At 41.3% G+C, this 144,179-nt stretch overlaps 3 protein-coding genes and 1 long non-coding RNA gene across 5 annotated transcripts; all 4 read right to left on the bottom strand.

The window, feature by feature from the left end:
- Positions 1-12,117: 12,117 nt before the first annotated feature.
- Positions 12,118-14,599, bottom strand: LOC128599950 (uncharacterized). Its single transcript, XR_008384490.1, has 2 exons — positions 13,032-14,599; positions 12,118-12,840 (listed from the first exon to the last, which is right to left on the bottom strand). It is a non-coding gene; the product is annotated as an uncharacterized LOC128599950 (long non-coding RNA).
- Positions 14,600-34,711: 20,112 nt separating this feature from the next.
- Positions 34,712-63,559, bottom strand: eif3ha (eukaryotic translation initiation factor 3, subunit H, a). The gene is given in 9 exon segments (XM_053610948.1): positions 34,712-37,427; positions 37,894-38,002; positions 38,004-38,030; positions 39,169-39,478; positions 42,118-42,217; positions 45,885-46,052; positions 59,024-59,174; positions 63,347-63,444; positions 63,541-63,559. Coding segments are annotated over 9 exon segments (1,080 nt in total). The 3' UTR covers positions 34,712-37,329.
- A 740-nt stretch (positions 63,560-64,299) lies between these two features.
- Positions 64,300-72,794, bottom strand: rad21a (RAD21 cohesin complex component a). Its single transcript, XM_053611409.1, has 14 exons — positions 72,637-72,794; positions 71,564-71,748; positions 70,684-70,813; positions 70,445-70,544; positions 69,492-69,598; positions 69,142-69,342; positions 68,924-69,049; positions 68,264-68,395; positions 67,883-68,106; positions 66,625-66,778; positions 66,301-66,446; positions 66,024-66,209; positions 65,775-65,858; positions 64,300-64,992 (listed from the first exon to the last, which is right to left on the bottom strand). The coding sequence occupies exons 2-14, from the start codon at positions 71,705-71,707 to the stop codon at positions 64,801-64,803; spliced, it is 1,926 nt and encodes a 641-aa protein (XP_053467384.1). The 5' UTR covers positions 71,708-71,748; positions 72,637-72,794; the 3' UTR covers positions 64,300-64,800.
- Positions 72,795-80,818: 8,024 nt separating this feature from the next.
- Positions 80,819-133,748, bottom strand: ext1a (exostosin glycosyltransferase 1a). Of its 2 annotated transcripts, none has more exons than XM_053611151.1 (11): positions 131,833-133,748; positions 95,063-95,156; positions 92,083-92,190; positions 89,720-89,839; positions 87,886-88,018; positions 86,414-86,532; positions 85,287-85,382; positions 84,808-84,897; positions 84,525-84,685; positions 83,937-84,108; positions 80,819-82,580 (listed from the first exon to the last, which is right to left on the bottom strand). In XM_053611151.1, exons 1-11 carry the CDS (start codon positions 132,753-132,755, stop codon positions 82,392-82,394), a joined length of 2,205 nt encoding a protein of 734 aa, XP_053467126.1. In that variant the 5' UTR covers positions 132,756-133,748; the 3' UTR covers positions 80,819-82,391. The 2 variants fall into 2 exon arrangements, with proteins under 2 accessions (XP_053467126.1, XP_053467127.1); XM_053611152.1 differs by having other exon boundaries at positions 80,819-82,577.
- Between the last annotated feature and the right edge of the window lie 10,431 nt (positions 133,749-144,179).

Here is a 144,179-nt window from a genome sequence, read left to right as displayed (position 1 = left end):
TGCTTTGTTTTGATTGCCATCATTAATGGTGAATTAGATCGAGATCACCGTCATGTCGTCTGGTCTTTCTCATGGCAATGTACAGTATGCTAGTAAATGAGTAATGAGTGATGAGTATGAGAATGAGTAAATTTGCATCGGATCAAACCAATAACAATAGCAATATTGGTATTAATGGATCTCTAGATCTGATTTTTTTAAATCTATTTTTACATGCATGACAATCTAAATAACTAATTCTTGGCTCGGCTTTGACAAGATTAATGAGATGTCAGTATTTTCACTTTGTTTTTTTTCCAGCGCTGAAAATACAGAACATAAAGTGATTTATTCCAGCACATATAATACAGATATGACCTTGTAATCAAGTCTGTTATCCAATTAGCATGATATCCTCTGACTGGTTAATAAATAGTTGTTTGGAACGACCCTGTTATAATTAATTTGGCGTCTTCTTTTCTCATATTAAAGATCCAATCTTATGTCAGCCAATAGATGAGTGTTACCAAGATCTCCAAACTTTCCAGTAGAGACAATTAGGTTACTCGTCTTTGCCCAAAGTCGTTGTTTAGATCAGGAGACAACACTAATCCATTTCCTGCTCGGTCTTATTAGAGACAGTGTGGAGAGACATATTGAAATTACTGGACTTCATTATCATTGCCGATAGGAAGAAGAATTCTAAAATGAGATTTCTCACTTCAGACTTTTTCCTGCTTCCTTGCTGTCTCTTGCCAGATAAGGGGTGTTTGAGGAACGATCGTTATATACACACTGGCACTTAAGCAAAAATTAACTCCTGTAGTTTCAGAGTAATCTGCTTAAGCCAAATCCAGTCGAGTTATTAGGGAAGAGTGATTGCTTGATTGTTAAGACACCAAACAGATGCCATGATCTCCTCTGTCCTGTCCTGAAAACTTTCACTCATTTCAACACCTTAGCGCTTACAAGGTAACCCTCTTGAGTGAGAGATTTGTCAAGTGTTTCAAGATCAGGCGAACTTTGACTTTTATCCATGAAGCAATCAGCGAGAGTGTGAGCAAAAGAGCTGGTGATTTAACTTCAAAGGTTACGTCAATATTTATGTCAGGAAAGTATTCAGAGTCAGGTTACGCAGCTATAAGTCGATTTTTCGATTATTAAGATCACCTGTGTGTAGTTCACGCTTCCAAAGTTGCTTGATTTTTTTTTGTTTTGTTTTTTTTTGAGGAAAAAGTGTCTGAGACTGGGTTTTCCAATAGTTTCTACACCACCACCTTTAAACCTAAGCACTCGCCTTTAAGCCTGAAAAAAATATGCAAAGCTGAAAATCCTGACTGAAGAAGGAAACAGAATTGTTTTCCTTTGCTGTCAAATGTAACAGAAAGGCCAGAGACAATTTTATAAAAATGATAGATTAAAAACACAAATATGAGGATATGAATGAGAAGATGGCATTGAAATAACATGAACCATCTAATAGGATTCAAGTATATTGTCAATATAGTGCTGCATGAATAGTTGTTTTAATAATCATCACATTAAATCCCTGCTAATTTAGTTTCATTTGACAATTTGGTTTCCGCCCTTATAAAATAGCACTTTATCCAGCACACTCTATTATCCTGCATTTTCTCTTTTTTTGTGCTGTGCAAGGCCAGTTAATTGCCATGTAGGCTATTTTATCACACTTTTAGCTCACTATTTCGAGTTGTGGAATTGATAAAAAAATAAATGCCAGTGCTTTTTGTTAATTCAACGGACTATTCCTGTAAAGAAAATGTGCCCGTAGTTTGAAGGACAACCTGATTGTGCACTCTTACGGTTCACTCTATGTTCATTCATAATTCGGTTACGTCTTGTTCTTGCCATTTAAAGGGATCGTACGATACTATTAATTGGTTCATGTTGGCCTTGGATGGTGTTTTATACTTGCTTGAGTGTATTTGCAGCCCAAAACCTACAGTTCAGCGTAACACATTGCGGTTATATCAAACTGTCAGACAGTGGTACTGGACCTAATACTGCTCCTCACTTGAGATCAAGATAACATCAAGAAAAATTAGCCCCAAGTCCAAGTTCAGAATCTCTTAATAGTACCCAAGTCAGTATTTACATCTGAAGTCTGAAAACCAATGTGTGCGATTTCTGTGTAAATGCTCTCTGTGATTCAGAACAAGCAGCGCCGCTTCCGTCTCTGCTCATTTTTGTTTCAAAGTCATGCTACGAGGCTTAACTGTAATTACACTGGGGTTAATTAGAAGCAAAGCAGAAAGAAGGGTTTGCTTTGACAGTGGGCTTTTAAGCCTTTGAAGGATTTCAGTCTAAGGGGCGGGTCTTATTTGCTTTTTATCTTGGAGTATGGCTAAGGGTTCTTGTCAAGAATTAAATTAGTAAAACAACTAATAAAATCCTTTTACAAAATGCTGTATGAAATACAATTGGTCTGTCTGATTGCAAATGAATTTCAAGTTTTTTTCTGACTAAGAAAGACAATATTGGTGGAGTACTAGGAAGACAGCAGCACTCAGTTCCCATGCCAACTGTTTGAAACTGCCATCATTCCAAACCTGTAATCAGCACAGCATGAATCCAGTAGCATCGTGGGGCTGGTTTATAAGTTTCCAACATTGCGTTTGTGTGTGTTCACCTTGTGAAAATGCGTAATGTTTCCAAGTTTGGATAGATAAAAACACAAAATATCACATCTAGCAATAACCAGAGAACATCATGCTACTGTGATAAATATATACACATATACACATACACACATATACATACATATATATATATATATATATATATATATATATATATATATAACGGCACTTTTAGATATCAGAGATGTGACAGTGCATTGTTATGATGATATCCATGGACATGATGGAAATCCAGGCCTTTTGGGATTGGTCCAATTCTTCCATTTTAACACCCCTTCACAGGTATAACTGAAATCTGAAACACAAGAGAGAAGAGAGATTGTATTACATTGGGTCATTATGATCATCATATCAGTCATTTCCTCAGCTGTCCAATATCGGTGTGTTTTTCTCTCCCCGACGTTCAGCCACACTTTGACACGATGATGAGAAATATCAACGCCACTGGCATTCACACCTCTCATTTCTCACCAACGAAACAGCCCATGTAAAATATCCCATGTTAAATGAAAGAAAGAAAAAAAAAAAAAAAGAAGGAGTCGATGAAAATGTATTCCGGCGACGATGAATGAATCACAATGGGCAGATGACGATACTCAGCGATGGTGAGGGATTCATTTCACGGTTTGCGATTTGAATAGAAATGGAAATTCTTTCTCCTTTGCAGTTCGATGGAGGACGTACACCTCATGAGAGAGAGGTGAAGAAAAAGGAGTTTTGTCAGCGACAAAGTCGAGCAGCCAGCGACAATTGAACAACTCTGTTTATCTCTTTGCGTTCCCCTTATGGTGTAATTACCTTTTTAAAAAAAAACTTTAAAAAAAAACTCAATGCAAACAGAGTCTTCTTTCTTTTCCAGGGATTTTCCTGCCTTTAAAAATAGGCAAAGGTGGTTTGGTTGTCAGCTGGCCACCTTCATTAATTCTACATAACCTCAGCAGGGCCGTTTCTAGCCATAAGCAGGATAGCTATGATATGTTTTAATTTAATAAATTAAAAAATTATATAATGTGCAAATCTCTCCAGTATGAAAGGAATAAAAATCTATGGTTACAAGATTCCTTCCTTCGTCTCACATACACGCGATATTGGAAGTTTGATGGTGACTAACTGCACATTTAGCACTTCAGTCTCACTGGATATGAACGTGCAAAATTCAAAATGATCCGAGGAGCATCGAAACGATTAAACACTTCAGCAGCTAAATAATTCATTATTGAGTCATTATTAGCGAAATTGGCATGGATACTCAGAAAACAGCAGTGTGCTGCCAAATATTTCGCCTGTCACTCCCAGAGGGGTTTTGAAAGCTTCATTTGAGAGTCCTTCTGCTCACTAGATCTGACTACAAAAAGAAAATATAGCAAGCTAAGACGCAGCAATGAAGAGGTTACGGAGATACGCGGAGCGTGAAATCCAGTACTTCTCATGTGTTGACGCTTTGCAGTGCTTCTCATTTTCATTTCGTCTTAATTAAGCCTGTTTTTCTCAGATATGAATGTAGAGAAAATGAGACATATTTATCTCATGCTGCCATCTAGTCGTGCATTTACAAATATACAATACGGCGTTAATTGGAAAGTCCAGAGATGGCTGGTTATGATGATAGATGGGAGGCTATTCGTGAAAAACAAAACAGTTTTGTCATGTGTCTTGCTGCATAATTTTACTTTGATCGGATCTACTCCAAGGCATTTTGGGGTCGGAGGAAATAATCTACCTCGTTCACATTCAATACGCCTACGACTGTATTTCACATGTGCCTTCTCAATCACCGCCGGTGATGTGTTATGGGAAAATTACAGCCCAAATGGAGATCAGACATAGGGGGCGTGTCAGTGTGTAATCATGTAACATACAGTGGGGGAAATAAGTATTGGAAACTCTCAGTTGGTTTCAATGAAAAAAAAAAAAAAATCAAGGTGTTAGAACGGCCCAGTCAATCACCTAACTTGAGTCCAAGTGAACAAGATTTAAAGACAATATGTTTAGAAGAACGGGCCAAAATCACACCTGAATAGTGCGGCCCATTCATTTCTTCACACAGGAAGCGTCTTGAAGCCGTCCTTACAAACAAAGGCTTCTCCATGAAGTATTCAATAAAATTCACTTAACGTGTTCAGTACTATTTTTCCCGTGTCATTCCTTTTCATTACACATAATTTTATTGATGGACTTTAACGTTGTGAATTCTTTATATTTCCAGATTTCTTGAGTTAATACCAAAGTCTGGTGAAAATTTCATGCGAATAGCCTCATCGGAAATATATTTACTGAAAAAAATATTGACGCGTCCGATACTGATTGGCCGCATGAATCTCCAGTCTGGGCTAGAAAGAAATCAGCGCCGGCCTTGCATCTCGCTTCTTCACACCCTATATACTCCTCCATCCAAAATAATCCGTTAACAGCAAATAACCTGATGTGGACACCAAAAACATGACACCATATACTGATCTTTCCTTAGCCTTGCTAGCTCATTTACACCCACCACTACCGGAATCTATGTAATTTGGGTTTAAAAAAGTACTTTTAAATGAAAAATAATCTGAATAACAGCCACTACTAAGACACTTTACCTGGTTGGACGTTATTTTCAGGACGTCCGCATACACAACCCTACGAACTTGAAGGAATCTGAACGGGGATTCGAGATCCTCTACAAATCTGTCCAACGTTCTTAAACGTTACAGGCTCTTATTCTCTCCAGCGAAGGCCTCGCTGTTTGTTAATTCTGGTTGAAAAAATACAAAAAGGTTGAAATGATTGCGAACACAGCGGTAGGTTTTAAACTGTTGGACGCGGTATTCTTTTCTGTAATTGAGGCTCACGTTCATGGAGGAAGGCGCTGATAATGTCAATTGGACGCAGATATAAAAATATGTATGTAAGTATTGAAATAAATGTGTTTTTATGTTAAGCTGAGGCGTACAAACCTGCCCGTTAATCAAGACCTGATGCAGATCGATTTCAACGTTAAGCCTGGATGTTATTAATTAATTCGATTTATTTTACCGAGATTGGATGGGGGTTTTCGGAAGATTTGATTTACGTTTTGAAACATTTGGATGGAAATACACGCCTCGACGTTCTCTGATGTAAGTTTCTGTAGGTCAGTTGAATTTCTGAACTTGAAGTGCTTTAAAACAGTGATATAAACACCGAGGCGTAGAAGCACACACGGTGACAAAATGGATTTAACAACATGAAATGATAGTGTTGAGAAAAGCAAAATTGAGTGTGATGGAGTGTGTGTGTGTGTGTGTGTGTGTGTGTGTGTGTGTGTGTGTGTGTGTGAATTCTTTTTCCTCTGCAAACATCGCCTAGTCAGGGAATTGTTTTTTAACCTGTTGCTCCTTATTGATTTTCCTCTTCACTCCATATTTACAGTATAAACATCTCCTAATTATATCACGGTCTGTCCGAATACTCGATTCTGATTGGCTGGAAGGCGTGCATTAAAACCGTATATCTCACAAGTAGTTTCGGTCACTTTAATCACCGTTCTAAAATGAATGCGCTGCCTATAAGCAACTGTAACCATAGTAACATACAGTTAAACTCACAGCTTCATTATCAGTAGAGACGCGGCACAAACGCAGGTGATTCACACACTCACGATCTCTCTCTCTCTCTCTCTCTCTCTCTCTCTAATAACGATAATAATCATCCAAATAAATGTAATCTTATTGCACTACTTTATCTCTGTTTATGCCACAGCGCTGTTGAATTCTCGATTCTGATTGGCTGACAGAGGTTCTGAGCTGTGCAATAATTTTTTAGTAAATGCACAGCTAAAGTAGTTCCGGTCAGGTCTCGACCGCATTACAGTTCCATATCAGTTCTATGGATTTAGAGCGGGCAGAATTCTAGATCTTACGACGCGTATATAAAATAACAAACACAAATGAACCGTTATTTTTATGCTTTCGGATAGGTTTTGCACTGCAAACATCCGTGACAGCTTTAACTTGTCACTGCTGGCAAGTGACCATGGTATGAGCGGGATAATCCACGGCTAGGTGTGAGGTACACGATTATAATGCACTCCGCAGAGGCAACCAGGTTCTTTCCTTCCATGTCGTGCCTTAAAACCTAGCCTGGCCGTGGATTATCCCTTACTTATACCACAGCTCTGCTGAATTCTCATTTCTGATTGGTCCGAAGGTGTTGATTCCTTCATGGACTCTTAAACAGAACTTAAACAGAAGTCACTTCATTTGTTCATTTTTTATTCATTTGTTTGTATTTGTATTTTTATTCCTATCACTGAGACAGGATTTGAGACAGGATCTGAATGTGTGAACACTGTAGACTTTCCTCTACTATACTTGTTCTTATACTTGCTTAAAAAAAAACAAAAAAAGAAAAACGGAGGGGGAACGGGGGCGGGGGGGCATGTGGAGGAGGAAGAAGGTTCAACTGTGAAAAATCGGTAACCGAGTTATCCATTGTTTACGTCTGTTGATTTTGCAATAAGGGGTCTTGCTTGTTTTCATTCAGAGAGGAAATTTAATATTGACCAGAATCGAGCGAGCAGGAGAGTTAACCGGTAGGGTTTCTACATGATCAAAACAAGGCCTTCGAGAACCCATCTGGCCCAACTGTGTCACTTTCCTCATGATTAAATCACTGGAATGCATGCCCTCTAGTGGCTCGTCGCTTTAATGCATTTGCCTATTTTTAATATCACAACGCTGTCGAATGCTCGATTGTGATTGGTCAGAACGTGTTTCCTTTTCTACGACTGTAGTGACAAACGACCATCTTGTCCCTTAGAGATGTTGTAGGATTGTTTCCGACACGTGAGATCCAAACAGGACATGCTTCCGGTCTAGTACTACTTTTTTTTTTTAAATCACAAAGCTCGTAGATATCATTTTAAACTCACATAGGCTTAGTAATCCCACCAGCTTTGCTTCCACCTGCACATGACTCCACATGACACTCCATTACACCTGCCTTCTCTTACTCTCTGGCTACCTGTATACAAATTCGACCCACACTCCGCCCAGTGTTAAACTGTGGAATTACAACCGACATTCAATACAACATAACGGCTCTTACAATAACAATACAGATTGGATCGTAGCTGCAAGGTAGCTCATCATAGACTAAACAAAACGTGTTTATTTGGTGACTTTGTTGACATCGTGACGTTTGTTTAACATTTATGGAAGAATCTCCAGTGGAAAACTGGAGGTCATCAGGTTCTCGATAACATGACAAGCTGAATTTGTGTGTGTGTGTGTGTGTGTGTGTACATGTCTACATGTGTACATGTGTGCGTGTGTGTGGGTTAACTTCTAGAAAAAAACGAGACTGTTCGTACCTGTTACAACGTAAGTGATAACAGTAAACATAACTAAGTAGATTCGTTAACGTCATTAAATGTAACTCTAAATGGACAAAAATAAATCATCTTTACTAAACTGCCGTCGTATAGGAGGAATAAAACTACTGTAAGTTGTGCTGTTATGGGGGTGGTAGCAATAACTCTGCTTCAGCGCACTAGTCCATCGTTCATCATTTTTCTCGAAGAAGAAGAAGAAGAAGACCCGTAAATGTTTTATTGCTTCCTTGTTCAAGCAGGACGCTGCTTAGATTCCGAATCCACCCTAATACCCAGGATTTGATTTTACAACTTGAGTAAATATGAACTCATGACAGAAATCTTGACAGTTTAATAAAAGCTGATTATTATGTTCCCATTTTTGATAAATGAATAAATAAATAAATAAATAAATAAATCAAAAAGGAAAACGCACCTTAGTCTGAGGACAAGATGAGCAAGAGCACTTGAATTATTAAAAATCTCTCAGCCCGTCCACGGGGACGTTAAATCACACACGTTAACACGACTAATCAAACACGATTAAGAACATCTCCTGTCGTGTACAGACCTGCTCAGAGTTTATTTTCATGTATAACCCTTCTGCTGGGTTTGTCAAATGATCATCATCGAAAACGACCATTTATTATAATAAAAATTCGTGATTAAGGCTTGAAGCGTTCCATCAGTTCACCAAGGTGTGTAATGAGCTCAAGCAGTGCTTCAGTCAACATGATCGCAGATCTCAGAGCTCAGGTGAGACGCACACTGCAATACACGAGCACTATCCAAACGGCGAAGAGCGAAAATGAAGCTGACGAAAGGTGAGAAAAGCAATCTGACGCTCTCAGGATTGAATAAAGATGAGGTGGAGAAGCATAAACGCGATGCGTATAGCTGGCGTGCCTCCGTAAGCTAATATATAACTTGATATATTTGTGCTATTTAATGATGCATGAATAATGAGTGGAACCAGAACACTCATCCAGTCCCATCTTTACACGTACAGCCCCCTCAGCAACCTTCAGAAATGTTTCCCTGATGCAGAAGAAATGTGATTTAGCGGGATATGTTTTGCGGGATAATTAGGACGGTGGTTATAAAGAGCCTGATGTCAGGTGAGATGTATACTGTAAAGTGTGTTTTAATTTCACACTGTCCTGGAGACCCTGTGTGGCATCATCTCTGGGCTTAATTTCATTTTTCCGCTGCTCTGTTTGTTAAATTTTTGCTCTTCTATATTTCTTTTGAACTGTTTTCCATTCATCTTCAGTCTTCTCTATTCTAACTAATGTTCTATTATCTCTGTTTCATTTTCACTCTTCCGTTTGTTACATTTATAGCTCTTTTTTGGTTGTTTTTTCTCTCTTTTCAGTTTGCTTCATTTTCACTTTTTTTTGTTTTGGTTTAATATTTGGAATCTTAATTTTTTTAGTTTTCACAAATCTATGTTTTATTTTTTTGCCCTCTGTTTCACTTTCACTGTTCTATGTTTTATTTTTGCTCTTCTCTGGTTTTCCTTTTTTTTTTTTTTTTTTTTGCTGTTCTCTGTTTTTTTTTTTTTTTGTTGTTGTTGTTGTTTTGCTTTTCTGTGTTTTTTTTGCTCTTCTCTGTTTTTTTGCTCTTCTCTGGTTTTTTTGCTCTTCTCTGTTTTTTTTTTTTGCTCTTCTCTGTTTTTTTTTTTTGCTCTTCTCTGTTTTGTTTATTTTTTGCTCTTCTCTGGGTTTTTTTTTGCTCTTCTCTGTTATTTTTTGCTCTTCTCTGGGTTTTTTGCTCTTCTCTGTTTGTTTTTTTTTTGCTCTTCTCTGTTTTGTTTATTTTTTGCTCTTCTCTGGGTTTTTTTTTTTGCTCTTCTCTGTTTTTTTTTGCTCTTCTCTGATTTTTTTTTTTGCTCTTCTCTGTTTTTTTGCTCTTCTCTGTTTTTTTTTTTGCCCTTCTCTGTTTTATTTTGCTCTTCTCTGGTTTTTTTTTTGCTCTTCTCTGTTTTTTTTTTTGCTCTTCTCTGTTTTTTTTTGCTCTTCTCTGTTTTTTTTGTTCTTCTCTGGTTTTTTTTGCTCTTCTCTGTTTTTTGGGGGGGGTTTTTTTGCTCTTCTCTGGTTTTTTGCTCTTCTCTGTTTTTTTGTTTGTTTGTTTGTTTGTTTGTTTGCTCTTCTCTGGTTTTCTGCTCTTCTCTGGGTTTGTTTGGTTTTTTTTGCTCTTCTCTGTTTTTTTTTTGTTTGTTTTTTTTTTGCTCTTCTCTGTTTTTTTGCTCTTCTGTTTTTTTTTGCTCTTCTCTGTTTTTTTGCTCTTCTGTTTTTTTTTGCTCTTCTCTGTTTTTTTTGCTCTCTCTGTGTTTTGTTTTTGCTCTTCTTTGTTTTTTTGCTCTTCTCTGTGTTTTTTTTTTTGCTCTTCTCTGTTTTTTTTTTTTTGCTCTTCTCTGTTTTGTTTTGTTTTTTGCTCTTCTGTTTCACTTTCGCTGTTCAGTATTTCATTTTCACTCCTCTCTGTTCCATTTCCACTCTTCTCTTTTTCATTTTTGCTCTTCTGTGTTTCCTTTTGGCTCTTCTTTGTTTCCTTTCCACTGTTCTCTGCTTGTTTCTCACTCCCCTCGGTTTCACGTTTGCTCTTTTTGCTTAATTTTCACTCTTGTCAGTTCAATTTTTTTCTCTCTTCTATGTTACCTATCTTACCCAATCTTATCTTGTCCTATCTCATCTAAACAGCACACACACTTTTCCAGTGCATTTATCTTCTTTGCAGAGCTTGTAAAGCAGCGCTGTAATTCACCACTTCAGGCTGTAACACAGTCTGTAATTTTACCTAAGTGATCTAACCTGCCTTCCATTTTTCATTTAGATACATGTTTATGCCCTGCATTTGATATTACTTTTAGCTCTTCAATAATGCATCAATAAATAATGAATAATGAGTGCTGGATGAATGTTCATCCAGTCCCATCACTTATACTTAGTGCTACACTGCTGCTGTAATTAGGGATAGTGATTATTCGTCAATAATGGAAAATTAATATAATCCATCAAGCTTCGCATTTTTTAATTTATTTTTTTTTTTAGGTAATTTAAAAGTCTAAATGAAAATGGCTTTACAGAGTATCCCGTGCATTACCAACAACAACAAAAAGTCTAAAACACTCTGATTTGCATTAAGAGAAAAATAAATGCACTAATTACTGTCACTGATTATGAACTGAGATCATTTAGTCTCATCATAAACGTGAACTCAAGCAGCTGTTTAACTCAATTACTGGGACAGTTTTTTCGGAGTTTTATGACCCATCGCCTGCCAGTAACACTTTTACTTTAGAAAATGTAATAATTCTAACTTTTCCTGAGTGACAAAGGAGGTAAGCTGAAAAAATTCATTCATTACCCTAACTTAATTTTAGAACGTTTTTACACACAATTTAACTGATTTCATTCAAATAAAGTTAGTTTCATTGGTTCAGCACAATTTAGTCTGATTAGGTCAAATGAATGTACTATCGTAAACTTAACTTAACTTTATTAAGTTTGTCACACTAAATTTTCATACCTTGGTCCAAATTCATTCGATTAATTCACTAATGTTTATTTAATTCTTTTTATTTTGTTGGTGCTACTTAATTTATTTATTTACTTTCAGACATTTTTGATTATTTATTAAACTGTCTTATACTGGTCCTAATTAAAGCAATTCATTAATTTACTATGGTTTAATTAATTTTATGATGTTGGTCCAGTTTAACTTTATTGATTTACTATTGTTTATTTAATTAATTGTCTTATGTTTGTCCAACTTAATTTGTTTTATTCATTTACTAAAGTTTAATACATTTCCTTGCGTTGGTCTAAATCCTTTTCGTTTATTACTTTTATCATTTAATTTCTCTCAATATTTTTTGTATTATACATGGATTCGAATGCGAAATTGTCAATCCTGTCTCAGAGGATTTGCAAAAAAATAAATAAATAAATAAATAAAGGGGAAAAAAAGATAACTTTTTTTTTTTCAAATACACTTCTTGCGGTTAAGTTTATAGTTTACAAAGAGACCGAAAACCTGAAAATCATGCCGTTTATCATGTCAAGATATTGCTCTCGTGTTTGTTAATATCAACAACAAAAAAAAAAGTTAAGTTCAAACAAGAAAAATCATTAAAATCCTTCCTTCAGAGACTTGCAAAAACTTCAGTTTGTATTTCTTAAAACATACTGAACAAGGTACTACATTCTAGATCTGGTTTACAACGTTCAACAGTCACAAAGAATCCAACAGCGTTCAAATCTGGCCTTCGAAACAGACAAACTGTAATGCATTACATTTCAAAACTGTGCTCGAGTATTTCGCCTTCAGAGATTTTCCAAAACGTTAACTTGCATTTTATAACATGCCCTGAACAAGGCTTTACATTTTCACATGCTTCTTCTTGTGGTTGTTCCTAACATACACATTTAAAACACAAAACAAAACAAACAAAAAAAACAGCAAGAACACCACAAGAATCACTTGAACAAATCTGAGTACAAAAAAAGTCTTTCCGGAAAAAAAAAAAAAAAACAAGCCTCAATGTTTTAAAATCATGTATTCGATGACTTCATAACAAAGCAGCTTGGATTTTAGTGCATGTTTCCATCCAGTCCCATCATTTTCTGACTGACTTTTCCGAGTGTAAATATATACCTAAGCTCTGGTGGATAATTTAGGTTGAGTGCATATATAAGACCCAGAAGCATTGCCACTGCAAAGGGTACACTAGGTAACTTGCTGAGCACCTCCACGCCTTCCAGGATTATCCCAATGTCCGCTGGGTCATCTGTGGTCATCGCGTTTCTCTAAGAAGGTTCCAGTGACTATCTCTGACATCTCCTTCAGACAGCTAGTCTCTTTGTCCTGAGACAAAACATTGAAAAAAAAACAAAAAACAAACAAAAGAAACTTATTTCTGACACTTTAAGAATGCAAATACCCAAAACTTCTACTGCTACAGTCATATGCAAATCCTGCAGAACAGAATGTCCCATATAAACATGGAGATGTTTTAAAGGCTTTACAGTTAGTAGCTGGTCCTGATGAGAGCTCACCTGCTTACCGTGCGCGCGACTAAGAGACGTCCCGTTATCCAGCCTCTGATCGTCGCGTGAGAAGAGCAGATGACGTCGGAAAGAAGTATAAAAAAAAAAAGAAGAAGAAGAAGAGAAGAGAAGAAGAAGAAGAAAAGAAAGCAAATCCAGCTCGAGCGTCTGTCATGTCATGTCATGAAGCGTTGCGGAGAAAAACAAAAAAACAAAAAAACAACTGAGCGGTCAGAGAGAGAGAAAACGGAGATTTGGTGCGCGAGACGCAGGCAGAGGACTCATCCATGGAGTGGAGCGCGCGCGCCTCTGCAGCACGAGAACAGCACGCTTTTTAACCCAGAACGCTGATCCGCGCGCGCAGCTTCATGCACATTTCGATTTCGAGGCATGCCAATGCGTGTGTTCAACTTTTCCCAGCTACAGTTTTGCTTTTTTTTTTTCTGCTTCAAACCGAAATTAAGTCAAGACTGGAATAAAGCGCGTGACACGGAAGGGAGTCTTCCGCCATCTATAGGTTCAACAAACAACTCTGACGTCATTCTGTCTCACACACGAACATCCATGACGTATGAAATAGCGTGCGTCCTCTAGGGGAATCACGTGACTCACTAAAACGTGCTCGTACTGTAGGCACTGCATGTTATGGTTCACACACTTATGCACGTATGCTTTATTGCTTTATTTATTTATTTATTTATTTGACTTTGCACGTGATTTTCGTCCAGCAAGTCATAACTTTTCACATGGAGTTTCACTACGATATTTCAAGCGATTATATTCAGTATGTCGTGCGTACTTGAGTTTACTGGTGAAATTTCAGGGCATGACATGTTGAAATAAAAGTGTGTGAATATGTGTGTGTGTGTGTGTGTGTGTGTGTGTGTGGGCTACTGGAGGACTTGGTGCTCCAAGTGCATGGTTGAAAAAAAAAACGTCAGAAAAGCGCTCTCTAGTGTTCCCCTTAACCTTAGATCAAATGTGATGAAGTGCACCTAGCTACGGTTCTCTTATTAAAAACAAAAAAACAATACAGGGTGTCCCAAAATCGCCACGCATATGGACTGTTCCCCAGCACCAGGTTCTCGGCTGGTCCACAACACTTCCAGTCTTTTTGAATGTGTTAAACACAATTTCTGACCATTTTCTCACACAAATTCAAATACACTGCGAGAATCCAGAGCACTAAAGCGCAGTGCACCTGTACCTGCTGGTTCAGGTTCCTCAGCACATCAGAGAACTGGTGTACAGATGTTATCCTAATACACCGCTTCCTAAAAGACTAATGAGCAAACGAGTTTACGAGAGAGCTGGAGTCTCTTAAGAGTGGTCCGTGGTACTGAATTAATCAAGCCAGATGCAAATGAGCTAAATTTACAGCAGGGTTTTTATATGTTAATGACGGAGCAACAGGGTTCAACTGGAAGCCGCGATGCAATTAAGCATTAACTGTATACGTGAGGCAACATCTTTCATTAATGAATATAACCAGGTCCATCCTAGATGCACCGATGCCTTGAGAGTGGTTTTAATTTTTAGGTACGATGATAATGGACGTCTAGAACGATGACCTGCACTTTATTAGGAACACCCCTGCTCATTCGTGCAATTATCCAATCAGATGATCATGTGGAAGTGGCACGATGCATAAAATGATGTCAAGAGCTTCGATTAATGTTCACATCAAACATCAGAATGTCAGATGGGCTGGTTTGTTGAACTCCAGAATGGTGCAAATACAAAACCACACCCGTACATCCAGCGAGCAGCAGTTCTGACGAGAGAGGTCATGTCACACCTTGAGGTAGATGGCCCAGTTTACCGAGTTTGCCCACTGTAGCCTCAGTTTCCCGTTGGAGCGAAACCTGATCTCGTCTTCTGCTAGTCCGTTTGCCTGAGGGTTCGGCATAATCGGTGTAAACAATCGCCGTAAATGTTCAAGCTTTGCATAATAAACATAACAATGAAGACATTTATAAACGTACGCTACAACGTAGTGAGTGATTGCTCCTTTATCGTCCGTTCATTCAGTCATTTAGCCCGTTCAGTACTGTATATATCTAATAAATTTGATTTTTTTTAAAGTTTTAAAGCTCGTAAAATACATGCAAGTGACATTCAGTATGGGGAACCAGAACTATTTGTTCTTTTCGTTATTCGGTCACGTGCCCGTCTGAGCGCCGTGTTCCCTGTCTGACAGTCAAGTTAATCAAATACTTCTCCTCAATGCGGTGCACTTTTCGTCCCACTCTGACGAAGGAGGTAAGACGAACACCTGTCTGGAATGTTAATGGATTTTCACTTTCAAACTTAATGGCGTATATACAGTACAGTAGTAGCTGTGCGACCGTGCCGTGCTGCTGAGATTTATCCATAAGCACTATGTTAGTTATAACCCGAGGCGGTCAGTGCTGTGCTTTGAAAGGTTCTGTCTGGCCAGCGAGCGAGACCCGAGACCGTCAGACGTCTCTAAGGCTTCCATCGTTACACTTGAACGTTGGGAGGTAAAGAGAGCAACCGTTACACGTTCTAGCTTGAAAGAAGCCTTAGGAGAAATTTTCAAGCTTGAAATTAGTATAAGTGTCTAGTAATAGGTGAAGCTTGCATGGATTCAGTGCACAAAACAGTACATTAGGATAATTTTCCTTCAAATGAAGTTCAGTAACAACGTGTTACTCTTTTTTGAGAAGCAGAGGCTTGTTGGAAAACTGGGAAATTCAATGTTTTTCAATGAGGCAGTGATGGAAAGTTGATCGCTGCGCACTATTAACCAGCCACAGTACCTTCTGGCCAAAGTGAAGTTTTCTGAACTTTTTTTGATCTAATGCTTTACACTCAGGAGAAACATGGTGTTTCTTCAGAACTGTGATTTTTTTTTTTTTTTTAAGCTAGTGATTTCAGTTGTCTAAGTTGTCAGCAGCTGTGACAACTGTACGTCTGTGTTTTTTCCCGCTTGGTCAGAGATACCGCGTCCATCAGGAAGTTTTCCAAAATTCCGACTCAGAGGTTGACATCAAATTTGTACAAGTCGGAAACTAGTCATTACAATACTTTCAACATGACTTGAATGCTTTCTGGACCATGACCATTCTGTGAAAATGGCTTAGTCAGACTTTTTAAACCGCTTGCCTTAGCTCTGCCGGCTCTCAGCTCTGAATGCCAAGAAATGAATCCATGTTAAAGTGGTAATAAATCACCTCAGCTCACCTCAAAGCAGGTTCGGCTGAAGGGAGTATGAATGTGCGCTTTATGGGTACTCTTTTTCAGAAGCGTTTTGAGTCTAATTAGCCTGATAAGTTAATAAACTAACGGCATTTTTGTAATGCAATTCTCTGTGTACCTGTAAGTGATATAAAACAAATTAGGCGATGGACATTAAGTAACGAATAAAACAGCATGGCGGGCTTTTACAGGAAAGCGGTCAACAATGGAGGGCTTTGATATGTTACTGTAACCACTCCAACCAAGTTGATTATTTTTCTATAAAAACTAATTAAGATGAGAGCAAGAGACTGGTGGGAATGATTGTGAATGGCTGTGAATTTTTAAATCTGATACTTGATACTACATCTCACAAGTTTAATCCTGTTGCTAGTTTAGAGTGGCTCAACCTCAGCTAGATAACCACTGTTAATATAATTAGAAGTTTATGGGTTTGCTTGAAGTTTGAAGAAGATTTGTGCCAGTTTTATTAGCATGAAAATTGCTATAAAAAGCGATCAGGTCTATACGTTTTTTTTCTCTCTCTTTCTCTGTATTTTAGCTAGGTAGCTAATGTAGTAACGTTAGCTAAACAGTGTAATGGAAAACAGAGACTATACCAGTTTAGAACTTACACGATAGTAAGTAAAATGGCAAGTCTTCACGTCTTGCTTAGAATCCATGGGTGCTTCTCAACACTCGATTGACGCTTCCTCGTCAACCAACCAAGTCAACCATCTTGAAGGGCATATCAATTCTCTAATTGCATGGCGAGGAGGCGAAGAACGAAGACTTTGGTGCCCCCTGGTGGCATGGCGGTGAAATGAATCATATCGATTGTCTTAAATCAACTTTGTATAGTATAAACAATGCTAGCATTATCCACCTTAAGCTAGCAACATGGTTAAAATGTCCCTATGGCCTCAAACGATGTCGATGCAGCATGTTCTAGCCTTTTGTTTGCTTTGTAAATGTTTTATGTCTAAAATTATTCTGGTCATACTCTCGTGTTTCAGCACTGATATTACACCAAATGGAGAACTAGCAAAAATGTCGTTTTTAGCCAGTATGCCCGTGGAACAAAAATTGGCAGGGCTACGGATTCTTTTTTTCATGCACACAGAGACAAGAGGTAGTTATTTACGACAAATGCCGTGATTATTGTTTTTCTGAAGTCCCACTTTGCCTCTCTTCAGGTATAATAGCTTCTCCTCTTCACGCCTGCCTATCAGCAGAGTAAATGCTTGTTTATGTGGCGTTCAATTTCCATCACGATTGCTGAACAGCGTTGTTCTTTTTCAATAGACTTGTATGGCAAGATAATTTTATTCTTCTTATTCAGCACGTCATTGGTTGTTGGATACTTCCCTGACGTTTTTCGTGATATCCACCGAGCAGGTTGCAGCAAGATGCTAGAGATGTTCTACCAGTACCATTTTACTTCAGTGTTTTACTTCACATGGCTTACAATATTTACGATGTTGACGAGTTTGCGCTGCACTTTAATTCCACTCAAACCTGCTGCTGTATCTACAATGTATTGTATTTTTTTTTCTTATCTTTTGTGTTATTTATTCTTATTTGTTTCATCTATAATGTTAAATCACTTTTAGAATACTTCTAACTTTCTGTGCTGCTGTAATAGGTGAATTTCCCTCTCGGATGAATAAAGTGATCTATCTGTCTGTCTGTCTGTTTGCCTGTCTATCTAAACGCTTTCTAGCAGCACACTGGCATTTTCAATCAGTGTAAACAAGTGAATTATTTTAGCATGGCAAATTTGGTATAAGATGATTCAGGACCCTGTTGGGTTTCTGTGTGTAGAGTATCGTGACTCTGTGTTTTGCTGCTGGCGAGCAGGGTGATGGGAAAGAGGAGGGGTGTGAGCCCCCTGCTGGGCAAACAATTCACACCTTGCAACAATAACATTGGTACAGAGATTAAAAACGGACAGTCCTGACGGTGTACTTTCATATGAGCCAATTTAGCTTCACACTTCACTACTGTGGAGTGTGACATCGTGAATAAATTCAACGCTGACCATGGGCTCCCCCAAAACAGCAGGAAATTCCTTTTTTTTTTTGGCCTGTGGTAAAAAGAGTCAAACACAAAAGTCCTATTGTTGACACCACGGCCATTTTTTTTTTTTTTTTTATCTCTCTCAAGCAGGTGGGATTTCTTTCTAACACTCTTTCTCTCACCTCATCGACCCAGCCGTCCCTGCTTCTTTTCCCTTCATCACATTATACATCCCGGTGATGAACGCTACAGCAAACCCGAGCCTTCGCATTTGTACAGGTATAAAAGCACACAATAGGCTAAATTGCTTCTGATTGAAACGTTTCAGGATGAGTTCATATTGATTGCGAGTCTGATTGAATGCCTCTGCTGGAAATCCAGTTGCCCACTGGGCGCTGCTCGAACACAGTGATGCAGATGTCTGAATTTCGTTTTGTTTTAATTAACAAATTTGCAACCAAAGCCAATTTGTATGCAGATACTGTGAGCGGTCCTCAGAGAGGCGAAGACAAATACACCTTGAAGAGCCTTTACCAGGGAACACTGCGTGATAAGACACCTGTTATTTTGCACAGACTACCATCTGTGCTTTTATATAAAACACACTTTCAGAAAGATCTCAATACCGTCACAGTACAGTGCCAAATTGAGGATTATTTGGTTCTTTCTCAGTGAAGAGCCGTTTTGAGACAAGGGACCTCAGAGGTTTGGGATTCCAGCTGGCTAAAACCCTAAAGCCCTGAAATTTACATTTCCAGCTAAACAAGGCCGGACTTAACCATAGGGCCAATTGGGCTGTTTCCCACAGGCCTCCAAGCTCGAGAGGGCCTCGAGGTAGGGTCTGATTTTTTTTCAACAAGGTCTTTACATAAATGGTCGACTGTTTCAAGTGAACAATTTATTATTTTTAAACCACTGAGCACAACTGGTGTATATTAGTGATGTTAGTGTAGAAAAAAAGCTCTGTGGCTAGCACTACTGAAACAGTGATCTATGCCAGAGATACTACCAAGACTGCTGCTAATCTCAACACCACCAGCGTTAACGTTGCTGCTTGGGAATGAGAGCGAGTTAGCTAGCATTAGCGAGCCAGTCATGACTAGCTACTGGGTCTCCTTTTACTTCGAGCTTCGACTGATGGTGTTTTGTCGTGGTTTTCTCAGGTTTTTCAAAACCCATAGCTTGGTGTTAGACTAGAGACTGTCGCGTCTTCTTTTATTACACTTGCATTTGAAACGTTTTCTTAGCTACAGTCGAAATTATGAGTTGCATTGAGTTTTTTATTTAGTACTGCCATGAATAATCTATTTCGCATAACAGATAATAATATCTGAATTTACACAAATGAACCACTTCAAAATTCTTAATACCGTGTGTCGTTACCTGGACGATCAGCGACTGTGTTTATGTCTTGTGAGAGTCGTTCATGAGTCCCTTGTTTGTCCCGAGCAGTTACGCAGCCCACTGTTCTTCAGAAAAATCCTCCAGGTCCTGCACATTCTTTGCTTTTCCAGCGTCTTCTGTATATTCGACCCCTTTCTAACGGTCGCTATATGATGTCGAGATCCGTCTTTTCACACTGACGACAAAAGGTGCAAACATTCACTGATGCTCAAGAAGGCAACACAGTACATTAAGAGCCAGGGGGGTGTAAACTTTTGAACTTTTGTTAGTAAATTCTTATTTATATATTTTTTTTTCATTTAGTCCTGCCTTTCAGAAGCTACGTAAGATATTTACATGTTTCCCAGAAGATAAAATAACAACAATTTAAACATCTGCTTTATTCAGGGCCGTACCAAATAAAACCCAAAATGCAATTTTTTTATGATTCCTCCTTTATTATTATTATTATTATTATTATTATTATTATTATTATTATTAACATTCTGCATTCTGTATGTAAACTTATGACCTCAACTGTATTTCTGACTCATGTAGACCAATATGAGCAGCCGCCCATGTAGAAGGATATATTTTTAAATCTTTAAGACATAAAGTCTTTTAAGGCTGAGTTTTATTGTGGGCAATCCAAGAATAGTCCATAGTATCACGAGTCAATACACAAGCAGGCGCCAACACACACGGAGTAATCCATATTCATGAACCAAAGAAACGCAGAAACTCGCTCGCTCCCTCACCAGCCTCTCTCTCTTGAAGCCGAACTAAACGAACGGCTCCTTACAGAAAGCTTCACCGTATCAACCATGACAGACGCTTTCAATGTGTTTATATGGAGTCGTACTAGTGTGTACGTGCAACCTCCTGACCAATCGGATTCGAGTGGTGTATGCCCTATCTTACACACGTAAACAAGAGCAATCGCAGTACACGAGCAAGCGGGTTCTTTTCAGTGAGTTCAAAGATCCATGAAAATAGCTGTTAAGAGAAAAGCACGAGGTTTTCAAGCAGCCATTTAAAAACGTAAGACCTTGTCTGTTTTTCAGAATTGACCCAAACAGAGAGCAGCAGATTGTCAAAATCCCTCCGGCTTTTCATTTCACGGCAGATTTCCATCTCATTTAATAATAATCTGCTGAAGTGCTGCTTTCTTCATGGGTGAAATGCTTTGTACATTCAGAGCAGTAATATCTCTCGTGATAAATTGCCACCTATAGGCTTTCACATGTCTCCGGTGTCACCTATATGAGTTCATCAGTCTCTACTGTTGTTTGTTCAAGCCCGCTGATTTTTACTGTGGCGAATGAATTATTGTGGAGGTTTATGATACTCCGGAGAATAGACGTTTGCTTGAAAGGGTTTTATTTTACAGCGCTGTGTAGTCTAGCACTTAGTGACTGGTGTATTTGACTCCAAATTGTAACTTATCTTGTGCAGACTGACTCTTCCAACAGCGAAACATAAAAAGTCTACATGCAAAAGGAATATTTTCATATTCATTACACTTGATTCAATGCAAACAATTGCATTGTGTTTGCACACTGCCGGAATGTCAATCTCACCCACGGTGTGTTTACGCTTCTAAAGGAAGACAAGATCGTCTCTTTCGTCCCATCTGAATCCATCGCGCTAGTCATGTTTTCTATATCTAATGCTGTCTTTTGCGGAATATAAAATAACGTCAAGAAAAATCCCCAGAAAATGATCAAGTACATTTATATTCGTACAGATATGTTTATTGCACGGTACTGTTGAATTCTCGATTCTGATTGGTCAAAAGGTGTTGATTAATTGTCCGTAACTCACAGGAATATATGCTGTATATTAATGTGGATAAAAATGTGTATAATTGCTGTAAGACGTTTATTTAGCATTCATGGAAGGAGTCTCCAGTGCGAGGGCTTTGTATCAGTCAGAGGTTTTCCTCCACAGGAAAGTCTTCAGGAAGGAGGAGTTAACACTTTTCAGTTTCACGATAACTGCATTTATTTATTTATTTATTTATTTATTTATTTATTTAGCAATATTGCCTTCAAGGAAGAGGAAAAACAGAGTCTGGTGAGGAAACGACTGTTTACAGCTGCTATAAGAAAAGTGATAACAGGAACTAGCGTGTTTTGTGGACCTTGTACAACATGAACGTGACTAAAAATGGATAAAATGTACGATGCGTTGTTCTTTAACTAATAAAAGAAATTTGCTGGCAAATTGCTGTGGATGTTGTAAAATATTAATACGGCAACAATGAGCAATGGTGTCATGTGGTCAGAATGTCGCTACCCTTCTGCAGTTTGCTAAAGATCGTTTGGACCGATGGCTATTGGAAGAAATATTTTGTAGGTTGATGAGACCAAAATATCATTTTTGGTTGAAATGAGAAGGGTTGTGTTGGGAGAAAGGAAAACACTGCATTCAAGCTTAAGAACCTTATGCCGTCTGTGAAACATGGTGGTGGTAGTGTCACAGTTTGGGCCTGTTTCAGTACACCTGTGCCGGGACGGCTTGCCATAATTAATGGAACGATGAATTCTGAAGTATACCTGTGAACTCTAAAGGAAAATATCAGGACATCTGTCTGTGAACTGAATCTCAAGAGAAAGCGGGTCATGCGGCAAGACGACGGCGCTAAGCACACGAGTCGTTCTACCAAAGAATGTTTAAAGAAGAATAAAGTTCATTTTTTTTTATCTACCATATCTACATTTCGTAGATAAAAGTAGATTAGTTTGTGTGAAAATCTGACGATGTCTTAGATCATATTTATGCAGAAATATAGAAAATTCTAAAGGGTTCACAAACTTTCAAGCACCACTGTAATGTGAATGTAAAGCTTGCCTCAGGGGTAGAGGTCGCTCGAAGGGGATCAAAATGGTCAGAAAAGGTCTGGGCACCTTTATAAACATGAATATCACTGCTTGGAAACGGAAAAGATCTTCTCAGTTATGGGGAAACCGAGCAGCTTAGTAGAAATGACACCCAGATAAGTGCACAAGCCATTATTTCTCCAGACGACACACAGCGAGCGATGTGATGTTACCGGGAACAGGAAAGCAGTGCAGGTCTAACCTTCCATCAAGACTAATTATGACCCCTGTCTAAATTCAACACATGGTATGATGGTGCGAGGGGATGGCGCTTGCTAATGAGACTTATCCAAACATACAGCACAGGGGTTGAATCCAGGTTATTTTCACCACCAAGGAAGCCAAATCTGCTTTCTATTGACATTTTAAAAAGCCATATAATTTTTGGTTCAATTTCAGATGCCTTAATCGTGCCTGCTCATAGCAGCTTTAAGAATACACTTTTTGCTATCATAATTGGTCTGTTTGTCTCTAAATTGTGTCATATTTTACCAATTATCCTCTGCTATCTGGCATAGAGAATCTATTAAAGAACTTTAACTAAAACATCCAATAATATTATAGGATCCAATGTTGGAAATGCACTCCAGTACCCAATTCATTTGAGTTAAACTTTGTAAGGAGATGTTTATTAAGATTTATGGAAGGATCCATATGAGAGACACAAGAGCTAGAAAACTGTAAATCGTTAACAGGGAAACATACACTATATGGCCAAAAGTATGTGAACACCACCCATATGTAGTTCTTCCAAAAAAACTGTCGACACAAAGTCAGAAGCACACAATTGTCTAGAATGTCTTTCTCTTTTACTTTATAGCATTACGATTTTCCTTCACTACAGCTAATGGGCTTAGCCAAAACCTGTTCCATCTTGACAATACCCCTGTGCACAAAGCAAGCACCATGAACACATGGTTTTCCAAAGTTGGAGTGGAAACATTCAAGTGTCCTGCACAGAGCCCTGACCTCAACCCCACTGAACACCTTTGGATGAACTGGAACTGGAGCCTCCTCACCCAACATCAGTGCCTGACCTCACTAATGCTCTCAGCTACTGCTCTTAGTTCATTCAGCTAAGGCTGAATGAACACAAATCCTTACAACAACATTCAAATGCTAAATGGATAAAAGCTAGTGGATAGCAGCAAAGGGGCGACCGACTCCATATTAATGTCCATGGTTTTTGTAAAGGGATGTTCAACAAGAACATATGGGTGTAATCAGGTGTCCACATACTTTTGAACAAGCGTTCTCAACTAGACAAAGGAACAGAGGGTATAAATAGATAAACTAAGCATGATCTAAATGGTGAGCAGGTGAACACAATAAAGAATAAATCAATGGAATAAGGGCAGAAAAATGTCACAATAAATGTCTGCACATGATAAATTGTCCAACATGGGAAAGACTTCAAGATGGAGGGCTTTGCACTTTGGGGTTTCTTAGTAACATGACGAGACGTGTGGGGTTTTTTTTTTTTTGTCTTATTAACTTCAAGAGAGAGAGAGAGGAAAAAAAGAGGTTGTTTAAGTGATAACAGACACTAACTTGTTTCATGGAAGTTCCACAACATTAAACGTAAGTGCTATGTTGTTGTTGTTGTTGTTGTTGTTGTTGTTGTTGTTGTTGTTTTAATCCAACACAGCCTACACAGTTCTCAGTGGAAAAGGTTCCATCTATCACCCTTAAGGGTTCTTCATTTTTATCCCTGAGGGAACCCTTAACGGTTCTGTGGAGAAATGTTCTAGTACGACTATGCATCAAATATCCTACCCTATGTGTGTTTTAATACGTAGAGGTAGAAACCTGCTTACTGAGGACTTGAAATTGAAATTGAGAAATTTCCCAGAAAAGCTCATTTTGTGCCGATGATGATGTGGGTGTGTGTTTAAGGAACATGGCTTTTTGATAATACGTTAACTTTTATACAACATACTCTAACAACAGTCTTCATTAAGCAGGCAGCCAAGCAATAAGTGGTCCACAGTGACTCTCCATCCATAATTACAGCCTCAACACTGTAATTTATTCACGATCGGCCTTTGCTAACACTAATTGACTCAATCACAGTGAAAACCACCGGGGATTCGTCGACTGAAAATCGACACGCACAGCTTTACATAGACAAACCCACGATCTCAGTCAGACACGAGCCAAAGGGCGAGCTCTGGAGTGCACTGCAGTCAGCTCGGTTGTCTTAAAGAACCATCTGCAATGCATGGTTAAAGCGAGATAATTAAGAGCCAAGCTCTGTGCTTCCCCTGGGCTGTCAGCATTAGCAGACCATCGGTTTCTGCAGTGCTAATTTACCTGCATGCAGCCACCGTGACATAAAAAATCCCAAACCAAGTAGAATAGAGTGCTGCGTGTAGTCAGCATGAGCTCGGCAGATGCACACTTCAGCTCTTGTGGCTCACCGATGCATTAATTCATCAAAACTCAGGGCACGTGATGGATCTGCAGTGTTATGCATGCATTAGATTAAATGTGTGATTAACATTTAGAGTGCATTAGAAAACCATCCCTTATGTCAATATGATATACAATATAATAAAGGTTAACCGTGATGGAGGTGTACGCATACTGCAAATGATCCTTAGCTTAAAAATCTTCCAGGATCTATATTAATGAAATCAACCAGCATGAATCGCCATCGTTGCAGTCCACGGTGGTCACGTTTAATGGAGGAGCTGTGGGTTTCTAGCTGACGTCCCATATAGGAAGAGGGATAGAATGGAGCTGGGAGCCAATTGATGTGCCAATTCAATCCTCAAATGGCACCTTTGGGCTGTTCAGTGAGACAGTCTGCGTGAGATCGGGAACAAAGTACCAGAAAAGAGCCGTACTGGCACTCTTAAAGGTGGGGTTTGAAACTTTAGAGGTAAAACTTGTGTTTCCCCAAAGCAGCCCCCATCCACGCTTTGTGATTTGCCTAAAAAGTAAATAGCTGAGTAGAGCAGAGTACGTACGTTTCATCTGTAGGACGAGTTCATTTCCAGACCAGAAAAGATCAAAGTAAGATCTTTGAAGACACATTTGAATAGTTCTATGATTATAATCGGTCTAGAAATACTTTTAAAAAAATTACAGACAGCAAAGAGACAAGTCCCCTGTCTTTCACTGCAAAATGCTATCTTAGCAAGTAAAAACGCCATTAATACCGGGAAAAACAACTTGGATTGTTTTTAAACAAATATAAGATCATTAAGCCTATTTCTAGATATTTTAATCTGCACGGTGTTGCCATACGGCAACAAGTTATTTATCTCCAATTTTTCGATAGCCGAAAATACAAAACTAATATTTTCGTATGTCACTGGAAAAAGGTGGCTTTAACTTTGACATAACAAAAAAAAAAAAAAAGACTTTTCACATTTCTGCAGTCACATGGCATGGTGAAGGTTAACATCGGAGGGCTCTCAAACTTTGATTAATTTTTCAATATTTAGGCAAAACTACTTAAAGGAAACAACTGAAATAAGTTAACATTTTTTGAAAAAAAATTTCATTTAAACAAGTTGATATATTTTGAGTATTCTGTTAAACAGTAAAATGTAATCGTTGCCGTACGGCAACAACATGCGATAATGGAACTGTAGTGTGTGCGTTCATGAACTGAAACAGGCCTACACAGCAAAAAAAAAAAAAACAAACAAAAAGACATAATAGTATATTTACATTTTTTCACATTCAAAGTAAGAAAAAGATTGAAAAAGATACTTGCATGTTTGGAGCTCATTTTTGTATCTATTGTGAGTGAGTAAATACATCCACATAGTTTTTACAACTGTAATTCCTTTCTAGAACCTTTACATGCTTACCAGGTGGCGAAAAAACCTCTGAAATTTACAGTCTAATCTGGAAAATGCAGTAATTAGAAGTATAATCTCATACATTTTGTGTGATTTTTGGGTATACGATACTTTCCACTACTGCATATTGTTGCCAAACGGCAACACTTTACCAACGACAGCCCCTAAAAATATTTTCACATTTCATTTTTAATTTTTTTTTTAAACATTTTTTGAGGTAAATGTAATCATTCATGCAGTACAGGGTTAACTACTTTCAAGCTTGAAATGGTCTTATTCTATTGGCAGACATTTTTACTCATTTCAAGCATTTTACTTCTAGAAAAAGTCAAATGATCTGCCAATAGAATAAGACCATTTCAAGCTTGAAATTAGTGTTGAAAGTGTCTGGAACGGTCTTATATTAGTTACAGAATAATTTCATAATGAACTGATTCATTCACATTTCCTTTATTCCAGATATCTTCTCTTACCAAGGTATCATTTATTTTTGTGATGTTTACAGGAGGTAACTCTAATGCTCTTTTATTATTGCTCACTGTGTTGCAGAAAACAAAATATTCATAAATATTACGTCACTTTTTTTTTTTTTTTATTCTTGGGATCTTAAGATCACAAGGTAGCATGGTCACAAAAGTTGTTTTCTTGAGATCGCAACTGATTTTTTTCACATGGTGAAATACATTATGGGCATGCAGGTTATTGTATGTTGTTTGAGAGATGAAAGATACAGCTAGTTTCTGTCAAGGCACCCCCCTCCCTGATTAAAGTCAAAACCAATGCACTCAACCATGACATATACAGTAGTTTGTACTTTATGCCCAGTGATGCATTTTGAGATGTTGGATGAGAAAAATAAGGCATGGTCTTGAGACCACAAGAAAAATATATATATAAAGGCCACGTTATATATATATCTATATATATATATATATGTAAAATAAATAAATAACGTATGGCCTTTCTGGACTTCTATACCGACTCAAACTTTCTGTAAGTTTCAAAGTTCAACAATCTTAATCTTTCATCATCGTTCTCCTCTTGGAAAAAAACTAAAACCTCCACACAGTTACAGTGAGACCGAGCTGCAAAGCCGCGACGGACACTGTGGGAATTTAATGCACAATTGCATTAGTGTTCTCTTCCTTTCCTCTCCATCCTGCCTCTCTGTGGACTTCTGCTCGCAGAGATGTTTTCAGCATGCAGCTCCAACACCAGCAGTGCTCACATCAACAGCGACAGAGCCACAACTCACAGCTCAGCAGGTCTGAGGGGGAAAGGAGTGTGTAGCAGTAAAAAGAAGGAGAGAAAAAGAAAAAAAAAAAACGAAAGAAATTGCAATGATAAATTATGTGTGGTGGTCTAGAAAACTACCTCAGACTTCACTGCAGGTGAATTCTGGTAAAAAAAAAAAAAAAAATTAAAAATAAATAAATAAATAAATAAATAAATAAGACTGTGTATATAGCATTTTATTTTCTGCCTATAAAATACTTTGCCTTATAAAATACACCTCTACTTTATGAAACGGGAAATTTATTACTCAATCCTGAAAAACTTTCAAAACACTCCCTTTTACATACCACAGCACTGGGGAATGCTGGATTCTTTAGCATTTGTGGAAGGAGTCTCCAGTGTCAGCTGTCTGTAAAAGATTTTCTCTACAAGAGTTTCAACTTTCTGGATTCTCTGTAACATAACAAGCTGTGCGTTTTTTGTTTGTTTGTTTGTTTGTTTGTTTGTTTGTTTTTGTCTTGAGAGACTGGTGAGGGAACGACTGCCATAATTATAGCTGCTATAGTGCAAGTGATAACAAGAACCAACTTGTTTCACGGACCTTCCGCGACATTAAAAGTAACCGTAAATGGATACAATTACGATACATCATTCTGTCATTTATTTATTTATTTTTTTTAAATGTAATAGTTTGCTCTGGATTAAGAGGAATAAAACGCTTCAGGAAATTCTGTTATAGGGAAAATAATAATAAGCAACTTTGTATCTATGTTTCGTAACACACCACCCCGCCACTTTTGTTTTATTCCTTACATATTATAGTAGTTCACTTATGTTGTATACTAGCTCAGTTCTACAATTCCTTTTGTGAGGGAACTGTAAAGAAAAACTTAAGGTAAGCTTCGATTTCTGCATTAACACACACACACACACACACACACACACACACACACACACACACAGTATCTCTCTCCCCCAGTCAAAATCAATAAGCCATATCGTCTACTGTTTGTGTAAAGGAGCCAAAGAAATGCTCTGTGTGCCACTGGCCAGAAATGAAACACGGGTCTCTACAGACTTTGGATCTCTGAGCAAAGAAACCTTACAATCAATTTGCCCTCATACCTACCACCATGCACACATCAGGCCATATTCAGAGTTTAAAAAAGTTTACGTCGGCATTTACACAGGGAAAGTTGTGCGTGTTCAGAATCGGGATCGTTTCCTGGACTTCCTGATTCAGATTATTTAACCCTTTCACGCATAGTGTCACCACTTAAACAGCCAACTCAAGGCTCTTTTGCAGTGTGGTTTTATTTAAAGATTAAAGACAGTCTCAGTGTTCTGATCAGTTTGTAAACCCTGAAGAGGGCCAAACGAACCTTTTGCATCTGCTCACACACGTTCCCTCAAGTTTACAGGACGGTGTCTGCTATTTATTGGCTGCACACTGGATTTGGCCTGTGGGAGTCAAAATGATTGCAGTCATATCTCAGCTATTCTAGATTTATCGCTTCTCCTTCTGCTTTTTAGCTGTAATGTGTTTTGAGGTTTGCCCACTTTCACTTCCCTCTCCTCAATTGCACTCTGGGTGGCTTTTTTTTTTTTTCCTTTCTGACAGCAAAGCAAAAGTCATGTCTGAGTGACTCTGAGTGGCAGGCATGATGAACACTTTACTGAAACTAGACTCTGCTGTCATTTTTTTTTTTTTCAGTTTTATTTCCACCCAGATTGAACCGGAGTACTGATGATGCCTATTAGAGGCAAAATTATTTCTTCTGCATTTGTGTCAGTCGAAATAATGGTACATTTTTCCACTGAAGCAAACCAGTCAATTGGCTCCTCCTGTTTTTTTGGGGTTTTTTTGTTAAAAATAAATAAATATACGTGTACAGTTTTGTCATCTAGCCTTAAGGGTTCTTCTGTTTGTCCCTTTCGGGGAACCCTTGATGGTTTTATGTACAGCCATACAACACTTTCCCAATCAGAAAGGGTTCCAAGTGGTTTCAGGTTCGAAGTTAACTGAAATTAGCTTTAAAGACCCCCTTTTCCAAGGGTTCTCTGGAACTCTTAAGGGAACCATTAAAGGTTCTCTAGAACCCTACAACAGATAGTTTCCCTATAAGAAAACTTTTGTTTTTAATTTAAAAAAACCCTTTCAGGGAAAAAAAAAGGCTTAAATTTAGAAGCTTTATGGGTTCCGGTGTCTTTGTGAAACCTTTGGGAAGCTGGAAACCTTTAACCCTTGATGGACCCCCTTTTTTTTTTTTAAGACTGTACAGAAGATTTATGGGTTCTTCAGTTTGTCATTCTAGGAGAACCAGTAAGGGTCACTGCAGATTTGAGGGTCACTGCAGATTTCTTCTGTTTGTCCCCTTGTGAAACCCTTCAAGGTTTTATGTGGAACTCCACAACAGATGCGTGCTCTTTTACACAGGGTTCCAAATATAACTCCTTTAGGAATCTAAGAATGCTGAACTATCTAAAGAACCCTTGAAGAACTCTTGGGGAAGAAAAAAAAAAGGTTGAGCAAGAACCCTCAATTATCCAAATAAATGTTTTGATTGATCAAAAGTCCTCCTGCAAATGACACAGGAGTTAAACAGATGTATCCAGTTGTGCAGACTGGAGACGAAGATGACACGTTTGATCTAGTGGAGACCAAGAAGCAGCAGATTCAAAACCAATGGGCGCAGATCAGCATGAACATCACCATGTGCACAAGCTGAAGTGATACCCATCATCCATAATGCAGAGAACATCCTAGGACAGATACGGCTAATTAGAGCCTCAGAACATCCCATAATATTTCCCTGAGGGATCTCACTTCTTTCCAGGAACCTGAGGTCGGCTGTAGATCAGCACTGTTTGCAAGCAGACTGATGGAGTATCCGCAGAAACCTCAGAAAGGCTTGGATGAGATGAAAACATATGAATCTCATAACCTCAATTTAACGTCCTCAAAGCGTTTTTTAATCGCCGTGACCCAAAGCACTCGGCTTCAGCCCCGGATGAACTCCTTAATATGGTGATTCTATATTAATGTGGACTATTTATCTTAAATACTCACACTTTTGAGGCAGTGTATCTCTGCACATTCAAAAAAAAAAAATAAATAAATAAAAATAATGAGTTCTCCCACACACATCTGAAAGATCGTCGGAGAGATAAATCACGAAACGGCACAGGGGCTAAAACGATTAGCCGTGGAACTCGTATTATCGTACGCTTTTGCTCTGCGCTGCAGTCTTTTCCGCGATTTGTTTATTATTAAGTCTTGCTAAACATTTATGTCCTACAGATTTACATCATTGGTTATAATATTTTATAGCAATTTGTATATTCAAATATTTAAAACATAGTAAAAAAAAAAGTCTACCTCCGCGAGTTCCTCAACAACATCGGGTTAACATCAGAATATGGCTTTACAAACAATTACAAAAATATGTAAATGACACACTAAGGTATGTTAATGACATTTAATAATAAAGTTTTCAAATGTTGCAATAGTCCTATACTATTAATCTGAAATTGAAAAAAATAGGGTGGTCAAATGTTTGGGAACTCCTCGTACAAGTGTTTCTTTTTAACCCTCTTAAAACTTTCAATAATAATCTCTTGCACTCATCTGTATAAGTTTGATTAGGTTTATTACAATTTAGCCGCCGATAGTAAAACCAGCGAAGCTCTATTCTTCAAGTAGAGCTCTTTGAAGGCGCTCCATGAGAAGAACACGTTATCTTTTAAGCACCTAATAGTTAAAAAATATAGCCAAGTTTCAATTCCTTCATTTATCGCGCTTGAGTGTTTATAAAAGCTGCTTTCGAGACATATGAAAGCGGTGTGTGCGAATAAGAGCACACTTTGACACTGACTGAGAGTGAAGGATTATGGGTAATAAACTAGTTTAAACGCTCACTTCTCAAATTAATCCACGGTATTAAAGTCATGTTATTAAAAAAAATAAAAAATTCACTCGGGGAGAGATCTAATATCGTGAGCCGCATTTCTAATACGCTCCGTGTTATAAATCTACACGTCCGTGTTTTCAATCTGGATTTAATTAGCGCACTGAATCATGCCCAGACTGCATTCCTCATGAAATGATCATTTCATAAAGAGATACTGAATGATAATATAGCACAATCTTCATCAGCGACACATTAAAATGGAGCTGGGTAATATCAAAAATAAAATAAAATAAAATAATAATAATAATAATAATCATTTTTTTAAAAAAAACACGTCAGTTTTCCTCTCCATTAGTTTGGAGAAATTGAGTCGTAGCTTTTCAGAGTCATGTGACCGTGACTCGCATAGAAGAATTAAAAGCTCGCGAGAACGTTTCACACGTGGAAACAGAAGCGTCAAAACACAAGACTCGGGTATTAAGATCACATCTTTACCTCTCGCACAAACGCACAGTCAAAGGTTGTTTTGAGAAATATACTGGAAGGAAAATCGGCTTTAAAAAAAAAATTTAAAATTAAAAAGCATCTGAATTAATGGCACGTTTAACACGTTCAGCGTGTCGATTGCTTTCAATCGCACGCGTTAACTTGCGAAGGAGCAGATCATTTTATAACGAGTTCATTTTAAGCTAGACGCATCAACAATCCATTCAAAATCAGATCCATCACGTATATCTTTTTTCAGCGTACAATCCATTCTTCTAAGTTTACTACATTCATACGAATATTTGAATATACGATAGCAGAAACGGACTCCTGGATATTAATAAGTTTTAAAGCGCACCTATTAAGGTTTCGAAACGTGCTTCGATTTTCACGTGTCCGAGGTCAAAAAACACTTTTAACGTTGCAGCGTTACCTTTCTTCCTCCCAGTGTCACAAACGACTCGTTAAATGATTCGTTCTAAAGGATTCGTTCTAAACCCGTCCTTTCAGAGAGCATACTCTGTTCTGATTGGACAGATGTCCCAGTCTGTCGTGATTGGTCTACCGCTGTCAGCAAGCAGGTGTTGAAGACGAGAGGCGGGGCTTTTTGTTACAAACCTACCTAGGTTAGTACCGGAAGTAAAGTCTGGAATCACTAACGACTCGATTCAGCCGTTCAGAATCGGATCCTTCTTTTGGGAGTCGATAACTCCGTTTGTCGTGCGCTTTGATTTTTGAAATTTTGCTTGATGATGTTTTTACATTCCCAAACAGCTCTATAACACACTGTTTATGCGTATGGTATGCGTATAGTTCAAATTAGTTCACAAAATGGACTTGCACTTGTGTAGTGTTTAATTCTAAATAATAATAAAAAAAAAAAACCCTTCCTGCTTCTGTAATTTTGCTGCCACTCGACACAAGATAAATGATCCATAAAGACCGCGCTGGACTTTATTTTAATTGACTGTAATTTATTATAATTTTCACATCATTTTCCTCATTTAAAAGTTTTGCTCTGACCGTCCTTTCCTGCTGTTGAATATATATATATTTTTAAAAAAAGATGCTTCAGTGAACCCTTTCACCTCAATCAGAGTACATTTTCACACAGAACTTCCATCTATCTCGTACAAATAGAAGTTCTTTCTGTTCCTAAAAGAAGCAGGTCTTTCAGATCGCTGATATTTTTTCCCACTCCGGAGCAAAGTCCACCACTCAAAAGGGAATTGGATAATTTTTGCCTGAACAGAATCCTTGCCGTCGTTCATCAGCCGCCCCGTTTCCTGCAATAACACTAATCATAGCGGGGCTACGGAGCGCACGACCCGCAATTCACACAGGCCTGAGGTGGAAATGGCTGTCTCCCATCACCATAAGTCATGTGTGTGTGCGTTATTGAGGTCTTCAAAAGTGAGACCGCGCCGTTCAAAAGACTCGCCAGTCTCACTTGTGCCGAACACACACTCGTTGATATAGACGTCATTCTTGGCCATCAATCCACAGAGGTGTGCTCTTGTTGTCCTTCAGGTATTTAAACGTTAGAGCCCTGAAATGTTAGAGCCCTCTCCAGCGAGTATGATCTTGGTTTTTTTTGGTGTGTTTTTTTCAAAATGATGTGCGTAAACTTCATTTGGGGGATTTCAGAAAGATCTAACGCTGTTGAATTCTCTATTCTGATCAACCAGGAGCTGTTGATTAATTTTCTAGAACAGCAGCTCTGACATTAAATCCAGCTGCAAGGAAAAACCACATGTTTATTATATTCATGCGTTCGTTCTGGTAGCGTTTCTATAGCAACATCACATTTGTATGATGGACACACCACATCATTTACAACTAATAATAAACAAATGGAGAAAAAAAAAACGTGTTGTCCAAATAATTATGGACCTGACTGTACATTTATATTACCGTCTAATATTATATATAATATTTATATATATAAAGTCTCACGGCGTATGGACAACTCCTTGTACGTTTTGGACCATGATGTTTTGGACACTACTTTCCATCAAAATAATAGCAAGCATGGTTGCTGGAGAGGTCTGGGTGAAGGCCATGGCAGGAACAAGCAATTTCTGCTCTGAAAATTGGGGGGGAATTTATTCCTCTGTCCCTGCGGTAAGCAATGTGAAACCACTGACACTTGGAGAGAATTTATTGGCCCCGTCGACCTTGAAATAGTGCTTTTTTTTAGAACGGCGAGATTAAAATGGGAAGCGTTTTGTCTAATGGGTGTTTCTACAACCTGGCCGTGGAGTTTCCCCCTTCACTGCATGTCATAGTGTTTTCGTCCTGCTCCGACACGTCCATTTCACTTTTTTTTTTTTTTTTCTTCAATGGTTTGTAAATGAGTTGACGCATCGTGACAGGTGGGAATCTAACCGACAGGGTTAGGAAACTTTGGTGTAAAATACCAAGATGAAGCTGAGTGATAACTTCAAGCTGGTACTGTTGTCATGGCAGTCACCTTCTCGAAGCTTTAACTGATTGATTCGTGTTCAGATTGAGCCAAGGACGGAGAAAAGTAGTCAGTTATGATGTGTGGATAGTGACAGGTGCCATTTATCAGATGGAAAACCATGACATTGGGTGTAACCGATGTAGCCAACTAATGTAAGGAATAAACACTTCAGGGTGATGTTGTAGGAAAATAACAACAACAACAACAACAACAACAACCAGGTTGTGATGCAGACCAACGTAAAGTGGAGTTTTTTCATTTATATAATCAATACACTGGACTTTTCATATCCATTTATAGTTAAAGCATTTAATGTTGTGCAAAGTCCACAAAACAAGTTCCTCTGATCACTTATTTTATACAACTTAGAAATCACTTGTTATTAAAAACAGCTATAAATATTCATTCTTTCACTTTTTTTTTTTTCACTTTAACAGAAAACAAATAAAAAGTAGCTTGTGAGACATCATCCATCATGAAGACTTTGCAGTGGCGGAAACCTTAAACCTTAAAGTTACAGCTTAACCTCTGGCTGTTTCAGAGCGCTGACACTGGAGACTCCTTCCATAAATGCTACATATTTGTGTCTCCTTACAGAACGATTCACTGATTAGGTTTTGCTTTGCTAAATAACATTATTAGACTTCGAGTACGTTGAGCGTCCATCGTGCCCTCGTGACTTAATCGATACTTTTCGACCAATCAGAAACTGTCTAAGCTTCATGGGTCTTGAAACAGAGGCCTTTGGCACCTTGGCGGGACACGGACACCTGTTCCGACCAGTCGTAAACAGAGATTGCCGTGACGACGGGCATTTGCGATAAAACTCCCGGGAGGATTTATTCACCTCAGCTCCTGAGCGTCACGAGGATGTAGGTGTGAAATCCTGGTGATATTATTTTATGTAATTAGCAAGCAAATTAAAAGGATGACTCTCTTGGCTGATGAACTGGAAGAAAGCAGAGATTGAACGTCTCTGTGCTTTACATAACCTTTATATAATCGGCACCCACCTTCAACCGTTCCCATATTCGCCCACACCTTTACTTGAGTCAATATTTTTTCAGATTTGAAGGATTTACAGTTCGCGAGGTGGGGATGTACTCCAGCTTAGCACATCTGCTGTAGAATAGAATCAGCTGTTGCTATGGAAATCTAGCTAAGGAGTAGTATTATATAACAGTTTTATTCATTTTATATATATATATATATATATAGAAATTTTTTCGAGTAGCCAATACACATACCTGGTTATTTCAAGGAGGTAAGAAGAAACTGGAGAACCTGATATGGAAGGCCACATGGACCTGAGGAGAACATGTGAAAATCCAGCATTAAACTAAGATACACCAGCTGACCCACTGAAAGATTTGGATCAGCAAGAAAATATTTAGCCCGGGTAGCTACTCCTCAAATATTCCCTACCTATAAAATCTAACGTCACTCATCATTTCACACAGCTGCAGCAACCAATGAACATCTTCAGAGACATCCAAATACAAGATCAAGGTGCTGGATAGGATTGAAACTCTACAGGACGTTAGTACACCAGATGCCACGTTGAGGAGATCTCTGTACTGAAAATTCTACCCCAAAACATTATATTCATTTTACTGCTTCTGACCATATGGCAGCATTAAACCATCCCGTCCGCCCCGAGCGCCCCACTAATCTATAACAAAAGTCTTGCTAGCATTGTGTTAACATATCAAGCATCTGGCATATGAGCATAATTAGTCCTGCTTTCCTGTAAGATGAGGCAAACATCGGAGTTTCGTTCAGTACAGAAGATGACATTTAATACGAGAGCTGCAGTTACTGGAACGCTGGGCGCCGGCGGAAGGCTGTAAAACAGCACAAGCAATCAAAGCGGCGCTGTTTGACGAAGACGGAGGGCGTAATTGTTTGTGATTAAAACTGAGCTGACAGGTTCATTAAGAAGCACCGTGTCAGTGTCGCAGTATTATTACTGTACTGAATTTACTCTTAAGGGGTTCTGGGGCTTTGGATACACAGTCAACTCCGTCCAAAATAATTAGAGAAATGACTTAGCTTAAAAAATAATTCTATTATTATAGAATAATAAAATCGACCTTTTGTATATTCTCTCAAGAATATATGGCAAAATATCGATATAAATAACTAAACTTTTAATAACTTAAAAAATGTTGTTATATTTCATTAAAATTGCTATTATTCGCTAATAACAGGATATATATATATATAAAAAATAAATAAACACTTAAAAATATATAATGAAGCACAGTCTGGGAATTTTTGAAAATTGGTCATTTGTCAGGAAGTCGATGCGTGTGCATGCCGTCCAGTTTCTAACTAGCATTAACTAGCATCTTTCACCGAAGACAATTACGCCGAGTGTTAACTGTGGAAGTGCGGATATTTTTTAAAATCAGAACATGGCATTAGAACAAGTATACCATTTCTTCAAACGACACAAAACACTACGGTAGTTTAAGGAAACGATATATTTAAGCTCGAAGTTCTTATCGTATGTATATTCATGTTTACTTATTTTGTGAAGGGTGCCAATAATTCTGGAGCTGGCTTCGTTCGGAAAACATGCGGTCCGGCATCGAGTCGTAAGTTGTGTTGTGTGTGATACAATACATACAGGATACGGGAAGCTTCTCCATTACGCATCTAAACTATTAGAAAGTGTAGCAGATGGAAGCACGCCTCAAAAACACACCCCACTGAAGCCCAGCGCTGAGATGCAGACGTTTTTATTACCAATGCGTCCATCAGATACAGCGTTTCCTTTTCCAAGGTCAGGATGGCCCGGTTCTAATTTACATTTGGGATGCCTAACGGTGTTGTACGGTGTTTTGGTAGTGTCCACTCGATCCCCGTGTCCGTCGCTGAACCGTCCTTCCTCCGTCCTGCTCTTCAGCTGCTGTCCTCTTGTAGCGCCTCTGCCATGAAGAGCTTGCTGAGGTTCTGAGCGGTAAATTCTTTCTCGTTCTGACAGTAGTTGTTGATTTGTCCTTGAGAGGTGAAAGGAAACATGCGTATGTAAATGAGATGCAAATGAGCTGAAGGACTCATATGCAAATCCGCCGGATCGACTTTAAGAAGAGGACTTGTAATTAGAGGGCATTAAATGACAACTTTACTGGAAAAGTTCTGAGAAATAACGTGGAGAAGAGATCCACGGTCGGGGTGCTACTCGTGTCCGATATTGATACACTTTCAGATGTATAATTAAAAAAATAAAAACTACCAAATTTACTTGGACACCGCTGATCATCTACGTAGACCAGGGAATCGCCTTGCGATACAGCTTCTACAGAGCAAAAACTAAAGTCTGGTATTTTGTCCACTGTGAACATAGAAAACCGCCCATTCCCCCTCTCACACCTCTCCAACTGTACAGATGGGGAAATCAATGGCTATAAGAGAATAAAGGGAGTGTAATTGGTTGTAAATGGCTGCGATTGCCCCTTCAGGCACCTGCGATGAGAAGTGTGTCCATGCGCAGAGGAGGCGGTGGGGGTTTGAACATCTTGCTGATGTCCTCCTCCGGCAGTTGCGGCGGATCTCCTCGACTCCGTCGCTCCGTCGGTCTCCTGCTCTCGCCTCTGCAAGTACTACAGACAAAGATACAGAGAGGAAGGGGGGGAGGGGGACGATATATAAAAAAAAAAACAACTACTGAAATCTGTGGGATGGTGAAAGAACAAAGGAGCCGAGACTAAATAATTTACTGAAAGAGAACGAGAAGAGAATTTATAAACTGGCATTCGGACTGTAGCCAGAAAAAACGGACACGCCACATGCACGTCTCCGTACGTGCGCTTTACTCGTCAGGCGTCTACCAAAGTGTCAAAGTGCCAAAGACTTAAGTAATTTAAGTCTTCTTCGCCTTTGTTCATCAAACAAGACTATTAAAAAAAGTAATAAACATCTGCCGTGGAGGAAAAGTCGATTTTATTCCCTGGTTCAGAGATTTACATCACTGCCGAGGATATCGATCATTTCCTTTCAAATTAACAGATATGATTAAAGGTGTATGATGGTACGATGGTGTGTACAGTACACGGGGGAGGGGGAAGGAAGGAGTGACTGATGTGGGAGGTAATTACTAAGGATCTCGCTGCGTTTGATCGAAAGGCCTTTCTGGTTGAGTCTATTCGGTGCTTGTTGAATGCCCCGGAAAGGGCTTATGTCCTTAATGTATCATCCGTGGCACCAGGTATAATGTTACATAAGGTAATAAGAACAAGGCAGGAAGTAAGAAATCAACTTATCGGACATTTTTCGATCAGTATAAACGAATGAATTCTTTTTATGCGATTGATCAGGACACCGTTGGGTTTCTGTGTGTAGAGTATCATGACTGTTTGTAGCTGCTGCTGTGAAGGGCGACGGGAAAGACAGAGGGTGTGAGAAACCTTCTGGGCAAACAATCTATAGTCTATATATGATTGTCGCCTCGATTCGTTTCAAGTGTCGCCTTTTTAAACGATACATCGATCCAAATCGATCGATTTTCCGCATAAAATCAAAGCAGCCGTGACAGTTTTCGGAGAAGGCACAGAGTCTCCGAGTGGCTCAGATGGAGAGGCATCAGGATCCTAATCAAGAGACATGAAACCTCGTCGATAAAGCGCTTTTCCGGCATCGTTACTTAAAAACGTTCCCAGTATGTATATACGGCCGATACGAAGAGGGCCGATGTGTAGAAAAGCTCTGAAAAGCTGCTGGGATTCAGGTGAGAACGAGTACCTGGGGTTTCTACTGCTGCTGCTGCTTGCTCAGGTTGCGGCAGTACATGTTGTACGTGACGACTTCTTGGCTCATGGCATCGATGCGATCCATCAGGCGCTGCAGACTCTTCTCCAGATGGTTACTGCGGACAGAGAGCGACGCCCAATTAAGCCAAACGAACAGAGTCGGATAAATGGTTGACCGACCGTTCAAGAACGACGGACCTGGGTTTTGACGAACGCTTCGTGAATCAAAAGCTCGAGTGCACGGAACGAACCGCGAGCACTCGATATCCGATCGGACATAGTTGCGCATAGTTTCTCCTCGTCTATTAATCCGTGAAATGTCACACGTCAGCCTCGATCAGCCTCTATTCCTTCCGGTGCTTTATCCAAGTATTTCCATCTTCGGTCACACGCTGCGCACATTCTCACGTCTACAAAACACAAGAACATTCATTATACGCTTTCAAGCTTAGTGGCTTTTTTTTTGCACTTCCACGTTCATTCCATCGACATTTGGCATTTACCCAGACAACAAAAGCGCATTGCTGTACACCGCAAGAGTGAAATTACACTCTGAATACATTATCATTATCTGCCTGTTGATAGGAAGGCGGTGGAATTCTGCGTGCAAGCCTATTACACACACACCACGTCTTCCCATGCATTGAATTCCTAATGAAAGACTCATCCGGGAGGGGGGAAAAAAAAAGAAGCTCTATTTTTCTTTGTGTTTTTCACCTTCCAGGTTAACATCTATGTAAATTAACCTAAATAATTAAGTTAATTAAAGGAATAACACGCTCTGCATTATAAAGCGGAGTTACAGTTACCATAGTACCTGAGTTACTGTTTATAGTTATATGTGAAGATGTGGAATGTATGGAAATAAGTTCATTCGTGTTATCACTTAGACTATAGCAGCTATAAACTCTAGTGAGATTGTTTTAAAAATAATAATAATTTAAAAAAAAGACATTTATTTATCATTTCTGGAAGGAGTCTCCAGTCCCAAAGTGTTCTATTCCATACTTAGTATAGATTGTTAAGCCAAATAAAAAAAATGGACATTGTAAAGGGGGGGAAATGAGATTATGGGGCTTTTAAGGGTTAGACAAACTGGACCTAGAGTGTAGAGTCTGGAATAATGTTTACGTAGGTTGGTACGTGTCAAAATAACATCCACATGAATGCTTAACTATAAAGAGCATTAACTGATTTTGGATACGTGATGAAATCTCATTTGCATTACGAACTTATTATATTCGACAAATCAACGACCTCTCATTGGTTGATGAATGTGGCAGATTCTAAATACAGTACTCGGCACAGGGCACTCAGAGCCAGTAAGATCAAGGTCAGAAAAAGAAGAGGAAAAAAAAAAGTCCAAAAGCATCCAGTGAAGTGGCTTTAATATTCATGGAATGCTGTGTATCAGCAACCCATGCTATGAGCTCTATGGGGGGAAAAAAAGAAAAAAAAAGGCCACTGTTTAAATGTGAAAAAGTTTCTGTCCTTCCTGTCGCTGATTTCGGACCTAGCTGTCACTCCTTCGCCGTTATTTCATCCTAATACTCTTGCGCAATTTAAAAAGCAATCACCGTCTGCCAGTGAGGCCAGGGGAAGGCGTGAACCGTGTGGCCGAGATTGATGACTAATCCAGCACAGTCGGCTCGACCGCCATTATTTCTTTTACAAGTTCCTTTCTGATGACCGACACCACAGGGGGTAAAATGTCTGCCTTTTCACTTTGCTTACAGAAAGTAAGACAAATCCAAAATAGGCCTGGAATAATCCGATCCTTTTATTATTTGCCCTCTGAAGTAGGGAAAGTTAAAAAGTTAAAGACACTACAGGTGAATAGGGTGGTTTTTTTTAAACAATAAATATCACTATTAATATCTGCCAGTTGATTGCTGATGTTCTTATAAGTCGTTTTTGTAATGGAATTTTTTTCAATACTTTTCTCTGACGTATGCAAATCAGGCTTCATTTTATTAAATGTATGCATAAATTTGCATACATAATAAATATATATATATATATAGTATTTGCTGATGTTAGAGGAAGAGTGAAATGGAATATCTATTTAGCTCTGAAGATTAGAGGTCGACTGATGTGGATTTATAGTGGATCTCATCGACACCAATAACTACTAAGTTGGGCAATGGTACCTGCCAATAATAACCGATTAAATCAACCGACACTTTTTAAAAGTGATACTGAACGAAAACATAGCACTCAAAGAAAACTATCGCTGAACTTGTTTTTATTTATTACGAATAAAAATAGAGACATCCAAAATGAATTAAAAAAAAAAAAACACTTCAAATAACACAACACAATTTGTCAGTGATAGGTTATATTTCTCCACTAGAGGCCGCTCTCGTAACCGTATAACTACAGCGGACGCTTCTCAGCCGCTCCCGCAATGGACGCAACCGGGAAAAAAATAATAATATTTTATGCCAATTTCAGTAAGTCCTGATTAGGCATATAAATGTATATAATTTCATGAATGCAGGCTATACACAAAAGAATTTTGGTTCTAAATATAGATTAAAAAAAAGTGTTATAAAGAAAATCATTTTAAGGGTTAAATTCTATTTTGGTTAATGTTTCCACAGAGAAGTAATTGTGTGAATATCATAATGACTGACACGTACAGTATATCGTAACGATGTATCGTGTATATATATTCGGTAAACAAGCGTTTGGGCGATATGTGACACGATTGTGATGAGTGGGCGTGGCTTAAAGCCTTCTTCAAAGTTGCTACATTTGAGATAATATGGTGGACTCGGAGTATGCAATTTACTCAATTAAACTGACCGATGTGACCAAAATGTAATTTCTACATGTAGTGTAAAATGTACTGAACTAATTATGCATGTGTATGTGTGTGTGTGTGTGAGAGAGAGAGAAAGACAGAGAGAGAGAGCAAGAGAGCGAGAGAGATGCCTACCTTTCTGGAGAAAAGTGTTTCTCTTTACAGATCTCCATCAGTTTAGGTGTTAACCTGTAGGCTTTGAGGGACAGTGAGCCTTGTGCCGTCTTTATGGGATCTACAAAAGAGAAGGCACTACAAAGTAAAGCCCTGCGCTTTCCTTTCTACAGCAGTAGCCATTATGCCGGTCTCTAACTCTTAACCCGGGGCTCTTAACACGTCTGAGAAACCCAGCGAGCAAACTGTTGTAAACAGCGATGTGGCTGCCTGCAAGTCAGTGAAGTAAATCGCAACATTTTTCCAAAACTAGGTTCCAAACGCTCTCTGCTATTAGAAGTTTACTCCGACTCTCAGCGTAATCACAGGTTGCTCTTCCGGAAAATGGCTTGCAATAAAAAAAAAGGACCTGTATCGCACGTTGCCTTGTTCATGATCTCTCCAGGAAACCAGAACACCTGAAGAGCTCCTTGCTTGCTGTGAAGTAAGGAATAAAACATTGGCGCTGTGCTGTTACAGTTAAATACTGTAATGAAAGACGCGATGGTGTCACCGTCACCACTTCGAGCTCGATTACTTTTCTAGAAGTCCCGAAGTGTTTTATTCCACTTGCGCCACAAACATTTATCAAAGATTTTTTTTTAAAAATTCATTTACAGTTAATGTAACGAACATGAAACGGGACTTCCCAGCCAGCTCCATCAAACCCCTTCAGATGATTCAGAATGCAGCAGCACGCCTCATCTTCAACTGGACCAAAAGAACCCATGTTGCACCGCTCTTCATCTCCCTCCACTGGCTTCCTGGAGCCGCCCGGATCAAATTCAAGGCCTTGATGCTCACGTACAAGACCTTGTCTGGAACAACACCCTCCTACCTCAACTCTCTCCTGAAGGCCTACGTTCCCTCACGCAATCTGCGCTGGATTAACGACCGATGCTTAGTAGTGCCTACTCAGCGTGGCTCACGGTCCCTTTCCAGAACCTTCACACTAACTGTTCCTCAGTGCTCAGTCTCAATCCGGACCGCAGAATCTGTCACTATCTTCAAAAAACAGCTAAAGACCCACCTCTTCCGTGAGCACGTAACTAACCCCTAAAACACCAACCCCTACATTAACCTTAAAAAAAATAAATACATTAAAAACACCTTACACCTTACGAGGTCCTTACACCTCGACTCTGCGCACTTTGCTTCTCTAGAACGCAATTAAAAGATCTTGTACGGTAGCACTACTTGTATTGTTCTCCGCTTGATATATCGCTCTGCTTGTATTTCCTCATTTGTAAGTCGCTTTGGATAAAAGCATTAAACACATTATTTCCTATACCAGCTATAAACAGCCGCTCCTTCAGCAGATTCTTTTTTTCTTGAAGGCAAAAAACACGCCGTGTCGCTGTTCCGAGAAACCGTAAGGTACAAAGTCCTGTCTTGAAGACGGTGGTGGGAATCGTACGGACTGTTACAAAGCACTGAAACTGCAGACTCCTTCTCAAAAACGCTAAATAAGCATCTTTTTCACAGAACACTTCAATATATCAAAAGTCAAATTAACCACCATTATCAAACGTTTATTATCGCACTCGGATTATGTGGTGCGTTTGTCATACGATTCCCTTCTTCTGACCAGTCAGGTGTGAGAACACGCACACACTCGCACACTTGTTTTAATTAATGTTTGACGGTACAATTTTGAGTGTGTGAAGTAAAGGTCAAGCAGCAAAGGCTTTTCAGCTGCTTGCGAACAGAGTCAAGGGTCACAGCGATTGCCATGGGGTGTCAAAGTGCAGCTCACCAACAGCTTCAATAACTGAGCTGTGCTGAATTCGTTAATTTCGTCGTCAGGGTTGTCAAAAGACTTGAGACGCATGTTCAAAGTCCTCGTCAGCTGTGCCGCTCATCCAAGATTGGCTTTTGCTCAGAATGAGAGTCTGTTTTTAAAAATCCCCGTGCCACACAAAAAAAAAACCCAACCCGACATCAACCCGATGTGTGTGAAACAACCTCAGTAGCGAGCTAGAATCTGTCCTTGGCTTCTTTCACACTGGATGTTGACAGGCTCGTTTATTTGCTCCTTTAATATAACAAGCTGCATTATTGATGCATTTTAAATGTGTTGTGATTAACTGCATCACTCACATAGCAGCTTCCTCTCTGGAAAAGACTGCGAGATTAACAAAAAAAAAAAAAAGGGACCAAATATCCCTAAAGGCCTGAACACGCCACTCCTGCCTAATGAACTCTAAAGAACGTGTGGAACCTAAAGCACTTTGGAATAAGATTAAATTTTAATAAATGACTACTAAAATGTTCAAAGGAATTGCTTGATCAAAAAATGGCTAACATTTGTGTGGTATCCGGGGGAGGAAAAAGCCCGTCGGATGAATTCGGCTAAGCTAAGTGCGAGTTCCTCACATGGTGACTGCCATGATTTGACGTGATGTAGCAAAACAGACTCAGGTCTAATCAGTTGAGTCTAATCAGATACCGGCTGTCAAACTACCACCCACGGTCGGAATGAAATCTTTAATTGCAGTTTTCTCCATTTTCGCTATTTGCTGTAGTTTTCAGAATTTGTTAACATTTGACCACGTGAAGAGTTTTCCAGGCTGCCACACATTTAACAAACGCTAATCAGCAGTAAAGTCACGTGTTGGTTTGATACATTAGTACCGGTGAGACGAACAGTGATCATAGAGTAAGAACTATTAAGGTTGGACCATTTACGTTATGTTTTTAATACGAATTTCACCGTAACGTCTAGATTTTCGTGGGAAACCGCCTCCTGATTTTGGGGAAAGTCACCTCCTGATCAAGGTTCGGACCAGTGTATGAACTGTGAGTTTTTCAGATTGATCCTGGATTAGAGGTCGACTGATAAAAATCAACCGATAGTTCTTAAAATGGATACTGAATGAAAATTTAAACACTCAAAGAAAAATATCGCTGAACTCTTATTATAAAAATAAGCAGTACTGTACTATGAAAATGTACTGTACTTTTTTCAAATAAAAAATATAAAAATAGAGACATCCAAAATGAATGAAGGAAAAAAAAAAACACTTTAAATAACACAACAAAATTTGTCAGGCGATAAGTTTTTATTTCGCCTCTAGAGGCCGCTCTCGTACTGCATAATGACCGCGGACCTTTCTCAGCCGCTCCCGCAATCGGGAAAAACTATCTGTGTGGATTTTTGCCGATAACCGATCCGATATCGGCGCAGATTAATCGGCAAAACCGTTCGATCGGTCGACCTCTATCCTGGATATTGAGAGGATCTGTTCAGATGTGAGGCGATGACGGACATACTCTGCTCAACTACGTCCAGTGAAAACTGGGGAAAAAATCAGGAAGTTAGATTGTGCGTGTTAGATGTTTTTTTAATAAGACAAGCGCCCTTAAATTTTAGATCAGTCTGAATCATTCATTACGTAAGTTTTACATCCACGCACCATGAGGTAGCCCTATAATGCAATATGGAGGTCGGGTGGACGTATCGTTAGAATTTAGGGCCCTTAAAACGGGTCTAGCGTGCAGTAAAAGGTTGAGACCATCTGCTCTCGAGCGTGTTCACCTATATTACCGCCCCCACAGAGACCTGAGAAAATGCACAATGCTGAGGATTTCTATAATCCGCTTAAGGCACCAGCTCATATGTTGTTAATATGGGAAGTGAAGGTGCAGGTGCTTCTGTTTGCACCTCAACCTACCGTGTAAATCACACTCCCTGGAAGGAAGACGTTACCTCAGGAGGGGAACTCGATGATCACGGAGACGAGTCTTACCGTATATAAGCACCACGGACTCCTCGATAGCGTGCTGGTAGCTGAACTGGGAGTCCAGCGGCGCTCGGCTCAGGAAGGAGCCGTAGTACGTGGACTAGTACCAGCCGACGTGGAGGTGGTGGATGTTGACGTGATGGAGACTCCTCATCATTCCCACCTGGTATTGAACTGAGAGAGCAAGACAAGATAAAAGAGGAAGAGAAGGAATAGAGAAAATAAAAATTCATAGGAAAATCACAACTGATAAGAAAAATATCCTAGCAAGCAAATATCAAACAGAATTTTACACAAGCGTCATATTGAATACGTGTATCTACGCATCACGTCATGGGGTTGCCAAACGTGGCAATGGTAATCGAGTGTGGCTGAGGCTTTGAATCCGTAAATGATCAATTGATCTCAAATGCCACAGAAATGTCAATAGTACCTTAGTAGTATAGTACCTTAAGAGTACCTTAAGAGTATAAGGTATAAGGTCATTAAAATGCACAGTGACGTGATTAAACGTGGATAGAAGGTACGAAAATGTAAGGTGAAGAACAACAAGGCCATACAAACGAAAGGTAGCGAGGCCGAGAAGGAAGACCAGGACAAGCTGTGACGAGGTGATGACGACACATCCGAGCAAAGACCAGCCCAAAATGAGACGGTAAACAAGCGCAGCCCCAGATAAATAACCACACGTCCACGTTCCAATAACACACCTCCTAACAGAGCCTCTGATTTGGAACGGCACCAGCTGAACGGTGTGGATGGACAATCTTGCCGCTACAGAGGCATCTTTCAGGCCGTAATCAGAGTCCTGCTTAATTGGCTGTGTCTGGAGTTTATGGGCAGCCATAATGAAGTGGAATAAGAAAAGGAGCCTGAGGCGAGGGCGATGAGGACCTGGAGGATGCAATGAATGTTTATCACACTCCCCTTTCAATGAAGTACACAAGCATACAGCCTGGTGCATCCTGTTTCTATCAGCTCAAAATGGAACGGGCCAGAAAATGCCCGATACTGGATACACATGAGAGCAGTAAAGAATGATACCAGCTATGCAGGAAAGGGCGACAAGGCTCAATCAAAGCCTGCATCAAGATTAGAGTGAATCAGATTGTCCCAGTGCATTCAGACTAGCAAGCGACAAGTCATTTGTTTCACTTTTGGGAATGTAGCGACCGTGTTCTTGCTTGTGGGTGTGGCCTGTACAGTGTTGTTGTTTTTTTTTTTTTTTTGAAGTTCTGTTGAGAAATGGTAGTAGCTGTGAACTCAAGCTAACGAATCAAACACAAGACAAATTAAACGATGCACTAACTTATGTCGCATGCAAAGCAAGATAACCGTACTAGCTACATACATTCACTGGAGGCACCAACGATCTCCGCTACTTCCTCTCAAGCTTTATGTTTCTCCAGAAATGTCTCTATACGCATTAACTGAGAGGTCGTAAATGACTAAATAAGATGAAACCACGGTTCTGCGTGTTTCTTCCATTTTTGAGCATCAAACAGTACATTTGTATTAACTGCAGGTAGGAACTAAAGTTGTGAGTGGAAACCTGAAGCTTTTTAGAGAACATTATGTGAAAGAAAATACTCCTTTGCTTAAAAAAAAAAACCCACGAGTGCAGTGGGTTGCACCAGAAGAACGTGACCTTTATTGTAGCCTAGTTTGAACTTTTGCTCCAATTAATATAGTTTTAACATAGCCTTAAGTTATCGCTTAGAACGTACACCGACCATAAACCGGTTACTAAAACAGTAATGCCGTTGTTTCACGAGAGCCCAAGCGGAATAAGCTTGAAGAACAAACACAAAATACAATGAATGGATCACTGGAGATGATTGTTAGGTATAGTGTATTTGGAGGAACAGACCCCAGTTCTATGCAATATCTAGTTTGCAGTGAAGTGAAAAGGATCCCTACGATAGAAAGGATTAGGCTCGTCACCAAGCTAATCAAACAGCTGAGCGGATATCTCTCCGTACCGTCAACACGGGGTAGTACTTACAAAAGTTCCAAGCCATCAATAAGGTAAGCCTCAACAAAGAAGTTACCCACAAGTAATTCTTGTGGATGTTAAGACTAGTTATAGCAGATAGATTAAGCTTATAATTAACGCAGCCTAGTTCGCAACTAAAGAAATTGCTAACCTAGCTAAGTTACGTTAGCCAGCGTAGCTAGTTATATACATTATAACGATACCTTGACAGAACTAACGTTAGCATCTATAGTGGCTTGGTAGCTAAACAAAGTTAGGCTGGGTTCGCACGTAACGTCTTTTTCGGATGAAACCCGCTGGTCAAAGCATTTTTACATACTAAAACGACCGGTCCAGGATGCAGTTGAGAGCATCCCAAAAGAAGCTCGGGTCGTTTCTGAAAACACGGTCTACTCCATAGGATTATTATGTAAAACAGGTGCTGACCACTTCAAAATAAAGATGTTTCACGTGAACACAGCGTCAGGTAGCTTCTTCTCCAAATACGTATGGGTGTATATGTGCAGCACTTCCCACGACTGTCCCAAATACAAATAGATTTCTCACCCCATTCCTGCAGAGTAGTGCGAGAACCTGCCGCAGACAGTGATGCAAGTCCTCGTCTAGACGGTCATGATGTGCGAGCTGCCTTGCCGGCCTAGAAAATTAGCATATTTCATTTTTGTAAAATACGTTTTAGCATATTTTGCCATAACTTGGTGGAAAGCAGTGTGAAAAAAACTTAAAATAACTTCGAATGATTTCAAACCCAACAACTACCACCACCACCACCACCAATCCACCCCCACCGCTACACTGAAATAGATGCTAATTGGTTCTCAAATTCATAAATGAATTTGTCCATGAATTTGCCTAAGTCCAAGCTAAATTGAACAATAAGACTTAAAAGTAGCCCAAAAAAAGAAAGAAGAAGAAAAAGAGAAAGAGAGAGAGAGAGAGAGAGAGAGAGAGAGAGAGAGAGAGAGAGAGCCCAAAGCTAAATGCGGAGGTAGGATATCTCAACTCTAGAGATATTAAGCTTAATATTCAACTTGATATGCTGACGACGATGAGACCCCATTCAGGTCAAAACCAAAACAATCCAGAGGAAATTGGTAATTCAAAACAGCAGTGTCTTGCCAAACAAACAATTCTTCAATATTACAGAAAACAGGAGCAGGGTCATCTGTTTATAAGGGCTGACCGAGATGCTAGAATTGGTCTAGGCTAGATGAGAGCCTGTCAGATGAAACCCAGCAGCATTATTTCTTGCATAAGAGGATGAAAGCATGAAGAGTGAAAACGCACAGCTGCCACAGTCACAGAGGACCTCATATTGCCGTCATATACATCCAGACCAGATCAGTGCCGAAGACGTCAGGATTGATACACATACGAGCTCTGAATCGTCTTCACAGCAGGTCTGGGTACCGATCTGGGTACTTCACGTCAGAACGCTCTTATCTAGTGTTCAGACAGCTGGATATCTTCTTTTGCCAAGCTGGCACTGTTTAGCATAATCATACAAATAATGTGATGGGAGAAATATTCCTTTTTCCAATCGTGTCATCTCGCCAGATGTTGAGAGCCATTAATATGGTGCACAGAATGAACTTTATTTTCACTACGGATTTGCTTTAGCGATTTCCCGTATGCCCACACGGCTTCACAGCCCAACAGCTAAACTCGCCATCACCCGAGACTTGGCAGTCCGGGAATAAGAACGGGGAAGAGAGAGGCAATTTGTCATGAAAGTCTTGGCTGCTTTTTCATGAGTGGAATGTGTGGAAGTGAAGACTTAAGTCATGCAGTAGAAGCTGAACAAGTGATGCCAATTGCGCAGCCTTGACAGGCACAGGGAAAAAAAAAAAAAGAAAAAAGAAAAGAGAAAAGACTACCATCTGCTTTCATAAGTAAGCTATATTGGCAGAATATTGCAACAAAAACACTCGCGTATTCTTTATGCCCGTGTTCAATCAGAATGAAAGTTCTTCCACTGAACGCAACAGCCCACAATCTTTCGTTTTATAGCAAATAAGGTGAAACGGTCACGAGGATTTAAAGCATATAGCCTTATTGCTAATCCTCCTTCATAATTTAAAGCAGCCAGAATGGAGGTAATGAGCAATCGCACCCTGAGATCATGCCCACCTAAAGGGATTGGGTTTAATGAGCTTTTAGGAGAACAATCCTCCAGAAAAGTCCAAAAAATAAAAACTACAGGGAAGCAAGCACTGAAATCACATTTGCATAACTTCTACCAGCTTCCATTAATCATCTGCAAGTCTACTATTTGAAAGTGAATTATTTAGGGCTTCTTTACATGTACCCTGGACCTATTGTGTATTTGTACAGGGGAAGGCATCTTTAGCATTCTCTTTTCAGGTGCTGTCTTTCATTTTCACTTGATTGTTTGCATCTTCACTTTAGCGTTTCTATGCTTTAGCTTGACAGTCTGAGTGTCTTCTTCATGGCTAATACACTGTATGGACAAAAGTATGTAGATGCCTGGCCACAATTGTGTTTGTAGGTTGTAGCATTAAAATTTCCCTTCACTGGAACTAAGAGGCCCAAACCTGTTCCATCATGACAATGCCCCTGTGCATAAAGCAAGGTCCGTGAAGACATGGTTTATTGACGTGGTTGAGGAAGAACTCCAGCATCCTGAACAGAGTCCTGACCTCAACCCTACTGAACACCTTTGGGATGAACTGGAACGCCGACTGCACTCCAGACCTCCTCGCCTGACATCAGTGCCTGACCTCACTAATGCTCTTGTGGCTGAATGATCACCAAGCCCAACAGCCACGCTCCAAATTCTAGTGAAAAGCCTCGTCAGAAGAGTGGAGGTTATTATTATAACAAGCAAAGGGGGAATAAATCTGGAATATGATGTTCAAGAAGCACATACTAGCAAAGGTCAGGTGTCCACATACTTTTGGCCATACCGTGAATCAAGTATTGGCACTGTCGCCATGAAATGAATTGCTACAGATGGTTTTGCAGACCACCATCGCTTTCCCTGCTACGGTGAAATAGGAAGTTCCGCCAGTCTTGTTACTCGTGGCCCAGTCCAAGGAACGGACTTGAAAATGGTGTCCGGAAAGATCAACCCAAAATGGTGGTCTGCAGATCAAAGATAAACCAGCAATCTTTCTGGGCAGGGATACTAGTAACATGATTGGTTGAACTTGATACATGACCTCCTGTATCAAATTATAGTCAATTTTGGATGTGAACCACATCAAGTAATCGTAGGGCTGGTGGTTCGATTCCCGGCCCACGTGACTCCACATGTCGAAGTGTCCTTGGGAAAGACATTGAACCCCAAGTTGCTCCCGATGGCAATCTAGCGCCTAGGTTGGCAGCTCTACTACCATTGGTGTGTGAGTGTGTGTGAATGTGTGAATGAGAACCAGTGTAAAGCGCTTTGGAACCACTAAGGTTAAAAAAGCGCTATATAAGTACAGAGCATTTACCAAGTATGAAAGCAAACAGGTCACGAATTGCCCACAAAGTCAGGATCACACTCGGAAAATAGCTTTCACCCTTGACGTACCAAGCTCTCGCTTGCGCAAGCGGCCACGGATCCAACATATATTTTTTAGAAAGCGCAAATACGAAAAAATACCCTTAGAACCAATTCAAAGGAATACTAAACATCACAGGCTAAACACAAGCTAACAGGGGAGTCAAATGTAGTCATCGCTCTTGCTATTTGATTTTGGTCTAAAGAAGTTTGTTCCCACATGACTCTATGCAAAGTTACACTGAACTGAATAAACACGTTGTGAACTTCCCCGCAGTAGGGTAATTTATTCCCTTGATCTTCATTCAAAGCAGGAGTCTCATTTGATCGTTATAGCCGAGCGAGAACACAAAGACGAGATTGCACCTCTGTAGTAATCCGGTACTGCCGCCACCTCCAAAGGATTTCCATTGAGGTGCTGTAATTCGACAGCTTTTGTGTACGACAAGTGGTCTGGAGGGCGACTTGACCCACCCCGAATTACTTAGACTGTGTAGGACTACCATGGGAAATACATTCATTTCATGATACATTGGGCTTCGAGTCGGAGGCGAAAAAATCGTTCAAGTCGGACAAGTGCTGCCTTTTGATTTGTTGCTGGACACGGTACGGAAGTCTTTACTAAGAGAAGCACCGAAGCTGTGATTCATGTGACCTGGACAATAAGCATTTTGTTAACTGGGACAATAACTGAGCACCTTTTTCAAACCGCCGCAGTCGTGTAAAGACCGGGTCGACCACCTATTTTATGGTGCAATTATGGGGTTCGTCACTTACTGAAATAGTCAGTCACCCGTCGTTGGAATTGCAAGGTGTTACATCAGGGATAGACAATGTTACTTAAAGTGTTTTAAATGGAAAAACTAAAATTACAGTTCATAGTACATCCAACTGCAGAATGGGCCATATATATATATATATATATATATATATATATATATATATATATATATATATATATATATATATATATATATCATGGCTTGCCATATGGGAAAAATGCTAACTTTCCTACTTTATGTACTCAAAAAACTTCAAGATGCCACAAGCTAGGAAGAAAAAGCTTGGGCCAGAACGCCCAATGGTCTTTGAGAACATCCCCAGTGTTTTATTACTTACAAATGACATCTGTCCCAAGTGCTGAATGTTAATTAGCGCTATAATGGTGTGATACCTCACCAAAAAGATCCAATATAACTGATTGGAGCAGGTTACATTAAAAAAAACAATCAAGTATCAAATGGAAACTGCTCTTAAGAAGCAAAAGTCCACTACATCAAGAGCTGACTCTTGAGTCTCCTGTCCATCAAGGAATGATAGATTTAAAAAATTATAGGCTGGAAGCAGAATTCGCCTGTGCTGGAAGTCGAGCTAACTAATTTGTCCAGCCATGTGTATTATCGATGATACATCCCGGCAAAGACTGGCAGACCTTTCTGTTATTTAATGGCTCAAATGGCCATCGAACCCAACACATCCTGCATTATAATTTAGCAATTTATAACAGAGACACTCCCACTCATAGATTAACTGTCACTTTATGTCACGGTAACTCATAAAATGCAGTGGGTTTTAGCCAGTATAATGCTAATCTACTTAATGCTAAGTAGTGCATTTTTCAGCTCTTACTTATTTAACACCAGCACACACACACACACACACACACACACACACACACACACACACCTCCCATCTCATTTCAGTCTTTTCCATTAACCCCAAACAAAATTAACCCTTAAATTCTTGTCTTGATATTTAATCTAGAAAAAAATACAAATCTTTTTTTTTTTTTTTTTTCATGAATTGTTATAAAAACATCAGTGAAGAAATCTTCCTATAGATGATACATGGTACATGCATTTCACTGCTCGGACTATTCCTGCTAAAGCTATAAATATCAAGCCGTACCATCAGAGCCAGGGCATGTGATCTCGTCTGTGCAGAACTGTATTCATTTAGCTGGATCCGAACATCAATTCAGGCCTTATTACCAGGAGAGCAATCCAAGCAGAAAGGCCACCAACATGCGACCTTGGGCACGAGAAGCGAAAATAAAAAGGAAAGATAAATTATGCATGGACTCCTCTGCGCTCGCAAACAACAATTCTCTAATTTAATACAGGAGATGGCCAAGCCTGCCATATCATCACAACGTGGAATAAAATAACAGCGTTGAGTGAATAACAAGGGATCAGACTTAAACGACGGGTTGTATCGGAGCGAGACGGCGAGCGATGATGGCGTTCGGCGTACACAGCATGGGATGCCTGGAAGAACCTCCAGGCTGTTGTGGCATGTCGGAGTGGACGGTGAAAGCTGTGAATCGACTGCTCGTTCGTCAGGACAGCCGAGAGAACCGTGGAGGCAGTTCAACGTTCTTTTCTTACCTTATAGACTTGAACCAGAACATGTTTATGTTCATGGTCGATTCTGAGAAAGAATGGCAACTGGAGTCCAAATCTGAACCGCTAATTTGTCTGCGCTTTTTGGCCTCGTCAGTAAGGTTTCCAAGCAACCAAAACACGGGATTGGGCACGCACGCTAGGGTTTCTAATGAGAATTATACGTAAAGATTGTGATGTTGCTTCAGGAGCCTGATGTTGATATTAACGACCCATCTCCAGATCGATGGAAACCCGAGTTATGCCTTCGAGAGAGAGAGAGAGACCATCATCAGCAATAACTCTGACGTATTAGCGGAGTGCAATTAATCAAAGATTAATGATTATCACAATTTGGAGCACAATTAGCATTAATGCGTGCACATAGCCGCAATCTTGCTAGCAGACCTCCGGCTTACCTCTGTTAATTCGAAATAATTACCGTCATGCAACGAGATGAAGGAAGGAAGCTTTTAATTGTTAATTGCATGACCCTGCTTTTTGCCAGAACAACATGACTCATCCTCATCGAGCATTCGGTAATGCATGCATCAGTAGGAACGCACCAGGAGATGGAAAAATGGAGAAACGGTGGGGGAAAAAAAGCAGTTGCCTATGAAAGGAAATATTCCAGGGAGTGCAAAAGGACGTGCTTGCGTGTTGCGATGCTTTTTCTGACGTCTGATTCGGCCCTGCTGTTTATTTCGATCTGACGTCGTTGCATCAACCCAGTACCGCGTTGAACAACTCCGCTAGCAAAAGACAGGTGGCAAGCACATACGGGTTTCTCGTAACGAAGATGCACTGCCGCTAATCTAGCCATGCCTAGTGAAACACCGAACGAGGCAAGGCGCAGATCTCGCTACGCAGCCAAAAGCGGCGAAGATCAGGCCGCTCCTTGGCCGTCTGGAGCTGAGAAGAGTCAGTGCTCGAGGCACGGTTCAATTCCTGCCACACCGAGATCTGTTAAAAGATGTAGATGGAGAAACGTGTGTATTGGGCATGTGTTACAATGCCAGCCCCTTTTCATCCTTCTTCAAACAGGTGATGGGAGAAACAGGCAGACAGAGAGGAGGGGGATTATTCTACCAGCAAATGGTGTCCCAGTGCATATCTGCAAATGGTGGACGGTTGGACAATCTGTACCGAGCACCTCTGGTGAATCTCTAATGACCTGTAGGATTTGGAATGCAACAGACAGAAAGTTCAACAGGATTTATAGTTGCACAACATCAGAATAACAAAACACACACACTACCCTAAAGGACCTCAATATTTTTTTTTTGACCGGTGTTGTAATTAAAGCAGCCGGATGATGCCGGGTGTTGCCCGGCTCGACGGATATCCACTGCGTTTCCCTACTCCCCTACAGATAAAACCAACACAGATACACATCAAGTTGTGCCTTCGGTTTGTGATCAGTAGAAGCTGACGGAAAGACATGAGCTATACGACACGTTTCTCACAATGAACCTTGTTTAAATGAGAACGTGGCAAAAATTCTAAACGCCGGCTATAGTCTGGTTCACGGCGTCTCCTCCTTTCTGGCGTCCTCATAAAAAGTGACTCGTCTGCAAAATCCATTCGCTTCGATAAAATCGTGCATGTCCTCCTGCATCAAGAAGCAAAAGGCCGACGACTTCGCTCACGCAACTGCAATACAGATGGGAAACATCTGTATCCGTCAAGAACTTTTCGAACCGATCCACGGTCTGATCCTTCAACGACGGCGAGCTGTCAATTTAAAGATAAAACAGCTGGGTGGCTTCTTGGAGTTCGGCACATCACGTCCTCCTGCAAGTCCTCCGTCGGGCAGATAAAGGCAAGTTCCGAGCTCCTAAAGGATTCGTTCGCTTTAGCTTGTTTCAGGTTCACGCCAATGGAAGAAATAAAGATTTTCTGCCTTTAGACAAGCGTTCGCCGTTCCATAATTCACAAACGACGGAGGTTTGAGGTCAGTTTCAGTTCTTTGTACTTGAACATGAAAGCCAAAAAAGCGGCTCGAGTCTCCATAATAGTGGGTTCTGCATAAATTTCAATAGATTAAGACCTATAAAAAATAAAAAAATCTATTTTCCAGGCATTTACAAACGAGAAGTAGTTCGATAAATTAGAACCCAAAAGTCCCAACACAGCAAATTGCTAAATTTTAATTAAATGCAGTCCTTTCTAGACTAGAAAATGTTTTCGGTGTTCTACAGTATAAACCCGAGTGGGTTTATTATAAGACTTAATTGAGGACATTTGTCCTGCTTCTTTAATGCGCTGTTTGCTAACGGGTGTTCCACGCTCAGTACGATGACGTATGGATAATTGTGTTTCCACTACCCTCACTGTTGAGAGCTGGCCCAGTGTATTAGAGAACCTGCAAGGTTTTTGTTCTTGGAAACTGGCCCGTTAATTTCTCACAGTGCAAATTCGACAGGCGTGTTTTAGTGATACTCGTGTTACTCGTGTTTTGGTGATACTCGTTGCCCGCTAGACTTCGTTTCAAATGTTCGCCATTTCGAGCGTTAGGATTTCAGGATCCTAGAATTTCTCTCAAAGGTCTCAATACCAACGTGGTTGGCGCTACAAGGCAGCCGTCTCAAAAGACGGACATTAAAATCTCTGACGAAAATTGAATCATCTCCCATGAAGAAGTGCAGTTTAACTGCAGTAAGGAAAGCACTTGTCACTCCAGCTCAAGGCACTGGTGGTGTGGTTGTCCAGAGATACTCAATTAATTACATCTCGAGAGAGAGAGGAGGAGAAGGAAGGTCAGTATCGAAAGCCTTTAATAAACCAAGTTGTTAAGGGAAGACTGGCCAAGAACCAGACCCAAAGCTCCAGCATCTTCAACTATTTCTCACAAAATTTGAAGCTGGAGATGGCCGTCATGGATACCGTATGATATCCTGAGGCGAGCGTGTGATGAGATCTGAGGTTTAGAGGTCAGCCGAAAGCTAATCCATGTGTTCCAAAAATTCCAGTTGACTCTCACAGTAATGTAGACAGCATACCAGGTTTGAGCTAGACAAATAAAAGCATTTGAAAACATGAAGACGCCTGAAGACGTCACTGCTGCCGAGTGGATAGTGTTGCTGCCCCAGAGCTCCAGGGTTTGGTTCGATCCTGAGCTCGAGTTACTGTCTGGGTGGAGATTTGCATGAGCCTGAACCCCCCACAATTTATGCATGCCTTTTCCTCCTCCTCCAGGTTCTCCGGTTTCCACCCTCCTCCAAAAAAACATTCCATTAGGTGGTCTGGCTATGTTAAAATTTGCCCCCAGATGGGCAAATGTATGAATGGTACCCTTCTTTGATGGACTCCGTGCCTTGCACCCCATGTTCCTGACACAGGCCAGGATAAACCGGTTACCGATGATAAACGAGTGAATACTGAAGGACAAGGTCCATTTGTCAAGGGGACACACTTTCATCCTAGTCTCTGTGCACCATAAATCCTGTTGTAGGAACTCTTAATAAATGGTTTGCATCCAACTAAAGACCCCAAACTTCCAGCATCTGTGCTCCATAACCAAGGTTTCTCTCAGCCCATATACCAAAGTGCTTTTTTGTCCCCAACCATGACACACCCACGCCAGGGACCAATAAACTCACTCAATCAGTTAGGGCTGCAGAAGATCGTGGACATTTTGATTTGCGTTAAGGGTCGACGATCAGGCTAATGTACACACGGATTCTTGTCGACCAACTCGACATTCGACATACTGCTCTTACAAGGCACAAACTATGGAACGGGTTGAGCTCTGCTCGCTGGCTCGTCAGTTTAGGGGGTTGAAACGGCGGTGCTGAAAGCGGAAGTGCGACATTGCCACCTATTGAGAGGCATGCAAAATAGCTGCCATGGAAGCCTCAAAAAGAATGAAAACCTGCAGCAGCAGCAGCAGCATCAAGCACTGGGGCATTTCTCTTAGGTTGGGGAGAATGATCACAGCAATAACGAAATCCTCTCACTGCCCTTACAACTGCCATCATGCTCACAGGAAGCAAAGGATGAGGGAGGGAGAAAGAGAGACAAAATTATGAGCTTCTGTGAAATCTGTCACTGAGCCAAGACGACTGCCTCAGCAAAACGCGGCCAGCGAGACTGATTTTAAGCGTGATGGACTGCTAAAAATAGTGCTGGGGCAGACTGCAGTCTACAGTCTTCCAGGCTAAGAATTATGACTTCAAAATCAAGTCAAGAGTTGAGGTTTTCAGTCCGCCTCCTTAACCGGAAGTACGTAGTAGGAGTGCTTATCAATTCTGCTTTGATATTAATCAAGAACTGAGTTATTGCCATCAACACTTAGTAGTGCACAGGACCCAAATAGATATTGCTTTAGTGGTACAGTTGTGCTCGTAAATTTACATACCCCTTGCAGGATCTGCAAAAATTGTAATTTAAATAATAATAATAATAATAAGGGGAGATCATACATTTTATACGATCCCTCTTATTTTTTTTTAAACGATTAACATTTTGCAGATTCTGCAAAGGGTGTGTAAATTTATGAGCACAACTCGTATAAACAACGCACAGGCACTACGTCTTCCATTAAAGCCATGAGATAATGCCATGGCTCTGGAAACATCTGTCCCTGGGCACCTATTTTCAGATTTGGCCTTTCAGTTCTAGACACAACCTCCAGACTACTGCTCATTAGTGATACTGACCAGTGTTACGTTTAGACACGCTCGAACAGGCGGTCCGGATCAACAAGGTTGTTTCCCGCCCGCAGAGAGCTGGCGAGTTGACCTCCCGTATAGGGTTGGTCTGTCAGAAGGCTGGAACTAGTGCTGGCTAAATAGTATGGCCTACTTGTGAGGAAAAGCTTGCTAAAAATATTAGAACAACGAGGGAGTAAAACACCAGGTTTTTACACTTACAGCTTTTGAAAACGAAACACGACTCGGTACAAGAGCAAGTACGATAAAGGGTATAAAAAGCCAATTAGTGTCGATGTTTAGATCATTAACGAGGACTCGAATGTGCAATTATGATGACAGCGTGAAGCAAATGAGTGATGACCGAACGCTGGAGTACATTCTGACCTGTCTCTCGTGTTGCCGTGAAATGACCGTACGGGGAACTCTAAATCAGGCCGGCAGAGCCAAGCCAGAACTCGAGTACTTCCCGCCAGGCCACTTGAAAACGTGGCACGTGTATTAAAAATACCCAAAGCTGCACAGAGTGCGTTTGCTTTTGATATAAGCAACCGTTCTGAGCTCAGACCTGACCGGATTTGTCATAGCAACATCTGACTCGGGGTTACCTTCGTCAAAGTCGGCATCGTCGTCTGTGTTCTGAGGAAACACGAAGCAGTCGGTGATCTCCAGGCGGTCGTCAACCACCAGTCCCAGGAAGACACCCTGTACCACCTCGCTGCCCTCCTCCTGCTAATGCTTTATGATCTTTAGCACCACCTACAGACATACACACCGAACAAGCTCAGACACTCGGAAGGTCTGTATGCACGTATATGCAATGTATGGACAAGTTCACGTATTTAGAGAAGTTCTGAACGTGAAAGTGGGTTTAGAATCATATTTGGGTTTAATGGAAAGACTGATCCAAATGTAGTAACCAAGGAGGGGGGAGTTATGAGGTTAATGGAAGCACAACTCTCCACACTATTACAATACAAATACCCTCTCTGTGGTGTAACCGCCGTCTGAAAATCGGTGCTGGGGCATCTGGCTCTCATGATCTCACAGTCCTTATTTTTTTTAACATGCGAATAAATCTAGCAGGGTGCGGGACGGTTCACGTTCCCGGTGCAGTATTCTCTCAGTGCAAAGATCAAGACGTGCATGGTCTCGTTAGTTTCTTATGACTTCATATAACATATTTTCAGGGTTTTACTTATGTCAAAATCAATCCACCGAATATCTATCTAATGCTAACTCGCTACCTCGCTAACAAAACATAAAGCAGACATTATCGAAACGGGCAACGGTTTTATTCAACGCCAACCGGTTCTTAAACGAACCACCGAGTATTGATTAGTAAAAATAAGAAGAAAAATACCGATAGGCCTGTTTGTCTTGAAACTACTTGTAAGTGAGGTCCAGCCTCCCCGCAGGATCCCAGTTCTTTTCAGGATAGACACTAGGCCAAACCTATGACGCACAACAAAAGCAGCTTACCACAATCCCTGGGATCAAAGATTGTATCCGAATGCCTGCGGTTTTCTCTCTGAAATCCTGAAACGGGCTTTAAGGTCAAAACGAGCCGAAAGGTCAACTCTGTCAGAGCACAGACCGGTTGGAATAGAGCTGGCAATTCAGTAAAGGGGTCTGTCGGGCTAGTCTAAAGAGTTCTCGACATTAGTCAAACACCTGTTTCTCTAAACGAAACGGACGATGCCGCAAAACGCACACGAAGGCCAACGCTGAGATCACAGGGTCTGACCAGCGCGGGCATCTGTTCCCAATTTACAAGCATATTATCTTCAAACAGCTTTTGGAAGGCACACAAACAACAGGATGTGGAAGTCAAGAGAAGCCAATTTTCCCGCTTATTAGAAATGACATGTCATTTGCATCCAAGTCGCTCTTCATGTTAAGGATCAGTCCGATTAGGACGTGATTTGCCAGTCCGGTTTTCGCTCTCGCTCTCGCTCTTTTCGCTCTCGGTTTCAAAGCAGCCGACTGTCCCGTACCACGTGGTAGGTCCGGCAATCAGAGCACGGTACTCAGGGACGAATGTCCACATGTACATGACTTCATGCGTCCTGGACATTTCAGTTTAGATGCTGCAAGTTTGGTAAAAGGGTTTGAATGTGAAAACGCCGTCGAATGACGTCGACCTTTGGGGAAATCGCTTATGAGGCATTTGACATTCCATCAGAAGGCAGTCTGAAAGACAATGGTAAAGTAAAAGTCTCGGCTTATGTTTAGGTACAGTCGTAGGGTTGGCGGTTCGATTCCCGGCCCACTTGACTCCACATGCCGAAGTGTCCTTGGGAAAAAACGCTGAACCACAGGTTGCTCCCGATGGAAAGCTAGCGCCTTGCATGGCAGCTCTGCTACCACTGGTGTGCGAGTGTGTGGGAATGGGTGAATGAGAAGCAGTGTAAAGCGCTTTTTAAGAACCACTAAGGTTAAAAATAAATAAATAAATAAATAAAAGCTCTATATATATGGTCTGACATGCCAAATCATTTCTAAAAGAAGCAACATCATCGTGTTAACATTTTGCCCTCAACCCTCATGTAAATAGACAGATGACGAACGGATTCAGGGATCTGCTGCGCGCGAGAGCCGATGAATTTGATTTCCTCTCAATCCCTCATTGGCCGTTTCTCGTCGCTGTTATTGCTACTCGTCGTAGAGGAATATCAAACATGTTCGGGGGAAATGCTTGAAAATAAATAAATGGAGAGAAAATCTCATCACTGAACCGCTCGTAGTACTCGAGCGGTCACCGTGATTTCTTGTCATGGGATAGGGAGGAGTGTTTTTTGCCACCTCTGTTCCCTCCTCCTCTTGCGTGATCATTTCCTGAGTGATGGAAACAGATTTAGCGAAAGCACACAGCATTTGTTCTTCCAGCCAGGCCTTCCAGCCACCTGCGCTGTGACGATCGAGACAACACACAGAGTCTAGCATGTCGGCTAATCACGCCTGTGAACGCCGCACACATGCCGGCTCTATTTCAAACAGTCTTCACTTTTGCCTCCTGCAGCTCTCTTACAACCGTCTGTACAAAAAAAAAAACAAAAAAAGATGATTCATGGTCACGATTTAACCTCGGCAACGAATCGACTGTGCTCCAAAGGAGGTGTGAATCATTTATTAATCACATGCTCCAGATTCTCCCATCCAGCACACTGTACTGTTCTGTTCATCAAGGGAACTGGAAATCTGAACGAGGACTTCAAGGTGTGTTGATTTCTAAAGAGGACGCAAACAGATTCTGACCTGAAACAGAAGAAACGTCATCAAAAGGTTTTGAAAATGCGTTTAAGAGTGTCGATTTGCATTAAGGTAAAACCTAGACATGTATTTTAATGCAAGTCTGCCCCCTGTTGGTCATAAGGAAAACTGCACAGCACCACCTTGGACCAAATTATCAAACCATCAATGTATTGAACAGCAACTTGATTGCTGATTGGGCCAGTTGTCTGTGGTACTGATCTGAAATTTACTGGTTTTGCCTCACTGGTGTTAATCTGACTAATGCACCCTATACAATACCTTTGTTTAGTAAAATAACTAGATGTAATACACCAAAAAAAAAAGGGGGGCTTGGAAAACCACAAACCTCACAATCTTCTGTACTAAAGTCCTTCCCATGGTGGAAACTTCAAGTTTATTAAATAGTAAAGTTTGTTTGTTTGTTCATTTATTTATTTAAAATTTGCTTATTGTTAGACTTGAGGCCCCATTCACACCTGGCATTAGCATGTATCACAGCTGATCCGATCGTAAATGGACAGCGCTAAAAGACAGGTGTGAACGTGTCTTGGAGACACGTTGTGATCCAATTATTCAACCCACCATCAGAGGAGGTCTGGGACATTCAGGTAACGCCACACTCCGGCTGAATCGAAACAAACTTAAGTCTTTTTTTTCCCCCAGCTGTAGAAGATCTCTCAGCGCCACCTTCACCCACAACTGCCCACTTTAACCAAGATGATATCCTAAACCCGATCCGGACAGGATTAAACGTACACGGATGATATCCAAAGCCCTATCCAGATGGGATTAAATGTACACAGGGTCCCGGGGTTTCTTATTTTACAGGTGCTCCTCTGTGACGTTATTTCTGTCCAGATCGGCCATGTTGGTTTTTCTCCGTCCTCCGTTGAGAAAATACCGTTTTTCACAGTCGTCTGATCATTTCAGTCCGGACACACGTGTCTGTCCCGGACCGAAATAAGAGCTCTTCCCTACTCCAGCGTGTAATACCGGAGTCACGTGTCAGTGGCACCAGTGGAGACGGAAAGCCACAGGGTCGGGGTTAAAAGCGAAAGGGTTAGGGTTAGTTCAATTACAGACTTGATAACAGTATATACTGATGGAGAGACAGTATCAGGTTCTCCATAACCATGTTTCAAATAAATAAACTCCAACACAGCCAAAATACAGACCCATAAACTGAGCTGCTTTTGTAGAGCAAGACACGCCCCACGGGGGGCGGGACATATAGATACAAGAGAGCATTTAATTGGACAAACACAAGACTAGTACAGGATGAGTCATAAAAATATTTGCTTTCCAGGAAGTGGCGAAATATAAAATTAAAATGAGAATGTCCAGTTTGTTTATTAATTTATTCTTCTTATTATTATTATTATTATTATGATCATTATCATAGTTGTTGTTGTTGTAAACATACTTCCGTTTTTGTGCTTCTCACACCAAGGAACATGCACAAAAAATCTCCCAAACAGCTGTTTTGATTTTAACTCATCTATAATAAAATTTAACTATAATAATATTTTTCATGTTTAAAGGTTTAAACATGCTGTATTAATGAGCTAGCTTCTGCCGTGTTAGCTTCCGTCCTTAACGTTTTTATTGTAGTCAGACTTCCGGTTTCACGACAAAACGTAAAACTGTTGAAATATGAACCTGATCACGACACTCACCAGTCCATCAATCTGAATCGAGTGAGAAAGAAGCTTCAGCGGTCGACTCTGTGCGCGTCGCCATTGTTGCACATGGACAGGAAATGAACATGACGGCGCTTCCGGTATCCGCAATTTATTATTATTATTTATTTATTTATTTATTTTTTAAATAATTACGTTTTTTAAATCGTTGGAGAGAAATTAAAATGTACAAACAGCATGGCTCGTCATAACAATCACAAGAAACAGTGACTTTTCCTTCACAAACCAGATATAACTGCGATTATAGTGAAGAAAATGACAAAATACTGAACATTAAAAAATAATTATGAAAAAAAACACTACTAACATTCAAAAACGATTACACTGTGTAAAAAAAAATGTTTTTCAGCATTTTTTTTTTTAAATAGAGTGATTTAAAGTTTTTTGGTTTATAAATAGTAAAACAGGATAAGGACTTTTATAAAATAAAATAAAGTTTTCCTAGAAGCACTAAATTATAGACAAGATATATCGCCGTCCATTAAAATATTTTTTTGTCCGTTATAATACAAAACACTGCATGCTGATTATCTCAGTTATTTGTATCTATCCAGACACACACGTTACGTCCCCCCAAAATGTTTTTAACAAGAACGCAAACACTAGAAGGTCAGATGTTTCGAGATCTTTCTTCATATCGCTTATAAATCGAAATTAGATCATTCAGGCCTCATAAAATCTCCCTTTAAGCTCCACATGCACCAAATACTCTCTTTCTCCTAAGAAATAGCAGTTTCATCAGCTTCTTATTGTAAAATAAACCATGCATCAAGATCAAATATGGAAACGAGTTTTATTTTACTAGTGAACTAAATAGTGAACATGATCATATTTAATAATTTTGCACATTACGTACTTTATGAAATGACACTGATCCATTCACCAGCAGGAAAAAAAATGTCAACATCCACAAATAATTAGCAACAAAATCTGTTTTAATAAACCTTTAATAACCATCGTTAAAAGAGATACAAAATGCAGAGCTTTTGCATTATTCGAGAAATACACCAGACTTCCAAAAATAAACCTTTTGTCTCTCAAATGTGATATTACCAAAAACGTAAAACTGTATACAGCTACTCTACGAAGTATCTTGATGTAAAATCTAGTTGGGTAAAACCATAACGATAAAACAACTTGTGGGGGAAAAAAGAAAGAAATGAGGGTGCAAAAGTCTGGTACTGAGGTTACGGGAGTATAAAAGGGGCTGACATGCAAACTGGGCATGGAGCGAAATTTTCAACATGATCAACCAACTGCTCCTGTTCCTCCAAAAAAAACAAACAAACAAACAAACAAAAAAAAAACCAGCAAAACAAAACACAAACAAAAATACAAAGTTGGTCCAAAACAAGCCCAAGATATAGGTACAAAAGACTGAGAAACGATAAAAAGTGTTAAATACAAGCTAAAAACAGAAGAACGAGCGTCTATACAATGTGGAATCGCGGCCCGGGCGTGGCGACGATGTCGCTGTAAGGCTCGGCTTGGGACAGATCCACCGCTTGCTGTTTCTTCAGGACGAGGAAGCTGTAGAACTTGGCGGCGGCTTGTTTCCTGTTGTTGTTTCTGCAAAGCTCCAGCAGGCTGATGGACTGGGCTCCGGTCTTCGCCACCACGCGCTGAAAAACACAAGATCGGACCTCAAGACACGCCGACATACGACGGAATCGTCAAAAACTCTTCAGCTAGAAACAAGACGACGTCCGGTAACCTCACAAGCACGGTTTCGTTTTCTGTTACTGGGTCAAAAGGGTGCTTTCACACCAGTTGATCCGTTTGCTAAGAGTCTGAACCAGGGAGGATTTCACACAGGCCAAAACTGAAATTCGCAAAATACTGGGAAAATGCTATTATTAAACGTAGCTTAAATTTAAAAAAAAAAAAAAAAAAAAAAAAAAAGGGGCTCGAGGCCTTAAAGATTAAATTCCAAGAAACAAAGATAAGCTTTTGGATTTTATTTAAAAGCGAATATAATTTTTAATTAGCAAACCAGACTCAAAAGCTCAGATGAACTACATCATTGACAAGTCTTCCATTAAAAACACAAGCACAATAAGATTTCTGCTTATTTCAGTGCTCTGTGTACATTTTTTTCCCTCCGTCCAATCAGATACGTCACCCAAAACTTTTGACTGGCAGATGTTTAGATTTTCTTTCCACTATTATATATATATATATTAATTATTATAATCAAAATTAAACTTCAAATCATTCGGTTAAAATATTCCGTGTCACCGTCTTTACCGGTATATGACTTTAAATCGAGTGTAAAAATGTTTTGTTCTTAAATGAGCTGAACAATCTTTATTTCAAATCTTCTCAATGATAACATGATCCTTTTTACGATGCGAGGTGCGACCAGAACCGGATTAACCGTTCTGAGGCAGTGCAAGATCCGTACCTGAAGTCCGTGCAGCATCTGCTGGGTTCTCTTGTTCCACCGTCTCTCCTCTTGGTCCTGGTCTCCACCTTGTCCATCACCCTCCTTTATGAAGCAAACCATTACAGTCCATTATCACTCTTCTTCTCAGCTAAAATAAGATCTCTACTGGGGTAGCCATATCTGAACATTTCAATCAACATTTCTACGGAATAAGGCGATAATCTAAATTTATAACGAAACCCTAAGCGGGTGGATGTCGGTGCTCACCTCCTCGTCCTCCTCGCTGTCCTCCTTGTCCTTGCTCTTCTCTCCCAGCAGGTCAAGCTCGGGCACGAGTCTGGACAGGTTAGCGCTGTCCTCTGGAGGAAGGTCAACCTGTGGCATGTCCAGCTGCTGGGACAACAGCGACTGCTCCATTGGCGGAGGCACGGACTGATCCAGTATGCTCATCGTCTATGAGAGAAACACGGTTTCACGTCACGTTCGTGGAGCAAAATCATGGCAAAATTAAAGTAGCGAAGGAGAAGCCAAGCGCGAGACTCACAGGCAGAGCGGCTTCGGGCTCCTGGGACTTGCGTTTGACTCCGCGCTGCCGTGAAGGAGGAGGCATCAGGGTCTCGTCCAGTGCGGTTCTGCTGCCCTCCACAGACGAGGTCTGCAGCATGCTAGGCTCCTCGACGATGGTTTGATCTATTCGAGACACAAAAAAAAACAAACAAAACAAAAAAAAGACACACAGTCTGATTAAAAAAGCTGAGGAGAATAACTGAGTAAAGCTGACAGTCCCGAGATGAAGATGCTGCTGATTTTGATGCGACATCATCAGAAAACTATACTGCACTGCGTCGTCTAATGGAAAACTCCTTACCGATGATGTCGGCCCTGTGGCCCAGCTGTTCCTCACGGGGAACCTCGGGATTCTCCAGCTCCTTCAGGAACTCCTCCAGGCTGTCAGCCTCTCCACCCTTCCTCCTCTTCCTCATCTCGTCTGGCACCAGCGGAGTCAGGCAGCGTGTGAACATCTAGCGCGCACACACACACACACACACACACACACACACACACACACACACACACACAGCCAGTGAGCAACTCGCACCATCGTACCTCTAAACACAGCACTCGCATGTGACGGATCGGGATTTAAGCCTCTGGGGGCTTTTAATTTTAAAATGTTACGAAAGGTCCTGGAGTGCATGATCCAACAAATGGATATCGTCTAATAAACCTTCAATGGACAAACACTTAATCTGAACAGGATTTGTTTCAAGCACGTTAGCAGATAAATACAGGCTATAAAAGTGAAGCGCGTAGAATCACATCTCGGTCCATTTTGCGGTTTTCCACGACTAGAACTGACAATGAAAGTCACCAAATTTCCCCTTGGGGATCAATAAAGTTCTCTCCATCTAGGAGCTAAGCACAAGTGGGTAATAATTTGACAACCAGTAAAGCTCACTGGGGGGGGTGGGGGGTTGAGATATCATTTTTAAAAACCGTAGGGAAATGAAAGAGTAATAGAGCATGAATGGCATGTGGTGCTTGGACCGTTCACTCTAAGACACTGGATTCAAAAGACCTGCGTCCTTTTAACCTGCACTAGGAACAGGCTTTTATAGGAGCTGTTTATACTTGGTCAGAATGACTTCCGACTGAAGTGAACATTGGAAAGCCCCGAGCTTTCAGTCTTTCTAAACAGCTCCATCAAACAGGGGCATGGGTATAAAAAAAGCAATACGTGAAATGTTAAAAATAAATAAATAATAAATAAAGTAAGCATATTTTGCTGTGAACTTGTCTGTGGAAGATTGTACAGATTTGTATCACTTACTGAAAAATAGATTTGAAAGCATGCTTCAGCGCTTTTGAACGTCTCTCCTTGTTGTGAATTAAATCCGTTTTAAAAACGTAGCCAGGCGTACTGTCGATTGTATTGACGTGAAAGCGAAAAGCAGCCGAGCGACATCTTTCAAAACTATTTTAACGATCTAGTCTCAGAGATGAACACTCTGGAGCTGATATTATAGCGGCACGCTTCCTTTCCCCGCTTGGCAGTTCCGCATAGATGTACAAGCCTTGCGTTTAACCTTTTACGCAGTAAAGTGAACCCCCTGTCAAAGGCGCACCTTGAGCAGTCTGCTGTTCCAGAGTGGCTGGGCAGGCAGAGAGAAGAGCTTCTCCACGCCTCCGGTCTCCTTCCACATCATCAGCTTCTTGGTGGGCGGGGCCAGATCCAGTGTAGTCACGATGTCGGAGTAATCGCTCAGCTGAGCGCGGATGGTCTTGCTGTCGAGCTCTTTCAGGCTGTCCACGATCAGCTTCCTCTTTCTCTTCGCCTTGGTCTCTTTCACTAAAGACAGAAAACCACCGCTCGTCGTTTATACACCACGTCTATCTTAGAAAGAGAAAATGGTATCTCTGGGGGATTTTTTTGTTTGTTTTTTAAACAACGTTCTAGTGGCAGCGTCCCGAACAAAACATCACTTCTGTTTTGTTCGTTTCTTTACCGGTGATGTCGATGGGCTCGAGAGCAAACGCTTCCTCCTCATTGGGCACCAACGTGGTTTGCTCCGTCTGGTCTGTAGTGTTGGGTAGAGCCTCAACCGGACACGAATCGGGGCTGTCCGGAGCTCCGGCCGCTGATGGAACCATTACACACAGCAGGATAAGAGAGAGAAAAGATAAATAAATTATTATTTTTTTAATTAGGGGACGCTGTGACCAATCACGAAATGAAGATTACAGTCTGAAAAACATTTTATGTTGCGGCTTTCCGCTGAACTTTAATCTATGCCTTTGCTTGGATGGTCAGAAAGTGATTCATTTTCTAGAATGAATCACTTTCTTTTTATCGTTTCTATACTAACAGTAAAGTAAGTAATTTCAGCAAATAACCTGTTCCACAACATTAAACGTAACAATAAACAGATAAAGAAAATATAAGCTCAGACAAATTACTGTAGTGTAAGCAGAATAAAACAGTTCAGGATTCGTTGTTAGAGAAAAATACTCAACTATGTATCACCCTGTTATTGAATATTATAATAGCACACCATCGTTGTGTTTGGTTTCTTACGTAATATCTTGTACTGTCCGCGTTCTCAACCCTACACCGCCGTACGTGCGTCCAGCATACGGAGAAGAGCTGCGATAATTAAGTCGCTTACGTGAAAGTTGGTCGTAATCGTCATCGTCGTCGACTCCGTGGACTGGGGGCATCATGACGCTGTCGGTGATGGCCGGAGGGTCGTCGAATATCCCCCCACCACCATCACCGCTCAAGAGCTTATCCACTGGAAAGATGCGAAAACAAACCAAGTACTTAAGTAAATGAAACAAGCAAGTGCTAAAATGTTTAATGAATCAGTAATGTTATCGTCCTTACCGAGTATCCCACCGTCGCTGTTCTCCAGGTTGTTATCTCCGAAGTCGTCGTAGTCCAGGTTAGTCGACTTGTCGGGAAGGTGGGCGGGGCCAGGCTCCGCCTCCAGCAGGAGGTTGGAGGCGGAGGATCCGTGTATAAAAGCGGTGTCCTCAAAGGCAGTCTCCTCCCTAAGGATCTCCCGGTCCTCGATGCCAAAATCGCCTGTCGTTAACAAACAGCGGGTTACAGAAGGTCAAATACAAATAATAAATAAGCAACACAACTCAAAGTGCTTTAGCGAGGCTGAATTCATTATTCGTCGGAATAGGTACACCAGGCGCCGTGTCTTCTTTGCTTGAATTCATTCTTACCAAAGTGGTCGTCGTTCATCAGGCTTATGTTCCCCACCTCCTCCCTCATGGTGATCTCCTCTACTCGACTCTGGTTCAGCGTGAACTGCTGTGCTACATCTATATCGCTGGAGGAGAAGAAACCGCGCGTTACCTCACGTCAACGAAATACTCCTTAATACGCGATATCCAGTTTTACACAGGATGATGCTCGGCGACCGAAAGGAATTCGAATTAAGCGTGTACGCAACACGAACTTCTCTGTTCGCACACGTTACCCGTAACCTGAAAACGAATAGGATGGACGTGCTCACGGTGCCTTTAGTTGCCTCTTTTGGTCAGTGAGCGGTACGACGTTAAAGTTCATCAGGTTTAAAAGATTCCATTGTCAATTATTCATCCATTTATTGGGTAACCTTTCGAGTTTTTTTATTTGTTTGCTCTTAATACTGATACGCCATCGGTATGATTACTAACGCGGACTTAGACTTCACTCTATTAGTCTTTTATAGGGACCCTACAGCTAAAGCAACAGTCACACCTCAATATTTCATTCACATAAATAAATGTTTATTATTAATAAATAATAAAAATTATTACTATTATTATTATTATTCCTTTTACCAGAACAGACTGCAGCACACCCACTTGCTCTCTGTTGGCTCACCCTACCCAGGTTTGTAAATTTGTGAGGGCAAAGTTCACCCTGACTGAGGGTCTTTAGTCTTATCTGTAATCAAACAGGAACATGTTTTAGCATTTTTATTCCAAGTCTAACGAGCTTGGTTTTCAAATCGTTACGCTTTCAGCCAAGATTGAAGACCTCAGCCCCGGCTGAACTCTGAGCAAGGCGAAATCTGAAACTGCTACCCCGAAGCAAACACGTCCTTTGTTATTGTGTTTTACTTTACATCCCGCCTTGTCCGTGCTTAATCTTACGCCAAATCGGCCTGCGGTTTAAAACCCGAACTCACTCGAGATCTGGCAGCGGCTGATCAAAGTCGTGAAACTCCTCGGGCAGGGTGATGGCGTTGTAAGCAGCCTCGCGATTATCTTCGGGCAGATCCACGACCCCTGAGGCGCAGACATTTCAAAACGAATTAAAATGCAAGCTTTTTAAGAACAGCACCGACATTTAAATTCAAGATTACAGCAAAAGCTCAAACCGTGCATAGGATAATACGAAACGCGAACGCTGCGGGCTCGTCGTTACCTGGTCGGAAAGCCATTTTGATCTTTATAAACGCCTCGTTACAGTCAGCAAGGAGATACTTGGCCTTCCTGTGGTAGATCCTCACCACCCCTAGGAGCAGGTGGCCAGATGTGCGCAGAGCCATTTTCACCTGCAAAAATAAAAAGGTGACTGATTTAGAAAGACGGTCTCTATTCCATGTGCGATACAACAATCGTTGTAATTGTTCCTTCGAGATATTACACCATCATGACAGTGTGTGGCCTTGACGTTACTAAACGAGCACAAACATACCGTGAAGGAAAGGAAACGGTATCAGAATCTTTTATGGACAATTTGTTGTCAGAAATCTCTCTCGAAGAAACAACGATAATAATTACAAGACTCGATCTTATTGCTTCTGGTTTTTGTTATATAAATGCACAAAAACACAGCCAAATATCTTCAAAGTAGAATCCCATTTTTTTAGAATTTCCAGAAATGTATTCTTGCCGTTTTCTCGAGAAATCTCCCTGAGATGGTTTTTAAACAATTTTTTTTTGTAAATAAAATGTTAGTTTTCTAACGAAAGAAACAAATATGTCGGCACGATGATATTTTTGTCTACGACACCGATTTCAAACATTTAATCATACGCATTCAGATCAAAAGCTTTTTATGATCGTGAGAAACGTTTCAGTCTCCAAAGTTTTGACTGCTAGTGTACGTGTCTAACGTCAGCTAGGTCAACTGACTAACTCGAGAAGTTCTCCGTTTCCTTCGACAGAAAAACCTATTCGAGAGGATTATTTCAGGAACGAGGACACCGCCTATTTTGGCGCGACAACCGTGTACACCGTCTGCACTCGTTTCCTTACACGTGAACGGAAACGCCCGAATGTACGCGTGTGTAATCAATCACCTTGGGTGAAATGATGCTCTCCACACTGCTCTCCAGGTTGCACTCAAACACGTGGGCTTTCGTCAGCTTCTTGTCCCAATGGGCCGCCAGCCAGATCTTGGCCAGCGGCCCTCGCTTGCTGAGGACGAAGTGGGCGTAAAACATTGCCCCTGGGTTTGCTCAAAGTGTGTAAGGGTCAGCTACACCTGGATGCAAAGGAACATAACTGTAAACACACAATACAAATAATAATCATAGCAATATTTCACTTTTTTTTCTTCTTCAAGTCTCAGACTGGACAGATGTGTTATTAAAGCTCAAAAGTAGACAAAGTAATTATTATAAGTAAGGATTATTTGTTGCATTCCCATTTTACAATAATAATAATAATAATAATAATAATAATAATAATAATAATAATAAGACAAAGAACACACCAAAACAATGTAATAAAAACATGAGCTCGTTTCATATGTAGAACTGGAGCCTTTTTAACGTTAGCTCCCCTAGCTAGCTAGCTAGCACCAGTTGCAAACTCCAACAAGCGAATTATCTCAAACAAATTAAACACAAAGCGTCTTAAAAACAAGTTGTAAACAAAAAGCGGGAGTGAGGGGGCTTTTTTTTTCAAAATTGTCTAGGAAAACAGGCTAGCATTCAAAATAAGCTAGCAGAATTAGCTAATTTGTAAGAAGTCAACAAAAACAGCTAGGCTATAGCAGGAAAACTAGGTTAACAGGTCGACAGGTTAGCATATTGGCTAGCTAGCAACCAATAACATGTCGTTAGCATCCGTTAGCATTTTTTTTTTTTTTTTTTACAAAAACAGTAAAACATGCACAAATTATTTGGAAATTAATTATAAATACGCTGTAGATATGATATATGCTGTTCTGGACCAATAAAACATGAAGCTAGGTTAGCATTTTTAAAATATCGTATGTTAGCTGCTACGATATGCTAGCTTGTGAAGATATTAGCCTTGTTAGCTGTGCAACTGTGCAGCTAGCAAGTGCTCGTAAAAATGACTAAAACTCTAACCTTATTTTATTTCATTTTTAATCATTTGCGAACTCGGACACGCATAAACTCACCATCCAACAATGTTTTTTTTCCGTTCTAGTCCGGAGTGGGAGAAGCTCTCCCTTCCCAGCCCAAAGAGAAGTTTACAACTTGTTTCCCTCCTTCCTCGTCCCTCTCATTGAATCGAACCAAAATGGCGCCCGCTTTTCTTCCTCCCGCTTCAGCGACGCTTTCAAAATCAGCGGGATGTTTACAGTCAAAATTCGCCTGGTGGGCGGGGCTAAGCGCCTTAGACTGACAGTGCGCGCCTGATTGGCAGGTGATCGTCGTGTGCTGATTGGCTGGTTCAACAAATGATTGCCAGTTATCCCGCCCTTCGTGAATTTTGTGCATTTCACAGGCGGCCATGTTTGTAACAAACGCCAGAGATGTGTAGAGGGAAGATGGCAGTGTTGTCTTACAAATTAATACCACTAAAATTAACCCCTTTTTGTCTTTCTTGTGTATTAAAAAGTACGTCCGTCTTGGTTAGGCATTAATAATGTTTCTAAGATTATATAGTATTGTTTTTTTGTGCGCAAAATATTACCATAAAATCTGTAATACTTTAATACGTAATGAATAAGCATGTGTTATAGTTCAATAACCATCACCAGTGGTGTGGTCCCAAAGTATTTTATTCCTCTTTCTTTGTCAATTACTATTTCCAATTTCTTAATGAATAACACGTCATACTTTTTAACCATTTATAGTTACATTTAATGTTGGGGAACATCCACAAAAAACAAGTTAGTTCCTGTTATTACTTGTTTCCTCAGAGAAACCAGAAAGTACAATCTTATATTCCAGAAGACTCGTGTTCCTGTGGTGGAAAACGTACCAAAAGTTACAAAGTGGTGACACGGAACACCTTCATAAATGATGCACTATATGGCCGAAAGTATGTGGACACCTGACTATCACACCCATATGGTGGCCTTCCCAAACTGTTGCAACAACGTTGGAAGCACACGATTGTCTAGAGTGTCTTTGTATGCTGTAGAATTAAAAGTTCCCTTCACTGGAAGTAAGGGGCTGAGCCAAAAATCTGTTCCATCATGACAATGCCCTGTGCACACAGTGAGGTCCATGAAGACGTGGTTTGCCAAGTTTGGAGACCAAAGAACTTGAGTGGCCTGCACAGAGCCCTGACTTCAACCCCACTGAACACCTTCAGGATGAATAGGAACATTGACTGTGTGCCAGGCCTACGAACCCGACATCAGTGCCTGACCTCACTAATGCTCTTGTGGCTGAATAAACACAAATCCAGACAGCCATGCTCCAAATTCTACTGGAAAGGCTTCCCAGAAGAGTGGAAGTTATTATAACAGCAAGGGGGAATAAATCTGGAATGGAATGTTCAGAAAGCACATATGGGTGCGATTGGCCAGGTGTCCAAATACTTGTGTGTGTGTGTGTGTGTTGTTCCCTTTCCAGACTCTCTTTTTCTCTCTCTCTTTACGTTAATAAGACAAAATAAAAATCACAGCTTGTCATTAATTCAAAAGTATATGGTATAAGGTTTGGTATAACCTAAGTTAACCTCCGGTTGTTTTTGTTTGTGTGTTAATTAAAGCATTTAATAGTCTTTAAATGTTTTATTTGGATAGATTTTGGGTAACTGTACCAACTGAGTCCATTAGAAAATACTGTGGGCTGGCAGGAACAGAAATAGCTACAGGAGCAGGCGGATGTGGGATTTAAGAAAAAAGAAGAAAAAAAAACCTCTCATGCACAACTCTAGAGTGAAGCTTAAATCTGATCAGTGCAGCTCTGAGATTTTTTTTGCTCGAACACAATTGATTCATCAGGGGAAATCAAACCGTGATGTATTCTGGACATTCAACACCAGAGTTGGGTTCTTCGGCTACCATGGGACCACTGGATCCCATCATCCCTGTGGAACCTAGTAACTGTAAATGAGAACATTTGATACCCTTGATTGCAACATTTTTTTTTTTTTTCACCAGGGTTATTGTTTTATTAAATTTTTGTCCTCATTCCTTAACTCAAAACCATGTAGCAGCCAATTTATCCTGCAGTTACATGCATTGCTCAAGAGGACAATGGCAGCACAGTAGCAATCAACTGCCAACCTATTTTGCAAGTCTTTAAAGCCATATTGTCATCAATCATCTTTTTTTGGGGGGGTTTCTTTTGAGGTTTTTGTGGAGGTGGGAAAGCATGGATTTCACACACTATTCTTCAAAATGACATTTGGAAAGAATCGAGCGTCTCAGCCATTCTCACTTTAGGTTTGTTGTTCGCAAAATGTAAGAATCCTTGTTAGTGATGTTTTCCTTCATGCATATTGCAGTTAGTGAAATGATCAGATCCGTTCAACCTGGACTTTGGAGTACTTGCAGCTCAGAGGTTATGTGATGAGAAGGCGGTGGGTTAGAGGTTAAGGCTACTGGTTTAATCAACTGTAGCTATGTGTATTTCAACTATATTGATTCAGGAAGGAATAAAACACTTGGAGGTGTGCTGTTATAGGAAAATAATCAACGACGGGGTGATGTTATGAAGTGGAGTTACTGTTACCACCCCGAAAGCTGATTATTTTCCTATAACAGCACATCACAGTGTTTTATTCCTCTTATACCACAGCAATTTGCCTAAGATTACAATTTTTAATTTATTAAACACCACCACCATACTGTTTATCTATTTACAGTTACATTTAATGTCGTGGAATGTCCGCAAAACAAGTTACTTCCAGTCATCTTTTAGGTTTCTATTAAAACTATTAAATCCATACCAAATTGAATGGATCCCAAAACCAATGATCTCAGTCTAATTTATACATTCAATACATAATTAATACATTCGAATCACTTTAATGAAAAAAAAAAAAAAAGGACCCCATGAAATATTTAAACCAGTTCAAACAATGGACCGTTTCTGGTTCATACAAATGAAGAGAAATAAAATGGGTGTCCTGAATTCTAATTTTAATACAAAAAATTCACTTACTTTTTTACTTCAAAATACTAGAGAATATCTGTGTGAATATTCTAACGTTAATGAACAGGTTTCTACTTTAAACACTAGTGCAAGTTCATAAATATAATAAGTACAGGTTTCTCCCAATAAACTCTGGGACTCGACAGGGAAAACCGAATGACGTTAGCCTGATCTCATTTGCTTAAAACTAATCATCAGCAATTAGCTTTTCATGTAGCATTACTGAAAAATACTCCGAGACAAAGAAACTATCCTGAAGACCAAGGACGAAAGCGATGCCAATTCGTGTCATGATTCATTCTGGGAAACCGTGAAATCTAACCACAAAATCCCAGCGTGATTTATGGAGCTGTGATCAAAGGTTCGTGTTGGGAGGCGAAAAAAAAACAAAAGCCGATCCAAGATTAGCGCTCAACCTCAAATGGGCATTTTGTAAACATGTAATCTAGCCCCTTGTTGTTTCAATACTTGTGTAAAATTCATGAGAAGGTTATGGGTTAGGGAGACATTTCTAGATTTTTCTAATTGTACTTATAATTCTTTGTAATTTGGTAACAATTACTTTTTTATAAGCTTTTTATAAGTAAGGAATAACACATGACAGGGCATGTCGTGAAAAGAATTAACAGCAGGGTGGTGTTATGAAGCGGAGCTGCTTTTGTCACGCAGAAGGAGATTATGTTCCTATAAGAGCACATTCTTAAGTGTTTTATTCCGTTCACAGGACAGCAATTTTCCAACAATTGCAATTCATTTATTAAAGAATGACAAGTCGTACTTTTTATCCATTTAGAGTCACGTTTAATCTTGAACATCCAGGGAAAAAAAGTTCGTTCCTATTATCACGTCCCGTTATCAGTTCTTTATGTGTTCTTTCTTTCTTTTTTTTTTTTTTTTAAATCCATGTTTATACAATGCTTTTTAAGCCCTGTTATTAAATTACAAAGAATTCTCAGCACGGTTATGATGATTTATGAATGTTAGCTTCTTAGGAAATGTTATACAACTGCCTTTGTCAGCTCAATCCATCTCAAATTTCCAATTAAGACTGCAGTCTCTAGGGGGAAAAAAAAAGGAAAAAAAAAAAGAAAGATTTTGGAGAGGAAGAACAGGATCAGGCTCCCAGTGCTACAAAGCTTACAATCAATTAATATGAGCTAAAGAAAGGACTGCAGTGGTGTGTATGAAAACGTCTTTGAGGTCGAGTGAGAATCTTGGATCGGTTTTCACGTTTCGCATCCCAACACGAACCTTTGATCACAGCTCCATAAATCATGCTGAGATTTTGTGGTGAGATTTCAGAGTTTTCCCAGAATGAATCATGACTCAAATTGGCATCGCTTTTGTCCCACGTCTTGTCCTTCAGTCTCTCTGGCTCTGTAGTATGCAGCCATGATGGATGAAAGCTAATCGCCGAGAACTTTACATTATGCAAGTGAAAAGCACATACGAATGCTAGTATTAATGTCTGATTTGTGTCCTTAGTAGAGCAGTAGCCTTTTAGTGGAACATCCACCATGTGATTGGTTCTAAGGAAACTTCTCGATATACACGTTTGGTCTATGGCCATTTCTTTTCTTTTCTTTTCTTTTCCATGTAGAACCATAGAACAAACTGTTTTCCTATTTTACAAGCAAAGAAGGTCCTGTGGAAAGCAACCTAGGAAGTCCTACGACTCCTAAAGCGTTCTCTTTGGAACCGTTTCCGATAAGGAAACACTGCGGTGATGGTTCTACACAGAACTTTTATGTTATTTGTTTGTAAATTGGCCTGCTTTATAATATATAGCTGAGTGTAATGTAACTGTACCTGATAACAGCATGGGGATTTGCTTATAGTGTAAACAAAAATATCTTAGCAAAGTGGAAACATTTCGAAAATTGACAAATTTATGTAATAAATCACAGCCAGATACAAACACTGGATTAAAGAACTCGATCGGGTTTAAAACAATAAAAAAAATAAAAAGAACAAATAAATGGTAATAGACAGAAACGTATTTCATTTGGTCAACGGTGAGGTTACGGTCCATTCACAGGATATGTACTGTATATGATTAATAAGTGCATGATACAGTAATCTCCTTTTAATGCATTACTTTTCACCTCTGTAGAAATTTTTTATGCAGCGTCTCTTTTCAGACATTAAGCAACAGGACGACGTAATAACACTCGGCTAACAGATTTAGCCAGAAGAGATTTAAATTAGGATTCCTGTGGCGTTATATGGTACCGAACGGCTCGCCAGTTGTGACTGTCGCCAAGCTGCTACCATATTGGTATGTTTTCATTTAAAAAAAACAAAAAACCCAAACAAACAGAAAAACAAACAAGCAAGTCAAGCGCTATGATGCCCAGCAGAGCAGCCAGTCAGCCTTGATTTACTTATTTATGCACAGCTTGTGTGTGCAAACCAATTGCAGGGAGATTTGCATGAGATTGGGGTCACCATGGATGTGCAGGGATATGAATCATTTTGGCTTTACGTGATGCAACAAAAAGCAGTCTGACTTTTGGTCTGTATCATTTTAACATAATATGCCCTTGGCTGAAACCCTTTCACCTGCTTCAAAGCCATTCCAATGATTTGATGTCCGGTTTATTGATCAGGAATTTATTTGATGAGGTACTTCCTTTTCAGCTCAAGTCCTACAAACCCCATGCACCTTACCAGTTCATATTATACATAGATAATTCATAGATATCGATGTTAGACCCCTTCCCAGACTCAAGTCCCCCCTATCGACCTGCATTGATATTCCATCATCTTCCTTTTTTTTTTCTTTCTCCAGAGAACGTGCGATGCGTTTTCACATTTGAAAACAGACGTGAACAAACCCCAAAGTCTTACCATGTGCGTTTACACTATACCCTTACCTCAATTTACAATCTTCTGTCCCAACTGTATAGTGCAGCTTATTGGTTTCTTTGGCACAGTTAGCTAGCCTTGTTCAGCTTATATAGCAGAGCTGTGGGGATTGGGTAGCTACATAATGTCGGTATTCAACGACTGGTTTCTTCATTTACGTCAATCCAGTGTCATGCTTCTTTGTTCGGTCTTGCTAAAAAGGCCAAGATGGTGTAATGATTGGTGGAAGGCAACGGGGCTGACAGTTCAAGAGCAATTACAAGGAGCAAAGGCAAACGTTAATGAAGACGCAAGCAGCAATGATCTGGGCCCAAGCACTTGAGCCTACACCCAACTAGAGGACAATTTTTTTTTAAAAGACATAACGCTGCCTCTAGATAAAATGTTTCTAAAGTTCATTAGATCCAGAATGCAACATTTCAGCTTGATAGCACGACAGGTTGCAGGGATACCATTCACAGTTTGATGATGATTGTGTAATTGCCTGCTGAACGTTGATGTTGCCCATGTTTAGTCACAATGATCCGGTTATTCTTGTGGAACATTGTGGACCATTCTTACCAGATAGCCCATATATGCACCCTTAGCATATTATATTTAGTGACAAGGTGACTACTTTCATCAGTCTCGGTTTGAATATAATCTGATGCAAGTTTGATGAGAAGTGTATTAAATGTAGTTAAGTGTAGTAGGTTCTGTGAGTTATGCAAAACAGCTCAAAAGCTAAGTGTGCGGAGCTTAATGTGGCAGTCACGGCTCAGTGATTAAGGCTTTGGGCTCGTGATCGTTATGTTGAGAGATCAAATTCCAGCACTTATCAAAACTGCCACTGTTGGGTTATTAACGCTCAACTGCTCACCCATACCCTGTCTCAATTACAAAAATATTGGTTTATATACACTATATTATTGATTTATATCGGTTAATATATAATATTACTGGTTTATATACTGTACAATCCATTGGGTTATATACACAATATTGGTTTATATACTATATTATTGATTTACATTGGCTAGTATAGAATACTATTAGTTTAAATTGGGTTCTACATCATATTATTGGCTTATATTGGTTATATTCTGTACCATACTTTTGGGTTATGTACACAATTATTGGATTATATACAATATTGGTTTATAAACTATATTATTGATTTATATTTGGTTAATATAATACTATTGGTTTAAATTGGGCTATATATTATATTATTGGTTTATATACTATATTATTGATTTATATTGGTTAATATAGAATACTATCAGTTTAAATTGGGTTATATATTATATTATTGGTTTATATTGAGTTATATCCTGTACAATACTTTTGGGTTATGTACTCTATTATTTCATTACATACCACATTATGATGTTATGTAATTAAGCCATTAAACATCGCATACATCCAAGATGGATGTCCCATCTCCCCCAAAAACAAATATAAGAAAGATATACTGTATATACAGTATATTATACCCTAAATAAATTATAAGAACATACAATACAGACAAATGTAGGCAAATAGTATTTATTCCTTTTTCTTTATTATAAAACCATTCTTACAAAACCGTCTTTTGTTCTATATTATTGTTTGTAACTGTGTAAAATAACGGCATCGAATTACATCGGTGTCCATACTGGGCAGAGAAGAGCCATGAGTCCACATACACACAGAGGAAGTGCGGTCACAGAACAAAATTAAACGGCGACGTCACAGCAATGTTTTCCTACGAAACAGGTAGGAATGTCAGTACAGCATAATAATACTGCAATAATGACAAAAACAATCCAGTGTTAGACAAAGTAAACTAAAATCTATCACGTGGTACTGGATGAGGAAATGTCCATCTGACTGACGCAGCACAGGAATGGGAGCACACGAGCGATTTCCGATGAAAAACAACTTCGGAAGTGTCTCGAGAAAGGCACGTTCGTGTAATTAAGAGATCTTTGAAAATGTCAGAAAGCAGACTGAGAATGTGAAGGATCAAATGCGACATTTCTATAAAAGCGACAATTTTGCGGAGAAACCCACAGCAGGACACTTTTAATTACTTTCATACGTTTAAAAGCTCTTTCAGTCGTACTCTGTGCTTTGAACAATGGATTATCGTCCTTGCCCAGAGATTTGTGATTAATTTCCTTTGACTACATTGACAGAAACAAGGATTTCTGGCAGTTAACCATTTCTGGCAAATCCTGTACGGAAAAAGGAATGGCACTGTATTGACTTGGGAAGAACAACTAGTGTTGGTAATGACATTTTTATTTATATATATATATATATAAAAAAAAAAAAAATTTTTAAAAACATCTGCCTCAACTTGGACTGTCCTTGCATGGATAGAAAATCGTTTGGATGATTTTCTGTTTGAAGAAAAAAAAATTAATAATATAAAAAAAAAAATAAAAAAAAAATGAAGTGAAGAACGAGCAATGATATGAATGTTAAAGACTTATTTAAGTTATAATACTTTAGGGTACAATCATACAATCTTCACTGGGGGAATCGGTTTCTATACTGATTTTTCGGTGCTTCAATCGAAGCAATTATGGAGATGATTTGGTATTACAAACATATATAGATTTTTACCTCTTAACAATAACATTCACTCAGCTCAGACCATCTGATCCATGTGAAATAATGAGGCAAAGATAAATAACTTTACACACAGCTTTCTTGGATTTCTCACTCCCAATAAAACAATTCAACGACCTACCACAGATATACGTTTCCTCTTTCTATTAGACTTCCTAAACTTGCCTTATAATCTGAAAAAAAATAATAATAATAATAAACGAACAAAAGAAAATCCCTTACCTTTAACCATTAACTATTACCACAGTACATATTGGACTGCACCATATTTCTTCATGTTAAAATGTGCAAATTAATATTCTGATATGCGGGAAAACAAAAAGTACTGGCGTTATTAACCCTCTCCAAATAAAAGAACATGATTATTAACGTATTTAAACTTAAATATCAAATGAATGTCAGTGTTTTAGTTCCAAAGGCTGCGAATCATATCACACAGGCTCAGAAAATAGTGTGCAACAAGTTTAGCTTCAAGTGGCTTGTTTGAGCTTAAAATTTAAAGAGCCAGGGTCATGATCTCTTAGTGAGAGAAACGCTTATGATCACAGATGAAAAACAAAACAAACAGAAAAGAAAAAAAAAAAAGAGAGAGAGAGAACTTTGGGTAGATACACAAGCAGCATGACACGGGTGCTTTTTTTAAAATTTTTTGCATTCAGTTGAATCCTATTTGGACTCCCAGGCGCAACCCGAAAGGTCAGGCACTGTGACACTGTCTCGTTTTTCAGCCCCTTGGCAGGACGTAGAGATCCCGCCGATTCTGAGGAACCCGACCGAAGGCTGATGAAACAAACATGCAGGTAAGAGCTATAGGGTGCGTCCCATCATGCGTTTTGATGAGACGGACCGAATTCTGGTGGCAAAAGCCTTCGGGGGTCCTGTTAACCGTTTTCTGTTCAAGTCCAGGACTGTGCGTGGTTAAGTGTGTAAGTGTGTAAGTGTGTGCGTGTGTGTATGGTTCCCAGTCACATCCAAGGTCGCCATGGTCACGGTTAACCTTGGCAAAGCATTAAAACATGAGCACGGGGGATGGACGTCTGACACACTGATATGACCGTGTGTGCGTTTGTATGTGTATGTTGTGCCAAGCTAGTCCAACTGCCAAAAAAAAAAAAAATAACCCCTGCTGTAGTGTAAAACAAGTGATGTGGATCAGACAAGCACAATGATATGTCGAACATTTTTTGACAGCAGGACCTCATTAAGCACAACCCCCTCCTCAACCATCTACCTCTTCCTGGCCAGCTCGCTCACTTGCTGAGGGTTCCACCCCCTCCTCCTTGTTCTCGCCCTACATGGGGTGACACGAGGCTCCGTTGTTCCCTTTAGAAAGGGCTCTCGGGGATTTCGGTTAGAGTCTCTCGATGTCTCTGTATTTTTTGCGCAGTATAGACACCTGGTCCTTAAACAAAATGGGGTCCAGTCTCATCTGGGAGTGGACGAGGGGCATGCTGCCAAACCAGCTGGCAAATTTGTTCATGCAAGTCTGCCGCTGGGCGAAGTGGTCCGGGTCTGCCCAACGAGAGGCTCGCGATGTCTGCTGGGGTGGGGGTGAAGGGGGTGGGGGGAGGAAGAAGGAAGAAGAAGAAAAAAAAAAAAGAAAAAAGTCACCTTGGTGAAAGTACGACATTTATAATGCAATACGTGCATTTCTTATTCCATTTGGAGATCATGCGACATGTATCTGGATGAATATTTTGTTCACGTATGAATAACAGATGAGCGGAAGCCGAGATGAGCTGTGGTCATTACTGAGGTCAGGTTTGGAAAGGTACCAAAAACAAGGTTTGTCTTGGAACGTTGTCTTGGAGAGTTCTCTAAACACTGAAGCTAGAAATATAATTTAAATTCACATTGGATTATTATTTTTTTTTTTTAAAACAAAACAAAAAAAAATAATGGCAAGATATAGAATTTCTGTTGGCTTGTGGTAATGCAACTCGTATCGATGAACAATTTAGTCTGATCCAGTGTCTTCTTGGGAAATATTTTCTTCGTGACAGCAGACTGTGAATCAACCTTCTATCTAAACAAAAGTCAGACCTAACACACCAACGGCAATTTACATGACATTTGCTTCTGGTTTCGTTTAGTTTCACACCTGGATGGATCGTCTAGGTCAGCGGTCACCAAACCTCTTCCTTGAGGTCTACCCTTCCGGCAGGTTTCATCTCCGACCACGATCGACTGGAACACACCCGTTTCAGTCGATCGAGAACTTCTTAAAGCGACGATTAGATGGTCAGGTGGGCGCACGATTATGGGTGGAGCTAAAGTCTTCTGGAAGGTAGATCTCCACCGGTCTACGTAAACTTTCTAAGGGGTTCGCAAACGTTGGACTTCAAAACAACTGGGCGGGACCACGGCCTCTTCGATCCATGGAAAAATAAACTGATCGTAGGAGGGAACTATTAGGTAGCGGTCAACCTAGACGTTTGTCTGGGGGTCTTCAGAAAGTCGCTTCCGGCAAAAAAGTGATAGGTTCTTTTAGAATTATATGACCTCAGAACTGCCTGAAACTTTCGCCTCACACCAAGAACAAAAAGTTGTGAGGTAAAAGCAAACCCAGTGCTTTAGATAAGCAAGAAAGAACACACTTCGTGTCGCCCTGTTTTAGGAAAATAATCAACGACATCAAGGCGTTTTATTTGATTTCTTCTCCTAAAGTGTTTTTTTTTTTTTAAACCCCACAGCCATTCTTCACTTATTATATGTTAGTGTTAATGAATGAATGAAAGGTTATCATTTACGTTACAGAATTTATTATTTTTTTAATTATATATATATATATGGCACTACTATCAGAGAAAAATTAGAGAATTCAATAGTCCTTGGGGTAGATGCAAAATAAATAAATAAATCAACCTGAACTGGTAATGGAGCTTAAATTTGGTACCTGTCCCATCATGGTCTCCTTGTACTGCTTCTTCTGCGTGACCTTGATGGGGGGCATCTTGGTGACGGCAGACACGAGGAAGTTCATGAGGATATCTTCACAGTTTGATAGCTGGTCAACCATGCTCTTCAAGCTGGCTGGCAGGTAATTTGTATACAAGTGATTGTAATATCTAGATAGGTTGGAATAAAAAAATAAATAAATAAATAAAAAGACAAATGAGTCATTTTCGTAAAAAAAGATTAAGCTACGTACATCAGAAGGAGAAGGATTTATACACGCGAGTACGGAGAAATTCTTTGCTTCACATATCCTAGCTTGTTAGTGAGCTGGGCTCATCCATGATACAGCGTCCCTAGAGCAGGAACTTGCTCACGGGCTACGACAGTGGCAGTCCTTCAACTCACGACCCTCTGATCAGTAGCGCAGACGCTTAACTATTGAACCACTACTCCCCTCAGACAGTACACTGCTCTCTCAGAAGGTTCATGGCTTGCGAATTTGACATAAAGAATGGCTTTTGACGGCTACGAACGCAATGTCGGAACTATACTCTTCCCAGAACAATACTATTCCTCGGTTTTGTACCTGTGGTAGAAAGCAGCTCCAGTCAGCACCATTGAATAGTCATTGGTCCACTTGGAGGTATAACCCCAGCGCTCCTTGTTGACGTCCCAGAAATGGCTCCTGGCTGGATATCCCACAATCCTCTCGGGGAAACTTTGCCAAACCGTGAAGGCGAAATCCACCTAGCAGATAAAAATCCCAGCTCTGATCTGACCTCTCCTTTCTTTGGTACAATTCTTATCACACTTGGAGAATCCGAGATAAAGCCTATGTGATAACAGGGCTGCGATGTGGCGTGACCTACCTCGGTAGTGGAGAGCACCGTGTCCTCGTCCAGACTCAGCACGGCATCCGTTACGATGGTGCTGTAGGGCAGGAAACGGCTGCTCATCACCTGGAGACATCAGCAAATCGCAATCTCAAACAGTGACTCTTTCCCAAAACCTTCTCACGGTACGTGCTCACTTGAAAGTCTGCTGCCCCGCATCACGCTCATTCCAGTGGAAAGTTCTGGTAAATCTATGACTGTTGTGGCAAACCGGTATCTGCCAAAGTGCATGCAGCCGATCTGATAAGGGTTAGTGTTTGGCACGCTGACTCTTAATGTCAAACAGATGTGATACAACTACCCGTGTTTCCTAGCAAACATGACTTACTCTATTTAACTAATTTCCAGCCAAGTGCCTAGGTTAAATGGTTGTTGAAAACCCAGCAGTGTTAAGCAAAGCCCGGTGAAGTAGCGGCACTGAAAATCGACATTGTACTGCCGAGTATTCCTCGTACCTTACTCTCCCCCTCAATCACGACGACAGGCTGAGAAGTCGCAGGCCAGCGCTGCTTTGCAGGAAGAGGCTTGTCACAGTTCCACAGGACGATAATCTAACAAAATGGAAAAAAAAAAAAAAAACAAACGGAGAAGACGTGAGGGCCCTAGCGTGGTGTTTACGACGCTAAGGGATCTTAAAACTCGAGGCCTGAAAGTCCTCGTTAGTGTGAGGCGTAGAGTTTGATGATTCATCATCACTGAACTGCGATCACACTTTTGTTTACGTTGCATCCAATTGACTTAGAACGGAGCAAGACTATATGGAAGAAAGAAAAAAAACCAAACTATTTGGACACCTGAGCGTCACGCCCATATTTGGTTCTTCCCACAAAGTTGGAAATGTTCTTTGTATGCTGTAGAATTACAATTTCCCTTCACTGGAGTGAAGACGTTTACATTCATGGCATTCGGCAGACGACTTTAATCTCATCGATACATCTGAGCGGTTGAGGGTTAAGGGCCTTGCTCAAGAGCCCAACAGTGGCAGCTTGGCGGTGCTGGGGTTTGAACTCATGACCTTCCGATCAGTAGCCCAATGTCTTAACCACTGAGCCACCACTGCTCTCCAAACAGGTTATTTATGTCTGCTTGGATAGAACGTGAACAGCCCAGCAAGGAACTTCCTCAAGGCATGATTGAACCCGTGATCTTCGGTTTACGAGACCACGAACAAGCCCACTTGGCCATCATGCCCGGACATGGTTTGCCAAGGTTGGAGAGGAAGAACTCGAGTCTGTTGCACAGAGCCCTGACCTTAACCCAACTGAACACCTTTTGGATGCACTAGAACTGGAGCTTCATCACAATACTCAGTGAGGCGTGCCTGATCTCGCCAATGCTCTTGTAGCCACGCTCCAAAATCTACTGGAAAGCCTTCTGAGCGAGGCATGGACGTTACTATAACAGCAAATGGAGAACAATCTGGAGTGAAATATTCAACAAGTACATGTAGGTGTGATGATCAGGTGTCCACAAACTTTTGGCTGTATAGTGTATATTGTGTTGCAATTTTGTTTTTTTGTTTTGTTTTTTTTTTTTAACACAGCTACACTATTACACTGGACTCCCGGAGATCCCTCCATACCTGCGCACAGTACTGTGATTTGGACACCGATGCTAGCAGCTTCAGGATGGGCTGCGACTGCGAGACCAGCGGTGTTACAGCGTGGATCACTGCCGTGAACCTCTGATGCGGTTTGATACCTGCAGACAGAGGCGTGTATCCGATCAGCTCTGGAATATCACCTTCCACAACAAAGAGTTCGCTTTGATATCTTTGACACCTAAGCGAGAACGCAATCACACCACTCATCCATGACACGCGTTTACAGCGCGAGAAAGGAGGACGCGGGAATTTCAGAATGACAGGGTTTTCATTTAAAACATGACGGTGCTGCCAGACTAACAGCTATTTTATCTAAATATTGTGCACTAATGTTAATTAGACACCACACACACACACACACACACGCTAATTACACGAGGTTAGTACCAGGCAGCATCCTTTAAACGAAACCTCGTTATTTGTGGCAAAGTTTAATTGGTCATTTGTGAGAAGTCAACAACTAATTTAGAAATCATTACTTTTAACACCAGCATTTAGCAACGAGCATGAAGAAGAAGAAAAAAAATGCTTAAACATTGCTAGCAGATGTCCTACTGTCAGATTCAGAAATATTGGCACCCCTTAAGAGAATAGGCAAAATGGAGCACCATAATAATGACTTCTTTCCTATTTTAACAACCGGGAGATTTATTTTCCTTAAGACATATAATTCTTATATGAACACATTTGTTAAATAAGAGAAACATGATAATTAATTATTCTGTCTATTTTTATTTACCATTCAAACTGGAAAAATACTTCCCTCCATTTTTTTTTTTTTTTTTTAAACAGCCGACATAATATTTAAATTATATATAATTTTGTGTCAAAATTGTTCAAAATTTCTAATGAGTGGGAAAATATTTTGCCTCAAATTATTAATGATTATTTTTTAAATTATTTTTAATTTAAAAAAAAATTACAATTTTTTAATGAGTACTGAGACCATAAATACTTTTTTCAATACATTTAAATACAATAATTAATTTCTTGAATTAACACAACATTTCTGCGTCAAAATTATTATATTTATATTCAAACGATTATTTCTGAAATGACTACACTGACTATTTTTTTCCACTAACACACAATTCTTATAAAAATAAATGAATAGTCCCCGCCCCCATCCCCGAAAACCTAAGACAAAATAATTGGCACCCCCAAGAACAATTACAATGAAAAAAAAATATCGCTAGATCAGTGATGGAGGATAAAATAAATAAATAAATAAATAAATAAATAAATAAATAAAAAAACTAGAAAAGCACCATGTGTGTGATTCATACACGGCAATAAATGGCCCACGCTAACATTCCATTATTAGCACCATTAGCACTTTTTCGAGGACCGCTCCTGTAAAGCAACTTTGGGAAAGAAAACACTTGGTATGTAAGCGTGTGTGTGTGTGTACGCACATACCCGTGTGTGAGTGTAGTGTGTGGGTGACTCACCGAGCGGGGCGTAGTAGAAAGGGAAGTGTCCCAGGTGGGAGGAGTACTGTGGCAGGGTGAAGAGACCTCCGGGCAGGTTGTTCCACATCACGCTGCTGCGGCTCAGGTGCTGCAACACGCGGTCATGGATGATCTACGAGAGAGACAGCAATGAGCATTGGTCAAGACACAAATCACTCACAAATCACTCTGAACATCTTTAAGCGGCGTTAACGCTGCTGGAACAAAAGCTAACAGGAACTAATATTCACCGTAGCATGTGTTTATTTGGGGGGTTTGGATGGTGGTCAAAGTCTAGGAGCCTGTGCGTCACAGAGAAGCGGAGAACGAGCGGGTAATGAATGATCGTATACACCTGTTTATAGTTTATCAGAGAGAGACGGAGATTACTCTGAGCTGAACCCGAGCTGGAACTTAAACCAGACATTTATTTATTTTCGGTTTGGTGTTTTCTAACACCACTCTGTATACTTATTCAATTCTTTAAAAACACTTCTCTCGCACGGTAGCTCCGTATTCGTAAACGACGGCTTGTCTCCATTTTGCATGACTGATTTACAGCACGTACGTTTCTGAGCAAAAATAACCCCTGTTTAATCTAAAACTTTAAATCACATGTGCAAGACTGCAGTGTGTCCTCTTTCGATGAAAAATAAACGCAGCGATATTAAATTATTAACACAGATTAAATAATACGTCATCGTTTCTATTCTTCTGCAGACAATGAGACGAACAGCTTGTGGGTGAAAACTGACTTCGACAGACTCGCTCTGTGTGTAATGCGTCACCAGTTTTACGCAAGACGGACTGTGCAGCCATGACTCACCTCGTTCATTCACTCATTTCATACATTTAGTCAGGGTTTATTCTGAGTGCCTGAAACTCCATTAGCTGTAATAAAATCACTGTAATGTACTCCCTCTTGAGGATTTTTTTCTTTTTTAAAACATCCCGTTGTTCAATAAATAATTTCATGAACTGTTAATAATAGGCACAATAAACGATTTTTCCCGCAACACAATGTAGTCTTTTAACAGAAAGCTTTGGCTGCGATGCAGTGCGTACATCGAGGATTTTGCTACGGGGCTCGGCCAATCAGATTTCAGGACCAAAATTTGCGTTTTAACACGGAAATTTTATCCGCTAAAGTCAAGTGTGGAAAAGGTGGTCAAATAGAGATGACACCAATCCGATAACCAGGTACGACATCAGATAAAAATGGTGGATTAGACGGAGGAGAAAACATCATGGACGGAGGATTCTGTAACAAATGACTGGAATTTCTTCGGAAAAGAAATGTTTACGTCTAATATTTGTGAAATATTTCTGATAATGGAAATATCTCGGTCTATCACTTGGCTTGAGACTGGAATACGCCCTGATGGGACGCTGGATCATCACATACACACGTTCACTTCATAGCTTGGGGCAATTCAGGGTAACCAATCCACCCCCTGACATGTCTTTGGGTGATGAGAGGAAACCGACCGCGAGAACCCTGTTCCGTTTCCCGGCTACAAAAGGCCAGGCCTGGGTGTCTCTTACCCAGCAAGCCTCTAGACACTTCCTCCAGAGACGTGCATGAAACCAGAGCTCCTTCAGGAATAGCTCGAGTCGGTGATTAATCGAGCACACGACAGCGAGGACGCCAAGTCTCAGGCTGAGTCGAGTGAGGAAAAAGCAGAGGAGCCTTTCGTCTGTAACCCTACAGACCTCTTTGGAGGCATTACTGCTCGAGGAACGTTAAAATTTAATGAGAGCATGTCTTAAGTGTAGTGAAGGATGTTCATCGATCATGAGGGCTAACTCTAGACGGGAGGATGGTGTACTGTACCTCTAGCGTAGTGAGCACGATCTTCTCAACGGAGGAAAAGTACGCCTCCCAGAGAAACTGCGTCTGCTGCCGGAGCGAAAGGATCTTGTCCTGGTGGATGGAGCGGATGGTGGAGGGGATCTGCGGCAAAAAATAAGGCACGGTTGGTTTAAAAATTAAACGATGCATACTACATGGAGGAACAAGAATGTCTCGTGGTTTATTATAAATCATTTTCCTCTAGGCTTGTTGATTCTCAGGGTGAATTCTTATATATATATATATATATATATATATATATAATAGAATAATAGAATAATTACAGAAGATACATCGTTATAAAAATGGAGTCTCTTGGGTCAATAGGCAGAAAAACATAACAGTTTCAAGTTCAGGAATGAAAAACTACAGAGTCGCAACAAACAGAAAAGGACATCGTGAGTTCGAATCCGGACGATGCCGCCCGCAGAGATCCGTCGCCATGAGCCGAGGAAGCAAGATTGGCCGTGCTTTCTGGGTGGGACGGGCGTACTCTCTCTCCATGTCAATCAGAGCGACGCTAGCCGATTCCCGGTGTCCGTCAGCTCATGTATGCGGAATGGGGCGGACGGCGCTTTCCTCCACGCGTGTAAATCCTTTACTGCATCATGTCGCCATATGGCAACGATTCATTTAACTATTATTCATTGATCGATGGGCAATAATACAAAACTACTATCGTCCTATGTAACCTGAATTAGACCTGAACACAACACCCACATTTTCACGTAAATATCAGTGACAGTTTTTATTCACTTATAACCCATTTTGATTGGTTGATGATTTATTTATTTATTTTTAAGTGTTTTAAGTGCAGGGAAATAAAGAAACCTGAATGCAAAAACAGCGACGTGTTGAGAAATCGCTTTGTTTTTTTTCCCTCAACGGGCGTCAGCGTGACGGCTGAAAGAAGTGCGCTCTCATTAAACTACTCGATATTAGACTGTTAAACTACGCCAATCTTCAGCTTGTTTTTTTTTTTTAAACAAAAATAAATAAATAATTTTTTTTCATGTTGACGGCTAAATAATATGTGGTTACGTAAGGCTGATGGATTCGGTACGGACTCTCAGCTGACAGTTTTGAAGATGTGATCAGCGTTATTTCACGCCAGTCACCAGGCAATTACAGAAATGTATTCGGCTGTAATGGTGCTGCGACGGCGAGCTCGGTCAGACGCGTATTAAATGCGCAAACGTGCGACTCGGCTCAGACAGAACCTGTCACTCGTCTAACCCCCGCTGTTTCCTTTGGCCCCGAGCTGCACACGGGAGACTCGGGTTCGGTTCCAGCATTTCAATTGCGCTGCGGCGTGTTCGGAAAAATCCTCTCCGGGACGTTTATGTAGCAGTGGTAGCGGTGTGTGAAAATATTCTCTGGCATGACAATTAGACACATCAGTGCAAGGGAAGCAGGGAGAACTGTTTGAGCTAAGGAAGGAGGAAAGTAAGGGGTTTAAGTGAGCGCTTATTTAGAAGCGATCCGCAAGCTTAAAAAATATTTATTAGATAAACTCAAGGATGCTGCGATACTCCAAAAACCGAATGGCGCTTCGTGTCTTAACAAAGCAGCTGTTAATCACACTGATTTTTAAACCTTCGAGTTCAAAATACACTTTGCTGCAGAAAAAAAAAAAACAACAACAACACGGGGTGGAGTCTGACCTGATCTAGCTCCTCCTACCTGGGCGGAGTCATGCCAAAAGTCCAGGAGGTGGAGACAACTTGGTGTGTTTCAGGCTGGATAAGTGGGCTGTTCTGTGTTGTATAGCATTGTGTGGGATGGGGAGGAGTTTGTAATCAAGTCCAGCTCCACCCCCCTGGACTGTTGGTTCTGCAGCGAAGACCGCGTTGATCGTTATAGAAAAACAACAAGAGTTATTGTGACCACCGCCAAAAATGGATTCCTCTCCAACACCACCACCGTAAATTCCTCACAACAATCCGTCAGCGTTTATTTATTTATTTTTTTTATCGATTAAAGTCCGACACATCATACCTCCTTATCCGTTTATAGCCACGTTTGGTGTTTTGGAATATCATGGGGGGGAAAGGTTAGCTTCCGTTATCTCTTACGTTCTAGCGGCTCTAAACGGTTGTTCCCTTGCCAGCCTTTCTTCTGTCGCTCTCACGAATTAGTTTCCAACAAAGCCCATAAAAAAAATTTAAAAACGTGGGTTGTCACGTGATCAAGAAAGCGTGAAGCGTAAAAACCCCTCCGTCCTGAAGATGTCAGAAAACACGTAGATACACAACTTCGCCTCAGACGGTTTCAAAGCGTAGACACCGCTTGATGATAAAGAAACGTCTGTGGGACCGTGGGAGCTGCTGGTGAGATGTACGTACCTGTAAAAGCAGCCTCTCGTCGCCGATGACGGCAGCCGTGTTCCAGTCGATGACCTCGGAGAAGGGGAGCTCCCAGCCGTTACTGAGCACGACAGGGACACAGGCGGCCTACACACACACACACACACACACACACACACACACACACACACACACACACTAACTAACAGGTATCAGTACATTACATCAATATCTGATTGTATCATATACTCGTCATGCAAAATACTGTTACGAAATCAAGGTAGGGGGCGTGTCCTGAATTCGCTCCACAGTGGAGGAGTTATTTTGGACGAATCGAAAGCGAGCATCGAGGACTGTGAAAGTTTGAAAAGAAACAGTTTGAGATGAGGACAGAAAGCGCTGCTCTGTCTCTCAACTGCGGCTTTTCAATCACGGTGGAGAGAAACGGAGCCGAGATCAGAGGTGGCGCGCACACACACACAGAGAGAGAGAGAGAGAGAGAGAGAGAGAGAGAGAGAGAGAGAGAGAAAAACACCAGCAGGACATCAGTGTGTTAATGCTCTCGCTGCCGGCTATGACGAGAATAACGGTGTGATCGCCCATCCAGCAGCTGACGCCGTTCTGTAAACGCGCTTGTACAGCGGCAGATCGCACATCAACAGAACGGCACGCGGCGTTGTCCGCCAGCAGTGTCTCACGAGAGACGCCGGGGGTTTCGGTTCGACAAAACGCTTCAGTGCTGTGAGGTTAAAACGCAGCCGAAGCCGAGGTGTTCAGCGTGTCGTTACGGGAAAATAATCAACGATCATCAGTTCAATTACGGCTTGATGAAGAGAGCTTATTTTCCAATAAGTCCTACAGTGTTTTATTCCTTTCATACCACAGCAATTTCCCAATAACTACGATTTTATTGAGTAAAGAACGTCACACTTAATAAATAAATAAATAAATATATACAGTTATATTTAACATTGTTGATTATTTTCCTTTAACAGCACATCCTGAAGCGTTTTATTTTTATTCACGTAAAAAAAAACTTCGCCGTGTGGCTTAATCAGTCCGTGCAGGATTTCGCCGAGTTCTTTTCCTGATCGTTTCGGGCAAAAATGCTCGATTTTGCTGCTGAGGTTTTTTTTTTTTGGCTTAAAACCACTTGAACTGGCGAAATCGAGGTCGCACGAAATTGTTTTGCGCGGTCTTTCGTATTGATGTGCGTCTATAAACGAGACCTTTAGGCTGTACTCATGTTCGACGTGCGTGAATCGAAGAGGGGCTTTGGCTGAACGCGCGTCGTGACGTGACGTCGTCACGTGACGCGTCTCGCGTCTCGGCACGATTCCGCAAAAAATAAATAAAATTGCAAGCTCCTGGAAGGACTTCTAAACGCTGTAATAACGTGACGGCGGCCATTTTGAATAACCTGAACGATCTGGCACCGCTCCATGCTTAAGGCCCCGCCTCTCGGTGTTTGAAAGTGAACTGTAGTACGAATCTGAACGTGATCATGATGATATGCTAGTTCTCCTTAAAACCCCGTAAATCCTTTCTATATTATGATTTTTAATGATCGGACGCAAGAAAACAGAAAGGCGAGTGGATTCGACACGTCGGGTGCGCTAGACTTTCATTTCTTGTAAGCATTAACCATTGGATGTCTATTTGCGTGAGGCCCCCCTCACACTATTCCAGACTATTCCATTAACTCTACTCTGAGGATATAAAAATCCGTAATGAAACGTCGGGAAATTACTACAATTCATCATTCCCGTTACCTTCCAAACGACTGCCTTCACTTATTGCATCTTTTATATTTTCCCACCAACTGCCTAGTTCCAGCTGCGTGGAATTTTAGAGTACTGTGGATCGGCAATAACAAAAAACGATGTCATTTTTCATGGCGTGTTGCGTAAAGGTGTTATTTACGGCGTCCCACGATGGCAGCAGTAACGGAAAACGGGCCCCTCTGAAACGATCCGCTATACGGTACGCTCTTACTAAACCGTCCTCGACGTGGAATAACAAGAGGCAGTGTTTAACAAGGTTTGTGCCTTGGTTTTGTGTGTGTGCGCGTGTGTGTCCGTGTCCTGCTGCTAATCTGTTAAGCAGGATGCCAGCGTGTGATTGGCTGGTGCTCCCTCGCCTTAATCCCTTCAGCGTCATTAACCAGATCTGCTGAAATATACACTGTTACAATCACGGAGTACACACACAAAGCTTTAGCATTTTTTTTTTTTTAAAAACAAAGCCTACGCACAACACATGGATGTGTGTGTGTGTGTGTGTGTGTGGGAATATAAAATCAGATCAGCACGGAGGATGACCGAAACGTCTTGCGCTCGCATCGCACTGCATCGTAATACATGCAAATGAGTCCCAGAAAATGATTTTGTATCCGTACAGCGAAGTAAATCATGTGTCTAACATTGGCGCTCGAAATAACTCGGATTATTTCACGCATTTGGTAATTCAAAAAAAATTTCAATCAGGAAGTTGAATAAACATAAAGGAGGCGTGGCCTCGAGTTGAGGTTATTATTTTGTTTAAAAAAAAAAAACACCCGCCCCTCCCCATGTAGCCCCGCCCTTCAGAACCTGTATGAGATATTTACGTTTCCCAGAAGACAAAATAATAACAATTTACACCGATCATCCTGTTCAAAAGTTTACACACCCCCAGGCTCTCCTTGTGAGAGCGTCAGTGGACGTCTGCACCTTTTGTAATAGCCGCGTACGAGTCCCTCGGTTCTCCTCAGGGTGAAAAGACGGATCTCGGTATCATATAGCGACTGTCAGAAAGGGGTCGAAGATGCTGGAAAAGTAAAGAATGTGCAGGACCTGGAGGATTTTTCTGAAGAACAGTGGGCGGTTTGAGAATGGTATTAAGAATGGAGCGTGTGTAAACGTTTGAACCGGTCGATTTGCGTAAATTCGGTTATTATTGTGTCTCATATGTAAACGTCTGTTCTGTGAAACCTGGACGAAAACGATCATGAACTTCACCGAGACGAAAAGGACGTCACCTGTAAAGCCTCGAGGAAGCGGAAGGAGCCCAGACGGCGTCCTCTAGGCACCAGGCAAAAAGTGGAGTTGTGCAACATTTCTTTGTAGTCGTACCTAGAAAAAAGAGAGAGAGAGAGAGAGAGAGAGAGAGAGAGAGAGAGAGAGAGAGAGAGAAAGAGAGAGAGAAGACGTGTTTATATTTATTAATTCTCCGGAAGCTCTCGTCCAAAGGAAATTACAACAGAGACAGAACACAAGCCAAGCTGTTAAACAAGCCGGCGCGGAGATCCAAGCTCTGCAAGTTTCCACCGTTTGATCCGAAAACAAGTGCAGACCGGTACCGATTATCGCCGGCGTGCTCTGAAACGCCGGGAACTCTCTCCAGACCGGCCGATTCGCACCACGGAGCTCGTTTTGATTTTTCATTTCTAGACGGTTGCTACAGCAACAAGTGAAATCTTCGTCTCAATATCAATAAGTCATTCGGTATTATTAATAATATATCAGACCTGTCAGCATGGTGGGTTTTATACACGTATACACATTTCTTTTAGCGTCCACGGAGTAAACCTTCGCATGCGATACGGAAGGAATAAAATACTCGATGGCATGCAGTTAGAGGAAAACGATCAACGAGAGGATGGGGTGATGAGTTCTTGTGACGACCCTGGAGTTCATTTCTTCAGAGACATGCCCTTTTATCCTTTTTTTCGAACACGGACACTGTTGACTGAACGAATACACGGTCATCGGTCGAGGTCTTGGAGTGTTTTGCAAGGACCAAGGAGATCATCAAGCCCGTCGTACGTCCGAGTTTTGATTACGATAACGAACGCAGGATCCGCCCACCTCGGTAATACAGAACAATCTAGGTCTAGTCTTCTGTCTGTCCGTGTCCTACGCTCTTATTAAGAAGCGACTGCAATCCTAGAACAATCCCGCACTCTGAACTATCCTTGACACTCTCAGACACACATTTACTGCCCTGTCGCCCTCATTGACTCTAAACAATCAGCAGCTGGCTTCGCTCACTGATCTGAACTGATAACGGGGGAACAGCAGAATAACGGTGTTTCCGCTGTCGTACACTCAGAAATCCTTTCCGTCAGCTCCACGGGGCGGTGTGTGTGTGTGTGTGTGTGTGTGAACCCGGCGCTCCGACGCGAGGTCACGTGAGGCCGCAGGGTTTTATTAGGAGCTACTGTAAGAAACAAAGTATCCGTGTACGAAAACGAATACAGAGCGTTCGGAGTGTTTTAAAGCGGCGTAACGCCTACACGTGAACCGAGACGCTAGACGCGGACGTGACCTCGACGACCCGTTATTTCGAGGAGGGGGAAAGAAAAAAAAAATAATGATAATTTTGAGCGTCTCTGTCAGCGCTTGGCCTGAGAAGCTGTTTGGAATTCCTAATTGAACATTCCTTCACTGTTCCAACGCTGAGGCCTGTCTGCCCGGGTTCCTACACCTCCTCCACTTCCAGCTCCTCCTCCCTGAGCAGATTTTCGGGGGGGGGGGGGGGGGGGGTTGGGTCTTCCCCATCTCTCTCTCTCTCTCTCTCTCTCTCGCTAATCAAGAAGAAATGAAGGGAAACGTTCATTCATCTTTCCTAGTGATGGGCGGCTCACGATTTCATGAGGAATTCACATCACAAGGAATCTATCGTGTGCTCTGGGTATCGTACTTTGAAATAAAATGAATAAATAAAAACGCTGAGAAGGTTTAAATCCTTTCCGGTGGTATTAACGTAGAAGGCGAAGCTCGAGCAGACGAGGGAGTGATCGAGCCGGACAGACTAGAAGACTAAAGTTCCGCTGCATCGCTGTCTTTGTGTAGTGATGAAACAAGGGCCGAGTCCCTCTGCACCGCTCTAAGCGGGTGGTTGAAAGGTATCGTGGGTAACGTAGCAATGTGAACATGTCAGTGAAAGAAGTTTATTATTATTATTATAAGAAGTTAAAAAAATTGCAAGCTCCTGGAGCGTTTTGTTTGTTCAGCAGCAATCATTTGGATTTTTTTTTTGTGTGTGCGACTTCCTCCTCCTCCTCCTCCTCAGTGAGGATCAGGGATCGGTGTTGAAGGAGCCGCAGAGTTTGCTGGCAGCGCTGCACACATCGAGCTCTCTCACATGCAGCGGCACTGAAAGCTGCCTTCATCGGATGCGCAGGTCAAGTTGCACCGAGTCGCGGAGAAAAGCTAATGCATCACAACTCGGCGCCTCTACGAGTGCGCGCACACACACACACACACACACACACGGCAAGTAATGGAGTGCAGCTGACACCTTCCACTTCCACCTCATGGTACACCACAGGCCGACTGAAGAAACGCTGAAAACTACAGAATGTTCTAGATCGCTGTACTTCCTGGTTTCGAGAACATATGACATCACGGTACGGCTGACGATACAGATTCGAAAGGCGCCCGAATTCACAAACTTAAACTATTTTAAAAGTTTGCTGCTTTGCCAGCTAGTGAGAAGATCACTTACTCGAAGTAATTCGAGATCTCGTAGATGGATTCGATTCCTCGTCTAGATGTGATACGATTATGAATCAATTCTTTTTTTTTTTTTTTGTGCGTGTGGGTTTTTAAAAAACGATTTCCAGTCTACATTAAGAATTTTATAGCAACACAACTTGCTGCGTTTAAGATAGCATATTAATACTTTTAATTATTTACATAAAATAACGTATTACCAAAATAAAAATTAAAAAAAAGCTGTCAAAGTTTCAGGATTTTTTTTTTTCTCCATGGATTCAAAGGCAAAACAAATGCACGCGCATATGTTTAAGACTAAAAGTTCCTTATAGTTGCTCGAATTAGGAAAAGAGCTGATTTTAAATATTCAAACGAACAACTGAGTGTATACGCAAGTAATTATGTATGTAAATAAGTAACAACTAAATAAGTAAATATAAATAAATGTCTCCAAGTTAATTAATAGCTAAGTAAAGAAGTAACTTGCGTAAGTAACTTCACATGTACGTATGTAATTTAACACGCAAGTAAACGGGTTAATAAGTAAATAAGTCATTTAAAAAAAAACAACATAGCTTAATATGTAAATAAGTACGTGTGTGTCAGTAAGTAGGTAAATGGATGAGTAACCAAGTATGTCCATAAGCGGGTAAATAAGTAAGTAGCTAAGTATACATGCAACTGAGTAATTAAGTAAATGAGTAAAGTAACTATGTTAATAAGGAAGCAACTTAACTAATAAGTAAATAACTATGTATTTAGGTATGTATGTAAGTAAGCAGGTAAATAAGTAAGAAGCTAGGTATGTAAACAAGTAATTAAGTAAATAAGCAAATAAAGTGACTACATTAATAAGTAAATAAATAGGTAACTAAGTATGTATGTAACTATGTTAATAAGGAAGTAACTTCAGTTACTTAATAAGTAAATAACTATGTCTGTATGCAAATAAGCAGGTAAGTAAGAAGCTAGGGATATATGCAAGTACGTAATTAAGTAAATAAAGTAACTAAGTTGAGTAAATGACATATTTACATATATATATATATATATATATATATATATATATATATATATATATATATATATATATATATATATATATATAAGCAAGTAACTACCTTAATAAGCAAGTAACCCAAGTAACTTAAGTAAATAACTATTGTATGTATGTATTTATGTAAGTATGCGTGTGGGTAAACAAGCAAGTAACTTAAGTACGAAAGAAAGAAAGTAAATACTCAGTGTCCCAAATGCACTGCCAAAAACCCATTCAAGAGAATCGCGTTTAAAGATCTTTTTCCTTAACCCGACTCTCGAATAGCAGAAACACCCCCTGCTCCACCTTCACTTGTAACTTTTCACCGTTTTATCCCATTCTCACGTTATAATAAACATTATCGCTTTCAGACTATTAGCGTTCTGAAATATGCGTCGCGTACAGATGTCTTTTCCTCATGCCTCCCTCGCCTTTTTCAGCTCCTCGCACGGAATTTCCTTCAGGAAACCAACATCTGGGTTATTTCCCCCCCCCCTCCCTCCTTATTACAGATATCCTAAGGCCAACGATTATTACACGTGTAACGGAAAGTTTGGACGCCCCGCTCAGACAAGCTGATACACCGGCATCTGATATCATTTACACTAGTATCCCATAATCCCTCTTTCATGACCGAGAGGAAAAACCTCACACAGAATCGCTACACTACGACCGTACAGAAAGAACGCTTCGATTCCATATCCACAAGAAATGCCGTCGTGGAAACATTCAATTAAACGATCGCTAATGCTTTATCGACATGGATTATATGGAAATTCGAATAAACCCCCCCCTCCCGACTACTTCCCGTCGATGTCGATGGGAACGCGTCTTCGCTTATAATTAGAACGCACACGGTCGGCTGCCGTGTTTATACTTCCACGGCATCGTTGCCGTAGAAACCGGCAGTCTGGCGTAAATCAGATTATAGGAGATGAAGGCTCGCTTGGCAACGACCGTTTCACACAACAACGGGAAACCTATTTGCAATGACCGTGTAATTAGAACGAGAGGGAAAGAAAGAAAAAAAAAAACCCAACACACTCTACACCAGCACTAAAGACAGACACACAGTCGCTCTGCAGAACCACCCACCGTCATGTCAACAAATATAAACCTGACAAAACACACACCAGAAGGATGACATGTCAATTAGCATGCCACGGCCGCTGCGAAACATTCATACGCTAATTACACGGTGTATAATTGCGGGTTCGACGACGGATCTAAAGCCCACGTGACGCGAGAGAACAATAAACGACGACCCCGTGAGCAACCTTCGAACCGTTTCCGACAATCCCGTGGACGTGAGGTTTGAAATGGCATGGGGAAAAGAAAAAAAAGAACAAAAAAAACCCCAGACAATTCGATGTGTTAGAAAGGGATACTCTGGTGAGAAATGACATTTCCACTTTGAGCAAAAGTAACCCGTCAGCCATGGCGTGTTCGTCACGTGACACTCACTTCTTCATTTTAATTGGACATCTAGCTCGTCTTGCTTCAAACAGTCTCGTTAAGTTTAAAAACGGTGTAGCGTTGCCTTCCTAAGTAAGGATTAACACGCATCACTGAGTCTGTGGAATCACTGACAGAAATTTCCAGAAAGTGTTTTTTTTTTTTTTTTTTTTTTTTTTTTTTGGAGAAACAGACTTGCATTACGTTCACGCACCAATATCCCGGGGCTTTATTGCGAAACTTGCGAAAGAAGCAAACTTGAAACACCAAAAACAATAAATTCTCAATATATACATTTTTATTTATGGCTTTTAAAGTTTCAGACGTCTCGTGTCTCGTCTCACATTTTATTGGCTTAACGCGTCATCAATTTTTAAATGGAGAACTCGACAGATCGCATGGCTGGAAATAAAATTAGGCCGGAATGAGGAAAAACAATCTGTTTTAAATTGCGCGACGCCGATTTAAGGAATGAAAACGGCTCCCGGATCACTCAGTAACCACGTCGGAACCACTTCGGCGCTGGCATTAGGAAGACAGAGATGCTTTAAATTTGATCGCAGAAAGCTTTCCGCTTTCATTTCCATTTATTCTCGGAGCAGACGCTTTACGCGGGAGAGGCACGAGGCTGAGCACAGAGCGGAGGACTGTGATGATGTCAGTCGCAGTCCTCGCAGGCGCAGTGATGAGCTGATGGGTCGAATGTATAAATAAATAAATAAATAAATAAATAAATAAATAGATAGATAGATAGATGAAGCTCGACTGATCGGTGACGCCGAGACTGAGAATGAGAACAAGATGAGGACCTTAAAAGCAGCGCTCTTCCTCTAGATAACATCGATATGGCACTGAGACACAAGCGGCTCATGTAAAATAAAGACGGAGGAGAGAGAAAGACAGGTAAAGAGATTGAGAGGGAGAAACAGACACATAAGGAGAGAGAGAGAGGGGAACAGAGCGAGACACACAAAGTGAGACACACAGAATGAGACAGGGAGAAAGACAGAAAAAAAAAAAGAGACTGAGACGGAGCAAAAAGAGAGATATACTGAGTCAGTGAGAGAGAGAGAGAGAAAGAATAGCGTCAGAGAGAGAGAAAGAGAGCGAATGAGAGAGAAAGAGAGAGAAAGACACAGTCAGAGAGAGTGAGACAGTCAGAAAGAGAGGCAGACAGAATAGAGAGAGAGAGAATAGAGTCAGAGAGAGAGAATGAGAGAGAGAAAGACAGTCAGAGAGAGAGGCAGACAGAGAGAGAGAATAGAGTCAGAGAGAGAGAGAGAGAGAGAGAGAGAGAAAGACAGTCAGAGAGAGAGGCAGACAGAGAGAGAATAGAGTCAGAGAGAGAGAGAGAGAGAGAGAGAGAGAGAGAGAGAGAAAGACAGTCAGAGAGAGAGGCAGACAGAGAGAGAGAATAGAGTCAGAGAGAGAGAGAGAGAGAGAGAGAGAGAGAGAGAGAGAGAAAGAACTGGAGAGAGAGAGAGAAAGAACTGGAGAGAGAGCGAGAGAGAGAATAGAGTCAGAGAGAGAGAGAAGAGTCTCACACAAAGAAAGAGAGAGAAAACCAGAGTCTCAAAGAGAGAGAGAGAGAGAGTGAGAAAGCGAGAGAGTGAGTCAGACAGACAAAGAGAGACAGCAAGAAACACAGCAAGACAGACAGAGTGTCTCTCCATCTGAGGTTTTTCAGTTCTGTCTCTCTTTCTCCATCTCTCTCCCTCTAAATATAAAGTATCTCAGCTGGAATCCACTTCACCCATATCCCATAATGCCTCTTTTCTGAACGAGAGAGCGCGCGAGAGAGGGAAAAATCCTTTTCAAACCCTCACACGTCCATTATGCTGAGCTTTTTCAATAAGCCGAGTGAATACAGGAGGTCAGAGGACGTTTCCCTACCCGAGTGTGAGACATTCATACATTATCATTACACAAGCCCAACGCTGCGACTATACACACTCCTGAATATAAACCTGACGCATTAGACACACCTGAACCGATAAATCCGCATCTAAATGCAACGAATATGCGAAAACAGATAAAAATGCCGCATGATTCTTGAAGATATTTATATGATACACAATATGCAATTGAAAAACTACACAAAAAACATCATCCTTAGAAACGCTTAGAAAAAGATGTTGCTCGATCTCTCTCGCCCTCGCCCGCCCTCTCTCTCACCCACCCTCTTTTACTCGATCTCTCTCGCCCTCGCCCGCCCTCTCTCTCTCTCGGCCGCCCTTTCGCTCGATCTCTCTCGCCCTCGTCCGATCTCTCTCGCCCTCACCCGCCCTCTTTCGCTCGATCTCTCTCGCCCTCTTTCACTCGATCTCTCTCTCTCACCCACCCTCTTTCGCTCGATCTCTCTCGCCCGCCCTCTTTCGCTCGATCTCTCTCTCTCTCGCCTGATCTCTCTCTCTCGCCCGTCCTCTTTCGCTCGATCTCTCTCGCCCTCGCCCGATCTCGCTCTCTCTCGCCTGATCTCTCTCTCTCGCCCGCATCCGATCTCTCTCTCGCCCTCGCCCGATCTCGCTCTCTCTCTCGCCTGATCTCTCTCTCTCGCCCGCCCTCTTTCGCTCGATCTCTCTCGCCCTCATCCGATCTCTCTCTCTCGCCCGCGCTCTTTCGCTCGATCTCTCTCGCCCGCCCTCTTTCGCTCGATCTCTCTCGCCCTCTTTCGCTCGATCTCTCTCTCTCGCCTGCCCTCTTTCGCTCGATCTCTCTCGCCCTCTTTCGCTCGATCTCTCTCTCTCGCCTGCCCTCTTTCGCTCGATCTCTCTCGCCCTCTTTCGCTCGATCTCTCTCTCTCACCCGCCCTCTTTCGCTCGATCTCTCTCGCCCGCCCTCTTTCGCTCGATCTCTCTCGCCCGCCCTCTTTCGCTCGATCTCTCTCGCCCGATCTCTCTCTCGCCCGCCCTCTTTCGCTCGACGTCTCTCGCCCGATCTCTCTCTCTCTCTCTCTCTCGCCCTCTGTGGTGTGATGACGCAAAGTTACCGTCACCTGCACAAAGTCGATTACTTTTCCCAATAACGGCACATCCTGAGGTGTTTCATTCTTCTTGTACGAAGCAATCTGACAATTAGTCGTACTTATTTTCAGTCTATAGTTACGCTTCATGATGTACAACGCCGTCAAAACAAGTTCACTTATCTTATAGCACCTCACCAGCCTCTCTTTTTTTTTTTTCCTCTCCAAGTAAAGACGACAAACTAAATTAAAAACGCAGCTTGTCAAAATACTGAGACGTTACCAAGAGTACACTCCTCGGTCCAAGACTTTCCATTCCTGTTGCTTTGATGATGCACTGAAACTTGCTCTGAAATAACAGGTGGCAAGAAGAGATTACAAACTTATATAAACGTGTTAAATGAGTGCCACAAAGAGGAAACGCGCTAATGCTAGTCAGGATCTTACAGCAAGATAAACAGAAGAAGAAGAAAAAAAAATTCTCGGAACTGCCTTGAAACTGTCAACCTTTAAAAGACTACAAACTTCACGCGAGGAGCTTCGCAAAACGCTGATGCTTACGGTTTCGCTGCTACTTAGAAACCACTTGTAACAAAAGCCTGATATTAGACGCATCAAGTTCTTGTGATGAACCCAAAATGAGGAGCTTCCATCAAGTGGAGGGAAGCAAAAAAAAAAAAAGTTTCACCAGATCAGCGCGTGTGAACGACACCAGAAACGGCCCGTCGTCGGCGTGACGACGACGTGTTGTTCGGGGACATTTCTTGGAAGTCTATATTGCAAGTTGGTCTTGTGGTTGTGCAGCTGTTGAGGACTTGCACTTCCTCAAGCTGTGGTGTTTAGCTGTGGTTTCAGCTATCCTACACTCACAGTGCACTTGTTTGTGAGCCGGTGGCAGCACCGATTAACAGAGATCTCGGAGAAATAAAGCTCGTTCGTTTGCGCAGTCTAAGGTCGTTTTCACACTCGCATTTCTCGTATGTACTCCGTGCCGTTCGCCCCGGGAGTCCAGTGAAAGCGGTTTTCAATGCCGAGAACCAATCCCTGGTTCTCTTGAAAGCGATGGTCTTGGGGCTCACCTTAAATGAACCGTGGTGCGGTCTGCAGAAGCTATGGAAGCTGTAGGCTGATGTGGCGAGTGACGTGAACGTTCGACTTTTTCGAGTTTTAGTCATGGCGGTAAAAGGCTTGTTGTGGTCAGTGTAGGAGACAATGTCTCATCGAGTTTCATGAGTCTGGAGCGCTGTAATTATCTTACTTTTGTTGTGCGAGTTGGTTGCACTAAGAGCACTGCGAAATCTCGTGAGAGCCAGGATGGCTAAAAATCTTTATATAGGAGGCGAACACCTTCTCGTTTGGAGGTATTCCTGCACTAGGACATGCCGGGCATCCAAAAAGCTCTGTTCTTCGCCTCTTGAATGTTGGTGCCACAGCAAAGTTTCTAATAAATAAATAAATAAATAAATAAATAAATAAATTCGACTGCATCGCTTCACTTCTTGGAAAGATTTCTTCTATGTGAATGCAAACCTTCGATTATAAGCCCCGCCCCCAAACAAGCCTAGAATTGGTCCTGGGTGTGGATTTGATAATTCAGGCCAAGTGTGGAAACATGTACTAGGCTAGGTAGCTATGCACTAGCCAAACGCCAACACTGAAACTATGGCAACCAGAAATAACCAATACGATTAGAGCAAGCAAAAAGAACCATGGAAATAGTCAGTATCAGGTGTTGGGCAATACTCTGCGCACGGATTTCAGCACTGTATCGTAAAAACAGAACTGGGATCATAGCCGACTTCTAATCAATCAATAAATCAATCAATCATCGGGTGGCTGTGGCTCGGCGGTTGTTGAGCCAACCGCTAGAGTGGGTTGTCCACTAATCGTAGGGTTGGCGGTTCGATTCCCAACCCACATGACTTCACATGTGTCCTTGGGTAAGACACTGAACCCCAAGTTGCTCCCGATGGCAAGCTAGCGCCTTGCATGGCAGCTCTGCTACCAGTGGTGTGAGTGTGTGTGAATGGGTGAATGAGACACAGTGTAAAACGCTTTGTAGAACCGCTTTGGTTAAAAAAGCACTATATAAGTGCAGACCATTTACTGTCTGCTTTTTTACTAGCTCTACGCTGGATTGCAGACAAACGGCTGCAAATGAACAAATGTAAATCCGAACCAAAGCTGCTGATGTATTCAAACAGGCTTCCATTTTCCCCATTGGTTGCTCCAACTTCTCAATAACAATCCATTTGGTTTTGTCTGCCTCATAAACCCTCTTTGAGAAGCGGTACACTACAAGGGCACCGTTTCGTCACTTTCATCCTCGGTTTAGCCGTGACGCAGGGCGCGTTTTCTTTTTCCTCGGCTGTTAAAAAACAGCTGTTTGAGACGTGGCAGTGAAGAGGTAATCTGGAGAGAGCTGCAGGCTCGGAGATCTCTTAATTAAAAGCCATGGGAGTGAGCTGTGTGGAGGAGGGACAGGGCTGAGAGGTCGTGACCCCTGCAGAGGGTGATCCACAGCACACCCAGCAGGGGGCATGCTGGGTCACTGGGACAGCCTGAGGAACTCGGGTTGGGCCAGGAACAGAGGCCAGAAAATAAAAAAGGCTCCGCTACAGAACACTGCAGTGATATTCTTGATTATTTGTCTGGGTTACACGGTCTATGTTCCCTTATATTGCCCATGAAAAACACAGGGGTCTGGTTAGAATCCAATGCTAAGTTTTACCACAGTGTATTTGTAGCTACACAGCCACTTTTATTAGTGATTTACCAGCATAAATGAGGTGTTGATATTCTTGAACGTGTTGTCTTCGTTCCACTGTCTCTGGGTCTTTACATAGCCCATAAAAACCTAAGGACTACATGCTGGTTTGGTTAGCATTCACTGCTAAATGTAATTACAGTGTTACTGTAGATAGACAGCCACTTCTCTTAGAGATTTACCATCACATCTGAGGTAAATATTGATATTCTTAACGACTGTTTGTTTTCCACTGTCTCCTTGCCCTTACTCTGCCCATAAAATAAACACATGAAGGTTTGGTTAGCATTCAATGCTAAATGTAATTACAGTGGTACTTTAGATAGACAACCACTTATCTTAGAGATTTACCATCACATCTGAGGTAAATGCTGAAAATTTTTACCGTGTCTGGTTTCCACAGTCTCTGTGCCTTTACATGACCCACATTTAAGGGGGAAAAACACGCAATGGCTACATGGAGGTTTGGTTAGCATTCTAAAGTGTTGCATAGCTAAGTGTAGTTATAATGCAACTGTAGCCACAGTGATTTACCATCACATCTGAGGTAAATACTGATATTTTTCATTGTTTTGTCTGGTTTCTACCGTCTCTGTGCCTTTACATTGCACATATTAAAGAAAAGAAAGAAAAAAAAACGCACACGCACACGCATGTAGCCTGTGTTTGCTTGGTTAGCATTCGTGGTGTAACTGAAGTACAACTCTAGTTATACACAGTCTTTTCTTAGTGATTTACCCTCACATCTGAGGTAAATGTTGATATTCCGGATGATTTAGTCTACAGTCATCCTGCCTTTCTATGGTTTGTATTAAAGATTTAATGGTGACATGCTAGCTAGCTAAATCATCAGCCTCAGTGATTAGCTAGTTTATGCTTTAAGTTCATATATCTCAGTTGCTTAGTGACAGTGTGGTTCGTTTACAGTAGATTTACCACAAGTGGTTTATAATTAGCATTTTCTTTCCCAAAACATTCGAGACAAATGGAAATAGATTTCCAGGCAGAAGAGGATGTCATTTTCAGTAGTACAAGTCATTTTTTCTGGTAATTTAACAATACATCTGAGGAAAATGTTGATATTCTTGATACCCATATTTAAAATAAATAAATAAATAAAAAAATGTATGAATTCATGGTGGTTTGGTTAGCGTTTGATGCTAAGTGGAATTACACGATGTAATTTTCACTACATGGTGCCTTTTCTTATTAATTTACCAAAACATCTAAGGAAATTGTTGATATTCTCAACAATTCACGTTTCCCTCGTCATTCGGCCCTTACTTAGTTTCCATTGGTTCATATTAATTAGCTATGTACTAGCTAGCTCGCTCATCATTATTTCCCGGTTTCCATGTAACAGCCTTCTGCGTCATTGTATTCCATATAAAAGCGGTTGATGATTAGTAATCTCTTTTGCCTTTGACTTTTCCAGAAATCCACCTAAAAATTTGTGAGACAGATGGAGACATGTTTTGTCTGAGGGAGACTGCATGAGTTTCAGAGTGTCATGACCCACTGTGCTTCACACCATCTGGTTCCCTCATACATTTTTCCCCTCCATCTCTGGAGGAGCACCAGGAGGGGAAAAAAAAACAAAAAAAAACACATCACCGAGCTCAAGCAACATCACTCTGCGCACACCGTCCATGTTAAAGAAAAACTCTACCCTGAAAAATACAATATTTATATTGAAATACTTCTTGTTTATAGCAATGCTGGTGCTAATAATCAGCATGAGAAGTTAGGTAGTCCTAGGTAGAACTAAACTAGGTAGAAGTAACAGGAGGTCCTACATTAGCTTATTTTCTCATTCATCATTTTCCCAAAGTTGTAAAAGTTTCAATATGCCATGCAGCTAGTTCAGATACGGCAAAGACTCGGCCCCGGCTGGTTTCCGAGCGACGAGTTGATGAATCCGATGGCGTGGGCGGAAGTATTAGTGTGAATACTGAAGCTCTGGAAGACGATGCGTTTGATCAGACTGTACGGATGTGGAAGTGAGAGACCTGGCAGACAGAAGGACTAAAGCGCCGCTGCATCGCTCTCTTTAGGGAGACATGAAGAAGCAAGGACGAAATCTCACCGGGACCTCTATTAGCAATTCGTCGAATGGCGCTGTGGGTAATGTTTGAAAAACTGAGCATTCCAGTACACAAGCACTTAGAGATAAACTCTAACGTTCTCTTAAACAAAGAGATGGGGTGCGTTTATGCCAAGGGCAGCTCTTTCAAAAAGTACTGATGCTGAGCCTGTGTGTGTGTAGGAGGATGACGGTGTCTTTAATCCCTCACAGAGAGCTCCGTGTTGCTAAGAACAAGAGATCGAGCCAAAGGAATGTCCATCTCGAAAGAAAACACTGAAAGCGCATGTTATCGACGTGGCAGACGGCATACACTCACGGCACTGACAAACACGCTCAGTCGTTCTCTTTCTCGGCTTCTAAATGACATCTGCCTTCTATTATGCTCATTTCCCATGAACCCAATCAAGGCCCATATGGTTTAATGATTGTCTCATTCATATCTTTTTCTGTAATTTGTCATTGCGATGGTTAAATGCATTCCACAGTCGCCAGTTTGTATCCCCACACATTCGTGAAGCATTAATTAACCATTAACCTCTAATTTCCATTAACTATACGCCACCAAAGAAGCCATACCTCTCGTGTTTTCACACATCTAGCTGCAAGCACTTGGGGGTGAAACAAATGGACTGCGTTTAAAATGCGACAATCCACAGCTGGCTGATTTCTGGGGTTCTTATCAGATTCCAGGAGCTATTCATTTTGCAACGCACAGCCAATTCCTCTTGGCTTAAGCAAAATCCCACACAGTGTGCGCATACTCAAACAGTCCTTCAGTACAATCCCTGCTGACCTTGCAGTGAGGTTGGATCTGCAAACCATCTGGAAAACTAAACAGAATCCTAGAATCGGTGTACGGTTGCGTCCAAGTATTTGAGTCGACTACCAAGTGGAGTTACTCGTATTTCATGAGTTATATGCGCCATTTTATTACCGCGCCGTTCGACTCGGTCGGCACGGAGAATATTTTAGTCAAAATGAAGATAAATCCTAATACCAAAGTTAAATATATGCCGTGGCATGTCTCTCAAATACTTAGGATAAATAAAAGGTAGCAATATCACCATGAACAGACAAAACTGAATACGAAAGTATAAAGGTGGAACAGTGGGTAGCATCGCTGACTCGGATCTCCAGGATCCCCGGGTTCATTTCTGGGCTTGAGTTACTGTTTGTTCTCCCAGTGTGTGTGATTTTCCGTCTGGCTCTCCCATTCCTGCCACCTCCGTAAAACATGCCAGTTTGTGAAATTACTTGCCTGTGTGTGCATGGTGCCCTTGATGGACTGGCATGCCATCCAGGGTGTCGTCCTGCTTTGAGGCCAGTTTTCTCTGGACTGGACTGAAGAATGAATGGGGGTTAATAAAAAAACGCTTTGAAATTAGTGTGTAGATTTTTATTTATTTTTATTTTTTTTAAAGAGATTATGCTTCGATAAACACCTAAAATTGCCGTCCTAAACCACCGAGCTTCTGGCAGTGTATAGTCCAGTCTTGTTTAACCATGGCAGCTCCAGTCCAAACCTCTGGAAAGTTCTAGTCATCACATTGGAAAATTCCTCTCTCGTGCAGAGATTCATTCCAGTTCATCCTCCTGTCCTCTGTCCTAATTCCACTCCCAGCGAGAACACAAGTCTTTCCATTAAAGGAGAACCAAAAAAATAAACACATCCTGTGGAATATCTGAAGAAGAGCAGAGTCGAGGATGGAAAAACATGGGAACGTGTGGCAATCTAAGAACTGGCAAATCAGCTATACCGGGGTGGAGTGAGCCAACTTTCAAGCTGTCAAGGGACTAGGTTTTCAGTTTCACATCGACCATAGCGTATGAAATACAAATGATCCCTATATTACAGATAGTACTAGCATACCACAACTGCTCCTGACGGCATAATTCCTATCTTGGACAATCTGTAGAATAAATAACGGCAAGTACGCTATAATTCTGGATATATCAATAAACATGGAAGCACATTTGGTGCTATGTTTGCTGCACTAACAAATTAAAATGAACAAAAAAAAAAGAAAAGAAAAAGAAACTATCAAAGGGTTCCCGCAGAGCACCGAGGTCCCGGGTTCCTGGAGCGCCACTGGAGTTCAAAGGAGAATTCATAAAAGATTTAGACTCGCTCAGAGTGCAGGCTCTCGCTGCCTCGCCGTTCACTCTGACCTCGGGTTAATTTATCTAATTGCTGCACAAAGGAGGCACATCAGCCCATTTTTCGGCGACCCCTTTATCCACACACATTCATTACCCATTCCTTTCATTAGTCCCTTTCTCTGGCTGTTCCGCTGAGGCTTTGCGTCTGACGTTGAAGACACCCTCTTGTACGCTGATCCAAAGTGTGTAAAAGGACCGATAGATACACCAGGTCAGATGGTTTAGAATAGGAGGCCAACGTGAGTCAGAGTTGAAATGAGTCGGGTGGCGAGGTGGGGGGGGGGCAGGATGGACAGAAAATAGAATTTTCTGTCAATATGCGTTTTCACTCCGTTTTGAGTAAGATGACGGCCACAAAATGGTTTATAGCTAATTTAAGCAAGCTTATAAACACCAACTCGGTGTAAATCTCCTTTAGTTCAATGGAGTCTATTTGGAATGAAATGAAAAACTAAATACAAGATAGGAAAATCAGGTCCATTTAAAAAAAAAAAAAAAAAAAGGCTACAAAAGAAAACCTTAATCCAGAGTCACTCAGCTGTGCGAAATCTCCGTAACTCTAGCCTCACTTCCTGAAAGAGATACGTTATTCTGGACAGATAATTACATAGTAGGAATTCGTCTGTTCCCGAGCCAAGAAGGTCACAGCAAACGAGTGTCAGACAGAGACGTGGGAGAGTCGGAGAAAGGAAATTCGCTAACGTTTAAAGGGCAACGTTAACAGGTCATTGCGTAGATCAAATGTTTTTAATATATTTGATATGACGTGCATTTATATGATAATGTACATCGCTCTGGGGGTTATAGTTACAGAATGGATTCCCACAGTGAGTGACATTCCCAACCTGTATTTTGAAGATTTGCTACTGAGAAAGGAAGAACTAGAATTGGCTAAACCTTCGACATGAACTTCAGCTGCAACAGTGGCGCGTTGACCCGTTAACCGCCGAAAGTGACGCGTCCTCTGGTTCCCGAGTAAAACTTGGGTGGAAATATTTAAGCACGAGACCTGAGTTTTTCCCCTAAGAATCCCTAGTTCGGGATTAAAAACCGGTGAAAAATTTGTCGCCGATGGGCTAAAGTTTATGTCCTGTTTACAGCGCTCTCAAGCTGCTGCGACAGATGTTATTTTAGTCCCCAACTGCATCCTTCTAAATAATTCATTGCTGAGGAAGCACTGAGGGCAGGGCGACAAGGAAATAAGAGACAAGTCCGGACATGCAAACACTGATCAGTTTGCTTAGCCCTTTTTATACCATGTCTTCGCTGAGTTGGCAGTCCACCAAGAATAATCCCAAATCTTAAGGAATGATGGGAAATCCGAACAATGAACTGGACTGGTACGTAATGCCAGGTGTGCTGGCCTGAAGTCTACTGTAAACCTCCAGAACTGAAACGCCTCACTATACATAAACCTAAACGCAGGAATTATTCATTCTGACCGGATGTATATAGAAAATTTTGACGTCAGTTAACCAGGTCGCCACGTCCAGACCCCTTAGAAATAAAAGTGTACCATGGTTGGAATTTAAGAATGAGTGACAGGACTTCGAGGAATGCGCCGGTGTAGCCCGTAATCATCTGGGGGTCAGGATGAGGGCATCGAAAAGGAATGAGGAGCGATAGGAACAAAACCTCCTACTGAGCGAGCTACGACGGAACCGCCACGAGATCTCGATAAACAGGTCTGGGCAAGAAACTGATGAAAAGTCATTACAGACACTCAAGAGCAGGGGAAGCGATGTGACTGCAGCCCAGAGCCGAAAACCAGAGTTCCGATCAAAAAAAAAAAAAATACAAGGATGATGGAATTAGGTTAGCATGGGGGAAATAACTCCCCATTGAGATTTTTAATTGCTTTTGATTTCATTTGCACCCCTAATGTGGGGACCGCTCGAGGGAGTCCATTTTTGCTTCGGCTTGTGCGCCATCATGCAGGCATAAAAGCACCAGGGCCTCGTGGTCAAAATTAGCCAACAAATCACGTCCCGTAAGCCTGGTTAATGCTTTCCCAGGCCATCACTGCAGGCAGGTAATTAGTTTAACAGTGCGGAAGGATGAAAGAGTAGAGTTCCTGGCAGGCTTGCGGGTTATGGGATCGCGAGGGGAAGTCAAAAGTTTCACAGAGGTGGCAGGAGGAGTATGGCATTTTTATGAAGCCGTGCCAATATGGAGGAAAAGGAAGCCTGTGTTTTTGACTGGAACACCAGGTGCAGCAGGAACAACTGGTTATCTTCCAGCCTACAGACAAGAATTCTCAATCTATAGAGATACCAAACAATCCATTAGGCAGTGGTACCAACACTGCTAAGAAAAAGAAACCCTAGCAGGTACAGAGTCAACAGAATTCATAAGCTTATATTTCGGTGAATGAGACTCAATGAGAATTAATTTTTTTTGGTTCAGGTATGTGGCAAGAAACAGCAAGGCAAAAGCCTGCTCTGAGAACTACTTAATAATCAGTAGCGCCTCATTTTCTCCCAGCCATTGGAACCACACTCACTTTGTTTTCTACTGCCTCACAATACTCATCAATGACTGGCCGATTCAAAGGTCGCCTAGATAAACATGAAGCGAACGCAACTGCCACCAGAAGCAAATCCCATCTAGCGTCCTTTCTTCTTGAGTGAACTGGCGTTCCCGCCAGGTGAAGTTTATTTGCGTTTGATGCGACTGCTGGTTTGATTGAAAACGCAGGAAGGTCTAAACTTTTTTTTTTTTTTAAACGTTTCATCTCAGTTGGCACCTATGTGTTTTAGGATAGGGATGGGGAAATTACGACTAACTTCAAATATAAACGGAATTAGCACCCGAGTCGAAAAGGAAAACCAGAATGCGATATGTTTGATCAAGTGCGTTTTCAAACCTAGGTGCAATCCCGGCGGAGGATTTCTCGTTGGTCTTGGACTTGGACCATATCCTGTAGGAAAGCAATCGGGATCGGGTGTTAAATATCGTGATCGGCTGAACTCGTCATGTCACTTCCTATTTCAAGTTTCACCACGGCCAAGAAATGGATGTTGCAGATGAAATTGGAAGTCTTCTGGATGAATCTACTCAAACAGGACTATTTCTATATAGGATATAAACAAGCCACTTGGGAAGACGCGGACACTGCGTACGGACTTGAGTATTCAGAGCAAACACTCTTCAAACTGTTCCTGTCCTGACGCCATGACAAACCAGGTGGCCTGATTAATTATACCAAACAATGCCACAATAACACGAGGTTTACAAACGTATAATAAAATAACGAACGGGCGTAAAATAACGAACTTCTGGCAGAAGGTCCTTAATGCTACTGTAATGAGATATAACCATTCTCCTTCTTCACAAAGTTATGAAGATGGGTGGGTTTTTTGGGGGGTTTTTTTTTTTTTTTTTGGCTGTTGGAAACTTGCAGAAAAAGGTGGCACAGGTGCCAGACAGCACCGTCTTCTGGAATGGAGCAACCCAATCTCCCAGCAGTTTCCGACACGTGGACACGAGCCAAAACAAGTCCTTTCAAGTAAAGCACCCATTTTCCAAAAAAAAAAAAAAAAAAAAAACCCCAACAAAACCTCCACGTGGAAAGCCCAAGAGACATCTTAATTAAAATACAGAGATGGTATTATATCCATCAGTGATGTGAACTAACCAGTCACTTTTGATCAGGCTGTGGGGGGGGGGATCCAACTCTGCTGATGGAGTGGAAGATTCACAAGACAGCTAGAGCGGGAGACGGGAGGATCGGCATGTGGAAATGCAGTCGAGTGTTGATGTGCAAATTTATCAGGACTTCATCTTGCCAAGTGGTGGACTTGCTCGTTGGGTCTGACAAAAGTATGCAGAGATCACGTTTAGTGTCATGCTTGTATCTAAAATCTTGCTTGTATCTTAAAAAACAAAGCGGTTTGAGGTTAGATCTGAAGATGACATCTTGACCAAAGGGTTCTAAAAAAATAAATAAATAAATAAAGTAAGGAAAATAAAAATATGTACAAATCACCATTAAACAAATAATACATAATAAGGCGGCCAATGACATTCTGAACATTTATTTATTTATTTTAAATATACACTATAGTGCTGTTGAATTCTTGAATCTGATTGGTCAGAAGGAACCAGAAGATAAAGAAGATAAAGCGGTGAAGTTTTACATTACAGGAAACGTTTTCAAGACACAGGAGTGGAAGTTTCTCTGTAACTTGAGCAGCATTTATTTGGCTTGTTAACCTCGCTGAGTTATGATGTTTGCTTATGCACTTAGCTGCTATAATATAATGCAACTTTAAATGGGATAAACAGCTTTACATGTTCTTCATCGATGAATGAACAACTGTAATTATCCGCAAATCGCCGTGGTGTATAGGCTTTAACAATGCGTTCGGGAGGTGTCCATATAGGAAAATAATCCACATCCGGGCTCGTCACACCGCTATCGTGGACGATTTTCCTATAAAAGCACATCCATTTGAAGAAATAGCTTGTTAAACGGCTCAAAAATCCGATTCTCGGAGCTACTACGTTCGTACGGGACACGTTGATATGTTAGGAAACCAGCCCGTGTATTTGGAAGGATTAATTCAAAGAGAAAAATTAAATCAGACCCCATGAATCGTTTAAAGCGATTTATTAAGAAGACTCTGAGATTTGCTTGAGGAACCCATTGAATCTTTTGTTGCAGGATAATGTAGAGGGCTTAAAATAACAAATATCTGATTCCAAACATGAAACGGCCTCAATTCCTGGTTTGATCCTAGTGTCAATAGTCCTGGTACAAGCCCTTACGTGCTAGTCCTGAAGACTTGCTCACAAGAAATCAACACTGTTCGACAAATACTGTCCATGAAGCAAAAAAAAAAAAACTGTTCTAGAACCATAAAGAAGGAAGAAAAAAAAAACCCCTTCGATTTACAAACTGAAATACATTTTTAGTTGGAAACTCTATTCCATCATCCAGCACTGCTTCCCAGCATTACTCGGGATGATTAAATCAGCCACTAATCCCCCAATCCCTGGATCAGAGACGCCATGATGACACGTATAACACACCAATATGTGGCAGGACTTTAAGCCTGCGGTCTCCGAGCTGTTTAAACCTCCCTCCGTTAATATCCCCCCCCCCCCAAAAAAATAGAAGAGATACGCTATTGTACAACGAGGAAGATTGCAAAAGCCCCGTCATGTCAGAGGAGCAAGTTATCACCAGCCTAGGAACAGTGGAAGAAAAAAAAAAAAAAACCCCAAAAAAACATGCCAGCGTGGTTGGGTGTACTCACAGGCCCAGTGTGTGAGGTTGAAATATCGGTTCTCTGCATTCTATGTCAAATACATCACCGTCTCAGCACTGCCAAGGTCCACAAATACATCATCCTGCCTAAGTACTCGGAGCGCCGGGTAAACAAATGACAAACCTTCATTCTGCAATGGTGAGCTCCCCGGGGCGAGGCACTGCTGGTTCAGGGCGAAAAGATATATACACTAGGCTTGCTTATGGGAAACCGTGTACTGTGAAATCAAGCTCAGAGAATAAAAGGTCCGCGAGAGGGTTCGGGAGTTACGGTGTAATTTCGGGGGACGGAGATTTTTAAGTGGCGTTCGCCCGTCGTGTGGTTTGTATCAAGTGGACAAAAGGAGCAATGTTAACAATGTTATTCCAGCTGGTCTGTTGTTTAAGACCTCAGTGCTGTTGAATTCTCAGCTCCGATTGGTCGATTTAGTTCTCTGTAACTATTCATCGACGAGTCTAGATCTCGGGTTTGCTTGCTTGTATACCTTGACCATGTTTGGATCGATGCGTTGAGCTCCTGACCTTGAACATGTAAGGAGCTTCTCCGTATGACCGATGTTTTGACCTTGCTGTGATCTTGACCCTGTCTGGACCGATTCCGAAACCTAATCAGTTCACCGCTGGTTACAACGATCACTCCGTATAAACCCTACAGCCATCCGGCCGCTCATTCTTAAAATATATATGGTATGAAGAGAAGCACGGTATGACGTAATCAACTTCCGGATGGTGACAGTAACTGAAAAGCAAGTGTTCAAACTCCACGCTCAACAGTTTAGTGAGCGCCTCGCTTTGATCGAGCACAAGTCAGGCAAACATGAATTCATTTATTAGCTGAAGCTCAGCGTGGGCGTAATTTGGTGTAATTAATCATTAATCTCGCTTAAGGAATCTCTCTATACTGTAAAATGCTCGGTTCGTGTTGACCTGCGATACGAACGTGTCAGGTAAAATCTCCAGTCGACACTGTTTGCACAAGTTTCTTGTTTTTCCTGCTCTGCATGCGCGTGAACATCCACATCATTTGTGAGGAAACTCGGGGCAGTGAAACGTGCCCAAAAATAAAATCTGAATTCCAGGAAACTGTCACTGTATGAAATATTCTAATGTGCTAAATAATTTAAAAGCTAAGCCGGAGCGTGCCTAGAACCGAGACGGCAATGGTGTGTGTGTGTGTGTGTGTGACAAATTTTTTTTTTTTTTATTCTTGCAGCTCCCAGCGACTAGAACGTATTCTGCTGTGTGCGTAGCTCACAAATAAACAACATGCAGATAAGGAGAATAAAAGTACTACATAAATGATTTCGGATGGGAGTTTGAGAACGTGTAAACTGCAGCACGCCGGTGTTCATCGAGGTCTCGTTCACCATGCTAACGTGATCATGCATCACGTGTATGCGATGTAATAACTGGCCAGACTGTAGTAAATGTTATTAAATGTGGACAGTTCATTATGACGGAGCTGCTGAGTGTTAGGCAGTCGCAGCTGTGTGATAGGTCCAGCATCTTCAGAGCCTTCACTTAGACGGAAGGATAAAAAAAAAAAAAACTTCAGTTAAGCCATAATGGAGTGTTCCACTTAAGAAGGAATTAAAACTATTTTCAATAAAGAAAAAGAAGGGGGGGGGGGGGACCACAAGAGTGTGTGTGTGTGTTGTTTTTCCATCACCTAAACTAGTCTGAAAAGCTAATGACCAAATGACTACAATTACACTTATATATTTAGTTATAACATGGCAGCTTTAGCTTGAACCTGCCCATTTTCCAGGGGATCCAAAATACTGGAACATGTGACCGATAGGTGTTCCATGTTGCCCAGGTGAGCCATGTTACAATGATTATTTACTTTAATTAATAGCTCTGAATGTCTACTTTTGGTTCGAGCCCTGGGTTTCACCTGTGAACACTGCGTTTGTTGTTAAAAAGGATAAACCAACACGACGATCCGAGAGCCGTCTCTGGGAGAAAAGCAAGCGTTTCTGAAGCTGACGAGTGAGGGGGAAATCAACCAGAGCCATTGCACAAGCATTGGGCACAGCCAATACACCAATCTGGAATGTCCTGAAAAAGAACGAAACCACTGGTGTACAAACAAACCAAATACAGCAGTCGGTGACATCACCAACAACCTCCACACAAACACACACACTCACAGAGATCTGTATTATTACGGAGTCAGTATTTCATCTTTACAAACGTCACTTTTCCAAGCAAAAAAATAAATAAATAAATTGATGTTACAGGAGCATACATATATAAAACCGTTGTCATGAAACCGACTAAAACTAAACCCAAATTTGTTTAAAAATGAGCACTTGCATGGATGGTGCGACAATAAAAGTCTGATTTCTAGAAACTGCTCCAACGCACTGGAATCAAATCATGATATTTTAAGACGAGCCAAATGACTAATCCCGAAGCACCACGTAAGATTTCACACACAGACTAAAAGCTTTGAAGATCCAGTTTGCTGTCCAATCAGGCCTATCTGCTACAGCCAACTTTAATCGTGCGATTTTTCGCACCACTTTTGCCGTCCGTGGAAAAAAAAAGAGAAAAAAAAATGTCGTTAAAAAAATAAATAAATACATTTTTTAAATAAATATCGTACATCCTAAAAGAATTCTTTGGTGATCGGACTTGATTTAGCGACGCTGTGACATCTTTCTTTATCACCTCAGGTTCATGCCGATTGATGACGTAAGCAAACTGCAGTAATTTCTTTAATTACAGGTCTGGTGTCTCTTTAGATAATCTGCATCAAAGAATCTGACATGAGCATGTGTCGTCTGCTAAAGATTTTACCAGGATTATCTGGGACGGCATTTTTCCCGTTCGAGTGAATTAACTCTGACGATATCGGTTGAGAGGAATGCTTTCGGCGAGGACGTGTACAGCCCATAACCGTGGCTGAAACGCCTCATGAAAACTCCACGTTAGTGGAATGTAGTCCGACGTCCCTTTAACCCAGCATCCCTTTTAACGCCGATCTCTCGGATACACAATGGATCCATCAGCAAAAGCCGAAAGCGTCGCTCAGTCCAACTTTCTTCTGCGTCCACTTTTCCTTCCCACTCACACACACACACACGATTACAGAAACCAGCTTAAAGGTTGAAGTAAAAGAAGTCAAACAAAGTGAAAAAAAATATATATATATAAAAAATAAATGTAACCTAAGGTTGGCCAGATTTCTACAAGTTCCACACTCCTGTCCGGTTTTCAGTGAAAGGGCAGGTGAGGCTGGTGTTTTCTATAGAAAACGAAAAACAGGGAGGAGGTGACCTTTCCATCAAATTTCCCAGCATTCTTCTGTCTTTGGCTGGAGGCGGACGTGCCCGGGCCTGGCTACAATCCTCCGCCATCTCTCCATCAGAAGCGTGGGATCGCTGTGTAAACGACACCCTGGCAACAGCACTGATTTGTGCGCGCGCGTGTGTGTGTGTGTGTGTGTGTGTGTGTGTGTGTGTGTGTGTGTGTGTGTGTCGTTCTTCTGTTACGGTGCCTGAATAAATTAAAACACATTCTGACAGAGAGCATGGTGATTTAAACAGCTCCACAAGGCTTACTCTGAGCAAAAGGCACCATCGAAAAACCAAAAACTGCAGGAGATTATAAAGAAATTAGCGATAAAACCTTACGCGGTACACAGCTCTTACAAACGATAAACGTTTGGCTTGAAGCGTCTGAGAAGTGGATCGACAGAACATTTAGTGATCACGTATGGTCTAATAAGTACCGTGACGTTTTAGGAAAACGATCGACGACGTGGGGCGGTGCGACGAAGCGGACTTCGTTCCTTTCTTCCGACGACACGTCCCAAAGCGGTTTATTCCCCTTCCACGATAGCGATGAGTCAGCGATTTTAGATTTACTACAGAACGACGTACGGTTTATACGTTTACAGCGAGGTTTAACGTTACGGGACGTCAGTTCGTTCACCGGCCTCTTTCCGTCACGGGAAAGTCCCCGGATACGCTCTCCTCAGACTTTACAAAGCGCCGACACTGGAGACTCCTTTACGGAAACGTGAAAAAACGTGAAAAAAATTCTCTCGAGCTATACCGATTTAGACATTTAGCAGCATTCTTAGCCTGCTCAAATCGACACGAGTGTAATATTTTGTTATGAAACAGCATGGTGCCGAGTTTCACGACATCGACAGAGGGGGGGAAAGTCCAGACGTTTAAAGCGTAGATGGAAAAAGTTTTATTGGGAAACATCTGGAAAGCCTTTCATTAGACGTGTTGACTAATGCTACCTTCCGCAGCCACAAACCAAAGGCAAAGTCCAGTAAGTGCAATCTAAAATAAACACGAGCGAGACTGTAAACAGAGATCAAACCGGATGAAAAAGCTTCCGCTTTCCGCACTGGCATTCCCGTCCACATCCATCCGGGCTCGAGCCGTAGTTGTTACTTTACTTCTGCCATTGTAGTCAATACGTATGGACTGAAGTATTCAAATTCCTCAGATGAGGTTATGTTCATGTTGATTCATAATCAAGATTAGGTTTGTGCAATATAACGATGACGAACTTCTTAAAAAAAAAAATAAAAAAACAGAAAGAAAGAAAAATTATACAATACCACATTATCCAGTGATATTGATCTTTACTCGGATTAGATCATAACGCAGGTTTGTCGTTTAATATTTCATCACGGTTAAAATGAATGAGAGAGTTCTCTCGATTTAGTTCTTTGTTGTTCATTTTTAGCCACAGTGCCTTGATTTCTTTATCAACCCGACGGCTGTGACCGTAAATGACTGCGGTTAAGCTAGCCGCTCTTTGCCAAACCACGTTTAATCAAGGGGCGTGGCTTTTAGAACTTGGGTAGTAGTGCTAAATGCTGAAAATGAAAAGGCAGGAAGGAATCTTAGACAAAAAGAAAACGTGTCATGGTCTGATCTACGAGTTCTTCACGACGATAGCAACACAGACTTCGGAAGTACCAAAAAAAAACCAAACAATTTTTAAAGTTTTTTTAAAATTTTTTTTATTTTTTAAGTTCTCCTCTGTGATAGGTTGATTCGCCCTACTGACACTTGTAGCTACAGTTTTCTTTTCTGTGTCATTTTTTTTTTTTTTTTTTTTTTTTTTACCTGTTCTGGATGATTAGTTTCAATCATTATCCGAGGTTTTTATGTTAAATCTGGGGGGTGGGGGCTCCATACAAGCCTAATGATCATTTGTCTTCATTTTTTCCCCTTTAAATAATGTCTACATGGTGCTAACCAGAGAACTAACAAAAACCGGCTACTAAAAAGGAAAAAAAAAAAAAAAGTGTCACACCTGCTACACCAAATTAACTCCCACAGTCACCCTTTCAAACCCAAGCCCCTTTCCAAGGGAGAAAAAAGGGCTGGGGATCAAATGGCAACCATAAACCGAAAGCTTCTACCACGTTTCTAATTAGGAAGCGCTGCCAAAGCACGGAGGAGAAAAGAAGAAAAAAAATGTGCGCGGTCTGTGTGACACGGAGACGGGCTGACGTCATGCTGCCCTTCGGGGATTTATATTTTTATATTTATAGCGCAGTTTTAAACCCTGCTGCCTGGCTTAGCGGCGCAGATGCACACAGAGATGGAGGACTGTGGGTGGATGAGGAAGCAGATGACGGGCATCAACTAGGCAGAAAATGTACATAATATGCACTCGAGTCTCGTTGGAGAGCAGAACGCAAAGTTCCAGGTTTCTCATCAGCAAAGAGATGGTATGAAAAGTCACGATTTCGGGTTGCAACAAAGGCCTCCATTTTGGAAGCAGTTGGGTCACGTTTCATTCAAATTAACTTCCAACGGCACTGATGAAGTGCCCTAGAACTTAACAAGCCGTAACTAGCAGTGTGTAAAAAATGAATGCGGAAAGAGACACATACACACGCTTTGAATGGTCAAGATGAGGTTGTAAGGTAATGATAAATGTAAGGGTGTACTTACTTTTCCCATGTGACCGACTGTGGTTTGTTTTTTTTTTGTTAATTTAATTGTGAAAATTACGACAAAATACCAATTTTGTGTGTAATTTAATAGAGCTCAACTTTATTAATAGGCACTGTTTCAAAGAGGATCCAATGTTTGCTTGTCCATATATGTCTTTAAAAAATTCCATGGGGTGTACTTATTTTTTCACATGACTGTGCGTCCTATCAGTTCGGAACTGTACCGCCCCATACATCCCGTCGGTTCGGGAACTGTACCGCCCCATACATCCCGTCAATTCGGAACTGTACCGCCCCATACATCCCATCAATTCGGAACTGTACCGCCCCATACATCCCATCAATTCAGAACAGTACCGCCCCATACATCCCGTCAATTCGGAACTGTACCGCCCCATACATCCCGTCGGTTCGGGAACTGTACCGCCCCATACATCCCGTCGGTTCGGGAACTGTACCGCCCCATACATCCCATCAATTCGGAACTGTACCGCCCCATACATCCCATCAATTCGGAACAGTACCGCCCCATACATCCCATCAATTCGGAACTGTACCGCCCCATACATCCCATCAATTCGGAACTGTACCGCCCCATACATCCCATCAATTCGGAACTGTACCGCCCCATACATCCCATCAATTCGGAACAGTACCGCCCCATACATCCCATCAATTCGGAACTGTACCGCCCCATACAGCCCGTCGGTTCAGGAACTGTACCGCCCCATACATCCCATCAATTCGGAACAGTACCGCCCCATACATCCCATCAATTTGGAACAGTACCGCCCCATACATCCCATCAATTCGGAACTGTACCGCCCCATACATCCCGTCGGTTCGGGAACTGTACCGCCCCATACATCCTGTCAATTCGGAACTGTACCGCCCCATACATCCCATCAATTCGGAACAGTACCGCCCCATACATCCCATCAATTCTGAACAGTATCGCCCCATACATCCCATCAATTCGGAACTGTACCGCCCCATACAGCCCGTCGGTTCAGGAACTGTACCGCCCCATACATCCCATCAATTCGGAACAGTACCGCCCCATACATCCCGTCGGTTCGGGAACTGTACCGCCCCATACATCCCATCAATTCGGAACTGTACTGCCCCATACATCCCATCAATTCGGAACAGTACCGCCCCATACATCCCATCAATTCGGAACAGTACCGCCCCATACATCCCATCAATTCGGAACAGTACCGCCCCATACATCCCGTCGGTTCGGGAACTGTACCGCCCCATACATCCCATCAATTCGTAACTGTACCGCCCCATACATCCCATCAATTCGGAACTGTACCACCCCATACATCCCTAATTTCTCCATCTGGGGATTAATAAAGTATTATCTCATCTCATCAGTTTGCACTTTTTTTTTTCCTCTCTTTTTTTTTTTTTTTTTTTACACAAATAGTACTTCAAAAGCCCAACAAGGAAAACACAAATGAGCCCGACATCATATTTAACCAAGGCTACATCACTGCAGTGTCCATTCTCAAACTAGCCAGGCTTGACGATGTCAAAGAAAAGAAAAATTGACTCCGACTATAGGAGCTTGGATTTCTGATTACTTTTTCCTGCAGTGCAAGGACGAGGCCATTTCTCTCATATGTCAGGAGTCAGTGGCTGTGTTTAAAGAATACAACCTAACAACTATACAATATGATTCTCAACACGAAGAATAATACAGCTGTCTTGTGGGCAGGCGACGTCTGAGAAAACTGTCATTTGTCTCTTACGCGTCCCTGTTATGACTGTTCCCCACTTTAAACCTCGGATGAGATGGTAGTCGCCAAAACGTGTACACTCCACTGCAAATGCTGTATTGTAAGCAAGGAGAAGGCAAGACTACTAACTTTCTCAGTGCCAAATATGAGGTTCTCCAAGTACGACAGACAACCGATGCTGTAGAAATAGGTCCGAGGAATTCCTCTGAGATTCATTAGGATACCTGATCCCTAATTGCCATAGATTTGAGAAAATGTCGCTCGCTAGCGTGAACAAAGGCTTATAGCTACCATCGTACAAAAAAGCTTCCGTGTAACCTCGTAAAAAGTTCTTCGGTCTGTCGCTCGGAAACCCTTAAGACTTTGATCTGCTTTGATATGAATCTTACGGCTGAAGTGCTGGATCTTCTCCAAATTTCCCCCTCTATGGACGCGTGAAAAACGGTGCTAATGAAAGTACTTTCCCTCTTTTCAGTCAAGTTTTTAACTAAAAATAGCAGCATACTGGAGACAAATGGCATGCAGGGACGTATGCAAAACAGCGCATGGAAGTGAATCGATGCAAACTGACGGGTTCACCGAGGCATCGTGTTCGAATTCTTATCCGAGTCCACACTTGTTTCTCTTCCATCAAAAAGAAAAAAAAAAAAAAAAAAGGCTTGGCTTGTGGAAAGACGACGGAGCTGCGAGAGGGAAAGACATCATCTTGGAAAGGCTTAAATTATAACGCATGAATGGCGAAAAAGTAGTACGGCAACAAACTTCTCGAAAACCACTTTTCCTGTTCGAGGGTGCACTATGAGGACCACAGAGCCTCCTGCCAGCTGCAGGCTTGGCTGTTTTAGCCGTTGTGTGATGGTGAGCTCAGTGTGTGTGTGTGGGGACATGAAACGGGACAAGCCGTCGACCCTGCGTTTTTCCCACGCTGCCAAACGGCTTTCCAAATCGGGAACGGAGACGAAAGGCTCGAAAACGTTCTCGGCTTTCCTTACTTCAGAGCCGCAACGTCGTCTGGACGCACGAGTGCGACAGATGGAATTGCTATACATGTCTCTCATCATATAGAGAGACCAGATACAGAGAGAAAAACGGATACAGTCACGTGAGCATCACCTGAGCAAACCTCACGCTTCGGCTCGGCGTCTGTCGCTCACGATTAGCGAGCCTTATAAACTGTTACAGTGAACGAGCGTGACCTCAGGGACCGCCGTGGATGACGCGGATATTCGGTGAAAATCCTTTGCACATGCTAAACGAAGCATTCGTTCACATTTGGAAGAAATCTTCAAAATGTGATTTTCTCCCTTTTCACTTTTGAAGGTAACCAGAAGGTTTAAAATGCTGGGGACTTTACTCCTGGTTGAGAAATCAGTCCATACAGCATTATGCAGAGGTGTTTTGTTTTTTTAAAATCACAAAACCACTTTTCCGCCACTTTGAAAACTGCCATTTTACCTGACATGCTAATTGGTCAAATTTGATAATTGTCTATCTGATAAAAACTGTTTATATTCTCCTTCCAAATAACGTTTGCAAATCGTAATCAAGGTAAAATATTTACGACAATCGTTTATCACCCAGCTGTAAATCCAAGTCGCACTTTAAAATGCGCCAAAGGTGCTCGATCGAGTCCGGACAAACCCGAGACGTCTCAAGCCGTCCTTTATTTAACCCATTTTGATTCAGACCGATGCGAGTCAGTTACTATTTCAATCATTATTTCCTCCGCTCCCTCATCAAGGGCCCTCCAGCAGCCAAAGCGCCTTGTGCTTCCTACCCGTAATCACCCACTAAGGCAGGGGTGGAGAGACCACTGATCTATAAGCAGTCTGTTATCTTTTCGAGTATCACCGTCTCATTAAATCCTCCGTGATGTCCCGGCGTGTGATTACGGCGGCTGTCGGGGCGAAAGCGGCCAAATCTGCTATTAGACGAGCGAAACAGCTGCCTGCGAAATCGCGGTCTTGCGTTACGACCCGAGACGGCTCCAGGCAGCCGTTAGCGTAATTACACACTCAGGTAAACCAACACACGCCGCCGAGCGGCAAAGTGAGCGCTTCGGATGTTTATCGAGAAGCCGATTTCACCCAAAGTATCCGATTTACTTATTTAACGGTCTTGTGTGTGCTGGTTCGTCTTTAATTTCAGCCGTCTAAAGGTTCGAGCAAGTTTACTTATCCGCACGTTCGCGATTCCTCTCGGGGTTTTAAACTTGCACCCCTTTGGATCGCTCGGAGGACTGTGGGGAAAAAATGCAGGAAGGCATCCAAATGTAACGCTCTACGAGTCAGTCAATTGGACGCTTTATCCAAAAGCGATGCCTGCAGAATCAAAATTCAGAAAACGGTCCAAGTTAATTAGCAGCCGCTGCCTAAAGGGAACGGTCACACAAACGCGGGTATGCCGCGTAGCGCCAATTATGCAGGTGCTTAAACCTTTACCACGATCACCTCTCTCTTCAGGTCTAAGGAGAAGTGTTCATCTCTTGCAATTCGTGACCATATGTACAGACATTTGCCAAAAAAGCTTGGCGAAAGTAATAATGCCGGCCGATATGTGAGATTTTACGCTTCGTCAGACAACGAACTAGTAAAACGATCCGTACAACCAACCGCCTAGCTAGCTGCTAGCGTAACAACGGGGGTGGTTTACGTCTACCACAGGTAAACCTTGCATACATGTAATGATCATGTGACCTACTAATGATCGAGACCTACAGCGGTTTGCATTAAAATTAGAACCATGGAACCTTTCGCATGGCGACCGTGTGTACGTCGTGAATACTATGCCAACAACATTAACCACTGAATCGATATTAATCCCATCCGAATCATAAAACTCAAAAAAAAAAAAAAACCGACCCATCACTATATGTGTCTTGTTAGAAAAAGATTTACAGCTTTCGAAAACTGCCTGATGTCTTCATATTAAACACTATCTAGTTATGAATTCTGGGATCTGGGACACTGTTACAGACTCCATCAGAGTCATGACTGTCTGAATTTTCCCCATCACCGTTTCATTTCATGTTTCATAGTCACTTAGTTAATTTTCCAAAACAGTCCTGCCTTTGGGGAATGCGCTGTGAGAAATGATGGAGAAAATCTGAGGCGTCCATGAATAAGACATGAAAATTTCAAGTAAAAAGGGGTTGGGGGGTGGGGGATGTGACTCAAATACGGCCATTAATTATTCACCGGCGTAACCGTCAGCGTTGTGGGTTCACATGAATCGTGTACGACGTCTTCGTCACTTGTCCGTGTAGAGGGAGGGTGTGTGTGTGTGTGTGTGTGTGGGGGGGGGGGGGTTATAGCCTATGGCTAGCAAGGAAATGAGGAGAGAACGAGCTGCAGCCTGCACTAAAAAAAAAAAAGTGCTGTGCATTTTTTATTGTCATGGGGCAATTACGCAAAATCCTTTCAAGGCAAAAAAATCATTCGCTCGGTTCTCGAATGCTGACGGGACGCACTGTATTAATGTTTCAGCGTCTCAGCATGAGTCAGATTTGCCTCTGGTTGGTGCGTTCGGTTCAAAACTAACGGTTGGGACAGTAACCAATGTAAAAAAATCTCATTAGCAAAAAACTGATTAGCAACAAGAATCAGTCACTAGGAGAGAGAAAAATTTTTTAAAAAAAACAATTAAATCTAGGACTCCTTTTCCATTCGTTTCTTTGGAGGAACCATTCAAATGTTCTATGTATAACCCAACAACAGTGGGTCGCAGAGAATTTTAAGCCCTTAGGGGTCCTTTGGTTGTCTGAGGTCCCTGGGTCTAGGGTTCAGATGAAGTAGAAACGTTTCACGAGGCTAAAAACTTTATTTATTTATTTATTTATTTATTATTAAACGTCTCCACAAGGTTCCAGGTAGAGCACATTTTAAAAGCTCGAACCATTAAGCATCCAAGCAACCCTTGTTCAACTCTTACTTCCAAGACTCTATGTCCTTAAGAGTTCTTTGCTTGCCCTTCAGGAGGACAAGGCTTATATGTAGAATCCCTACCAGATAGGGTTCCCAGTAGAACCCTTTGAAGAGGCTAGGAAACTAGGAAAGCCAATGAAACCTTAAACAAACCTCAAAGAACGATTTTCCAAAGTGTGCACGTACTGTTTTACCAAGACTACTTGATAGTCTTTTGTTTCCAATGCACTGCTAGAACCTTTACCCATCCAAGGAACCCTTGTAGAACATTTGCTTCCAGGAGTGAACGTATTTTTTAATCCTTAAAGGCTTTTAGGTCGTCCATCTAGTCGATATGATTCTATATGGAACCCTACAACGGTGGGTTTGAAAGAAGGTTACAAGTACAACCCCTATAGGAAACTAACCCCCTAACCATCCAAAGAACCCTTGCTTACACTCCAAGGGTTCTTTGGGTGGACCTCTGGGGGACACGGTTCTATGTAGAACTGTACAACAGTGGGTTTCGGGGAAGGTTCCAAATACTAGACCTCTATCCATCCAAAGGATCCCTAACAGGGTTGGTGGTCCTTTAAGTGCATGATTATTCTAGAATATTCAAGACCCACTCATTTTCAGTGTATGCTAGAATCTTTTACACATCCAAGGAACCCTTGCAGAACCATTATCTCCAAGAGTACATGCTCAGGATTAGATTAAAATGAATCCATTAGACTTCTTTGGTTGTTGAGGACGAATTTCTATGTAGAATCCTAAAACAGTGGGTCGCACATACTAGACACTTTAACCATCCAGAGAACTTTTGAGGAACCTGATTGGTTCTTCAGTTTGAGCCCCTGGAGGAATCCTTAAAGATGATATGTAAACCCTAACAACAGTGTTTATCCCATTAACATTGTTCCTCTGTGAAATACAAATGTTAAATCGGTGGTAGCTCAGTGCTTGAGACGTTGGGCTACCGATCGGAAGGTTGTGAGTTCAAACCCCAGCACCGCCAAGCTGCCACGCTTGGGCCCTTGAGCAAGGCCTTTAACCATCCAACTGCTCAGATGTACAAATGAGATGCACGTAAGTCGCCCTGGATAGTTGCGTCTGCCGTCCAAAGTCGTCCTTTAGTTTGTCCACTCGAAGGAACCCCAACAACGTGTGTCCCATCGCCAAGCTAGAACCACTAACCGTCTAACGAACCGTTGCAGAAGCCATGGTTCGAAATTTACAACCCTAAAGGCCTCTTTAGTAGTCCCTCTGGAGGACAAGGTTCTACGCAGAACCCTCCAACAGAATGCTTCCCTTTTAGCAAACAAAATAACCTTTAATTATCCAAAGACACCTTAAATACCCGAGTCTAAATTAAGGAAAAATGTCATGCGCCGTACACTTCGCACCAGATGTCAGCGGTGTGTTAATTTATGTAGACGACGACCTCTTTAATTACTAGTCAGCATTCCAGCTAGCTACTAATTAGGCTAAATCAGCTTAAAGTGACCGGTTAAATTAGTCTGAAACAAAATGTTTAGGATTTATCGAACGTCGCTTGTTAGAAAAAGAGAGAGAGAGGAAAAAAAAAAAAAACGCTTTTGTTCAGAACACACCCGTATTTTCCTTCAAGATCCGAGACTTTAATGAGCCACATTAGAGTTTTTACCACACTGCCGCGATTGAGACGGAATGAATTTCGATATGAAAGACGTCGAAAACATCTCGGCAGACTAATGTGTTGCTGAATGACTAATTCAGACTAATTATAATACACACAGCATGTGAGCATGAAGCCAGGGAGGCAAAAAAAAAATCGTTTAAAAGCCCTCTCAGAAAAGCATGAGCACATGGAAAAGCTTAGACGCTGAAAGACTCGGCACGCTGCTGCGAACATTTGCGAAGTCACTCAGAGGTTACAGTTGAAAGCCGAGACTACGAGATGACCAGGACGAGAATATTTCATCACCACCACAAAAAAAAAACCCTACTAAATTTGTACTTTGCTCAGCGTTCGCTCGGCTGCAAAAGATAAGAATACATTTCCATTTTAAAAGCGAAGGAGTCATAAACGGAGACAGGAGGTCGTGACGGAACAGCTGCGACGCGTCGTTGTTGTCGATGCCGTTACGTCGTGTCACTGCGGTGCGTGGCATGTGAACATCTCGGTGTGTTACAGAGACAGCACGCCGGCAGGAGACTCCAGTCTGAGGTCACGCCGCCAGGGTGCGAGGTCACGGCCGGGTCACGCAGGAAGCAGTTGCTCACCGTTGACGGACTGCCGTGTGGTGAATGTCTACACAAACGGCAGGAAGGCCTGCAGTCTGACGACCCTTCCCCCCCTTCTCTCCACCTCCTCCCCCCACTGGCACCAAGGGTATTGTTCATGTTAATCCATCAGAGTTCCCTGTGGCGCGGGGAGAAGAGGGGGGCATACTCATGGTGCTTTGTGGAAAGAAAACAAGACGACTGTTTGCTCACCAGTTTGAACTTAAAAACAGACATGAGGTGGGGTTTACGCCCCCCCCCGCCCCCCATGTCTCAATGCCAAGGTAAGTATAGTCCCAAAAAAACCCCGAATTTGGAATTTCCCATCAATAAGTCAAATTTCGTCACGATAATTTCAAAGTATAAAGATCAAATCCAGTGTCGTGACTGATGTTTTCTTTGGTCACGCTTTCCAAAACAGTTTACACCCATGTCCACGAAGTCTCGTTCTTATCTCGGCCAATAAATAAGCTCGCCTGGATACTGGAAGTCTCCCGAGTTGTGCTCATCGCTGGACTCTGTTAATAACGAACATCCTTTCAACGCCGTGAGTGCTGTACGGCTTTGCTCTTCTACACACGTATACCGTAACGATACCGTATAAGCTCGCTATCCGGTGTCACCCGGATGATCGCCGGTGCCATTTTGAGTCCGGTTCTGCTCGAGCGTTCCTCTTCGTGTCGTCTCGGAGTTTTTTTTCCCCCTCGCCACGGTCACCTCTGGCTCGTTCCTTTCGGATCTAAATCTACATCGGGATTTGTGCGAAGCCGCTCTTTGTGACTATATCGGTCGTTAAACAAATAATTAAAAGTAAATAAATAAATAAAAAGCAACTGAATTGAACTAATCTCACATCCGGCCACAGTGTGAATAATCTGGTCACGTGACCTTTCAGATTGAATGTAAATCCTCATGTTAAGAGCTGTAAACCTAAGGATTATATTATGTGTACTGTATATAACAAATACAAAGCAGTTCACCAAAGTCCCCCCGAACCCAACCCCCAAAAAACTACACCGGGATTTTAAAATACTTTAAAAAAATAAAGGTTTCACTTTGTACTTTTGATTTATGCAATATTAAGGAAACTCTAGCGTTAGAGATGACATTTGGGTGCTGTAAATGTTAAGTGTTTGAGACAGCGCTTGACAGACCGTAGAGGATGGAATTACTGACAGAAATTCAGAATAAAACCGAGAATGAAATAAGCCTGACTCCGGATATGGCTGAAATATGATGTTCACCTTTCATGTTTGGCAGGTAAAAACATATATATTATATTATATCCTTAATTGAGTTTGAAATGAAGAGACTCTCAACAAAATGTACAACAATCATCAATAAAACCAACGCTAACGGACGCTAATTGTTTTAAACATCGTCTCAAGTATGTCTCACTATGAGGAAAGTGGAGGAAATCCATCCATCCATCCATCCATCCATCCATTTTCCATACCACTTATCTTACACAGGGTCGCAGGAGAGCCTGGAGCCAATCAGGCCCAAGACACTCTGGGCATAAGGCAGGGGACACCCTGGATGGGGTGCCGACCCATCGCAAGGAACAATCGCACACATAATGAACAACTTGGAAATGCCAATCAGCCTATAAGGCGTGTCTTTGGACTGGCGGAGGAAACCGAAGTACCTGGAGGAAACCCCTGAAGTACAGAGAGAACGTGAGAACAGCAGAAGTGAGATTTGAACCGGAGGTACGAGTCAAACGTGTGAACCACGAAGCCACCGTGAGAACTACCAGTGGTTACGTGCGTCAGTGCCAGAGAAGGTTTTCTTTTGTGAAGGTGGACGCGTTGATCAATCTTGGTGTTGCTGTTCCACCCAATATATTTAAGAGCAGTCAGACGCATGCGTTCCTCGACCGGGACGTCACATATTCATTGGTTTGTTTTAATATCGCAAAAGTGTAGCAGTAATATGATATATATATATATATATATATATATATCTCAGTACGTTATTTTTTTGTCCATACCACGTGAAAGTGAAAAGCATGAAATTTGTCCCGAGATAAACTCGTCAGTTATTTAAACCAAGATGTTTCTTGGGTTCACTTCATTCTGAGTCATTTCAGTCCACAACCCGGCTCTGGGCTTTACCGAGGAGCCACAGAACTCCGTTTCGGTCTTGTGATGATGCAGTCATATGAAGCCTGAACTGGGAACGCCGGTTAAATTAGGAACGACAGCATCAGACACGAGACGGAGTTATGATCTGAAAACAACATCTGGTGAGTAAAATTAACATGGGAGAAACTGTGCGCAGCTTGGGTAGCTATGAAAAGAATGAACCTTTCACATACATAAATAAATAAATAAATAAATAAATAAATAAGGAACAGCCTGATCACCAGACGGGATTTCTCTGAAACTGGACCGACAAGCTGAGTCATCCGGAGGTTACTAGAGGGCAGACTATCCTCCCAAATTCTAGTCGAAAGGCCGTGAGGCGAGAATAGAGAGCAAAACAATTCGAGTTGCTGCCTGATTATGTTAACAGAGCTACTTTCAGATTTACTTTTAGTTGCTTCCTCGCTGCCTACAGATCAAAGCAGCCGAGCGATGTTCGCCAAAATGATCTCGATTTACCGTTTCCATGCGAGCAGACATGACAGCTGATGTTATATTTCCTAAAATAAAGACTTGTGCTAAATATACACGTCACTGCTGGAACACCAAAGTCAAGTCCACTTACTTGTCGTATTCGGCGTTGTCCCGGTCACACCTCGCGTCCTTGTGCTTCTGCCAGTCTTTGCCGTGCTTGCAGGTGGTGAGCAGGACCACGTCCTCGAAATTGTGGACGTGGTACAGAGCGTTCCGCGTATCCGAACCGATCCCGGTCAGATAGCGCTTCCCCTTAAATACCAGCATGTACTTCCTAAACGGTGGGATGGAGTTGTATTTCAAGTACCCCCTCTCCCCTCCTGTCCTTGGGTGATCCTTAGAGAACAGAGGAATGGAAACGTCGAAGTTGGGCCTGAAGTTCTCCGTGTTGATGCTGGCCTTGGCCAACATGGCCTGGCCGATGTCGAAACCCAAGTCCTCCGTGTAATTCGGCCACGTCCCAGAGTACAAATTGAAAATCAGGTGATTCCTGCCGTCGTTCCATAGATTCAAGTTCTGGAGCTTCGCTTTCAGATTGTGGACATATTGCGGGGACAGCTGGTCCCGGTCCAGGGTGTCGAGGTTCAGGACAAACAAGCAAGCCTGCCCCGGGTCGGACGTGTAAAACCTAGAACCCTCGATCGAAGCTAAAATGTTCTGGTAGCTTTCCGAGATCTTCTCGCCCTTCTCTTGAGGGTAGACGTAAACTTTGAAGCCGTTCTTCTTGCACAAAGAGAAGTCAAAGCACGAGTCCATGCGGCACATCCGGCCCTTGTATAATCCGGAGACGGCATCTCTCTTGTCCCGCGGCGAGGTCGGGACGTCGTCCTCGTTTTGCTCCGACGTACGGAAAGGTTGGAGGTGCTCGACAAATCTGGGCCAGCGAGGTTCCGGGCCACGCCGGTTGCTGCCACCCGGGCTCCTTTCGGCGATCTGCACCCCACCGAGGTACAGCAGCAATACGAGACAGGTGCTGGCAGAGAACAAGATGAAATACCGCTTTTTGGCCTGCATGTGTCCTTCGGTCCGGGTCGAGATCTTTATCGGTAGATCCAATGCGCCCTGAGGTTGTGCTCTCACCCACTCCTACTGGGAAGCACAGCCATCTTCCACCAGCCTGCAAGGGTTCAATGCTTTTCTGATCCAGTTCCCAAAACCAGAGCATGTGGGCGACTTTTACTTACAGTGCACTTACCCCCCCCTCTTCAACGTGTAGCTTCACTTGAATCTGAATCAGTGCCGGTATGCACGCTTATAAGACTCCGTGCATGGTTATAAACCATATAAGCATGCTTCTTTTAGAGTCTCTTATATTAAATGAGCATTACCAGAGGAAGGAAAAACGTCTCCTCGTGGGGGGGAAAAAAAAACCCCTGAAAAAGTCCATGAAGAACCGAAAGCAGGAATCCTTTCCTTAGAAATTGGAAACATTGTTCCTGCAGGTCCAAAGAGCCATATTACTCAATATGTTTTAAGCCTCATTATATACATATGTATATATATATATTTTTTTATTAGAGAGAGAGACCGAGTCTAGAACCGGGAACTCGTCCGGATCAATCCGAACCGATTCCTGCATTTCTACACATTTCCTTTTATTTATTTTTTTAAAAGAGAAAACAGTCCAGCACTGGAGCGCGAGCGCTACACACTCGCCTTTATAGCAGCCGACTTTTAAGTAACGTGAGATAAACTTACACACCGACAAGTTCACGCGCTCGCTCCGTTACCGTCTCCGGAAGTGTGTTCCGGTAAACAACGCAGACGCCGAAACAGGAATAAAAGCGCCGTGAAGCGCTGCGGTGCTACAATTTAAAAAGAGAGAGAGAGAGAGAGAAATGTTGGAGCGCTTGAGTTGTTCGGATTGTTTCAATGTAGCTAGCATACCAATCCCCGCACGACGTCTGCTGACGTGACGTTGTTCCATAGCGTTCCGATTGGTCCGCGTCACTTCCGTAAGGGGCGGGGCTTCCTCAACACCCATTCGCCACCGGTATCAGTATGCCTTTTATTTTTATTATTATTATAGAAAATAAACATATTTATAAATAAACAATATTAATTATGATTTTATTATAATGTTAACGCTATAATTATTACAGGAGTGCGTTTTATTTTAAAAAAATAACTCGCACATAAACAGACAGCGTACCCAATCAATCCTTTCTCCCTTGATATGTGCACTACCTAGGGTAGTTAATAATTGCTTCTTCGCACCACATAGTGCACTATGTGTCCAATCATGAGGCAATTAGGATACAGCTAAGTTTTACTCATGTTTGGCTTTGTGCTCGTGTCTGTATACTATTGTATTTTCACATGGCAGACACAGTTTTTGATTCTGGAGATGTTGATCGATATTTTTAGTTCGTTTGTTTGTTTTAAATAATACTTTGGATTAATTGTAATAGATGTATTAAAGAAGTAAATGACTGTACAGTAAATTAGGTGAATCTGCTTTACTGTATCTATTATAAATCATTTTGACTGATCGAACCCTTGATGTGGAAAGCAGATTATGTATTTGTTTGTTTGTTTGTTTGTTTGTTTGTTTGTTTGTTTTATTAACGTTTTTTTTTTTCCGAAGGCTTCCTCCTACCCGAGACTGCTGCTTTCACGATTTTATTATGCAGATGTCAAATCAAGTGACTGGACTTTGAGAATAAACAATTTTATTGTAAAGATGAACATCTCCGAATTGAGGAATTCTAATAAATAAATAAAAATAAATCAATATGACCCACAGTGTTAGTACGCTCGCCTTGAATATTCGGGGTTGGGGGTTCGAATCCCGTCTCCGCCCTGTGTGTGTGGAGTTTGCATGATCTCCCCGTGCTTCAGGGATTTCTTCCAGGTACTCCGGTTTCGTCCCCCAGTCCAAAGACATGCGCTGTAGGCTGATCGGCATTTCCACTGTGTTCTCCGCCTTGTGCCCCGAGTTCCCTTGGATAGGCTCCGGGCTCCCCTTCGACCCTGTGTAGGATAAGCAGTATGGAATATGGATGGATGGGAAAAATAACCCACAACCTACGGCGTATTACATCCTAAACCTATTGAATTTATTACAAGAGTTTTCATGCGGTTTATAAGTGCATATTATTGATATTATTTTCTAAGCTAAATGATTTTTTGTTATGTTTAAAGCACCATGTGGTCCACAGGACATGCACTTGCTGGTCTGCTGGTGGTCCTGACATTTTGGGAGATGGATTATTCTGCGCTGCTGTCAGACATTGAAAATCAGCAGCTGAAAACGTACCTTTTATTCCCCGACACTATCACCGTTCTTCGCTTATTTTTCTTCTTCTTCTTCTTCATTACGAGACACTCTTAAGTAGGAGAATTTGATCGCAGACAGCATCTGGACTTTGAACTCACGGTCGAGTCTAATTTGCAAATAGCCGAACCGCAATTATGCCATCGTTTGCATTTAAATTTTCATATTCGGTTTCTTACACTCAACATCTGTACTGACCTTACTCTCAGCTGCAAGAGAAAAAACAATGATGGCCCTTCCAAGACGAGAGATTCTTTCATTATTTTTTCCATGACATTTCCATCTGGCCCACTCAGATCTAATGCCAAGTTTGTTTGTTCTTCCAAATCATCATAAAGCCACGATCCTCTTAACTGGTAGAGAGAGTAACTTTACTTTGAGCTTGAGAAATGATTGTGTAGTGTGTAATTGTCGAATTCGGAAGGTGTCGATTGGTTTTCTATAACAGCAGCTCCGACAGTAGCGCAGCTGCGAATCACAGGTTTGTATTAATGCGCTCGATCTGATACGTCGCCGTTTCCATAGTAACAGCTCGTTCATGTTGGCTTGTACGGCGGACGCTCCGCGCAAACAGATGCGTGTAAAATGTATGTAAATGTTGATATTGGGAAGCTTTCTGAAGAGAAGGAGTCTCCACGATCAGTGGAACACAGGTAAGCCTTGAGAACAGATGAATTTGCATCTCAGAGAGAAAGACAGAGAAAGAGAGAGAGAAAAACTGTTGAAGGAATGGCTGTTTATACTACAGCTGATGTTTCTGAGAGGTTCCACAACATTAAATGTAACTATAAACGGATAAAAAAAAAACTACGACGCGTCATTTTGTAATCATTTGCAAACCGCCGTGGTATAAGAGACACGAAAACCTATAACCTATCATTTCCAATTTCCGTGACTCACACTCACACGTAGCATCACACCGCCGCATCACTGATTATTTTCCTATATGAGCGTGCCTCGAAGTGTTTTCCTCCTTACGTAAAGTGTAATGAGCGACATAATGTCATGTAATCTGAATGGAGAGCACTGTAGACACATGACACTGTCTTTAACATTGAGATCAGTGTTATCTCCACTACGAAAGAATCCACGGCAGGAGATGAGGACTCTGAAATTAGCATTCTCTCGCCTAATAAGAAGTGTCGATCGGTGGCCCGGACATGTCTCCTGATTTGATTTTACATCTGCTGAGATTTAATGATTTCATGGACCCGGAGAGAACGCACGGAGGAATTTAAAGCTACGCTCCTCGGTAGCCTCAGACCTGTGCGTGTGTGTGTGTGTGTGTGTGGTTCTACAATCCAGTGATCAAAGCCTGGCCCTTACCTCTTCTTCTCTCTCCCCGGCATTCCTTCCATCCCTGTCTTTCATCCACTGGTGGCTGTTAAAAGCACATGTGGGGCTTCTCAAGAAATAGCTTTAATACGTTCGAATCTCGAATGCGTCGCACGTTTCGTATTCAAGATGAAAAGCGAGAAAGCCACTACACGAACACGAGCATGAAGAAGAAATCCGTTCAAGCACTTCATGCATTTCACGTCTTATGCTTGCGTTAGAGATGTGAGAAGGTCCTTTTATTTATCCCATGGTTTTGTGAACGATTGACATGAAAACAACCATGTAGAACTGTATTTTGGTAGAGTCTGCTCTGAGATTCAGTTCTGAGACGGCAACTGATTCTTCGCAGGACAAGCGAGTTTCCACCGGGTTGTTTTTCTTCCTGCGACTGCATTTAAGAAACGCCACTGTAATAGGAACACCTGTACATTCGGACGTTTATGCAATCATGACGTAGCAGCAGCGTGACACATGAAATCGTAAGGATACAGGTCGAGATCTTCAGTTGATGTTCACATCAAACATCAGAATCAGGGAGAAAAAAACAAAACGTGATCTCCCTGAGTTTGAGCATGGGATAGTTCATTGTCCGGTTTGAGTATTTCTGAACTGGACAGTTGAAGAACCAGGAAAAATCCAGGTTCGGTGCCCACTGTAGGCACTGTAGATTCCCGTTCTTGGCTGACAGGACTGGAACCCGATCTTCTGCTCAGTGAAACTGGAGACTCCTTCCATAAATGTGAAATAAACACCTCCGTACAGAAAAATTCACTATGACGCAATTACACATTTTCTAATCCATTTATCCTTGTATATCTTCTTACATCATGTATATGCCTTGCATGATTAGATTAATACACTACATACGGTATTGCATCAGTGACTATAGACTAAAGGTTTGGGTGAGTTATCTGATTTATTAAAAAAAAAAAAAAAGAAAAGAAAACAGCAACAGCATGTATTCTCTTGACATTTAAGCTCATTTGAGCTCTTTATGCATAAAGCTAGTCTTTTAAAGCCTAACCTTTTTGTGATTTAATGAGAAAAGTTTGCTGTTATTCATGTCCACGCCTGCTCTGTATGCCGGAGTTGCCTGTGGTGAGTTTGTTGGAAACAGCTAATAGGATACTGCGGACACTAAGTGAATGGCGATGGGAAAGGTGGTGTGTGGATGTCATTAGGCCCGAAAGGAGACCTGCATCGGCTCGCCTCCATCTTCAATTAAGGATGAAGCTCACCCCTGGGACAAACGGAGCCAATGGATGGTCATTTAAATTCCCCCAACAGCCTGAGCCACTTTCACAGATCGTTAACGCATCTTTACTCGGCACAGAATAATGTTTATGTGCACGCTGGGTTAATGACCAGTTCTTATGCTAAGTCATGCTCTGGTCGGTACTCGGTTTTGCTCGCCTGCTCAGGCTGCTGTTCTTAAAAAGGTAATAATAATAATAATAAAAAAAAAAAACACATACACACACACACACACACACAAACAAGTTTAACAGCAGGACAGTCAATGCATTGAAGAATGTGGAAAGCCAACGTTACCTAGGTCTACCTGGGATTCTCAGATTATTGTACCTTAGATTACAAACACCGGAGAGAAAAACGTGCCGGAGAAAGTTCGTACTATAATTCCGATGACTAAATGTTAAAGAACATGTCCTTAGTAGTTTATTCAGTGGATTAATAATAGCTCGCTAGCTAATTCAGCAGTTATCGGGATCTTCGTAAATCAACATACTTTAGCATTACATTAGCTCTTCGTGTTTCACGTTTAATAATAAAAAATACGGACATTTGAAGCACTGACCTGATATGAGAGATAATGAGAGAGACATTGTGTTATATCCTTAATAATTATATTTCACTATAGCTCACATCACCACTTGTAAAACCGCATGTGTGTGTGTGTGTGGCTTGACATCAGTAGAAACGAGGAGAAAAATCAATCCACAGTACATCATGAAAAGGCAATTTCCAGTAAAACCAGTCGAATAAAACCTTTCAGGACGCATCAAAGCTTGAATGTAAACGTACACATATGTTGCGGTTGTTTAAAGTGGACTCCACATTTAAAAAGCGGGGAAGGAATTAGTTTATTGGTCCGAGTGATTGTAGCACAGCATAAAATATCGTCAAGTACAGAATTTAGAACGAATGGAATTATTTCATTCAAATGATTTATTTATATCCACCAACACAACACATTAGGTCTGAGTTTGACTTTGGTGCTTGGACCCCTAGATGTTATCGCTTTGATAATGTGGGTTGCGAATTATTCCTGAAAATACTGTATTTTCTGGCAGTTATTGGGTTATTTTGTGTATGTAAATCTACTCAACAATTGAGAACATGTCTACCTAATTCTTCTGCCAGTAACTTCCCTGTCCTAACACCTCCGAGACTGAGATATGACGAGATTCTGCCGTCCCAAATGTGCCCAAAATGTGTGGAAACAGCCCGAGCTAAGGGAGAGCAGCACGTTTCCGCTAGCCCGAGTCATTTTCATTTTTCCCAGCTGGTTGATTCGGATTCAGTGTGACAAAGATAAAGCGTGAGTCTGACGCTTAGCAGCAGGTGCACTCACACACACATATACAGTCACACACACACACACACACTGTTCCTAGACTGTGCTGGATATTCTAATGCGCCACAGAGACGCTCAGTGAAGCAGACTTGATATGATAATTTATATACTGTATATTGTTGCACGTATTCATAACTCACTGCATGAACGTGTGTTTGTTTTTCAAAGAAATGTCTTTAGGTCAGCATTTACGTTACCTAGAGAAGAGAATTGAGATGAATTGAGAGACACTGTGCATTGTAAACGCACCCCCCTGGTATAAACATATAAAAATATAGACAGATGGTTTTAAATGCACCATTATTTCGTAGCTCTGATACACGACACTACATTATCCACTGGGCCAAAGCAATAACTGAGCAGTTAAGGTTCAACACCGGCTCTGTGGCATTCCTGGGATTGAACTCACTACCTTCTGGTGTCTATCTCTGAGCTTTAACTGCTGAGCGACCACTTTTACACCAGAATGCTCTATAATGCATTATTATGGGCCCGTGGTCATCGATATCCATTATCCATCACTATGCAACAGACGCATTAAAGTAGCTCTTCCTCTTTGGCTAATCATTACTGCGAGCTATCGATGCAGAAGAAACAGATGGTTAATGCATGCATCCTCAGAGCTGAACTGCTGGAAGCGGCTCCTCAGCTTTTCCTGCGCGTGTAATCGAAGCGTTGCTGAGAGAACAGGCTTCTACTTGTCGTGGCTTTAGCATAATGACTGATGGTGAACAAACAGAAAGGTATCTGGTATCTGGAAGATCGGTCGGACCCACGGGAGAAGCATGGACTCCGCAAATGAGATACTGTACTCGTGTTTCTAGAAAATAGATGGAAAATAAACCAAATCAGATGTCTGTCCGGATTACTCAGAGTTTTTTTTTCCCCTTTTTCTTTTGTAATTATCAGCTGTGAGGCATGGTTGTGGGGTGGGGGGGGGTTAGGATGGAAAATCTAAAACGGTATTTTGCTAGGAATACAAACACAACAAGAAACACAAATCTTACATATTTACATAGGATATATAGGACATTACGTGCTGTGAGAGGTATAAGCAGTCACTTAGGACCCCCGGGCCACCAGGGGGCCCTGCAGGATTTAATATATAGAGATGGGCATTGAGCAAGCTAGCATGACACGACAAACGTTAAATATTCAGTTTCATTTAGATAGCACTTTTAACAATGGACGTTCTCACAAAGCAGCTTTATAGAAATTCATATATACGTTTGAAATATGAAATTTGTCTCTAATGAGCAAGCCGGAGGTGATGGTGGCAATAGGTAATGGGCAAGTGGTTCACAGCCCTGCATGCAGCACACTACATTATGTATGTTTAAGCTTAAACTCCAATGTTTTTGGAGCAACGTGCCATAATTTAATTCAGTGTAGCATTTTATGAGCTCTACAGCACAAGCTACTCTACATGGCTTCTCTCTACAAGTTTACTGGTTATAAATGAGGTAAATTAAAATGATTACAAATATTTTCTCGATGTAAACATCATTATAATTCTTAAACGATGCATTAGGCAGATAAACAAAACTTGTTTGTATGGCTAGCTAACCCGGATAAGAGATGGGCATTTAGCCAGCTAGCATGACTATGCGCTTTTATATCATTCCATTATATTCCATTATATAAATCTCAGGAAACTCATTTAGGGTGGGCCAACATTCACCAAGGTGTCTGGTTGCAAAGAATAGAAGCTCGAAGAGACAGGAAGAGTCTAAAAAAACAGTAAGTAAGTCATTTACAATCCTACAGAGGAAGGTTCATGATGAAATAAGTGTTATAACCCAGTTTTAAGTACCTCAACAGTGCATGTCGTATTGTGTTAATAGTGTAAAAGCCAATAAACATTCTCCTGACGTGAAGAAAATGGACTTCTGACATGCCGACCAAGGCTTGAGCACGACGACTCGTTTCTCAACGGCGCAAGCTGCGCGTAAGCGCTAACCTGTCCGACAGAGACGTGTCCAAGCCGGCTGTGCCAGCCCCGCATCCTTTCGTCTGGCCAGGGGAGACCATTTATATGCAAATCTATCTGACACGTTCAATGAGTTCCCATAATAAAGACAGCTGCTTGATCAAGACTAATTTCAGACCCGAGCTACAGGGATCCCCAGCTGGATGTTTTCCATCTCACACTTCTCTAATTGCTTGGCGGTGTCTCACTGTCAGCCTTTTAGGCCTCATTTACGATGGAATTTTCACCCAAAGATAAAAGAAATACGACCTGCACGCCAATAAAAGTAAGACAGATGGATGAATGGTGATGCGGTACCTATTAATCATTAAACAGCATTAATAATATCACTCAAGGCTGGGGAAATATGCAAGTTTATTTACATGGTTAAAATCTGCCGTGCTGCTCGGCAATGTTCCGGTGTTATATTATTTAAGGATTATAGATAAAGACGGCAAAAATTCACCAAAAAAAAAAAAAAAAAGATCCCATACAGGTGGCACTTCTATAGCATTAATATAAAGTTTGGGAGTGTGTTGTAATCGGAAAATAAGCAAGAATAATCACATGGTGGTTGAACACGCTTAGAGGAGCGCACTAATACAGCTCTATTTTGTGTACATGAGCTATAGGAAGTATCTACAATTGGCTTGTGATGCTTGGATCTGTAGATCATTATAAAACACCGCAGGGAGGGTTCTACATTCATACACACACACACACACACACACACACAGAGCTCAGCAACCCAGCACAGATTTCATGAATGCAGGACACAAATTCGTAGACATGCTGTGATTCGTGTACGCACTCCACAACACTTCAGACTCTCAGTTTTAACACCGGCCTGAGCGGAATATCAACCCGACAAAGTCGGATCAAATTACAGGCTTTTAAATATGCGTTTCTAGACTAGCGCTATTACTCTACTGTTCCTGCTGAATACAAACCAAGTGATCTGCTAATCAACACTTTTGATTCAGTTTCAGATCGCCCTGAAGAGAATGAAAATGACTGAAGGAATCAAAGGAAAAGCAGAGCGAAAAAAAAAAAAGAAAGAAGAAGAATTAGAATTAGCTTACGTGCTAGGTTTTGTCATGCACGCTAGGATTACTTTTACACTGCTGTGAAAGAGTATTAACCCGATTTCTTCTGTTTTTGTGTATATCTCTGGATCAATCGTTTTAGACCTTCAAACGAAATACAGCACAGAACGAAAGCGACCCGAGTAAACACGTAGTACCGTTTTTATTTTTTAGATTTCATTGAAGCTAAAAAAAAAAGTTCTCCAACACCTGTCACCCAACGAATGAAAAACGAATTGCTTTAACGTAAAATCTGGTTGTGCCACCTTTAGCAGCAAGAACTGCAACTAAACGCTTCCCATAACTCTTATGCTTTGGATCATTGTGGAGCACAGTTGAGCGTCCATGTTCTTGGCTAGCTAAAATACCTCACAATGTGTTAGCAAGCTAGCTATCATGATTAGCATTACCCATCCTTCTTCGCCTTGTAGGATTGTATCAAGTCATAGTTAGGCTTTTTTTTTTTTTTTTTTTAAATATAATTGGAAACGAATTAAAACTGCAAGTTGGAGTTCTTTGACATAGCTTTCTTTATAATATTGGCTTCATTTTATGATATACTCTATCTATAGCTTAATGCAACCGCTGTGTGTGACTTGTGTGTGTATGTGGGGGCAACTGAGTGAATAAAACAAACATTTAGGATCGACGTTTTGGGTAAAATCGCCTGTACAGCTCTTGCTTTTAGCAAAGCATAAGGTATTTCTTTCATAAGGTATTTCCATCCTTTCCTAGACGTGCTTCCTACTTCCTGTATTAAAGATTCGACACATCAGTAGCGGATCAGAGCTTCACGCCAGTCCTCCGAAACGCTCTTTAATCTCCTCGCCGAACTCAAATCAACTTAGCACCATGAAAGGAGTTCAGCGCTCTAATGACTCCCCTTTGGTAAGCGATTCAATAGAGGTCAAAGCAGGCCTGCAGCTTCCTACATGAAAGCAGCGAGATCCGTTAGCTCTGACTACACGTTGAGAAGACACAGCAGGAATCCGTGCCCGTGTGTGGGAAATTATTTAACCACACCACATGCTGGAATTACTATAATTCCAGCATGGTATAGTATTTGGGGGTGGGAGGGTGGATTGGTCGTCATATGGTGTCAATGGATATTCAGATGAACATGAGTACAGTAATAATCATATCGTATTATTTCAAAGATATATTGCTTGTTTTGTTCATTTCAGTCTTCTGGTTAAAATGTTCTGGCCCGGAAATAACCTCTGCCCCCTGATACAGCAGCCATACGCAGCTCTGCCAATTTCTATCTAATTTACATCTAATGCATTTCCATACACCCACCCAGCATCCACGCAAATCTTGGACTATATATATATATATATATATATATATATATATATATATATATATATATATATATATATATATAGCCAGAAACTTTGGGGTGACTTTCGATGACCACTTGACGTTTACAGACCACATTTCAACAAATGCATGGTCCTGTAGGTTCATATATATATTTATATAATCATTCCAAAATGTTTTTCAGTTTATTAATTTTTTTTTTAATTATTTCAAATTGGAATGATTTTTTTTTTTTAATCTATATAGTTTTATTTTACTTTTAACAAATAAAAAAGACATGCGAAATGTTTTCCATTTAATAAAACATTTTTAAATGTTCTTTAATAAAATTGTTTAATTATTAAAAAGTTTCATTATTGCACATTTTATTATACATTTAAATATTTTTTTTAAAATCTATATAGCTTTTTTTTTTATTTCAATATTGCATCTTTGAAAAATAAGAGTTTAAATAAAATGTAGTCATTTTTATTTATTTACTATCATCTAGTCCCCCAATCAGAATTTTCACTTTTTATGTTTGACCTTGAATATGGCTCTGCCTACGAAGATCCTGCCCACGTATCTGAAACTTTGCTCTTGCAAAGGCCTAAATAAACCACTCAACACTACCGCCTCAGGCTCTTACATCACATGATGCAAGAATGTGATCATGCTTTTCCACAGAAAAGACAAAAAAACCACCAACAGAGGTCAGGAATAGATATAGGCCAGGATTGAAAACTAATTTAGCCATGCTTTCCTCTAATGCCCACTTGAAAGCATCCTGGAGCTGCACTTATGATCCTGGAGAGATTTGCAGTGGATAGGTAATAAATCTGGATTCTCGTGAAGCCTCACAGGAGGTCAC

This window comes from Ictalurus furcatus, chromosome 23, assembly GCF_023375685.1.
Source record: "Ictalurus furcatus strain D&B chromosome 23, Billie_1.0, whole genome shotgun sequence".
Lineage (NCBI taxonomy): Eukaryota > Metazoa > Chordata > Actinopteri > Siluriformes > Ictaluridae > Ictalurus > Ictalurus furcatus.
The sequence above is the reverse complement of the archived record's forward strand: the minus strand, read 5'-3'. Positions and strand labels throughout refer to the sequence as shown.

Coding starts and splice junctions, on each gene's coding strand:
- rad21a (XM_053611409.1), bottom strand. CDS start 71,707: ATGTTTTACGCCCACTTCGTCCTCAGCAAGCGAGGGCCGCTGGCCAAG. Junction 70,545..70,683: donor CAAAATGGCTTTCCGACCAG/GTAACGACGAGC, acceptor TCTGCGCCTCAG/GGGTCGTGGATCTGCCCGAA. Junction 69,343..69,491: donor GATGAACGACGACCACTTTG/GTAAGAATGAAT, acceptor TGTTAACGACAG/GCGATTTTGGCATCGAGGAC.
- ext1a (XM_053611151.1), bottom strand. CDS start 132,755: ATGCAGGCCAAAAAGCGGTATTTCATCTTGTTCTCTGCCAGCACCTGT. Junction 84,898..85,286: donor TGATTGAGGGGGAGAGTAAG/GTACGAGGAATA, acceptor TGATGTCTCCAG/GTGATGAGCAGCCGTTTCCT. Junction 84,686..84,807: donor CGGTGCTCTCCACTACCGAG/GTAGGTCACGCC, acceptor TTTATCTGCTAG/GTGGATTTCGCCTTCACGGT.